The 144,179-nt window shown below is 44.8% G+C and overlaps 1 protein-coding gene across 1 annotated transcript; it reads right to left on the reverse strand.

Annotated features, from left to right (window-relative positions):
* Positions 1–20,269: 20,269 nt before the first annotated feature.
* On the reverse strand, positions 20,270–119,137 carry SMG1 (SMG1 nonsense mediated mRNA decay associated PI3K related kinase). Its single transcript, XM_066576244.1, has 63 exons — positions 118,942–119,137; positions 103,820–103,977; positions 102,345–102,494; positions 101,043–101,179; positions 98,888–98,946; positions 97,377–97,590; positions 95,545–95,670; positions 95,353–95,425; positions 95,048–95,145; positions 94,536–94,709; positions 93,316–93,540; positions 90,027–90,128; positions 87,937–88,206; positions 85,762–85,892; positions 85,518–85,679; positions 84,442–84,560; positions 84,217–84,304; positions 82,977–83,078; positions 81,166–81,306; positions 68,740–68,939; positions 64,282–64,478; positions 64,016–64,180; positions 63,777–63,931; positions 62,046–62,185; positions 61,648–61,849; positions 60,432–60,541; positions 59,409–59,556; positions 58,643–58,802; positions 58,349–58,469; positions 55,883–56,131; positions 55,485–55,769; positions 55,215–55,359; positions 51,575–51,713; positions 50,197–50,427; positions 48,984–49,161; positions 48,170–48,331; positions 47,264–47,481; positions 47,019–47,173; positions 46,549–46,771; positions 45,804–46,050; positions 45,494–45,723; positions 42,861–43,109; positions 41,184–41,322; positions 40,995–41,104; positions 40,443–40,661; positions 39,802–39,992; positions 38,632–38,804; positions 38,166–38,445; positions 36,851–37,117; positions 36,527–36,761; positions 35,772–35,998; positions 35,321–35,471; positions 35,043–35,232; positions 33,228–33,697; positions 31,085–31,222; positions 28,379–28,531; positions 28,115–28,294; positions 26,908–27,135; positions 26,400–26,611; positions 25,627–25,733; positions 25,143–25,322; positions 23,893–23,999; positions 20,270–22,706 (listed from the first exon to the last, which is right to left on the reverse strand). Exons 1-63 carry the CDS (start codon positions 119,016–119,018, stop codon positions 22,629–22,631), a joined length of 10,950 nt encoding a protein of 3,649 aa, XP_066432341.1. The 5' UTR covers positions 119,019–119,137; the 3' UTR covers positions 20,270–22,628.
* Positions 119,138–144,179: the final 25,042 nt, after the last annotated feature.

Here is a 144,179-nt window from a genome sequence, read left to right on the forward strand (position 1 = left end):
GACACCCGCGGGCAATAGCCGCAATCGGCCGTTCGTCCGATCGCGGCTATTAACCATTTAAATGCCTTTGTCAATTCTGACAGCGGCATTTAAATCCCCCCAACATTGTTCGGGGGTCCCGCACATCGTTCAGGGGTTCCGCATGGCCCCCCGCGGTGAGATCGGGGGAGCCGTGCAGGTGTCATGGCAGCCTGGGGCCTAATGAAAGGCCCCAGGGCTGCCTTACCAGACTGCCTATCAAGCCATCCCCGTGGGGTGGCTTCATAGACTGCTTGTTAAACTGCAGTATGACGTTATGCTATAGCATTACGTCATACTGCAGGAGCGATCAAAGCATCGCATGTTAAAGTCCCCCAGGGGGACTTCAAAGTAAAGGTAAATAAAAATCAATAAATTTTTTTTAATTGTAAAAAAAAAAAAAAGTTATAAAAGTTTAAATCACCCTGCTTTTGCCATATCTATTATTAAAATATCTAAATTATAAAATAAAAATATGTATTTGGTATCACCGCGTCCGTAAAAGTCCGATCTATCAAAGTAGTGCATTATTTTTCCTGCACGGTGAACGTCGTCCGAAAAAAAAAATAAAGAACGCCAGAAATGCACTTTTTTAGTTACCCTGTCTCCCAGAAAAAACGCAATAAAAAGCAATCAAAAAGTCGTATGTATTCCAAATTGATATTATCGGAAACTACAGGACATCCCGCAAAAAATGAGTCCTGGCTCAACTACATCGACGGAAAAATAAAAAAGTTGTGCGCACAAAATGACCGCAGAAAATAATTGAAAAAAATTAAATGTCTTTGAAAAAAAAAAAAGAGTAGTATAGTAAGAAAAAACCTATACAAGTTTGGTATCGTAGTAATCATACCGACCCATAGTTATCATGACGCTTTTTTTTGCCGTTTGTGCGCCGTAGAAACAAGACGCACTGAAAGATGACGGAATGTCGTTTGTTTTTTTTCATTTTACTCCACTTAGAATTTTTTAAAAGTTTTCCAGTACATTATATGGTACTTTAAATAGCACCATTGAAAAATACAACTCGTCCCGCAAAAAACAAGCCCTCATACAGCGACGTGGATGGATAAATAAAGGAGTTACGATTTTTTTGAGGGGGGGAGGAAAAAACGAAAATAGGAAAAGAAAAAGGGGCCGCGTCATTAAGAGGTTAAAGTAGAATATGGAAGGGAAGGGAAAGGCCAGGCAAAAATACACAGCTTATGAATACATTTAAGAACCTTGCTAGTAGAAGTGGAAAGAAAGAACAAAGACAAAAAATTTGAAGGAAAGTAGATGAGTAATGGTCCTTTAACACGCAAGGATTATCACTCAAAACTCGTTCAAATGGCTGAAAATGAGCGTTAATCATTACTTGTAAATGCGGGCAGTCGTGCACTATTCGTTCAATTGTCGTTAACCAGGGTTTTTAGGCTGGCATAAAATCCATTGTTTGGTCCTTGGAAATTCTTTCAGTTTGAATGCAGTTCATTCAGGGTTTCCAGGGGCTAAGTGATGGACTTGTTTTGCTTTGCATATTTAATGAATGCAATGCTTACTCAGCTGCAAGGAGAACAATGGAATGTGCCAGTCAGATGTTGCTCAGCTGGGCAAAGTGTTTATGCAATACCAATCATCTAAACACATGACCAGCTGAGCAAACAACTCGTGGAGCAAAACACAGATGATTACAGCAATTACTTTGTTATTCAAAAGCTTGCTTGAATTTCATTCAATCTTTTGGCAGTGTGAGTGATTATCTTTGCGTGTAAAAGGGCCTTAGGAGGCAGCGATCACAAACTACAATGTTTTTACACAAATGCATGAAGCATGGGAAACAAACAAGGAGAATTGGAGCTCCTAACACAGGAAGAGAAATATGATGTCATAGGCATCACGGAAACTTGATGGGATGATACACATGATTGGAATACAAGGCTTGAAGGATACAACTTATTTATAAGAAACAGACAAAAAAAAGTGGAGGAGGGGTTGCATTGTATGTTAGGAAAACATTCATCTCCATAGAGATTCCAGCTTCAGAGCATGGGTGTTCTGTAGAAACTGCTTGGGAACGAATACAAGGACAGAACAACAGAAAGGACACCATTGTAGGCATTTACTATAGGCCGCCTGGACAAGCAGAAGATATGGATGAACTCTTTCTACATCAGATGGCCACCCTCTCAAAAAAATGAATGAGATGGTGATCATGGGAGATTTTAGCTATCCAGACATTTGTTGGGAATCTCTCTCAGGTAAAAGTAATGGATCCAACAAATTCTTATCCGTTCTTGCTGACAACTTTATCTTCCAAAAGGTAGAAGAGAAAACAAAGGGATCTGCTATCTTAGACCTAATTCTTACCAACAGGAAGGAAATGGTTGAGTAAGTAAGGGTGGCTGGGACCTTAGGAGGCAGTGATCATGTTATCCTTGAATTTTGGATAAAAAGGGGAGGGAGACCTGAGAAAACTCAGATAACAAGGTTGGATTTCAGAAAGGCAGATTTTTATGAACTTTGAAAAAGGATAGGAAGAATCGAATGGCTGGATGTTCTTAACCCCTTCCCTCCATATGACATAAGGGTACGTCCTGGAGGCAGGGTACTTCCCACAACTGGACATAACCTTACATCATAGGGATAGTGCAAGATCATAAGAGATTTTGCGCTATCCAGCAGCGGGAGCCGGCTGTCAGTAAAAGCCGGACTCCTGCTGCAACAGCAGGGGTGCATCGGAGGTGCGCCCCCCGCTGTTAACCCCTTCCATGCTGCGATCTATGTAGATCGTGGCATGGGAAGGGTTCACAGAGGGAGCGCGCTCGCTCTGTGACATTGCCGGGCTCTCGCGATATAATCGCAGAGAGCCCGGCTGGTTGCCATGGCAACATCTGGCATCGCTGTAATAAGTGATAAGGCATTGCAGGACAGAGGTCCTGCAATGCCTTATCTTAGCGATCAGAGCTGGTATGGTGCAAGTCCCTCAGAGGGACAGAAATGGTGTAAAAAAAGAGAAGAAAAATGTACAATAAATAAAAATGTAAAAAAAAATGAAAAGAAAAAAACCTTTTGGGGGCTTTTTCTCATATTAGCATGAAAAAAAAATTAATAAAAAAAAAAATCCCACATATTTGGTATCATCGTGTCCCTAACGACATGTACAATAAGTTAACCATGCTTTTTATTGTGCACGGTAAAAAGCGTAAAAAAAATGCTAAAAAACTGAGGCCGACCAAAAAATGCAATAAAAGTGATCAAAAAGCCGTATGTACCCCAAAATGGTATGAATAAAAACTAAAGCTAATCTCGCAAAAAGTAAGCCCTCACATAGCTCCGTACATAGAAAAATAAAAAAGTTACAGGACTTTGAATGCAGCGATTTAGAAAAAAAAAAAGATTTCCAAAAAAGGGTTTTTATTGCAGAAAAATGGAAAAGCCTAAAAAAAAAATATAAGAATTTTGGTATCGTTGTAATCGTACCGGCCCACAGAAAAAAAATTATTTGACATTTATGCCGTATAATTAATGCTTTAAAAAATAAAAATAAAAATCTATGGTAGAATTTATGAATTTTATCTCCCTGCAGTCTTAAAAAAAAATATAAAATTATAAAAAATAATAAAGTTTTACAATCTAGTCTATGTACCCCAAAATGGCACCGATAAAAACCACAGTCTGCCACACAAAAAACAAGCCCTTATACGGCCGCGTCGATGAAAAAATAAAAAAGTTATGGCTTTTGAAAAATGGAGATGAAAATCTGCCAAAAATCGTTGCGTCCTTAAGCCCAAATTAGGCCATGTCCTTAAGGGATTAAAAGCAAGCATTTAAAGAGACCAGGATGGATGAATGAAGAACACATGTTAAAAAGGAAGAAAAATATGTTTATCAAATGGAAAGAGGGGGGAATATCTAAAGAAGAATATAATGCAGTCTGCAGAAACTGTAGGGCAAGTGTCAGAAAAGCTAAAGCTAATAACAGAGGCCAAAAGCAATAAAAAGGATTTTGGGGGTATGTCAGAAACAAAAAAAAGTCAAAGATGCTATAGGACGTTTGCAGGATGAAAATGGTGAATGATGTTGAGAAGGCTAAACATTTAAATTCCAATTTTGCATCTGTTTTCTCTCAGAAAGTAGATGGAACATCAGCTGATCTTCCCTGTGCTATTGGGGCAATAAAAGAATGCAGACTATCTATAAGCAGAGAGATGGTGAGGGAACACTTAGCTAATGTACATGAACTCAAGTCTCCAGGTCCAGATGAATTACATCCTAGGATACTAAAGGAAGCAGCAAAGGTAATTGCTGAACCACTTGCCATAATCTTTGAACACTTTCCTGGAGAACAGGTGAAGTCCCAGAAGATTGGAAAAGGGCAAATGTTGTCCCTATCTTCAAAAAAAGGGAAGAAGGTGGATCCAGGAAACTACTGACTTTTATACCAGGAAAGATCTTTAAACAAATTTAAACAGCATATATGCAAGTACTTGGATGAGAATGGAGTAATTGAACAGAGCCAGCATGGGTTTGCAACAAACAAGTCATACCAGACTAATCTAATTTCCTTCTGTGACAGAATCACCGACTGGTTTGATCAGGGAAGTGCAGTATATATAGTATATCTTTACTTTAGTAAAGCATTTGACAAAGTATTTAATCCCATCTTTATTGAAAAAATGACCAAATATGGGATTGACAAGACAACTGTTAGATGGATTCACAGCTGGCTGAGTGATCATACTCAAAGAGTGGTCATAAATGGCTGCACATCCAAGTGGCAGAATGTATCAAGTGGGGAACCACAAGACTCTGTCCTAGGCCCACTGTTCAATATTTTTATAAATGATCTGGAGGAGGGATGTGAGGGGAAGCTGATCAAATTTGCAGATGAAACAAAGCTAGGAGGGATAGCTAACACTGGATACATGAGAGGCTTCAAAAAGATCTAGGAAAGCTTGAATAGTGGGCGGCCACTAACAGAATGGTATTAAACAAGGAGAAATGCAAAGTCCTACATCTGAGCAAGAAAAAAAGTACATACAGAATGGGAAAAATTGGGCTAAGCAGCACATGTGAACAAGATTTGGGTATACTAAAAGATCACAGACAGAGCATGAGTCAACAGTATGATGCAGTAGCAAAAAAGGCAAACACAATTCTGGGATGTATTAAGAGAAGCGTAGAGTCCAGATCATGTGAGGTAATTATTCCCCTCTACTCTTCCTTAGTCAGACCTCATTTGGAATACTGTGTCCAGTTCTGGACACCACAATTTAAATAAGACATAGATAAACTGGAGCAAGTTCAGAGAAGAGTTACCAAGATGGCGAGCGGTCTGCAAATCATGTCCTATGAGGAACGGTTAACCCCTTGAGTGGCGGGTTTCCTACCACCCTGTCGTGCCCACCAGGACAGGTTTTTTAAAATGGTCTAATCATTGAATTTCAACTAATTTTGCAGTTGCGTCTCAAGAGCCATAACTTTTTCATTTTTCCATTGACATGGCCATATAAGGGTTTGTTTTTTGCGGGACAAGTTGTGATTTTTTTAAACAGGGGGGAGGAAAAAAAGAAATGGGGAAAAAAGAAAAAAAGGGGCCATGTCATTAAGGGGTTAAATAATGTATTAACTTCCTTCTCTGGGTCATTACGACGCATGGATACCACATGTGTGATTGTATTTTTGATTTTTTACAAAGTAAAGGGAGACAAGTGTTTTTATTTATTTTTTTAATAATTTTTAAACTTTTTTTGGTTTTTTGAAATTTTTATTTATGTATTTATTTTTTTTGTCCCTTTAGGGGACTTCCACAGGGACCCATCAGGACCCCCTGATCACATTCCGGGGGTCCGATGGTGACAGCCCTTTACATGCTGCAGTCACATAGACTGCCGCATGTAAAGGGTTAACACAGCAGAGATCGGAGGTTTTCTCTGATCTCTGCTGTAAGAGCTAGTACCTAGCTGTCCTCTCACAGCCAAGCACCAGCTCTCCCTGCCACAGAGACCATCGGCTTGCTTCTGACAAGCCGATGGTCTCTATGGCAACCTGTAAACAAAGCAGGACTCTGAAGCAGGAGATTGCCGCAGATCGGCAATATCGTCTGCTGGTTTTTCAAAGCCCTTGCTTTGTTCTCTGTGGGTCTGTGCAGGCAGAGCACAATGTCACAGCTTGTGGCACTGTGCTCTGCAGCTCCCATAGTGATACATAGCCCGGAAATCTTCCGGGCTATGTCACTATGAGCAGTGGAGCTCGTCCCGGAAAATTTCCGGGCGTGCCACTCAAGGGGTTAAAGGATCTGGGAATGTTTAGCTTGCAAAAAAGAAGGCTGAGAGGAGACTTAATAGCTGTCTACAAATATCTGAAGGGCTGTCACAGTGCAGAGGAATGAGCCCTATTCTCATTTGTACAAGGAAAGACTAGAAGCAATGGGATAAAAATGAAAGGGAGGAGACACAAATTAGATAGCATGATCAATGAGTGGAACAGGTTGTGGCACAAAATTTAAAATATATGAAAAAACGGCTGAATTCTTGCTTTTCTGTATTCCACCCTAAGAAAGTTGATAAAATTTAATGAATAAGTTATATTTGAGAATTACTACTTATCCGACAACAACGAAAACCTAATATGGGTTAATTTCTGTGAAAATAAAAAGTTATAACTTCTGGAATGTGTGTAATGTGTACAGTTACTCCCCGACTTGCGAACAGGTTCCGTTCCGGGAGCCCGTTCGCAAGTCCGTTTTGTTCGCAAGTCGAACAAATAGTAGTATGGAGGGGATCGCGGGTGGATCCCGCTCCATACAACGTCGGGTGCAGGCTGTTCTTACAGCGGGCACCCGGCGGCAGCAGTTCCGACGAGCCGCGCCGCTTGTCGGAACTGTTAACACTTTAAATACCTCTCTGACAGCGGTATTTAGAGTGTTAACAGTTCTGACGAGCGGCGCGGCTCGTCGGAACTGCTGCCGCCGGGTGCCCGCTGTAAGAACAGCCGGCACCCGACGTTCAGGGGGCCCGTACAGCGTCCCACGATGAGATCACGGGACGCTGTGTGGTTGCTAGGCAGCCGGGGACCTCCTGAAAGGCCCCAGGGCTGTCTATGCAGAGTGCCCATCAAGCGCACGGCTTGCTAGGCGCTCTGCATAGACAGCCCTAGGGCCTTTCAGAAGGCCCCCGGCTGCCCAGCAACCGCGATCTGACCGGACAGGCTTCTATCAGGCTTGATAGAAGCCTCTCCGGTCCCTGCACAGCATGATGTAATGCCATAGCATTACATCATACTGTGCAGAACAGATTGTTCGCAACTAGCGAAATTCGCAAGTCGAATGTTCGCAAGTCGGGGACTATCTGTATTTATGTTTGTGCATTTTCTGTGTACTATGTATCTATGCATCATGTGTATATGTGACAGCCTCTACTGGAAGAGAAATGCTGATAATTCTGCCTTATTCTGTACTAGTTATTTTATTGATAATTTTGTAGTGTTACTCTGAGAATGATGCTATAATTTCTCTGTAATGATGAAAATGACATATAGCGGGTGTTGGGCGGGGCAGCGTCATGCCTGGGGTGTCTATTTAAGGTCATGGTTTCCCATGCAGTTTGTTGTCGCTCTGCGTGGCAGAGTTCAGGTATGGAAGAGCTGATACTTCTTGATATGTGCAGACGAGCGGGCATTGTAGTCTATATCCCTACTGAGTGCCATGCTGTCTACGAGAAGAAAGCAGATCTCTAATGTGCAACCTTGCGGAATGTATTGTGAACAGAGTCAATGCTGCAGACGCCAATTTGCCATGCATCTCTTCATATAGTAAGCACATATTGCACCTGCGGGAATCATGTTGAGCCCCCCAAGTCTCCCTTTATCCCCAATATCTTAGTGCCTATCTATCAGGTTACTGTCCAATAACTGCCAAGTAACTTTCAGGTAGAAGAATTTATGAGGACATAGCAGATGATACAGTAGGAAAGTATGGAGGTGGGGTCAGACCAGATGGGCTAGCCTTCCATCCCCACATGCAATGAGCCCGGGCCTGGTTGTCCTTCCTTGGACCACTTTTGTTATACCGCAAACTGGGAACATCTCATAAGACGTACCTTTCTTTCTTTTTTTATATCATTATTTTCCACATTGACAAAAAATGTGCCTAGTATACATAGCAAAACCTAAAACAAAAGCCACACACCCCAAGGTGAAGGGAAAAAAGTCTCAATTAAACTAATCATACCGTCTAGCTTGTAGATTCTCCTTTAGCAGCAATAAGTTGAAGTAATTGTTATCTTTACGACTTTACCAAACTCACATATTATTTTATTTGGCCCACTCTTCTTTACAACATTGCTTTAGTTTATTGAGGTTTTTGAGCATTCATTTAGGCCTCCTGTCCATGGGCGATTCTGCATTGCGTTATCTGCGTCAATAATCCTCACGCGGGTAATGCAATGAACGCTTTCCATAGGATAACTATGGAAAGTGCAGCCCGATGTCCATGAGCGGAAATCTGCCATGATTTTCTGCTTGCCTACAAAAATCACGGCATGCCAGCATTTTCCGCAATGAATTTATCATATTGATAGGTTCATCGTGGAAAATCGTGGTGACCTTAGTGTTCTCCCGCAGTGGCTCCTGGGGCGTTAAAATGCAATGCCCATGGACAGGTGGCCCTATGCACAGCTCTCTTAACCCTTTGCAATCCAATTTTGGATTCAGGGTTTCCTAGAGGGTTTTCCCTTTCTGCCATTATACAATGGCGCCACCTGCTGGCTAGAGTCAGTACTGCAGTATTGGACATGCTGGAGAGGCCCCAGACCCCACGACAACAGAGCGGCCAGTAATATACAATAAGAAAACCCTCCCGGACGTCTTCCGACATTGGAAGCTGTACGGCCTTCAATCAGAATGTCTTTAGACGTCAGACAGTGGATTGGAAAGGGTTAAGGCCCCGTCAAACTATTTAAATTAGGTTGAGGTCTGGACTTTGACTGGGCCATTACAACATCTAGATTCTTTCCTATTTCAGTCATTCTAATGTAGATTTGCTGGTGTGCTTGGGATCATTGTCCTGTCACGTGACTTAGGTTCTGCCAAGCTTTAGCTTTTGGATAGATTTCCTCACATCTGACCCTATAATACTTTTGTTATACAGAGGAGTTCATGGTCGACTCAATGATTGCAAGGTGCCCAGGTCCTGTGGCTGCAAAATGAGCCCAAATCATCACTCCTCCACCACAGTGCTTGACACTTGGTATGAGGTGTTTGTACTGATATGCTGTGTTTGGTTTTTGCTAAACATGGCACTGCTCATTATGGCCAAACATGTCCACTTTGGTCCTGTCTGCCCAAAGGACATTGTTCCAGATGTCTTGTGGTTTGTTCAGATGCAACTTTGCAAACTTTAACCATAATGCCATATTCTTTTGAGAAAGAAGCTTTCTCCTGGCAACCCTTCCAAACAAGTCCTTGCAGCTAAGATTAAGATCAAATTCCGTAGCATTAAGAAAGGTGCTCCATTGAGGAAATTCAACACCTCTAAAATCCCCCAATCATATACTATTGAGGTAGCAAACCGATTCGAACTGCTTGCCACATCAGAAAAAGAAAAGCATCCAGGGGAACTATGGCATGAAATACAGTCCACAGTTATGGAAACAGCCAGTAAGCATCTCACCTATAAGAAGCAGGAAAAACGACGCTATTGGTTGTCCAAGCGAACCCTCAGAATATCCGATAAAAGAAGAGCAGCAAAGGCAGCAGGCAACAAAGACGAAGTTTGGCAACTAAATGCTGATTTTCAGCGAGTGGCAAGGAAAGATGAGAAAATGGACTGGAATGAGGTTGCAAACAACTCGAAGCAGATTCCATGAAAGGCCATATGTGAGGCCTATTCTCACAGGTCAAGATGGCCTGAAAACCTTTCTTGGCATGTAACAGCACAATCAAAGGCAAAAATGGGAAGGAACTGAATGACCAACAGAGTATCAAAGATAGGTAGATAGGTGGAGGGAATACTTAGAGGAACTATATGCATGCAACCACATACCTGAACCATTGCATGAGGTGGAGCCTGTGGACTTGGAGCCCTCCATTATGGAGTCAGAAGTGGTTATGGCAATGAAACAACTAGCCAAAAGTAAAGCACCAAGAATATATAACATTCTGGCAGAGCTATTGCTGCCAGTACCAGTGAAAACCATCACAGTGCTATGCCAGGGGGTATTGGCATTCACACAATGGCCACAGGACTGGACAGGTATGGATGTAAAAGCTAGACTGCGAAAAAAGCTGATAGGAGGATTGATGCGTTTGAGCTGTGGAGCTCGCGAAAGCTGCTACGTATACCCTGGACGGCGAGAGTAACAGACAAAGTCTTGAATCGTATAAGACCCGATATATCACTGGAAGGGAAGATGGGGGATATCCCCGTTGTGGGGAGTGAAGTTGGTAAGCCCTGCCCTCTCACGCCCCACTCTTGGGGAATCCCTCAGGGAAGCACTGTAGCCCTGCCCCCCTCTCTCTCCACATTATGGGGATTCCCTTGTTTTCACCTGCAGGGGAATTCCTTCTCTCTCCACTGCTGAAGAATCCCCGGGGACTCCCTTCATCTCCCTCTCTCTCCCTGCTGCAGGGAAATTCCTCCAGCCCCTCGGAGATCAAGGGAACCCCTGAAGAGTTCCCCTCATTCCCGCAGGGACTAACAGGAGTTTACAGTGGGACATTTAAAATATGCTCCTGGCTTTAGCAGTCTGGTTTTAGCGGCATGGCTTAATTTCTCTTATCTCCCATTCCCTTTGTTTCAAAATCTAAACTAAACAATTGGAATGCTTAGCTCCCTTGTTATCCAGCTTTCATAGGAGTCTATGGAAAGTTCTACGCAGCACGCACCAAAGACAGGTCAGGTCCTATCTTTTCATGCAGTACGGACCTTAGGCCTCCTTCCCACGAGCGTGACGGGCTCCGCAGCGTAATATTACGCTGTGAAGCCCGTCACGGCGCCCCCCAGAGCCCCTATACTTACCTGCGGGAGATAGCGTGAAATCGCTTCCCCGCCCACCACCGCCGCGTCACCGCTCGTCACCGCCCACCGCTCTCGCGTCACCAGCCTTGTCACGTGCACGGCCGGCCGTGTCACGTGATGCGGCCGGACCGCGTCATTTGGCGTCATATGACGCTCGGCGGTGGGCGGGAAAGCGTTTTTTCACGCTATCTCCCGCTGGTTACAGCGGGAGATAGCGTGAATGGACGGCTTCCATTGACTGCAATGGAAGCCGTCAGTGCGTACAGCCCGTCCTCACCCGCAGAAAATAGAGCATGCTGCGGGTGAGGACGGGAGAAATCGCGGTGCGTAATTCCGCGGTGGAATTACGCATCGTGAGCATGGAGCTATTAGGTTCAATAGAACCTAATAGCTGCGTGCAACGCAGCGGATTTTCGCCGCGAATTACGCGGCGGAAATCCGTTCGTGGGAAGGAGGCCTTAGATGCGTGCATTTCAGTCATGCATGTCCTATCTTTTTAGGTGTATGTTTTTTGCGTGTTTAAAATTTCTTCATCTGAATGTTCCCACAGGAAATCATTGGTTCTAATAGCCGCAAGTTTTATTTACATGTGTGATTTTTGCACACTTAGGTTCTCCCTGATCTGCAGTAATGCAGCCCCATACTCAGCAACCAGTGATGCTCCATTTAGCCAAGAATAAAGGGAGTCTGTCAGTTCCAATGAGCCCATAAACTAAAGTTATGTGCTTATAGAAGCCGATACGTTGTATGTGGAGGTATAAGTATTAAAGTATCTTTATAATTTTGGACGCTCAAGGGCTCTACACGTGGGCAATGGGGCCTAAAAATGCCTTCAAGCAAAACTTCCTTTAATTTTGGGCCCTGTTGTGCATACAGACATAAGATTAGGGCCACAACGGGTACGTTTTTGAATACAAGACAAATAGGGGTATCCATTTTGGGGTGTAAATCCTCATTTTCATGGTTTAAAAAAATGAAAGTTTTTTAAATGTGCGTCCAGAATAAATTAAACAGATAGAAATATATATCTTATCAAAAATGTGTACAGTATGTTTGCACATATTTGAGATATTGCAATTGAAAATGTGAATAAAAGGTTAATTTTTTCAAAATTTCCCAAATTTTGGCGCTTTTAATAAATAAACACAAATTCTATCGGTCTATTTTTAATACCTAACTGAAGAAAAATGTGCAGCAAAAAAACAATGTCAGAATCACTTGGATATGCAAAACCTTTACGGAGTTATTCTATGTTAAAGTGACACGTCAGATTTATCAAATTTGGCGCTGTCATTAAGGGGTTAAAAGACTAATGTATAGTTTCTTGACTCCCCATGTTGAATACATTCATAGAGTGATATCTCTATATTGTTTGGACTCAGGGAATTGATAGACAATGATTTGGTTGCAGTATGTTTCACGTTTTTCATTTTAAGAGATTTAAAAGAGCTAAAAAGGTATACTACGCAATCATCATTAGGGATGAGCGAGTATACTCGCTAAGGCACTACTCGCTCGAGTAATGTGCCTTAGCCGAGTATCTCCCTGCTCGTCCCGAAAGATTCGGGTGCCGCTGCGGAGCGGGGAGCTGCGGGGGAGAGCAGGGAGGAACGGAGGGGAGATCTCTCTCTCCCTCTCTCCCGCCCGCTCTGTCCTGCTCCCCGCCGCAACTCACCTGTCAGCTGCGGCGGCCCCCGAATCTTTAGGGACGAGCAGGGAGATACTCGGCTAAGGCACATTACTCGAGCGAGTAGTGCCTTAGCGAGTATACTCGCTCATCCCTAATCATCATGTATCAGAAAGCTTAAAAGTCTTGATACTGAGATTACATTTAATACTACTAACTTATACAAAGTTGCTTTATAGTTAGTACAAGGAAATGTCAGATGAAGAAACTCTTTATTGAACTATTCGTGACCCAGGCATTTCCTCATCTGGAGTCTGTAACCCTTTTCATAGAATGGTTCACATGGATCATTGACATTTATGTAGGAAGGCCGGTGTAATGTAAGTGCAGTTATTCCTGTGCCGTGTTCACACATTTCATGATTATGTATGCAGTAAAAAAAATCTCGTCAAGGAAGTGTTTTTACTGCTGTGCTGTGAAATGTGTGTGCCCAGAGCGGTGATCCTAAATTACTTGCGTAGCGCATGAGCTATGACATGGTTCATGCAGCTTTGTGGAACCAGGGAATGGAAGGTTCTTCTACATCTTAGGTGCTAGATGACATTTTGTAACTCATCTATTTGTGACTGCTACAAGCTACTTGATCTCGTATATCTGGATTTCTCTAAAGCCTTTGACACCGTGCCGCATAATAGGTTAATATACAAAATGAAACAGCTCGGACTGGGCAAAAACGTGTGTAAGTGGGTAAAGAATTGGCTCAATGATAGAAAGCAGAGGGTGGTAATAAATGGTTCGTACTCTGATTGGGCCACAGTCACTAGCGGGGTGCCACAGGGTTCAGTATTAGGCCCCACTCTGTTCAATATATTTATCAACGGCCTGATAGAGGGGCTGCACAGCAAAATATCAATATTTGCAGATGACACAAAATTATACAATATAATTAATGCAACGGAGGACAATGTGCGGCTACAAACGGACCTGGATAAGCTGGGGGCTTGGGCAGAAAAATGGCAAATGAAGTTCAATGTGGATAAATGTAAGGTTATGCACATGGGCAGGAAAAACGGATGTCACCAATATACACTAAATGGGGTACTGCTAGGGAAAAGTGATATGGAAAAAGACCTGGGGGTACTAGTGGACTGTAGACTCAACTAGAGTAACCAATGCCAGTCAGCTGCTGCAAAGGCAAATAAAGTCTTGGGGTGTATTAAAAGAGGTATAGAGGCGAGGGACGAGAACATTATCCTCCCACTATATAAGGCACTTGTCAGGCCTCACATGGAATACTGCGCACAGTTCTGGTCACCGGTGCTCAGGAAAGATGTTAGAGTAATAGAGGGGGTTCAAAGAAGGGCAACTAAACTAATACATGGAATGACGGGACTGGAATACCCAGAGAGGCTATCCAAATTGGGATTATTTACTCTAGAAAAAAGACGGCTAAGGGGTGATCAAATAACTATGTATAAATACATGAGGGGACAATACAAGGATCTCTCCCATGATCTGTTTATACCCAGGACTACGACGGCAACAAGAGGGCATCCGTTATGTTTAGAGGAAAGCAGGTTTCATCACCAACACAGAAAGGGGTTCTTTACTGTAAGAGCAGTTAGACTGTGGAACTCTCTGCCGGAGGAAGTGGTGATGGCAAAATCCATAGAGGAGTTTAAAAGGGGACTTGATGTCTTTCTGGAGAGGAAGGATATTATAGGATATAAATCTTAGGTTAATTGTCAATCCGGGTATATAGGAAGGTAGGAACTATTAGGGGTTGATCCAGGGAACAGTCTGATTGCCATTAAGGAGTCGGGAAGGAATTTTTTCCCCAAAAGGGCTAATTGGCTTCTGCTCTTGGAGTTTTTTGCCTTCCCCTGGATCAACACAGGAGGATAAACAGGCTGGACTAGATGGACATTGTCTTCATTCAGCCTAACGAATTATGTAACTATGTTACCTGAAGAAAACAAGAGGCCTACATTCATTTGTGAGCACAAAGTCGAGGTAACTGCACACGTATCCTTATTTAACTCTCCATTATCAATACATTTCAAGGATGATCTTATATCTTCTAGGCCAGAACATTCAGCTTCTTGAATCACTTTTTTGAACTCTCTGAATCAATGGACGATACGCTTGAAAGAAGGCCAAAATCCCGTTGGATGGTATCTTTCAAACATCCCCATTCTGTCATATTTCAAGCTTTCAAAGACTACTGTATCATCATGTATCAGAAAGCCGAAAGGCCTCGACTCGGAGATCGCATTTTTCACCTGTACATAAAAAGTTGTTTTCTAGTTACTGCAAAGAAATGTCAGCGGATGAAGAGGGACTTTCTTCTTGCACCTTCCTTGACCCAGGCATTTCCTCTTGTGCAGTCTGTAACTGTTATCATTTCAAGGCCAAATCACTTGCATTCAAATCAGGACCCGTTCACACGGGTGACACGGCATCGCCGCGATAAAATAGCTTATGTCTTAAGTGGTTATTCTGGGCTTTTACTATTGATGATCTATCCTCAAGATTTGTTTGGTATCCGCCCCTGTGGATCCCCACCGATTAGCTAATCCTCCCGATGTCAGTGCAGCGGGGCTGGACATCATCATTAGTAGTCAGAGCCAGAAGTGGAACCAATGACTTCACACTCATTAAAACCTCTTCCCTAAAACTCATCAAGAAAGCTTCTGGCTTGACATGGGGAACGCTCTACTATTCCTTTCTGGTTCCCAGCTTTACTAAGCAATTACTTTTGCTGCTATTTGTTCTTATGGAGATTCCCTGCTCTGGGACTGAAAAACTTGTATAATTTATGAGAGTGGAATTTAGATTAGTAACCTCACAGATATATTTATAGTGAACATCATTATGGAAAGAGTTCACATTTGCTGCCTGCATTAGGATGAATGTCACCTGGATCCCTCTTGTTCTGGCGAATGCGCCTTCAATAGCTTTGATATTTCCTTACTGTGAGCTTCATATAGTAGTGGACACATGTGCACTCTATCTTGGAGCCAAGGGTGTAGACACCTAAAATTTGAAAGTATTTTTTACGTGTACGCTGTTTATTTTTGCCACAGGCACATTTTGATTGTGTAAAACTTCATGTTTGCCAGCGTTCCACCAACAGGTGAGCCTTTTATGATAGATTAGGAACACTATGTAAAGCATGTAACATTACCCTAATAAAGCCACATGCGGCATAGTTATGTACGTGGGCATCTTTTTGTCTTGTAATCCATGTTTGTTCTTCGATATACTGTGGGTGCCATATTAGATATGGTTGGTACAAGCTCGGAGAAGCCAATGAATAACACTCAGTATAGTGTGTGAACCAAAAGACATTGGATTTAATTTTGGTGGGAAAGAGCTTACAATGTAACTGAAGGTATGACATTCAGATACATTACAATATATTGGGTGCTGATAGGTCATTCTCATGGTGAGTGTTCATTAGCTAATCAAAAAGAGGAGGAGATTAGCAGACATGCTCAGTAGGGTCTTGCACATGGAAAAGTTAAGATTTGGTTCAAACTAGTTTTCTTTTGAAGCGCAAAGAATGATCAGTTTCGGTTGACCAGTCTCTGGTCCAGTATGCTAACTCAATTACTCTAATGGAAATATGTGTGTTCTTGTCTTTTGAACATTCTCTGCTGGTCTCATTTCCTTGATAAGAATGTTACATAAACAATACATTGCTGTCACTGTATATGGGGGATGCTTGCCGACAGAACCAGATTCAGACGAAACCCAACCCTAAATTGTAGAAGAATATTTCTATTTTCAAATATTTGAAAATTAACATACAAAATAAAGCACGTTTCTGTCATCTCCCACACCCACTAACGTGGATGGGTATTTTATTTTCGGAGCCTATATTTTCCCTCACATCGCCCTTTGTTTTCAATGGAGCCGGCAAAGCATTGTGCGACGTGAGAGTGCCCACTGAAAACAATGGGAAACACTCTGCGATCCGCCACAAAACCACCTCACATCAGTGGGGAAATCGCCCATTGGCAAGCACATTATCTGGTCCGAGTTTCAAGGCCAGATATCGTACTCGACAGTGTGAAAATTGGCCTAAAATTGGTTTCTATCACACAGAAAAAACTATTTGCAGCTGAAATCCTGGCTAACAAGGTGAACTTGCCGATAACATCTCTCGATGGTGCAGCTAGGGCCAGCCACCTATTTTGCAGTGGTGGAATCTAGTCCAAGTGAACCCATTTTGATTTCTGCAAGAGCCTATTGGTAAAAGGTGTTTAAACTAAGTAAGACTGAAGGCAGGGAATGCTCGGGTGCTCTGTCCATTAAGACCAGTGTCAGACAGCGGTAAGCCCACTTACGCATGCATGTTTTACTGTACTTTTTGCGCATGCAAATCTTGTGCATTTGCATGCAGAAAACTGTAAATGTATACTGCATGCAGAAAACGGAACGACTTGCCGTTCAGTATAAACAGCAGTTGCTTACCTCAATTCATTTTAAACAGTTCAGAAGTAGGCAGGCGGCCTCCATGCTGGCAGCGCTTTCAGCGCTACTCATTCCTGTGTAAGAGTAGAGGAGTGAGCATCACTGGGACACGCTGTCGGGCACGGTTTGCCCAACAGTTCGTACCCGCTAAATGAGGCATTTTAGTTATGCCATTAGGTTCTACTGACCTGCATAGTTAGGGAATGGTCACATGTAAGAAGCCTCATCCAAATCAGCAACTTAAAGGGGTTGTCCCGCACCGAAACGTTTTTTTTTTTTTTTTTTCACCCCCCCCCCCCCGTTCGGCGCGAGACAACCCCGATGCAGGGACCTAAAGAAAGCTTACCGGAGCGCTTACCTGAATCCCCGCGCTCCGGTGACTTCTATACTTACCGGTGAAGATGGCCGCCGGGATCCTCTTCCTCCGTGGACCGCAGCTCTTCTGTGCGGTCCATTGCCGATTCCAGCCTCCTGATTGGCTGGAATCGGCACGTGACGGGGCGGAGCTACACGGAGCCGGCATTCTGCACGAGCGGCTCCATTGAAGAGAGCAGAAGACCCGGACTGCGCAAGCGCGGCTAATTTGGCCATCGGAGGGCGAAAATTAGTCGGCTCCATGGGAACGAGGACGCTAGCAACGGAGCAGGTAAGTAAAAAACTTTTTATAACTTCTGTATGGCTCATAATTAATGCACAATGTACATTACAAAGTGCATTAATATGGCCATACAGAAGTGTATAGACCCACTTGCTGCCGCGGGACAACCCCTTTAATGCCGTGGATCCACATCTGTCAGTGGGCAAAATCCACATGCAGCATTCTGACACATTTCCACGCCATCATGTCACTTCTTGATGCACAAACGTGCCAGAATTCCACCCATGGATTTTGCCCACTGATTAATAAAACCAAGCACTGATCTGCTGATAGAACCATGGCAGAAATTGGCAGATTCAACGCAGTTTATAGAGCCAGAACTCATTTGGTTAAACTCTGCGGTGAATTCCGCTATGTTAACATACCTTTAGTCAGCCATGCACTGCAGTCACATCCCATTCCACCAGGTCAGTGTGGTACAGGCTAAAAGCCACTGCTAATTAGCCAGCTGATCAAATAAAAGCTCAGAGGACATTTTAGGTGCAGGTCATACATTGTGTTTTTAAAGTTTTTTTTTTATTTTTTAAATGTATACAGTAAGGGTTTCTACACACTTGCATTTTTCTCGCACGATTTTACTGCTTTTTAACACATAACTTAATAGGACTTTCTAATGTTAAAAACACATTGCGATTTTCGTGTGATGCACTTTTAACATTAGAAAATCGTATCGACTTTCGCCTTAAATAACGCCGCAAAATCGTGCGAGAAAAAAACAATTGTGGAGGAGCCCTTATAGATATATTTTAACATACTTCTTGATAACTAGCTTGTTACCTGCGACTTCACGGCATGGCATTTGTAATTTTTTTTTTTTAATCTAATCTGTGTTTTGCTATATATGGAGACGCAAAAGGTTGAAAAATAGTGAAAGGAATGCAAGTGCAATATGCTGTCAGCGCAGTTCTGTACACTACGGTTTCGGTCTGGTCATCTTTTGCTAGGATATAAAAGGTTTTATGGGCTGCATACACGTGAGCCGCCACATACAGATGCCCATGAGAAAACATGTTTTTTTCTAAATGTACACCTGCTGCTTTAAGTGTTTGCCCTTGAGCCTTATTGAGTGTCATCGCAATTGGTATTTTTGCAGGAAATTGCAGCCTTTTGAATTGAAAAGGTAAATCTGTTGGTATTATCAGTATGAGCAACATATTAAAAGACGACTAAAAAAATGGATAGGAAATGTAATCAAAAGGAAACCATTTCTTATACTAAGGTAAAATTAAAGCTGCGCTGTGATTGGTTGCTACGGGCAACACAGATTTTTAAAAAAATCTCAATTCATGTTAATGTGTCTTCTATTCACGTTTTAATCCCAGGCAATGCCGCTATCCCTGCTAGCTTAATAATTGCACACGTGTGGCAATGACGTCTGCCCTCACGTGTCTGCCCGTTTGTGTAGGCATAGCTTATGATGTGCACCACCTTTCCCTTGCCACCATGCCTGCGCATCACCAAATAAATTTGTCTTGTCGCGCTCCCTAGAGAACTCTATACATTTTCGAGATAGCACAGACTATGACCTTCCTCAAGATGCAAGCCATCTCCCTGCCAAATTTCACCAAAATCACTTCAGTGGTCAAGCAATGAATAAGGTGACGGGCAGAGAGATATAATTGCATTTATAATATTAGTATGGATAGTGTGGGAAGTGGGCAATTGATTAAAGTAGAGCTCCTATGCAGACCTACACTGATCAGCCACTTTATGAGCCACACCAGCCCTTTCATAATTGGGAGCTTCCCTATACAGAAATTAGACAAGTCACCATAGAGTGCAAGTAAGTTTTCCGTGGATCAGTTTCAGTGTCTATCCACATTAGAATGGCCAACTAAGTGATCGCAGCGACTTCCATGAAGGCCCACTCATTGATATGATAGGAGAGGGATGGTGAATCTCTGAATGTGATAATACTGCCGCGAGGAGGGAGTCCAATGAACTCCTGTAGAAAATGCACACTAAGGCTGGATTCACGCGAACGTATATCAGCTCGGTTTTCACGCCAAGCCGATATACGGTGTCCTCATCTGCAGGAGGCGGAGGATGGAAGAGCCAGGAGTAGGAACTGAGCTCCCGCCCCCTCTCTGTCCTATTTGCAATGAAAGGAGATGGGATGGGGGTAGGGCTATGTTTTGAGAATTAGCCCCGCCCCGTCCCGCCTCTTCCCATTGCAAATAGTGCAGAGAGGGGGCGGGAGCTCAGTTCCTGCTCCTGGTTCTTCCAGCCTCCGCCCCTGCAGATGAGGACGACGTATATCGGCTCGGCGTGAAAACCGAGCTGATATACGTTCGTGTGAATCCAGCCTAAAAGGGACAAAAGCCCCATTTTAAAGTAAAATTCAGGTGCTGGCATTTTTTTCTTACAAAATCTTAAAAATTTTTAAATAATGCAAAACGAACAACTCAAGAGTATTTTGTTGGGGCTCTCCAAGGCAAACTTCTTTGAGGGGTAATCCCAATGCTGAAAACATTGTACTCCACATCAGTAAAGCAAAGCATTTTTATTTCAGGACTGAACGCCATCCATTTATCAAAACCAAATACAGTTTAATAGGAAGTAGGTCAATTTATTAAACAATTAAGATTGAGACTTCTGTATCTGAAAGCAGAAATGTAATATTACAGGTGTCCGTGAAGTGCGTTAAAGGTCATCATTTCTCAGGAAATTAAATGTAATGCAGTCTTTCCTCGCTTTATCTACAACTTACAAGGATTTTGAGTTAACAGCAGTAAAAGTGGCCAAAAAAATCATGTCATTCCTTCATGTCGAATTCTGACGCATGAAATCTTACCATCACCGTAATAGTAATGTCCGCTGGTACATAAAACGGCATGCATTACTCAGCATGTACATACTCTTAGCCGGCCGGAGGAAACACCACTGCCATTTCTACAGACAGGTATACGAACCGCAAAACGGCACAAATTTTCCTTTATTTGTATTCTGTTAATACTTTTAGTTTTAGGGAAGAAAAACAAAAATGTATAAAAAAAAAATTGATTAAATGTTCTGATCAGAGAGGGCTGAACATATATTTTTTCCCATGTGCCCCAGTCCTCTCTGGCAGGGTTGGGGTAAGCACATGACCGTGCTTACGTTATATTGCTGGTAACGTAGTAAGCTGTTTAACGGTACTTGCTGGTTGAATCGAGACAGAATATGTGCTCTTAGTAATATCCAGTATCATCAGACTGCAGACCAATCAGCTTGCTCTCAGGGACCATACCAATTAACAAATCACATTCACACAGGAATACAATGGCTATTCAAAATGCTTTCTTTTTCTATATGGGTAAATTATGATCAGGACACTAAAATGGAAGAAAAAGAGAAAAAAAAATCCTAGAATGTAAGTTCTAAAAATCATTTACCAAAATTTACAACAAATCCCCACAAACTATTACATAACTAAATGGAGGAGAGTACACAGTTCACATCTGTTCGGACAGGCCTGCAACACATTGCTTTCATGGCCAAGCGTATGCAACGTCCTAACGAAAAACTTACCAAAATGCGAAAGCAAGAGAAAAAATATTCGAAAACTGAAAATTTTTTTTATTTAATTCTTTCTAAATGTCCTGCAGTAAATTTAGGAAAACCTGTGCCTGTCTATACACTTTTTTTTTTCATATAAAGAACTAAAAAGAATGAAGAACATGAAAATGAGCATGAGTTGTGGAGCCATATCACAGATTGTGCTAATTTGGCCAAAAAAAAAATCTCAATTTGTACATACCATTAAAACTCCAGTACGGAGGCTTTAAAACGAGAGGTGGAACATGAAAAATTCTCTTCTGTTCAGATGGTGAATGAAGCACCACCGCAGCTTACCTCCACCAGAACAACACTTTATTGTGTGGCTGTCCGCCACAGTGGACAACAGAACTGAAGAAAAAAAATGATAAATGAAGAAAACAAAAAGTGAGAGATGACCTGGGCGGGAAGAATACTAGAACATGAATGGGTTTATTATGATCGAAGAACCAGTTGTGGTTCCAAAATGCACAGTGCTGACTCCTTCAGGAAACGGGATGTGGGTATCGCTAGACCTATACCCAAAGGGAATCATCTATATGAATGGTTTAGAATGCTCCAAGTTTGTTTATTCAGATATCTGCCCAACTAGCACACATACATACAGTAAAGCTGACTACGGTGAGAGAAGTACAAGAGTTGAAAATAACAAGTCTTCCTAAACTATGAGAATTTAGGGGAAGAAAAGAATGGAGAACAAGGCTTTTTCTTCTTCTCAGAAGTCCACCTAACTTCACAATTCTGTTCTTTGGCTGCTTCTTTTCAGCTATGTGTTTTGTTTTATTATTAAAGGCCATGCTTCATCTCCTAGCCTCTTCTGTGCTAAACTGGTCAACTCAACCAGCAGTGTTGCCAAAAGCAACAAGAGTAACCCAAGAAACTGACAGCATCTTCTTCACGGCAAATCCTTGATGGCCCCAGTTTTCCCCCCCTTTACGAACAGGGTTTAGCATTTCCTCAATTGTTGACAGGGTCACATGGAAGAGAGTTCGAGATCACCATGCTGTCTGGAGGATACCAATTCCTTTCTGCAGCCATTTGTCAGATCTTCCGTAGCAGAAAGACAATCACGTTAACCAGACGGTGAGCATTATACTCTGTGCCCTGGGGATTGCTGACCATTGATGTTTAACATTTCTCTGGGTGCAGCGTTCCTGTGGGATTCCTTTTCCCACTGCACCAGGATTTCCTAGATTAAGCCCCCAGTATACATCGCCACCGGCCTTGGCGCGGCTGTGGATGCCTGAGACTGGATTGATTCTGGTGGATTTCGAACTGTGCTGAACCAGGCTTGTTTGCAGTCTTCTCTCTCACACCCAAGCTGTCCAACCTTCATACAGCTGAGCCAGGTTATCTAGGTTCGTTGCCTCCTTGATCACAAAGTCCACCTAGAAAAAAAAAAACACAGAAAATTGGATTGGTAATCCTTTAAAAAAAAAAAGACAATCTATGCACCTGCCAACATATGAAGAAAGACGAGTGATTCTGCCATGACTATTCCTACTGCCTATGTGAAGTAACGGAAACAGTCTGCTTCATCATCCTCCATCAACTAGTAGGGGAGATTCTGAAACAGTCAAGTCTTTCTGTTGCTCTCCATAGATTTTAGCACAGACAGATGCAAATCTAAGCAGCCTCCCCCTTCGGTACAAACTCAGATGTGGCGTACAGGACAATACAGTTGCATCCAGATAGCCAGACACCACATACGTTTTTCTTTACAATATCTAAACCGCTTGAGAACATTGCCAGTTCTGTTTTTCTTTCAGCAAGTTTTTTTTTAAATCGTTACTTTACTTTTCTGTCGATAGCCATATGAAGGCTTGTTTTTTTGTTTGTGAAAGAAGTTGCATTTTTTAGTGGTACCATTTAATGTACAATATACTAAAAAAAAAAAAACGGAAAAAAAAATTCTACGTGGGGTAAAAATGGAAAAAAAAAACAAAACACAAAAAACCCCCACAAAAACACAATTATACCATTTTCTGGGGTCTTCAGACAATATAAAATCAACAAAAGAATGGATTCATCAGAAGATGATCAAAGTCTTGGAATGGCCTAGCTAGACCCCCAGACCTGAATCCCATGGAAGATCTGTGGGTTGACCTGAAGATGGTGGTACACACGAGACGCCCCTGTAATCTGACAGATTTGAAAACTTTTGCAAGGAAGAATGGGCAAAGAATGCCATGTCAAGATGTTCCATGCTGATAGACAACTACCACCCCTCCCCCCCCCAAAAAAAACAAAAAACTGTTGCTGTACCCTTCGACTTCATGACAGCATTCAAAGTATTAATTTTAGGGTATGCATTTTTATGCAACCCTATTTTACTTTTTTCCCTACCCTAAATGATTTGTTTTCCAATGGAATTCTACAAATAATCGGTTACATTGAAGGTAGAAATAAATCTGAAATGACCCATACTTGTTGAATGACAAAAACAGGGCATTTTAATTAATGTGGGTGTGTAGACTTTTTATACCCACTGAATGTTCGATGTTGCCAAAGGGTTAAAAAAAAAAACAAACCCCAACCGCATTGTCTGAATAACGACATCTTTTCTACAATTACCTGCTCGGCAACAGACATCCTCCTGTTAGGATCCACGTCTCTTCCCTCCAGCTTGGCTTTCACACGTTTCCAGACGCTGACTGCATAAGAATTACGTTCTTGCACAGCTAAGAGAAGAGAAGAGAAGAATGAATTGCCTTCTACTGAGAAATTCCATTTGTTAATAAGGTCCCCGACATTGTAAACAGCGGCGCAAACTGAGCTTAACGAATACGGATCAACCACAGGAAGAATTTTAATTCTACATCATCACAATTACCAGCCAGAAGGCATCATTATGTGAAAACCTTCTGTTAGGGTGCGTTCACACGCAGCAGTAATGGGGCAGATTGCTGCCAGTGGAAAATTGCCACCAAAATCCGCACTATTGGTGCAGATTTTAACATGATTTTTTTATGCAGATTCATAGCGGATTTCACCCTTTCAATTGAAGGAGTGAAAACTGCAGTGGATCCACAAGAACCATTAAAAGACGTACCTATGCTGTGGATATTTATGTGGTTTTGATGCAAATTTTCGGCTGCAGAAAACCTGCACCATTTCTGCTATGTGTGGACATACCTGCAGCAAACGCATCTCTCTCTAATCTCTATTAATAAGTCAAGGTGCTGCTTGGCAATCAAGTCCAGGTGGCACCATACAATCAGCTGAGATTCTCAGCGTGTATGGGTGCTCTTACCAAGTTAAAGAAAACCCGGTGAGACATCTTGTAAAAAAAACAACGTAATAAGTGGGTGTCTCCCCTTATTGGAAAGAGGAAATAAACACGAGCTGCTGAGTGATATAATATATATATATTTTTTTTCATAATGCCCAATACTCCAGGGATGGTTCTGGAACAAAGGGGAGGGGCAGGGTTGCTGTACTGCACCACCAGTTGTAATGCATGGACAGAAGTAGTCCTTTTTCTGCAAACTCCTTTCTCTACTCTCCAATAACTCCTTGAAGGCCACTAGAAGTTTGGCAAGAAATGGTGATATCAATTTTTGAACAAAATGCTAGCTTGCCATAATACAGCTGAAAAGGAAAACTGGGCCCAACTACTTTAATTTTGCTTTATTCTGGCCACTTGTACTTTTCTTGTAAGCAGTAAAACAATGCCTGCTATTGTTTAACTATAATGAAAAAAATACAATCAATCAAATAGTCCAGGTACGCTGGTGGAAGAATCAGTTCTTTAAGCAGCCTTCGTACACAAAACACAAGACAAAGAGGACAGCTTGCTGCTTAGAAGAGCAGAGGGTATATACCTTTGCCAGTTTTTGGATCCCGCACTGCCTTTTTAGGACTCGAAACAACGCACTTGATGGGCCCTGGAACGGTGCTGGGCGGGGTGTCTGCAGATGGGGCCAAGTTTTTCTGAACTGGCTTTTTAGCATTTTGAGACATGCCCTCTGGCTGGGTCTTCTGGATAGTGTTGCTGCGCACAGCTTCGATGGTCAAATAGGATTGTTAAACACAAAGAGTAAAATTAATTGACAGACCAAAAAAAATAATTCTATACAGAATCTAATACAATGAACGTATGTGTCTTCTAAATATGAATAATTCCCACATGCTGAAGATCAACACGAAGCTATTCAGGCATATGCTTGATATCAAGAAATCCTTGAACGTACTCATTCTACCGCTGCTACGCCTACCCAGTATATTCCAGCATTTACCCGTCTGTGTTTTATAGGACACCATACATATTAAACAATGCACAGCTAAGCAAAGTATTAGTGAAATTACCTGCAGCAAAGCTGGGCAGGTACGCTGATGAGGAGATTGGACTGGCACATTCGTTAGCAGTATCCGTTACCAAAGGTGATGCAAATCCCACCAAGTTGTCGTAGATGCTGAGGAAAAATGTATGGGGCATACAAGCATTAAAATAGACACTCCGCTTGAACATGCTGTCCAAACTGCCGGCATCATGTTATAGAGCAGGAGGAGCCGAGCAGATTGATATATAGTTTTATGGGAAATTATTCAGTATAACCCGTATTTTATTCATTTATGTCTCTGCTCATTCTGTCCTGAACAGTCCAATGGGCGGAGCTACACAAAGGTAGCTGTCAAACACTGATAGAACCACCCACTGGACTTCACTCAGAATGTTCAGAGATATAAATGGATAAAATACAACTTCTACTGAATCTTTTCCCATAAAACTATATATCAATCTGCTCGGCTCCCCCTGCTCTATAACATGACGCCTGCAGTTTGGACAGCATGTTTAAGCTGACAAATTCCCACTATGACATTCATCAAGGCTCTCGGCAATCTTCCTTCATCCCACAGAAGTGAATGGAGCAGTGGTCATGCATGCACCCCACTGCTCCATTGTCAGAGGATTCAGGGCACATAGATTTTGGGATTGGCAGGGGTCCCCAGTGATTGAACCCCGGCAATCCGACATTTATTCCTTATACAATATATAGGAGATAATTATTAATGAGAGCCCCTTTATTACACAACAAGTGAAAACTAAAAACTTTCTTGGAAGTACCACAAACTCTTACCTCTGGCTTTGCGCCTTAAGCTCCTTCAGAGTTGGGGTGATCTCCTGCAGCATTTCTATATGTTCCTGGTTGCGCGTCTGGCCCAGAGCCTGAACTATTGTAAACAGGACAGTCTGGATGTTGTCCTGCCAGGACTTGTACTCACACAAAAACTGCCTTACACTGTTCTCATAGGGCATATCTTCACCATCAGCCAAAGCTGCTTCTTCATCCTACAGGTGAAAATGAAAGTGCTGTAAAGTCCTGCTTACAATTAGGGCAGCATTCACATCTGCCTGGGAGGTCCTGTCGCAGATTCTGTCACATTCCATTTCCTGGTAAGTCAATGGGATCTGTCAAGCACAGTTTGGGTCCATCACATGACAGATCCGTCACAACATTGTGGCTTCCTTTATAAAAGAAAACTATAATGCAGATGTGAACAGAGCCTAAGCAATTCGACTAAAACCATCACAGCCACAATCCCCCGAGCCGCAGGCACAGTATAGTGCATTTGCACCCCCCTTACCTTTGCCATGGCTTTCAATAGGTGTTTAACATCTCCTAACTGCCTGTTGTGACCGGTGAGCACAGTCTTGATGCAGTCCACCAGATTTTGGATGGTTTCGCACACCGTCTCAACCTGCTGCTCCTTCTCACTCTGTAGACTTCTCTGGCTTGCCATATCATGGCTCAGCTGTTTGTGGGCAGACACCAGCCACTCCGGGCTTCCAATAGTGTTTTCATTGGAGGCTCCCTGCAAACAATGTGTTAATGAGCAGCTCATTAAGAGTAAATATTTCACAGGTGACAAAGAAGAACGTTTCCTCATTTAAATATACACAGGATTGACAGCAAGTTTAAAGGGTTTTCTCACCAAGACAACCACCTTCTGTATGTCCTATTAGAGCATCTGAACATCAATGAGGTGGCCCTTGCTTGAACCAGAGCAAAAAGCTGACAAATAAGGCTAACTTCACACGGGCGGGCATGATATGGGGCTGTGAGTCCTGCCCCCATATCGCACTCCTCACCATGTGAATTCCTTGAGGATACAAGGAGTTTTCATGCCAAAATAGCCTCACACCGGAAGAAGGGAAGTTCTGAGTTACTCCCATTGGTTTCAAGGGGAGACATTGCATTGCATGTGCCTAGCACATGGTTCGATGCTGCCACCAGCCCCCATTGAAAACAACTGGCGGTATGACGTGAGAGCACGCACAGGTTAGAACATGCAGCAGTTTCCTGCATAGCATCGCATCATGGTACCATGGGGAAAAACATTGCTCATGTGTATGAACCCCATTAAAAAAATGGAAGTCATATTTGTGCGAGATGTATGTCTTGCAACGCACAAATCTTGCGCAATTTTATCGGCCACGTGAAGCCGGACTAAATGCTGTGGCTCTGGCAGACCCGGGCCATTCATTCCATAGAATACCACATTTGCCCAGCCGATGTAAGTTGCCGGCAGCCAACACGTGCTCAATAAGTGGATCCCATAAGTTTAGCTAATAAAGCTCACAGGAGCCGACAAACTTTCTTCAAGTTGTTACGGTTTTCTAATATAAATTTATTAAACCGTGGCCACTCTAAGAAGCTGTAAATGTCACAAAGCAGAGAGAACAGCTTAGTCTTCTCTCCTGTCCTTCACACACAGCAGCCAGCAGTTCTGTAAACTTCATGCTCATAGCTGAATAGGACTGAACAATTTACAGGGGAAACCCAATACTTACCACTCGCTTTAAAAGTTGTAGCTCCAGCTCAGATACTGAACTGTTGAACTGGGAGGCGAAGGAGCACATCTGCTGACAGCGTTTCAGGAGCTCAAACAAGCCAGTGTCTACGCTCAGGGTCTCCGTGGTTCGTGTACGGAGACTTTCAAAGTGTATGATGGTGCTGCACAGGAAGGTCACCTGGAAGACACCAAAAGAGGGTAAAACGGCATCTTGCTTGAAACCACATCAACTGCTTTAACATGTTTAGGAACAACACTATACCTGGCTTGTCCTTTGGTTCTCCTTTAGCATGAAATTTCTTCGCTCCGTTATAGTTGCCTCAAAATCTTGAAGGACTGGTGCCAACGCTGGATTTGCCCCTCCTGCCCATTTCAGACGTTGCTCAATGCTAGCTTCTAAAGCTGCCAGTTTCTCCTAAATCAATAAAACACGGTGCTATAAGCTACAAATAAATCTATGAAATGCTCTATTATGATTTTTAAAAAAAGATTTTCCTCCCTTTTTAAAAAAAAAAAAAAGGGGGCAAAAAAACCTAAGGTTTCCAATATATGGCTAAGTGGGGCAAGATGAAAAAAGGGTTTGTTACTAGAGATGAGCGAGCGTACTCGGAAAAGCACTACTCGCTCGAGTAATTTGCTTTATCCGAGTATCGCTGTGCTCGGGGCCAAAGATTCGGGTGCAGCTGCGGCTGACAGGTGAGTCGCAGCGGGAGAGAGGGAGAGAAAGATCTTCCCTCCGTTCCTCCCCGCTCTCCCCTGCAGCTCCCCGCTCCGTGCCGGCACCCGAATCTTCAGGGACGAGCACAGCGATACTCGGATAAAGCAAATTACTCGAGCGAGTAGTGCTTATCCGAGTACGCTCGCTCATCTATTTGTTACCATTAAATCCCCTTCTTTGGGTGAACAAACTGTTTCTTTGTTCTGAGATTCCCCCTTCACTCCTTTGTTTTAGTTGTATGTTGTTTCAAGTTATATATTCAGTTGTCCTCTGGGCTTTTCCTCTTCCACTACTTGTGCATAAGCTGATTTAGCTGAGTGACTACAGGAAGGGTATAGCTGGTAAAAGGAGTCAACTCTTCCTTTGCTTAGTGTCCGCCTCCTAGTGGCAGGATCTATACCTGAGGTCTTAAGCCCCATTTACACAGGTCGATTATCACTCAAATGATGTCTTTTGAGCGATAATCGTTGCGTGTAAATGCTACCATCGTTTGCTTTTCGTTCAAACAATGGTTTTTAGTTCAGCTTAAAAACCATCATTCGGCTGGGCAGCTGATAGCAGGGACCGCACATTGTGATTCTCCATGAAAGCGTTGATAACATTGTTTTCAGCTGCTGTCCTGCAGAAGAACAAAAGGAGCGGTATGCAGATAACAGACCACCTGCTGTTCTCTGCATACAGGGAAGGCAGGCTCGTTTACATGCAAATGAAGGTAGTAAGTTGCTAATAGGCATTAGTATCCATTAGCAGCTTATGCAAAATAATGGCTTAAACAGTCATTTCTCCCTATCTTTTGAACGGATTTTGAGCGATCATTTTTGCGTGTAAATGGGGCTTTAGCCATGTCCCCCAATGAACATTTGAGTTCCTGTTATTGTACTGACGGGTGGACTTGCATTGCGGAAGATCTGAACATTTTCCGCTTGACGCCTCAGGAATAATTTAGTCTTCACGACTGCTAAAGAGGCGAGTTCTGGTAAAGACGGGTTAGAGACTTTTTGGAGCTGTAGTCTGTGGACCAACACTTCAGCCCCAAGGTGCAGCAAAATGCCACAAAGCACGTAGGAACCCGCTAGTAGCCTGGCAATGTCCAGACAGGTCTCACAGATGAACTTGCCTGCCTGGGAAAGCTAAAGAGCAAGCTCAGCCAAGCTCCAGGGGGGAACCAGATAGGATGCCTTCAGCTGTGGCCTTAGTAACCCAGGATGAGGGGAAAAGAGGATGGAGGGCCGACCCAGTCGCCTTAATAGCGGACTTTGTGAAGGTTTCCAACGGTTTATCATGCTGTTCCCTAAAAGATTAAGCTTCTGCCCGAGGGCAGGGGAGTGCGTTTAGATAGGCAAACCACTGGAGCATCCACCGCAGATGAGAGAGACCATATTTTAATTGATTCCTCAGGGAGCGAATACATTACATGCAAGCGCTTAGACTTGAGGAACGTTTATCTGGGACTGACCGCTCTTTAGCCACAAACTGCTCAAATTCAGAGTGAGTGGGGAATGTCCTATATGAACGTCTAAGACTTTGAAAGGAGAAAGAAAGCAGATGCATTTTGGTACATTCTAGTACATGTAGGGCCTCTTTCACCGCCCCTACGAGAGCGTCTATCATCTTGGGAAGTGTCCAAATCTTATGTTTCGTTTTCGGAGCCTAAGGTGTCCCTAGAGGGGATTGTGGAGTGGAAAGTTGCAGGCAAAGGTGAGGCAGAGGAAGGAGGCGACCATGTATGACCATGCAACCTTGGAGACAGTTGACATTTTGGGGTCCTGCCACACGGGCTTTCTGGTAGGAACGATTCCTCACAAACGGCCCCTTCAGTTGGGTTTGTGCAAAGAGGCTCCTGCTGACCGCACAGAATTTGGTGCAACAATGGGAGCATACGAAGTGTATCACAATGGCTGTGCTACGTTTACTTGGTTCTCCCTAGATTTTCCGACATTCTAGCTGTATTTGCAGATGAAAAAATGCCTAACTTCAAAGTGTGCATAATGTGATAGCGACAGGCTGAGATCTATAGGTGGGCTAGGGAGGAGGAGCTGCCTAGGGGAGGTCTTACCTGGGTGCAGGGATGCAGAGCTGTTTCATTGGTGTAGCCAGTGTAAATTCAGAAATGGGTAGTGGACTCAAAGATTGGACCATCACTAATCAAAGTGATGGCCTTACCTTCTTACAGGAGCACCCACAAGCTCATTTTTGATATGGCATATTATGGCATGATATGTCAAATGTAGGGAAATAAAAGTTCCATACCTGGGCTGCAGCAATAGAAGCATCAATTTGTCCAAGAGTGTGAAGTTTTTTCTTCATGTTTGTTAAGATAGCAGACCGCGGGGGAGGTGTAACAGATGGCGCCTGCGTACGATTTATCAGCAGATCTTCGTGTTGCCACTGAAATTGAGTAACAGATGCAGAGTTATTTTTTTAGTTAATGTCTTTGTGAATCATCATTGGTTCTTTTATCAATAGTTTTAACCCCTTCCCGCTCCAGGACGTACATTTACGTCCTGGAGCGTTGGGGTATGTATGCAGAGAGCGGTGCGACCTCTCTGCATACAGCATGGGCGTCAGCTGTTTATTACAGCTGACACCCGCGGGTGGCTTGATAGGCTGCCTGTCAGAATGCAGTATGATGTAATGCTATAGCTATAGCATTACATCATACTGCAGGAGTGATCAACGTATCCCATATTGTAGTCCCTCAGGGCGACCTAAAAGTAAGGTAAAAAAAAAGAGCAATAAAGTTTTTTTAAATCGTAAAAAAAAAAAAAGGAATAAGTTTAAATCACCCCCCTTTTGCCATATCTATAATTAAAAAGTCTAAATCAAAAAGTAAAAGTACATAATTGGTATCGCCGCGTCCGTAAAAGTCTGATCTATCAAAGTAGCACATTATTTACCCCGCACGGTGAACGTCGTCCCAAAAAAATAAAGAACGCCAGAAATGCACTTTCAGTCACCCTGTCTCCCAATAAAAAGCAATCAAAAAGTCATATGTATTCCGAATAAGTACTAACGGAAACTACAGGACATCCCGCAAAAAATGAGCCCTCGCACAACTATGTCGATGTAAAAATTAAAAAAGTTATTGCGCGCACAAGATGACCGCATAAAATTGAAAAAAAAAGGTAGTATAGTAAAAAAAAATGATTGGTATCGTAGTAATCATACTGACCCGTAGAATAAAGTTATTATGTCGTTTTTGTTGCAGTTTGTGCGCCGTAGAAACAAGATGCACTAAAAGATGGCGAAATGTCGTTTTTTTCCCCATTTTACTCCACTTAGAATTTTTTAAACGTTTTTCAGTACATTATATGGTACTTTAAATAGTACCACTGAAAAATACAACTCGTCCCGTAAAAAACAAGCCCTCATACAGCGATGTGATTGGATAAATAAAGGAGTTATGATTTTTTTTAAGGGGGGGGGGGGGGGGGGGGGGGGGGACGACAAAAATGGGAAAAAAAAGGGCCGCGTTATGAAGGGGTTAAGAAAACCCTGAAGTTCTATCCAGGGGCAGCTGCCTCCAGAGTTTATTCTGGTCATCTTACTACATTGGAAACCAACATTTGTCTAACTTATTAATCAAAGTCGTAAAAGCTGCACTGTATGAACACAGCTATGATTTTGGAGTGTTCAGATGCGGACACTTGTACACGTTTTTAAAAAAAATGCAGGTTAATTGTGAGATTTTCCTTCAAACCTCTTGCTGCTTTTGATTTTTCTCTTTCTACAACTATGTACATGCTGCGGAATTTCACCGCGGAACTCGGCAGCGTGAAATTACCCGTGGCATGTCCTATTTGCCGCAGGCATACGCACAGACAGCTTCCATTGTAGTCAATGGAAGCCGCCCGTTACGCTAAACTTCCGCTGTAGCACAGCAGAAGTATAGTGCGAATACGCGCCCTGCGTCGTGACACTGCCAGCGTGTCATGTGCTATACTGCGCATACATGCCGGGGCATCATGCGGGACTTCGTGCAGCGGATTTGGAGGTAAGTATGGGGTCTTTTGGGGGGGGGCCGCCATGACGGATTCCGCTTGCGGAGCCAATCACAGCCGTGTGCATTAGGCTTTATACGTAGCAAATTTGCTGCCGAAATGCCTGCCATTAAAAATCAGTTATTGACATGTGAATGGGTCTGTTTTGGGCAGCAAGCCCATTTCTACAAGCTCCATTCAGATGAGCAGGATAGTCGCTGAAATTCTGCAACAAATCTACCACTTGTGAATATCGGCTTAGCAGGAGCGTGCAACTTGTAGTATCTACAGACTTTGGAAAATTATTAACAGTATGTAGAATTATAAAAAATATATTAAGAAACTTGCTGCCTGAGTAATGCTCTGCTTACACAAACTGTCCCACTATGACTAACCTTTTGGCTTATTCTTACCTGAAACATTGCAATGTGCAGCTGTAAACGTTGCATACTGGTTTTGCAAGACGCAATGTTTGTTTCGAGGCGGCGGACCAAGTCTTGTTTCTTCCAAGCAGTGTCGTAAGAACTGGCTAAGACGGTAGCTCTGTTCATCACAAGTTGTGAGAATCTGGAGATCTGGATGTTGTGCTCCACTGCCTTCTTGCAGAGATCATCGACAGACACTTTGCTTTCAGCCCCAAAGTCCTTGGCTTCTACTTGGGCAATAATATCAACACCCAGTGCACTGATATAGCTGCAGAGGGTCAGTCCCAAAGCCTGTGTAGGAAGGCCAATTAGGAGCTGCCTAACGAAGTCCGCAGTAAATGACTTGATTGGCTTGGCCATCTGCTCTTCACTCAAAGAAGAATTCCTATACATAGTTTTAACATTGACTAGCTGCACAGGTCCATTCACAGGAGTTTGATCATCTACCGGGCACTTGCCTAATGACAGGAAGAAAAAAAAAATACAATCATATTGTGTTATTAAAAAGGCCCAATGTCCACAGGCAGATTTAATTTGCGGAACCCGCGCGTGGCATCCACAAATCAAGCCACCCATAGGGAAGTATTGGCCGTCTGCACTTCATTTAACACCTGCGGATTTGATTAGTGGATGTCACGTGGATAATAAATCACAGCATGCTACATTTTACAGCGGATCACACGTGGATGTGATCCATTCATCTCTATTGGAGCTTACGATCCGCAGTGCATCTGCAAATACATTTGCAGACTCATTGCGGATTTGAAGGTTAAAATCAATTAGGGAAGTAGGGATGCAATTTTTTTCCGTGTGGATGATCTGAAGTGCATCCGCGTGGAAAAAAAAAACAACTTGCAATACGCAATCTCCCGCAAGCAATAAAAAAAATAAATAAAAATCAATTTAATGATGACTCTCAGGGCATCCGCTGGAGAAATTTGCATGAAAAATCCACGTGTGCCGTGGACATGAGGCCTAAGGGGTTCCAGTGTATTCCATATGCACTTGCATCCTTAAGCAGAGCAACCTATAGGTTTAGTCCTACTGGACTGTCCAGTTTCCAGTGGGATCTCACTGCCATGAAACCATGCAATCAGCAGAGAAACTAGGGGTCATGTAGGCTCTTTTCATGTGAATATATTACAAGGTGGCCACTCTCAAAGGAGGCATTCCTATCTCAGCCCATTCATAGACACGATAGGAATACCACTGTACTCCACAAGCAAGGAGGCCAAGATTTAGGGGAAAAGTAGAGAGCGCTGTCTAGCACTCTTTTTGTAACCCCCATAACAGTGAAAGTTATAGAAAAGCCATAGCACAGCGAGTTATGCTATACTATGCCGCTTCTGCAACTTCAGGCGCATTCAGCTGTTTCCATAACACTCGACCCACACATACAACTGAACAAGGGATGGATGGGCTAAGTTCTGGGGATAGCTGTAGGTCCTGGAGATGGGACTCGCATCAAACTTATATGGCATAAAAGCCCAATACGGAAATACCCCTGTAAGTCAATGGACACCGGTGTGAAACACAGCTTTGCCATTTCCACCAAGGTTGGTCTTCATAGTGGCTAATAAGAGTTTCCTGAACAGGAAAATTAGAGTATATGAACGGGGATTTTCCATCATCAGTATTAATAGTCAATGCTATATGGGGACTAGAATATTGTTTGCTAATGTTTTGTTTGGCACGGCCACAAGTTTTCCAAAAGGAAGTAAGATAGTAGAAAACAAGCAAGCAAGAAACCAAGACCTCACCTACTGTAGATCTAAATGATACAGGCACAGTAGATTTACTAACCAGACAAAGTTTGAGAAAAAACTCCACAAAGTCTGAAGAATTCCTTGATGGTTTGCAGTCTCTTTAGGAAAAAGATTTCATCCAAAACACGGCGAAGCTCTTCATCTTCAAAAAAGTTCACTTGAGTACTGCGTGCATCACGAATGATGTCAACTTTTCTCCATGCAGGGGGGATTTCCATTTGCTTCAACTAAAAAAAAAAAAGAAAAAAAAAACTCCCAATCACGATTTATTAACAAGATCACCATTCAGCAGGATATCATTAAATGCTCCTCTACCTTTTCAACTAACGATCCAAATGCAGTTTCAACTTGAGCAAACATCCCATCAAAAGCCACCAGAAGCATCTGACCAGCTGACATTTTTGGAGTTTCGTCAACAGATCCGTTTCGTGGTTGAATTAGGTCTCCGTACTGAGAATGAAGCAACCTGTAAGACCAGAGGAAATGTTACTAGTAAACGGGCAAATCGTAAAGCATGGACATCATAGCATTTCTAATTGCACGATTTTTAAATTCAATGTATAAGTGGCATATTTTAGGACTCCTTCCCCTCTAATAAAATGTATTAGTTTCACGTATTCATTTGTACTACTGATTTATGGAAAATACATAACAGATACATTTTAACAAATTATAGATTTTTCTTCCTTTATATAGGCATGAAATAAAATGGCAGTTTCCCTCATTTCTCCATCATCCGTTTGGTATCATCAAGACCAGCAAGTACCTTGCAATGTCTATGTAGTGAGCATTTGCCTCATCTTCCAGACCCATTGCCACATTCCTTAGATAGGTCTGCAGGGAATCAACCAGAACCTGCAGCTGAGTCCCATCAGTTGTTTGATCGATCAGGTTGTCTAATTCTTGCAGCATGGCTTCTAAAGTCTGTTCACCTTTCATTAAGCATCTCAGAGCTTCAGGGAAAATTATCTGACAGAAGTTGGAGTTCAGTTCCTTTAAAAAGTAAGAAAAAAAGTGTTAAAAATAAAAGATGTCCAGAAAGCAGGCCGGCAGACAAAAACATAAAAAATTAATTGCAGTGCATTTGTGTTTTTACGGAAACTTTATAAATCATTTATTCAAACCTTTAGTCCCCTCAGGGGGACGGAGGTTTAACATAACGTACTATTAATACATTACTGCCTGTGCATGTAAAACGCACGAGAATCTGTTAGGGCATAACTTAGTTATGCCCTAACAGATGCTGACTAGACAGCCCTGGGGGCCTTTATAAGGCCCAGGGCTGTGATATGACTTCCTAGTCAACCATGGTGACCACTTTGCTGGTACTGACAAAGGTAGTCATTTCAGTTTGTCAGCACCACGATTTATGTAGATCGCAGTGCAGAAGGGGTTAAAAAGCCGGGTTCAGCGGTTTCGCCAATCTGGGTGTTGGTGCTGGACGGCTGCTGTCAATTAGCCATGTCCAACACCCGAAGGAAGACAATTATCGAAATGCAGGATCTGGATTTCCCCATTTACCTGAAGAGATGTGTACACTGCATTAGCTAGATGAACAGCTTCTGACGCTTCTGAAGGGTTCGGTATATCCAGATCTTGTGGGATAAGTTTGCATTGCTTGAGTAGCTGTACAAGACATGTGACATTGCCACTCATGCTGCAGAGCTCTTCTAAGAACCAAGCTCCATCCCGTGAGGTTAGATCCACCAGCTGCTCCCCTGCACTGGATGCAGCACCTTCCATCATTAGATTGCGCCTGCCAAATGCACAAAACAATTGAGACGTGTGGCTACATCAGTATAGTGTATGGTAACTAATAGCAAGTAACCACAGCAGGACGTCTACCTTGTTAGAGTACAAAGCGCAGAGATGACAACACTGGCCAGGCTCAGTGATCCCTCTTCACCATTTTCATGCAGGAAAACTTTGATGCAACGCTCGATTTCTTTCAGCTGGTCCTCGCACACGGGTACAGATACCGCCTCCTGTTTAAGCCGCTCCACTTGCCTCAGAAGGCGATTGTTAGTATCGGCATAATGGCGCTGCAGTGCCAACTCAGTGGCAGAAATAAACTGAGTGTGAGAGGGCGGAGGTGCATACTGAATTTCATACCTAACAAAAACAAAAAACACCTTAGTGTAGTAGTTATTCTACTTTTACTACATAATCTTATTTGAAGTCACTTAAAAGGGGTTATCCCACAATCCAACATTTTTGTCAAGAGTCCAATACCTTCCTAACATTAAATAGATTGCCATATTGCGCCGATGCATTTTCAAAAAATGGGTGTAATCTACAAATAATAATGATTTTAGATCTAGAACAAACTGAGCCACCAATGTGATTTTGGGAATACCCCATTAAGGAACTCTATTAAAACACCTATCGGCAATTTATTACATCTACATGCCTATTGAATAGTTTTATGTAACTATATGGCTGGGTTCCCACGGGGAGAAATTGCTGCCGGCAATTTTTATCCTGGGATAAAGGAGCAAAGTGGACAAATCTCATCCACACGCTGTGGAGAAGCTGTTGCGGCCAAGCCGCTGCATGTCAATTTTATCGTTGTCCCCGCTGTGGCCTCTCTATGGGGAGACATGGCCGCAGCGGAATGCAGGTGGCGACGCAGCTTCAAAACCTGCAAGTTTTGGAGCTGCATTTCTGCCGCGGACAAATCTTGCAGTATTTCCATGCGGTCATTCCGCGAGATTTCCGCCCCGTATGAGCCCAGCCTATAAACTACATAAGGTTAGGTCTACATTGACACATTTGACAGGTGTGTCAGTAAAGCCACAGCGCACGTGCCAAACGTTAACAGCAGGCCCTCATTAATGCAACAGTGGCCATAGAATGTACTTTTGGTCTTCGTTGAGGTGGGGTGTGTTGCCTTTTTACACTTTATGGCTTAAAAATGCATAGCAAATCATGCTTTCCTATACAACAGACCACTGTAAAGACTTACTCCACATGGTATATTTTTTTCCCCCTTCTTTACCATTCTGGCTAATGGCAGATGTATGGCTATACAGTGGAATACTTCATATGTTTACCTTGAATGAGATGTGAACAGAACCCAACTATGATAGCCAAAGAGAAACCAATCGACACTGTTTAGAATCCATTATGTAGTTTGTTTTTTTCTTCTTCTGATACTTACTTCCTGTATATTTCTTGACAGTGCTCCATTGTCATGCTGCATATCAATTCTTCCATCCAGGTCTTCCACTGCTCCATTCTGTGTTTCTGAAACACGGATCTTGGGTAGAGAAGTGAGACTGTGGCGTAGCTGTGTAGGTGCTCAAGGCAGCCCCGGAGCACAGAGCGTCGCTGCTGCAGCAGCGTGCCCATCTCTGCCTCATACTGCTCACACTGTGTAATTAGGTGAGCCTGGCCGGCATTCTGGAGGAAAGCGGTAGCAGGTACGTAGCTGGGAGGACCTGAAGGAGCAAAAGATACGTCTTCAGATTCATATGAACTATGTAACAACCCACCTTGTTCTGCTGCACATGGCAATGTCTAGACCCTTTAATGTATAGGAAGTGGATGTTCTACTTTCAGCACATATTATAATGCAGATTAGGTGCATTCATTCAGTTTTTACAACAAGATGAATTGTTAAATACCCAAGTCCATTTGGCTGCTTATTTCTTGAAGCAAGCCTGCCAATTTTGTTGCCTCTAGATTGCTGAAGGCGGTTTGATATTGTGTTATCCACTGCTCGAATTCATTCAGCTTGACTTGGATAGATTCCTGGACGGCTCTCTGCTGGGTCTGTAGTTGGGTATGCTCAGAATACCTAAAGAAGCAATTCATAGCCATGTATAAATGAGCTCTGATGGACAACATGTGTACACAGAAAACAAGCATTTACACTAGAACACTATTAACCCCTTCACATCCCAGGGCGTTTATTTACGACCTGGGTCAGAAGGGGTTGCAGCTCTAGGACATATAGGTACGTCCTATGAATGGTCTGCGCTCAAGAGCTGAGCTCACGCCATCCACCGTGGAAGCCGTTTCTGACTGATAGCTGACCTCCCATTGCAACAGCGGGGGATCAGTGAGAACACCGATCCCTGTTAACCCCTTATATGTTGTTCGAGATTTAAAAAAAAAAAAAAAAAAAAAAGGGGAAGGCACTTCCTGTCAACTGCCTTCCACCATGACATCGCAGAGGCTTATGAGCTGCCCTGACAACTGGGTATCCGTCAACAGCGTATGGCATGGAAACAGTGATAAGTACACTATGCGAGTGATCTTGTCTCTACAGGACATAAATGTTAAAAAAAACAAAAAACATCCAGTACAATAAAATGAACACACTAATTATTCCACACGGCAAATGCATTTTGGCTCCCCCCCCCCACCCTTAAAATCTCATTCTTTACTCCTTTTGCCCCTCAGAAAACGCAATACAAGTGATCAAAAACATCACATGTACCCTAAAACATTACCAATAAAAACTACAGCTTGCCACGAAAAAAAACAAGCCCTCATATGGCCATGTTGATGAAAAATAAAATTGTGGCTTTTGAAAAGTGGAAATAAAAAAAAAAATAAAAAAAATATTTTATATATATATATATATATATATATATATATATATATATATATATATATATATATATATATATATATATATATAGTGTCCTTAGGTCCAAAATAGGCAGCGTTACTAAGGGATTAAAGTACATTACTCTTTTCTGCGAGCAAGTCAACAGACAGTGGATAAACTCACACTGTTAAAGCATCTTCTAAAAATGTAAGAGGATGAATGTGACAAAATCTCTAACCTATGCTGCAAAGTATGAGCAGGGTGGTCCGTAGCTTCAGCGCCTTCTAAGAACGCCATCTCCTCCACAAGTCTGCCCTGCAACTTCTCCGCTCCGGACAATTCATCATGCAAGTTTAGGTATTCCTCCAAATTGCTGTCTAGTTTAGGAAGGACGCTCAGCATCTCATCTTTGTTTTTAAACCAGTTCACCTGTCAAAAAGAAGCAGCCTATTATACCCTGCTATACAATATATACCATGGTTAGCGGTCACCACTGACCGATTATCAGGGAAAGAGCAGCTAAATAATGGGCCATTTACATCTATTATTGCTCTAAATTCGTTCAAAGAAAAGATTTTGAGCAATAACCGTGCAGTGTAAATGCAAAAACAATTCGCTCACTCGTCGCTCTCGCTGACTTTCAGGCAGCATAAAAACTACCGCTGGTTTCTTGTTACATGCAAATGCCCGCCACTGAGTGCTTCACATAGAAGGTGAAGCACTGAGTGAGAAGTCTGTTTAAATGCTCTACACCAGCGCCAATGACCTAAGCGGTGATGTCAGCGCTCGTGTAGTCGTTTAGACGACTGTCGGCCTGTGTAAAAGGGCAACAAGTCAGATTGTATCGTAGGACGGAAGTGTGTGCTTGCAAGTCATTACCTTAATTTCTGCTACCCTGGAAGAGAATAGGCTCTGAGTGATCTCTCGCTCCATCTCTCGTTTGCTTTGTTTGTTTTCTGCCTGCTGACCTCCTCCGCCATAGACTGCACCAGCAAATCCAGCCTCGCCCCCAGCTGTCCAGTCTACAAGAGGGTCGTAAACAAATGCTTCCAGTAATGTCAGCAATGTCTCTCTGCCTCTTCTCATTATATGAAGGACCTGTATTAAAAAAGGACATTAAAATTAGACGGGAAGCCGATTGGGTAGTTTAAGTTAAACAAAACAAACCTTGGTAACAGATCTGCAATATATTATTGTATGTATACACAGTAGCAGCTGCAGGCACCACAACAGTCTACTGTACAACGCTGCTAGAAAGTAGATCTAACAAGGTTTCCTATAGAGGTTCAATGATTTTCAATGCAGTTTCCATTGATCTGTACAAGCCCACTCAGATCGTGCAGATTTTTGGAAATATAGGTATGTTTTCAAAACGAATAGCCTTCGCAGGATGTATATGGCCAATGGTAGATATTTCGCTGGATTTGTCACCTGTTCACATGACAGCCGGAATACTCCCTCCACTCCCGTTACTCCCAGGGCACTCTGAATGTTCTGGGTCATCCGGAAAGGGACTTTTTCAGGAACACGAAGGCTTTTGCCTACAGAATATATAGTGTTGCATGAATTGTAAACCAAACTTGCTTCTTACATTATACCTATACAAACAGACCAACTCACCTTTTTCAAAGCAAACATTGTAATCAATGTGCACAACCTCTCCACTGGTCATATCGATCAGTACATTATCCAAGTGTCTGTCACCAAGACCGATGATGTAACCAACCATTGACATTACAGCCGTTGACCTGGCGTAAGACTAAAGAAAACCAAGACAACAAAATGTGATTACAATGGTTTCTAACACTTCAGTAATAATGATGAATTCAAATAAAAAAAAACCAAAAAAAACAACTCCAATCCAACAGGGATCGCAATGGCAAAAACCAGAGAATCTTTATTTGCCCAAAAAGAATAAGGCCTCATGTCCACGGGACACCCGCAAATCAAGCTGCCCATAGGGAAGCATGGGCGCCCGCAAATTAATTTAAGCATGCAGATTTATTGTGCGGACCTTTTGGTCCAGAAAACAAATCGCAGCATGCTCCATTTTTGTGCAGATCCTGCACTGACTGCTTCCATTGATGTTAATAGAAGCTGTCCGATCTGTGGCACGTCCGCAGTGTCAGCTGCGGGCGTGCCATGGGAAAACAGGAGATATCAAAAAAAAATAAAAAATACTGTGCATGTCTGACTGCGAGCCGTGAGGACTATGTGCAGTACAGCGAACCCGGAAGTAGAGAGATCTGCATGGACGCCAATGCTGGGGAAATACAGGCAAGTATGAGTCACTGGCCACGGGCAGGGCAGGATTCCGTGGAATCTGACCTGCCTGTGGACATGAGTCCTAAAACTACTGATTACAGTAAATCATTACAATATTCAACCCCTGTAGTCATTAAAAAAAAGGTTTGTCGGAGTATAAAGGTTTGTTTTTTTTTTTTTTTTTTATAATGACCAGGCAGGCTATAAAACAAGAGAATCAATATTTACCTCTTTTATCCCTCTGTGGCTCTAGCGAATGTCCCGCTGCCAGCACTGGCTGGAAATCAGGTGACTGCTACAACCAGAGGCCACAGCGTCACCGCCCATTCTCCTGGCATCAGCACTGAACATCCCAAGAATCATGATGCCAGAAGTTTGGAACGGGATGATGTGACTTCTGATTGACTGTAGTGGTTACCTTACTTCTGGCCAGTACAGACATTGGGAGATTCACAGAGGCAGCCCCGCTGCTTCCTGGGGAAAGACGAGAGCCAAGTATCAATTAGTTTGTTATTTTATAGCATGCCCAGCAATTTAAAAAAAAAAAAAAAAAAAAAAAAAAGTGTAAAACTCAGGACAACCTCTTTTAGGATGCGCTCACACGTTGCGGAAAGAGTGGATTTTTTGCTATTAGGGCTATGTTCAGACGGGGCGGATTTGCCAAGGATTTTCTGTGTGAAATTGCTGCATTTGCGCTGCGAACGCTTCCCACCTTGCAATGGTTTAATAATTTTGATTACAATTGTATCTAATTACCTACTATAATAAAATTAATTTACTTGGATTAAGGGTAAAAAAGATGCACACTGCTTCCAAAGCCAAGTGATCATGTGAGCCCAAATGTCAAATTCATAAACATTTCATCATCAAAAAATTCCAAAAGGAGCAAAATTTGTCAAAACATTTGCTGCATTACTAAGCAGTCTGAGCAGCTACTGGCAATCACACAGGATTTATAGCACTGATTGACGTTTTGTTTCAAAGCTGAAGCAGAAACCAAAGATTCAGCAGTCACTCGAGAGCCTTTCCTACCTGTGTAACTCTCCACCATTCATCAGGAGTGGCACACGAGCACCACAGCTCTTTCGCTAGTAGATTTGGAGGTGTGGATTCCATTAACTCTTCTAGAACAGACTTCATCACATTAATTGGCCAGTCTCGACGGGATACATCCAGACTTAGCCCGACCGCTTTTAGCGCTGGACCGATTTTACTGTAATACAGCTCGCTGGGACGGGGAACCATAGCTGGGTTCTGAGGAGTTTGGTAGGAATCTTGGGCCTAGGAGGAAAAACATTGTTTACGGTATAGAATATGACAAAGCATCACAAGCACCTTGAAATCACAATACTGTTAAGGTCCACTTACACACAGATGATCACTCAAAATCCGTCAGAAACTGACAGTTTTGAGCAATCATTTAGCATTAGCTACTAAGGGGCTAATCAGCTCTTAGTAGCTAACTAGCTTCATTTGCCTGTATTTAGAAAACAGCGGGTAGTCTGTTCTCCAAATACATCGCTATTATTCTCCAGCGGGACAACAGCTGGTCAAGAAGGTTATCAGCGCTGCCCGCAGAGAACTCAGCGTGCGGTCCCTCTTATCAGAGACAATGGATTTCATGCTGACCTGAAGTCAGTGATGGACGAAAAGTGCACAATAAGTGCATGATGGGCACACTTTTACACACAATTATGGCTTTTGAGCAATAATCGTGTGTAAAATGGCCTTAAGAGAAATACAAGCAAACACCTGTTTTGAGAGCCTTGAGGAACTTTACTGCATGTCCTAAAGGGGTTGCCAAGGCTTGTAAAAGTAATGGCCCAATCTTAGTATAGGCCAAGAATATCCGATTGGGGGTCAGGCTCTCTGTATTTCAGCTATGCTCCTTTCGTGTGAATGGGACAACAAACAGAACAGTTCTTACAAAAGCACAGCATTTCAAGTATAAGCAAGCCTGCAATCACAATACCGAAGAGACTACAGAGAATGCATAAGCGCCGCATCCCCTTCAAAACAACTGATCGATGGGGATGCCGAGACTTGAATTACAACCGATCCGATATTTGTGATCTACTCGAAACAGAGGTCTTCAATTTTAAAAGCTTGGATACCCCCTCCAACCAGTTAAGGCCCACCCACTGTACATAAATAGTTGAGTAGTTGCAGATGGTATGTGGAGCGGGCTTGGGGGCATATACGGACTGTTTGACAGCTGACACCTGCCAGCAACTGAAGTTTAATGTTTGCATGCCACTGTCAAAGTTGATGAAGGGAAGAGGCCCCGACAGCGCACCCCTCACCAAACAACTGAGGAGTGCTCATGGGTTTACATGGCAGCTCGGAGCCTGAAGACTCTCAGGGCTGCTATGTATTGCAGTCTGCTGTGCTTTGACAGCAATGCAGGTCTTATCTTTGGCCGTTTTCAGCCGTGCGTTGCCCATTGAAGTGAATGGGCAGAGTTAGCAGCGCTGTTAAAAGCACGACACAACTTGGTGCCACGCTTTGGGCAGCACTAAAAACGCAGCACTAGCTGCACTACCCAAAAAAAATAAAAATAATTATATATATAAAAAAAAATAAATATATATATATATATATATAAAAAAAAATAAATATATATATATATATATATAAAAAAAAATAAATATATATATATATATATATAAAAAAAAATAAATATATATATATATATATAAAAAAAAATAAATATATATATATATATATATATAAAAAAAAATAAATATATATATATATATATATATAAAAAAAAATAAATATATATATATATATATAAAAAAAAATAAATATATATATATATATATAAAAAAAAATAAATATATATATATATATATAAAAAAAAATAAATATATATATATATATATATATATATATATATATATATATATATATATATATATATAAAAAAATATATATATATATATAAAAAAAAAAAAAAAAATATATTATATATATATATATATATATATATATATATATATTACAAAAAGTATGCTGCTGTCGCATCCCTGGCGCTGCTTTCCGGGGGGTCCAGGCCCTTGTCAGAGAATCTTTTGCTAGTGACTGGGTTTGAAGACCCTGCCTCCAGCAAGAGATTGCTCTGATTGGCTAATCCAGCGCCAATCACAGCGAGCGCTGGATGCACCGATCACAGCCATTGAATGAATGAATGGCTCGCAGCTCAGACAATCAGAGCAATCTCTTGCTGGAGGCGTTGTCTTGAAATTCCGTTACCAGCAAGAGATGCTCTGCAGGCACAGACAAGTGCCTGAAAGCCTGCAGGGACAGCGGCTACTACGTGAGTATTTTATTTTTCAGCTTCCTTGACTGTTTTATTAGCCAAAATGCTGGAATAACGCATGCCAGCGCTGCTGAAATCAAAGTAAATGCAGTGTTGAAAAATGCTACATTTACTGCAAACACCTGCGTGAGGGAGGCCTAAGGAGAAGTGAGTATGGCCTAAGCTGCCTAACAAAGTGCCATCACTATTTCTGGCGGAATATTCGCTTTAATATAAAGCGGTCATTACCTAGCTGCACAAGTTCTAATAAATGTCATTAGCCAAATGGTTTTGCATCTTGAGATGTTGCATGGCTTTCCATACTAAACGCAATCAACTATATGAAATCTAGCCCGGTTTATACCTTTTGTGCTTGTAATGCAGCCTCCCTCTGCTGCCATCTTTTATAAAGACCAAACAGCGGGGTGGCTCCATCTACCCACTGAATGAGACCAGACCGGGTGCCGAGGGGTGTGACAGAGTAATGACGGGCACGAAAGTGAGGTGACTCTTGACCATTGATCGTGGCAAACATTGTGTTCACAATGGACAGAAACTGCATAATCCTTTCATCGAGGTGCAAATCTTCCAAACCTAAAACAAGATAAAGTAGAATTCAGACCTGCACACCCACTAACCGTGCAGAATCAGGGCGACAAAAACTAGGGGATTACCTTTAAAGAGATAGGGGTAATTTTTCCCGTCAGAGCCCAGGAAGATGAACTTCTTGGGTTTTGTTTTAGTAGGCAGGATGGTGATGGTGCTGCCCACGCTGTGTATTGTGATGGTGTCTCTATCAGACACTTCTCCTGGGAGGGCGATTTCAGTGTTGGCCATGGAAGCTAAACAAGGGCTGATTTCTTCAAGGCGTAATAAGTAGCTTGCCCGTTTCTGCGCTCGTTGCTGTAAGCTCAGCATGATCTAGAAAGTAACAAAAGATTAGCAACCAATTTTCTTTTTTTAATGTTTCCATGAAGTGTACCATGTGGGTCAGGAAACCAGTAAAGACCGTCACCACAGACAGACTCCTTCTGATATTCCCTCTGCCAAATGTTACAAAACTTCTCAACGGCTAAACAATCCTTCAAGGATTATAACTGATAGATAGGAAACAACCGCATGAGAGGAACAAAATCAGTCCCAACTCCCAAACCTGCTCATGTCTAAAAGGGAGAGGGGCACAGATGGCATGGAAAGAAGTTGGGTCAAAGGATGTTATTTGTGAGCCTAAAGGGCAACTAAAAAAGGTATACAAAGGAGGCGGTCTTAGCAAAACTGGACAGAAAATACTACTATATTACAAAGCCTACAGTGCACATGGCTAAAAGACTATCACCATCTTTTTGTGGCCCTCGCTGAGCACCATCAGGCCATATTCCTAAACATAATTAGGATTAAAATCACAAGCGATCTATATACCTGCTTGAATGGCATCCAGCTATTACCAGGATTAGCCGGGTTGGATGGATTTCTAAGTTTTTCCAAAGCATTTTCAATTGCTTCTCCATAGTTGTCCTGAAACCACTTTTCATGGGGTGTTTCGGCGGGTGCCGATGTGATACTGCAGACATGTTCTAGTGCAAATACTATGGGCTTCATCAGAGCGGTGTGCTTTTCACGCATAATTGCAATCTTTTCCTCTCTAGTAAGAAAAATACAATAATGAAGAAAAGTGCTGACAATGCATGTTGGAGAATTGTAGTAACATGAAAATAAAAAGCTTGGGTTAAGTATAATGCCGTAGACATAAACGTCACAAGATACAATAGCCTCAGATATTTGATACTTTGAGCTTCGTGTAGATTCTACAATGACCCAAATGTAATTCCAAGTGCTGTCCACTGCAGTAAACCTGCGTTAGGTATGTAGCTCACAATACGGTAACATACTTGCGCAAAGTGTTGTTGTTTTGGACTCTCTTGACCTCATCCTCCAGCTGCTGAATGCGTCGGAGCACATACATGTGTTGTTGGAGCAAGACCCCCAGCCAGAGTTCATCCCAAAGCACGGTGACTCTCCGAAGTTCAGCTACCAACATCTGTACCTGTGTAAGACCGTCAGAATTAAAAACTTTATAATCCTCCCACATTGCAGAATTCTTTGGAGTATCCGCCATAGGCCGCTGTATACCAACCTGTAGGACCATGGTGGGACTGGCTGAAGATAACTTTTCTACAATTTTACTGTAACAATCTTGCATCATGGTTTGGTCCTCATTAAGACCATTCTTCATTTCATCTTTGTTGCTTTCCTGAGAAGCTGGAAGACTCCCATCATCACATTCAGCACCCATCAGCTCATCATCCTGCATATTACTCAGTAAGGTGGGAATGGCGGATGACAGCTTAGTTCCTGTGTTGAAAAACAACTGAGCATTCATAAAGTGCCCAATCACACTTCTACTTCGATGTATAGCACTTAGGCTAATTTCACACAGGCGAATGCGACTTTCCTGCGGATGCGAGGAGCTTTTATCTCAAAACGCCTCACATCACTTCGGGGAAGTAGCGCGGCTCATGGAGTTTCTCCCATTGTTTTCAATGCAGAAACCTAGCATCGCATGCACCTAACATGTAGTGCGATGCTGCCGCCGACCCCATTGAAAACAATGGGCGATGCGAGGGCATGCCCAAAAGATAGGCAAGGCTTCAGTCACACTAGAATGGACCTACTTGGGTCTCTCATTTGTACTACATGTGGATTTTGCCACAGATTCACCATGGATTTCCTCCCTGCTACAGTGAATGTGATGAAATCCCTAACATAATGAGTATGATGCCGATTTGAAAAATCAACCGTCTGCTCATTTTTCCAAGTAAAAAAATAATTCATAGCAAACAGAAGAGAGGTGCAAAATTTAATTCTATTGCGCTATATGAAAATCCACCGCATGTGAACTCAGCCTTTATCCATTTGCATCAGATATGCCAAACGTGAGGCTTTGCTGAGCATTGTACTGCAGGTACTGCTGCAAAAATAAAAGGGAGATTGTTCTAGCGATGAGACTCCTTAAAAGGCCAGGTTTATTACAAGAACTTACCAGAAGATTGAGATTCATTGCTCAATGAGATGCTTCCCACAATTGCCGGGTAGAGGATGAGGTGAGGCGAGTCATGGGCTACACGGCACAATAGATTGCAGATGCTCTGTCGCACATATACTTCAGGGTGATTGAGCCGTGAAAAAAGTTGAGGGATTATACCTACAAAACGAGACACAGGTATTAATATACAACAGAAGCCTGACAAGTTAGAAGAACATGACCTAAACAAGAACGCTTATTCTAGTTTGAATGAGGAACAGGTTAGATGAGGAATACAGTAAAATTCCACTCATTTTTATGCGACCTGCAAATGAGGAAATGCAAATTGTGTATGCAACATAAAGCAAGTTATCCAGTGACTGAGTGGACATTTAAAAAAGAAACTTGATATAATTTAACCCCACGCACTATGTATTTCTGCTTGGAAATCAAAAGGGGTTTTCCAGGCAAATTTCATTGATAGGCTGGGATCTGATCAGCTGCTGGGGTGCCACTGTCACCAACAAAAACTAACAGAGTAACGTTGCTCCAAACTCTGTGTAGTGTCCGGCGCTGATAATTGTAGAAGCAGTGGTCATTCATTTTACTGGCAGTTACACCTGCAATTACCAGCGTCGACCACTACATAGGGGTCAAGGTGATGTGCTTCCACCCCGTACCATGAGTTTTGCTGGGCGCCAGAGCAGCTGATCGTCGGGGTACTGAGTGGCAGATTATCAAATAGCATTTGCCTGGAAAACCCCTTTAAGCTAAGCAAATGATTTGTGTGCAGGAGATGTTGGGCACAATAGTTATGTATTTAAGCAGTCACCTCTCCAGGGAGCTGTGGGGGTCGTCTCCAGACCTTGCTCCAAATACTGCCTAAGCTCTCCAGCGTGTTTTACCAATAGCCTGAGTAATCGTAGCGTGGCCATAACAATGACGTCATCCGTGCTCTGCTTAGAGGAGCTGTTTAAATGCAATCTTGGGTCGTCTTCATCAAGTGAAACCTACACAACAGTTCAAAAGAACAGAAAAGTTACATTTTAACGTTAATAAGTAAAGAAACAAAACTATACTTCGCTCCACAAGCCAAGTTGATCAGGACGGAAAAACTCCACTTTCAGACAAAACTTGAGCACATTTGTAAAGCCATTTGGAACGGCAAGAGCTGACCGGTCTGCTTTATTGACACATTTAAGTAAATAATTGCATTTCCCATAAGATTCTAGGATATGTTTTATTACAACTCTGCAGTACACGGTTCCTCTGTTACTACACCTGGAAATAGAATGAATTGACAACCGAGTGTTACTATTCTCCTAAACAATGTGGTTACTATCTGCACTGATTGGACCATGTCAGATACTGTAAAAGCAACCTACTGACATCAGGACTGGTAATGTTCAGTTGTCAATTTAGTCATACATTTCCAGGAGAAATGGCACAGTTGAGCGTTAAATTATTTTCAGAATTCAAACATTTTCCAAAATACTAAATCCTGTTTTTCTGTAAGCAGAACTCAATGAAGTAAGAATAAACATGAAATAACTCCAATAGTGAACGAAAGCAGAAAGGCAGCAACATTTTACAGAAATTTAAAGTGTGAAACACTGAAAGTGGTAATAAAGGCCACATTCACTTGCTGCTAATGTTAGGATTTCTACAAAGAACCACATGCACATATAAAAGGTGGCTTCAAACGAGGAGCTTTCTGTTCAAGTGGAATAGTTGAGATCCACAAAATAATCCATGGATCTCCAAGAGAGCACGTCTTAGTTTCGCTGTGATTGCGTCAGGTGGGAAGTTCTCAAGGCTAATGGTCAAATCAAGTCTGACACCACTGATTGACAATCATCCGCCCACTGGACACGTTCACAACTTTAGGAGCTGAAAGCAAGAAGAGCCATTTACAGGAGAAAGGGAGGGAAAGACATTATTGGAGTCAAAACTATGCAGCCGGCCCTGCTGACATGAAATGACAAGTTCTCTAAGTAATAATGCCCCCAGCAGCCCACACAGTTTCTCAAACACTTTTTGCTCACCCGTCCGGCATTCAGCTTCAAGAAGGTGAAGTAAGCGCTGCAGGATAATTTATACAGGCTAAAGATCCGGTCCACAACTTTACGCCACAGCTTGATAAGCCCATCGGAAGCCGTCTCATCTAGGTCTGAAAGCCAAGGGCAACTGGCTAAGAGTTGTCTCCAGATGACATCAACTGTATCATTTTCATCATTGCCCTCATTCTCTGTGATCTGAAGGGACATATCCTCATCCTAAAACAAAAGTAAATGCAGAAAAAAACCCTTTACTGGTTAAATGGTACTTTGTAATTTCATGCATCTCAAGTAGTGGGTGCTTCTAGCATTTATTCACATGTAGCCATTTTTTGTCTAATGTGGGGGTGCCCTCTGGTTGTGTACCTACTGAATGGCTAACACAAGCTTTAGTGGCGTACAATTAAGTTATTTTCCCTACAGCGACCATTCATCCAGGCGATGACCTTTCTGACATGATACATTGTCCTGCTGAAAGTTATGTCATCAGGCTAATACAAACATTTTACTTTATGTCAGTGACCTACAACAGTTCTCAAACCTGAGTCTTAAACTAATTTGTGACACGGTGAAACATGCTGCACAATAAGTCTTCTGTATGATAAACCGCATCAACTATAAGTAGAGCAGTAGTAACCAGACTGAGGCTTTCATTTTTCTATCCAGGCTATAATATCAAAGGATTGACCTTGAAAAGACCCACACTTTTGGCCTCCTGTGGATGACCAGAGAGCATACGGTTACATTTGTGTATGGGGGCTGGAAGAGTCCATCCATTTGCCAAATGTACACTGCAAACAAGACCGTGTGAATGTCTTTTTTTTGGTACTTACACAATTAACAGACTTCAAACCTTTGCCTGTGACAGACGCGCCCGCACAATTAAAAGGGTTTTTAGGAACGTCACTCACTATTGATGACCTATCCTCAGGAAAGGTAATAGATCAGCGAGGGTCTGCCGCTCGGGACCCCTGCTAATGCGGACAGAGCAGTAATTTCTATGGGAACTCAAAAGGGAGCGGTGCTGCATTTAATAACCTGGATGCAATGTGGTCAGACCACACTGGACAGTGAAACCAGCCCTCACGTTCAACTATTGATAACCTATCCTGAGGATAAGTCATCAATAGTTGAGCTTTGGAAAAACCATTATCTGCTCTCAATAGAGTCCTGCATTTAGTGTTCTGTCTGAATGTAGACTAGATATATATGGAACTACAAGAAAACAGTACATAGTATTACCTGGCAGCACGGTCTGTGTTTTCTTCAATTATGTAACCATCGATCCTCAAATCAAAGTTTTTCAGTTCCGAGACCTTTATTTTTTTATCATGAGGTGCTGTTTTATAGCCATGACAGTACGTACCTGGATCCCAGCAGGCCGGCACATAGCTTGTCCCAAGATACCGTAAATCTTTTCTTTATCTTCCTCAGATACATTGTCTGGTAAGAGGCTTTGCACCTCTAATTTCTCTTGCTGTAACAATTTCACACCTTCACCTTGACTAAAATTACATGGAAAGAAAAAGCATGTAAGTCATGGGGCATTTACATGTAACAATAGCGCTCAAAATTCATTCAAGCAAGTTTGAGCGATAATCATGCAGTGTAAATGCACAAAAAAAACAACAAAAAAACAAAAAAAAAAACTCATTTTTTTGTTCGCAAGCTTTTATAGTTAACTTTCAGTCAACTTAAAAACCAAAATCGCTGGATCACAGGCTTGTCGTTCTGTGTAAACGCTCCCAGCTTCACTTAGGTGAAGCGCCGAGTGAGAAGCCTGCAATCTAGCGGTGAAGTCTGTCAGTGTAAACACTCTACACGAGCACCAATGACCTTAGCGGTGACGTCAGCACTTGTGTAGTCGTTTACCTGACAGTCAGACCGTGTAAAAGGGCTATTAGTGACATGTTTCCGCAAAAATGTGTTACATGCAAAATGTGTTACGTTCAAGGTGAAGCAAATTTGCAATTTGAGCATCAATTTTGAATTTATTTCTGATAGAGTAAAAACAGCATGCTACTGTGTTAGCAAGAAAAATCTGTGTTATACTCTTATATTAAAAAACAAAACAGGATTGTGTGTGCCTGTAAAATCCTTTTCTTGGATTTTGATAGGTGGACACAATGAAGACCTTGGGTGTAACTCCTGCCACTAGGAGGCAGACAATAAGTAAAGCAAGAGTTGACTCCTCTTCCCAGCTACACCCTTCCTGTAGTCACTCAGCTAAATCAGTTTGTACACAAGCAGTGGGAGAGGAAAAGCCCAGAGGACAACTGAATATTGAACTGGAATAGAACATCAAACCAAGAGTAGTAAAGGGGGAATCTCAGAACAGAGAAACATCTGGTTTCTTTGAAACAATGGGTGAGTGCTGTGTCACCCAGTCACCATCCGAGAAAAGGATTTTATGGTGTGTAACAAAAAAATCCTGTTTTCTTAGAGGTGTCATTGGGGAACACAGCGAAGACCATGGGACGTTCAAAAGCAGTCCCCTAGCGACGGCCTAAAATACTGATCAAGCAGTCAGGGCACTGCGGAATCAAGTAAGCAAGGGCAGCATCAGAAGTGTGCATCCTGTAAAACTTTGTGAAAGTATGAAGCAAAGTCTAGGTCACGGCCTTACAAACCTGCAGAGCAAAAGCGTTACACCACTTAGGATCCACCCATCTTGTACGTGGAGTGAGCCGTGTTCGAAGGGATGCGCAGGCCTTCGAGATGGCCGATCTGATCCAGCGGCCAATGGGTGACTTGGAAGCCACCAGACCCTGACATGGGCTGTCAGGGATGAGAAAAAGAATCGGGCCCGCGGAAAGGGTTCTGTGCAAGAGAGATAGATCCCACAGTCATTAAGCTTGTGCAGACAACGTTCCGTAAGATATGAAGGCTCCAGACAAAAAAGGAGGGGAGAACGATGTACTCATTGAGGTGGAACGACAAAGCCACTTTGGGAAGGAAGTGTTAGAACCGCCTTACTCTGATGAAGCGAAAAGAATGTGGAAAAATACTGGTGTGAAGGCGCAACCCCCTAAGATACTAGAAGATAAAGGTCCAATGCGTGATAGTGAAAGCACTTCTTTTTTTATTTAACAAAATAAAAACCAGCAATTGAAAACGCGTTTCGGGGACGAGACCCTTCGTCAGTTTGGCTGGATTGGACACAACAGGATTCCTGGGAGTGACAACTCCAAAGGTGTTTTGGATGTGCTAAAGGTCCTGTATGTACAGGAGGACAGGGGAGAAAGAAGTGTGGAGACTCGACCCTTTAGAGAGGCGAGGCCCAAGCCCATATCCATCCCCGACTGGAGGAGGGAAAGGATTCTAGGAACAGAAACATGCATGAGTCATAGAGGATGCTGCTTGCATAACCTGAAGGAGGACTTCCACACCCTACGGTAGATGCGAGAAGGTCGTGGTTTCCTGGCCCTGAGCTTAGTTCGGACAATGGGGTCCGTCAACCCTTGCACTTTCAAGACTGCAGATTCAACTGCCACACTGTCAAATGCAACGTTTGTAAATGCAGGGGAGGACCTGGGCATTGCTTCAGCAAATTGTGTGGGTGGAAGGGGCCAGGGTGTGCAGACCTGTAGGCACACGTCATCGGTGTACCAAGAACGATGTGGCCAGCTGGTGCTATGAGGATCATTGGGATGCCCTCTATCTTGGATTTCGTGAGGAGCTGTGGGATTAGAGGCATTCGTGGAAAGGCATACAGGAAGGAGACTCTGGCGACCTATTCCATCTGTACAGGTTGGCTAGCTGAAGTGAACAAGTGTGGAATTGCACATATGGAAATGCTCTAAAACGTGGCTACTATGAGACCCAGCACCCGCATGCCCTGGCGGATGGAGACAGGAGTGTGTGACCGTAGAAGTACGAACTTGTCCCTCGGAAGTCGTACTTTCGCCTGAACTGATTGGGTGAAACAGAGGCATCCTACTAATTGTGGGTAAGACAATTTTTTAATTGATTCCTCAGGGAATGGATACATTGCGTCCAGGCACTTAGGCTTAAGGAAATGTATTTCGGGAGCTTCCCACTCTTGCCAGGACCTGCTCAAATTTCGAATGAGGAGGAATGTGTTATGCGAACGTCTGGGACGTTGGGAGGAGTCGTCTGTGATGGCATCCAGGATTAGAGACGTGGGAAGACAAAGGCAGGACCGATCGCCAGAAGCGGAAATCCCTCTCCCGACAGCGCGCATGGAAAATGATCAAAGGAGCGTGGGAAAGTCTGGAAGGCAGTCGACCGAAAGAGTGTGGACAAGCTGGAAGGGGGAGTCGACCAAAGTAGTACTGGCACCGGTAAAGAGGCCGCGCCACTGAAGGTTGTCCTCTTGACCAGAAGTAACAGAAGCGTCTGTTGAAAAAACAATGGGAATTCCCCACACGGCAAGTCCCAGAAGTACTTACCTTTCCAGAGGTAGGTGCCACATGCTGTGGCACCGATATCCAGCCTGATCCTCTCTTTGGTGAAGGGGAGCCAGTGGACTTCGAGCGAGGGGATCTTTGGTGGTGGGTCACAAGAAGTTAGGACTTTGTGCCACCACCTTGCATTCAAAGGAGGAGTCAACTCTTCCTTAGCTTAGTGCCTGCCTCCTAGTGGCAGAAGATATACCCAAGGTCTTCGTTGTCCCCCCAATGACACAGCCGAGAAAAAATATATATACACTAGAACTAATATCATATGAAGTGTACCAATATATCAAATATATACATAAAGCACACACATTTTAATATCTATAAAATCACCACTTTAATCTATATATTTTTAAATAAAGGATAATAAAGGCAAAGGACACTGACTAGAGTAGTTAATATTGCACTTCATAGTAATGTAACTGTACATATGATACAATGTATGTTGGCATATATTTCTGTAATGGGCATGATATGAAATGGATATCCTACCACTGTAATGTCTATTGCCTTTTAACATTCTTGGCTTGGCCTTATCTGGCAGTCCCATTGAAACAAGTGAAAAGGCAGTGCACATGCGTGACTTACCTAGCGTTGTCCACCACCTTTCTTCCCCATCTGTAAGCCCAACTAGCCAGGGCTGCCCACGACTTGGCTACTTCAGGAGCTTGCACAGAAGACAAATGATACAGCTGGCCCAGTATGAAATCTGGCTCACCAACACCAATGTTCACTGTTGGGGAAAAAAACGATAAAGAAAGCAAAAGATGAGTACAATTCTGCATTGCACATTACAGTCAAATGAAATTATTTCCAATTTCTAACAATTTCTCCACTGAACCTCCAGATCCGTTTTACCTGTGGATTCACTTTCAATACGCGGATACTCTTCATCCATGGCATTAACAGGCGGCAGATCGATGAGGCTGAGCACATTTTTCCCCAGAGTAGAGAGATTGATGATGTTTGCTTGCTGACGTGCTCGGTACACTTGCTTCATCTGCCCTGAAATTTCTTTCCAATCCGCTTGAATCCATTTGGCCAGAGTCAGGATAGACTTTGCTACGGCATATTCAGCTTTTGCAGACTTGCAGAAGGAAATGGCGCATGAACTCAGCATTTCCATGGCATGTGTAGACTGACCTGCCAACCAAATCACACAATATAAAATCGCCAAAATCCAATTCCTGTTTGTGTGATGTCATTTCACAGTGTAGGGAAAGACCATGCGGTGCATTATACAATGTCATACTGACCTGCAGCGTACAATAACTTGGCTTTCTCAATGTCAAGCTCCGGTCCCCATTTTTCATCCATCTGCCCATGGATTGAGAGCTTTTTAAAATTAGCAACTAGATCTTGTGCATTAGTCACTTGTCCAAGCTGGATATTGCTACACTGGGCAATTAACCTTGCGGAAAGTGTGACATTGCCCCGTTTTCTTGCGCACTTAGCAGCGGTTAGACCCAATTCCATCAGATGACTCTTGACAGACATGGTTTGATCTGTAAATTACCAGCAGACAAGGAAACTAAATGTACGGGAGCAAGCTATTAGAAATCAATATCTGTATACAGCAAAATTAGGATTACACACATTCCTGAATGGCTATGGCATATACAAGGCTCCTAAACAAAGCCGGCTTGATTTTCTTTTGTTAGCTTCGTTACTTCTTACTCTTGCAGTGGATTCACACAAGGCTTCATTTTACAACACGGACAAAGTCTAATACAAAATCCACGTCTTACACAAGATGTGGTTTTCAATTTTTGTGATGCAAAGGGTGATATCAGCATCATGACGTGTATGCAAGACATACAGATTATTTCGTGGCTTAACATGATGCCATTTGCAAATCGTCCCCTACAACGAACCGGTCATACTTTTCATGCTGCTTTAAAGGCAGCATGTGATCAAGAGCTGTCCTGAAGATCAATATGTAGTTTAGCGGACGCTCTGCTGTATAAAGGTGTCATTATTAAACTTACTTGCCAAATTATACACTACCATGGGAGTGCTAAAATGAGTCAAGCACAATTACTCACCTTCTTCTGGCCCATCTGAAACTTCAAGAAGAGCGGCAGAGCAAGTTCTGCAAGCTGTCCACACTTGGATCCCCACATCCAAGGCATCAGTGCCAGTTCACACACATCAAATAAACCAAGCCCTTATACAACACCCTTAAAGTGATTTCGGTCTTCGGGTTCATGTTGCCCAAACTACGGGCAGCATGAACTTGGGACAGCGAAGCCTGTTGTCTGTGTGGAAAGTTTTATTCTGAAATGCTGTGGTATTTCAGAATAAACTTTAACGTTTGACTCAGATCCCAGCTCCGAGTCACCAAGGTGGGCCACGCCAGTCTCTCCCTGCCCGCTGCATGAAGTCTCACAGCGCTCTCCCCTTTTGCGTAAAAAGAGAGAGCTGTCAGTCTTTATGATGTGGGTGGGGAGAGGCCAAAGTGTATTTATTCTGAAACGCTGAAGCGCCAAAGGACAACAGACTTCCATGACCTGGGTTCATGCTGCCCGTAGTTCAGGCAGCTTGAACTCGATAACAGAATCCCTTTATATTTTGGCTAACAGACTCACCTTTTCATCGCTAGATAGCCTTTCAGGCAGACTCCTAAAGTTCATAAACAAAATCACTATCAATTTACTTAAAGGGGTTGTCCCGCGAAAGCAAGTTGGGGTTATACACTTCTGTATGGCCATATTAATGCACTTTGTAATGTACATCGTGCATTAATTATGAGCCATACAGAAGTTATTCACTTACCTGTTCCATTGCTGGTGTCCTCGTCTCCATGGTGCCGTCTAATTTCAGCGTCTAATCTCCCGATTAGACGCGCTTGCGCAGTCCGGTCTTCTCCCTTCTGAATGGGGCCGCTCGTGCCGAAGAGCTGCTCCTCGTAGCTCCGCCCCGTCACGTGTGCCGATTCCAGCCAATCAGGAGGCTGGAATCGGCAATGGAACGCACAGAGCCCACGGTGCACCATGGGAGAAGACCTGCGGTCCACCGTGGGTGAAGATCCCGGCGGCCATCTTCGCAAGGTAAGTAAGAAGTCACCGGAGCGCGGGGATTCGGGTAAGTACTATCCGTTTTTTTTTTTAAACCCCTGCATCGGGTTTGTCTCGCACCGAACGGGGGGCTATTGAAAAAAAAACAAAAAAAAAACCCGTTTCGGCGCGGGACAACCCCTTTAAAGGGGTTATGGCACAAAAACAATGCAATCACCTATCCAGAGGTTAAGTGATTGATCATTGGGAGGTCCGACCGCTGGGCCTTTAAGATCATAATGGCGCACATACATGCCAACTGCTCTGCTCACTTCTAAGATGCCAACAGGGAAAAAATCAAGCACTGTGTTTAACTATCTACAGAGAACGTGAATGGAGTGCTGGTCACGCATACACAGCCCGGTTCCCTGTTACCTGGGGCGTACCACTGTCATGATCACAGGGGGTCCAAGTGGTTAGACCACCAGTGAAGAGTCATTCATCACCTATCCTGTGATTGAAGATAAACTAGTAATTATTTAAAAGTGGCTATTATATAGTCTGCAATAAATTATATATATTGACCTTCTATGGCTCCTTATCACATGTTGCCAGCTGTCGCTAAATAGAAAGCGATGCCAAATTAAATATTGAGAACCACACAGACATGTAGTTAATAAACACCACCGGCTTTTCTGATAGACGGTGCATGCAGCAAGAAACTACCTCTGAATTTGTCAGCTAGTCGATTCTGGAAAGTGGTGTATCTGAGGGCGTGGATCCACGGTCTCACATCGTGCTGTTTACAAGACCTCAGAGCTTCACTGAAGAGGGGTATCAGACAGTCCTGGGAGGAACACAGTTAAAATAGTGATCAACTCTAGAATAATGTAAATCAAGTCATAGAACGTACAAAAGACTTTACCTTTAAGCACTATTCGCACAACATTACACATCACTATGTAAAAACAGACCCCAATTTTACCATAAATGACGGATGATAGTGATAGCAATGCTCACCTCAGTAGAGAGCTTGCTTGACACCGTGCTCTCCAGAGATGATGAACAGTAGAGCTGCAATGTTCCTAGAACCGGAAGTGACTGGGATACCGTCAGTGTGGAGAGTCGTAGCGGTCCCATAGCTGTACGGGCTGTTTGCTTCAAGTGTTTGGTAAGATTTCTGGAATGTGGAGAAGGGGGGGGGGGGGGGGGGGGGGGGGGGAATTAGTCTTTTTTTCATGAATATAAAACTAGTCAAAGATCAAGCGACCCTCTGGTTTTGGGACAAAATCCTGTCATGGGACCAGAGACGGCAGGGGTATATTACTTGCATTTGTTGTCTGCCATCTGACCGCCTAAGGTAACTTTCGCAATTTCCTATCTAGCTAGCTAATGAACGCTTTCTGCACCACTCCGATTGGCTAGTGCTGATCACATGAGTAGTGCTGACTAATCAGAACAAGTATAGCGCATTAGTAGTCTATGTAATCCCCATAGTCTATTGGTAATGTTAATGTGAAGATTGGGATGCCCATAGATGGCCGAAAATAGAAATTAGCAGATTGGACAGGCGGCAGAGAAGAATAAGTGCAGGTGATATGTAATATAGCCATCGCCCCGGGACAGAGTTTTGTCCCGAAAATGAAGGGTCCCTTTAAGAAAGTGAGTAACACAATTTAAAGGCCTTTTGATACAGATAGATTGACATTATCTTAACATAAGCACAAACCTAGATATCAGAATAACTGGAATCTTCAAAAACAATATAAAATCAGACATCACTTACTCTGTGAGGGCTTGCCATTTCTGTTCTTGCTCCGATTCACTCAGAGCCAAGCTCAAACACACACAACTTCTAAGCAGCTGAACCTCAATGCACTTCTGAAGTTCTCGTGGATCAGGACTAAGCATGTTGGGAAGGAGTTTCTTCATATCTAAAAAAGTAAGAACGTGCCTTTTTACAAAAATGCAAAATAGCCCACAAAAACAAATGAAATAAAAACTTGCTCCCTTTGCCCCACACTAGTGATGCCTAAATGCGTTCTGTACTTTATATTAACTTAGAATTCCCTTAAGGTTTATGAAAATTGTTTATAAAGCCCTGTTCTATAAGCCTAAGCGAATAAGCTATAAAGTTTCTCCCCCTAGCAGATAAATGCATTATAGCGACAGCCCACTGATTTACATAGGCATCACATACACTTCAGTTTCCCTGCATCGATTCCACAGGAGCAATGAGCATTGGCTGAGGTATTACCCATCGATTACAGCAGATCACTGAGGGTCCCAGAAGGTCAGCCTACCATCAGGGGACCCAAAATAAAAAGGGTCTGTTCAAAGCAGAAAACCCAACAAGGTTGGTGCCATCAGACTGCAGCAATCAGGGCAAACAGCTAATTTTAGCAAAGAAAGAAGAGGCCAGCCAGGCATTTCATGTAGTATTACAGTAGGGCCATGCACTCTAATGCCCGCCCTGTAATTACAAGGCCGGCACATAAACTGCCAGTATAGGAGCTACTAATGTGGGGGAACCAAAGTGTGGGATCCTGCTCTAAGGCATCCACATATGTCCTAATAGCGCACGTGAACATGTGGTTGTGAGCACAGCAATAATTTATTGTTCCCCTATCAGGTCTGGACGGAAGTGCTTAACCACTGGCCCTAAATGCAGTAGGATAATTCAGTAAAGTAGGTTTGCCATCTGAAGCACAAAAGTTACACGTTCCTTTAGTAAAACATGCCTAGATGCTCATGTAATCAGATCATTTGGTTAGGAACAATAGTATTTGTAAAGATTGAAGAATTTTACCTATTTTTTCCTTAAAGCTGCCATTCACAAGGTTTAGGTTTTCCCCAGGCAGCAATTCCAATTGTTCTGCACATTCAAGAAACTCTCCAAACTCAAAACTGCTTAGAGATCTATTGGGAAAAAAGAAAAAGATTTAGGGCAGTTTACAGAAAACTGTGACAGCAGAGATAGAGTCCCGGAGCAAACTAGTAACCCTTTAACTAAATTACAAGTTTTAACTCCCTTACAGTCACATTAAAATGGGAAGGGAGGGACGGACTCAAAAAGGTCACCTTTTTCTGTAGATTTTGAATGTGTGTCATGTAAATACATTTGGCGCAGAACACAGATGCCTAAAGTACATCTTAAACCCTTTGTGACATAGCCACTTTTAGCCCTAAGAACCAATAAATCATTTTCCTTTTTGCGGTATAGTAGTCATAACTTTTTCATCAAAGCAGCTGCATGATACCTTGTATTTTGTGGGACGAGTTCTAGTTTTAATAGGAACCCATTTTGGCCACATAAAGTTTATGCAATAACTTATTTAGTTTGGGCTCAGTTACAAAAATGTCATGATTGTTTTTTGGGGATTTATTTCTAAAGGCATCCACTGTGTGGTATAAACCTTATTCCTACGAGTAAGGCCCCCTGCACACGGGCAGAAATTCCGCAGTGGAATTTCCGCCCGTGCCCGCTGCCATAGGATTGCATTAGATAATGCAATCCTATGCAGACAGCTGCGATTTGACCAAGTGAAAACTCGCGCAGTAAACAAATCGCGGCATGTCCTATTTCTGTGCGAGCCTTGCAGAGGCCCGTACAGAAACGTCAATGGTGACACGCAGGCTCTGTTCTGGGTATGTGCCAGCTGGGCGGCAGCCGTCACATAGCAGAGCGGAGCGAGACACTGGGAAGAGGTGAGAATTCTCACAGCAGCATCCGACCGGGACGTCTGCAGGAGGCCTCAAAGATTCTGACACTAATCTATAAATATATATATATATATTTTTTATATTTTTGCACAATGTTACCATTTTTTAACAAATAGTTTGTGTTATCACATTCCAGGACTAGAGAATTTTTATTTTTCCATACAGAGCTGTATGAGGTCTTGCCGTTTGCAGGGAGACCTTTAGTTTTTATTGGTACGCCGATTTGGCCCAGTTGTTCCTCCTGAACATTCATATTGAACAATTATACTGTGCAGGAGACAAAGACCTACAACAGGACTAACTTTATATAGTTGAAGTCCGTCTTCATGTTGATACAGCTTCCCAATGCTCCTTTCTTCAAGTCATGCATGCTGTTCTGCCATTCTTGGACTGCCGTCCAGTCAGCGATTGAGATGTAGCACTCGCAGGCCTTATTACCCAGGTAGTTGACTACTTCAGGTAAAGGATCACTAGGTTTTGTCAGGACTGTTTTACGAGCATCTCCTGCAAATCAAAGACAACTCTTGTATTTCTCATGCTTACTGTAGTGGTCAATGAACAAGGATTATTATTGAGAAACAAAATGAAGACTTTTAAGAAAACGCAAAAAAATGTTATGCGACTGCAGTCTAACAAAACTGACAGCAACATAAAACACCAAGACCTCTGTAAATGGCAATGGGCTTCCTTCAGTACATACCATTTGTATGTTTGGGGCTCGCAGATGTACTGTTTGAATTCGCCAATTTGAGTACAGTCTTGTCAAATCCTGAAGTGCTGCAGTCTACCCCGGTCATCGCACACAAGTGTTCCTGATATTCCACTGCGGCCTTCTCAAACCTACCAAACAAAAACTGCTTGTGAACTGAATATTACAATACTTTCACTTACAATATATAAGCCCTAGCTAGACTACATGAAAGAGAAAAAAAAAAAAAGCAATACTCACCTAGTAGACAGCGTTCGGGTCCCTCGCGCTGGGCTATGGCGCTGCTGCGTCAGCCACTCAGAGCTGGCACGCGATTAACCAATCAGAGCATTAGCTTGCTGGAGGCAGGGTCATTCAAGCCCTGCTACCAGGAAGAAACGCTCTCGCTGTGTTCAGGAGAACACGGCAGCCTGCAGCAGCCACGGAGACCAGTGCGAGGGACCCAAACGCCGGCTGCTAATGCATCTTAAAGGGGCTGTCCGGCCAAAATATTAAAAAATAAAATTTGAGCGCTCCAAAGAAAAAAAGTGTTCCAATCCTAAAGCAATCCACTGAAAACTAATTTGCAACGCGTTTCGTCGCTAAGCGTGACTTTTTCAAGCAAAATAGCATCACACAATATACACCAACTTTTATAGTGCTATATGAATTCACACGTCTACTCCACGGCGTTACACCCAGATGGACGGTTTTGGGATAGATGGAGGGAGGGGTAGAGGAGAGCTTAGAGTCATCCCGCTCATATGGAGCACAACTACATCCAGCGTGCATTCCATTGCATGATATTTGATCCTCCCCAGATTACCATCATATGATTAATTCATTCATAGATTCTCTTAGGTCTAAATTCCATAAAAATATATAAAATAAAACAATTGCTAAATACCTATATATCTCATATATCTATATAAGGGGCTGTCCAGAACTTTTACTATTGATGATCTACCCTCAGGATAGTTCATCAATAGTTGATCACTGGGGGTCTGCCGCTTGGGATCCATACCAATCAGCCAATTCCCGGGCCCACTGTCAGCATGGAGAGCATTGGAAGCAGATAGCACTGTCAACATTGTAGCAGCCCAGTTTGGTACTACTGGCACAGCTCCTGTCCAATTCAATGGGAGCTGTGACTGCAGTTCCACAGTATGGATAGTGCTGCTATTACTGCTCAAAATAAAGGTTTTAAGCCGGTCTCCCTCACCTCGCACTTATGGGGCATTTCAACACGGTGGTAAAGAAACTGGGCGCAAATAAGTTTTTGCGGGGATTATTTCTTGTGGGTTTGGGAAGCCTTCCTTCTATATCATGTGGACACAATGTGGCATCAGAGAGTGGCATTCCGATATGCATTTTGCCCAACAGATACCATAATAAATGTGTGTCCACACTGGAAGGGGAGGAGATTTAGTAAATTTTGGCTTATGATTTTTTCTTTTTTTCTTCTCTTCTCATAAGGAAGAGAAAATTTGTAAATTTTTAATCTGGGGGACCGGACACTGTCATCTGGCACCAGTTCTGTTATTCTGGTAACACATTTGTTTCACTTCTTTGTCACATTAGTAAAGTCGATTTATTGCCATGACGGCCTGGTCCGGAGAATAGTGTTGTGTTAAAAGTAATCCGCCATCAAACTGCTGTCTTAAATAAGAAGATACCGTAGGAGGCACGAAGAGGTTAAACATACTGGGAAAGCAAGATCACATCATGTAGGTATATAAGTACCTTCCATCTGCTTGTAGAGCCACAGAATTGATCCAAGACAGACTTTTTCCAGCAATGGCTGAAGACCACACAGCAAGTCCCTGTATGGCTTCTGGACACTGAAGTTCACAAAGAGCTTCCACCACCATCATCACCGTCAGCTCAAATTCAGTCCCCTTGAGAAATAAACACACAGTTAAGCTTTGAACATAATTCTTATTCACCTGGATCTTAAGACGGAATCTTATTTTGCATTTTACCTGGGGGGAGCTGTTATTCTTCATTTCAGATAACAAGTCAAAGCCGTGCCTGACGGTTACAGCTGGTTGACCAGCTAACAATCCCACTCTCATAATGGCGATTCGGATTCGAGTGAGCCAATCTTGGCACGTTTGTCTGTTCGTATAGAAAAAAGTTCTAATGACCTTTGAAGAAAAAAAAAATATATAATTTAGTGCTGCAGATTTAATTACAGCTTAAATGTGTTTGATACTGCAAGACAAACTAAACCATAGTTTGTGTGTACCTTAGGTGGGGAGGTCAATGCATTTGCACATCCTTCATAGGCATTGTACATCAACTTGTCAAGATTCTCTAAATACTGTAAGAGGAGTATTAGACGCAACTGATTATTGGCATGTCCTTCATCGTTGTCTGCAGTTGTCCACTGGCTAACATCCTGGTCTGGATTCAGAGTGTGGGCAGCCAGGCTTCGAATAATACCTTAATGCAAAAAAAAAAAAAAAAGGAAATTTCAGTCAAACAAGTAGGATTAGAGAAATGTGATTAAAAAAAAAAAAAATCATACAAAAAACCCCCCAAAAATGTACACACCGAGGCAACAGGACTTTACTGTAAAAGTCATATCTTGTCACGTTCATTGGGGAACACCGCAAGACCTTGGGTATATAGCTGCTGCCACTAAACACAAAAAGTTACTCCTGTTATCCAGCTATACACCTCTTACAGCCACGGAGCTCAATCAGTTTGTATGAAAGCAGTAGGAGAGAACAAATTAACACAGTCAATCAATACAAACCGAAACAAGAAACTGATAGTACCAGGAAACAACCAGGTCCGACTGAGGATCAATTCTGGCAGAAATCACCAGAGCTAGCGAAGAACAACAAATAATTGGGTGGGAGCAGAGTCCCCAATGAACATGATGAGAAATGGATTTTATGCCACGTAACAAAAATCCTGTTTTCGCATCCATGACATTGGGTACTGCTCTAGACCATCCCAAGGTCTTCTGTGTTCCCCAAAGGGTGGGAAAAAGAAGCGGTAAATGTGGTCTTCCAGTTTCTCTCTTCAGGAGCGTGCATGCAACAGGCCATCCAGAGGATGCAAAGGAATGCATTCTGTAGTACTGTAGGAAATGAAGAGTGGAAGGATCTTGCTGACTGACCAGACAGCCTGAACAAATTTAACACGATCTGCTGAAACCAGATGTTGGCCAATCCAAGGCCTCAAGAATGTAGACTAGTACAGTATGAGGCAATATCTGACCTCTGAAGAAGCTGAAGGACGAGATAGAATACCAACTTAAAAAAAATATATATATAGAAGGCCTCAAAAACAGACAAGAAAAAAAAGAAAAAAAAAAGTACATGTCTTCTGTGTTGCTACCGGCAAAAGGATAGACGAAGTTTGTGGTTGCATCAATACTAAAAACAATCTTGCACTTCGACTTTCTCAATGATAGCCGGACCCGTGCTCTGGGTTGCTCTGTTCTCGAATGCACATGTTGGCCCTGCGTCAGTCTGCTCTCAGAGTGTAGAAGCCCTGAAGAGCTGTAACGTGGGACTCAGTTTGCCATATTTTTGCTGGATGTTTGACATGGCAGTGGCACCTGAGGTTTTTCTTGGATATCTAGAAAGGCCGTTGCTGCAGCCTTCTTTGGATGACTTGGGGTGGAGAACGAAAAGCGAGCAGATCTAGTGCCTAGGAAACAGAAGAATGGCCCAAAGTTCAAGGTTGATGATCACAAGGAAGGATGCTTGAGGAATTGGTACCATAGCTATAAGAGAACGCTCGGTTTTTCCTGAACAGACAAATAGTCCAATGGGAAAGTGAACAGTACGGGAGAAAGAGGCCCAGAATGTCTCTACTCTTCCAGGTCAGGAGTGCTTGCAAAAGGGGAGAGGGAGGAACTAGAAGGCTTGCAAGAAGAATCCCCTACATGGACGAAACAAAGTTGTCTAAGGCTGGCATGCCGCATGAAAACTTCCTGAAAAAGGTAGGCCTCAAGAAAGACCGATTATCCAAACTGTCTTGGAAACAGACTAAGACCTCACAGCACACAAAAGTTCCTGCAGCGGAAGACCTGTGTGTCAGTGCGGAAATTTTTAAATGCTTGCCGGTGATCGCGGATGCAGGTTTTTTTGGCGCGAATTGTCAGCGCGGAAAAATAAACGCAAGCCCAAAGTGCCTGCCTTCCCCCACCTCCCTGCTTGGTCTCCAAGCAACCAGAGAGGTATCTGCCTACAAATCTGTAATGCATTCGCAATTGAATTGCAGATATATTGCAGATCGCTCGTTTCTAAGAGCTCAATGGTGCCTATCCGCGGTAAAATGGACCATGCTACGATTTCTTTTCCATGCGTGGCATCCGCAAATCAAATCCGCAGTTGTTAATTGAAGTGCGAATGCCTCATGCTTCCCTATGGGCGGCTTGAACTGTGGATAGTCTGCGCAGGTGTCCCACAATTCAGATCCACCTGTGGACATTGGGCCTGATAAAAAAAATTTCTCTCCCGCGAAAGGGGGAAAATATGGCTGCAGGATTTCGGTCATAACTGTATTAGGTTATGTTGGATACAGATTCTAGCAGTCGAACTGCACCCTTTTTGGAAGGGGATGATGGAGCAGCTGACCATTTCCATAGTTGCATAATCTGTAAAATACAGATTCTGGCAGTCTTGTGATTACTCCCACCCAAGAAGGGGTATTGACTTGGTTGGTGCACACCAGACTGCATAGACATAACCGATCGAAAGTCTAGCAGTAATACCATATTCGCGCTAAAGGAGGGGTGCTGAGACGGCAGATGCTCTCTATAGTGGCGTAGTCATGTCAATTAGCACCATACATTACCTTCTTCAGTAAGGGAGAACAATAAGGCACCCTGCTGCTCACCAGTTATGACAGACGCAGCGATCTCCTGTATACTTAATCCTCCTATGGAAGATTGTAATGCACTCCCATTGAGGCTTCGTATTATACAACATCCCGGCTCCTGTGCCCCAGACAGCAGTTCTTCTCACTGAGTTGCTGAGAATAGATGGACCCCACACAGGGAGAAATATCTATCTTGGGTATGTCCTGTAGAGGTTTCTATAACAGGAGGGAGTAGGAGACCGGTGAGACGTCGGGTGTAGCATGCAATGCAATGCATGGACTTGGAATGCTGGCATGGTGTGATGCCAGCAAGTAAGAGTATATGTACCCCAATTCCAATCTAGGAACTGAGCAGTGGGCACCATGTGCCATAGAACACCAGAACAGGGGGCTATCATGGGCCTTGGCGACTGATGGTGAAAAATATGCAAGGAAGCAATTCATTTTTATGCTCTTGACCTTAGATGACTAATGGTGCAAGGTAACAGTGCAGAAGACTGAAATCCTAGGCTGTACTTGTTAGGACTATCCCATGAATGCGGCATCATGCGGGATTTATTTTTTTTAATCTGCTATATCTTTTTATGCAGGGAGTATTGTGGCTAAAGTAGGCTGCTGACTATGTGCAGGGGAACCGACAGCAGTTTAGAGAGAACATTTAGCACAGGTGTGTGAAAAGGTGACTAAACAGCCTGGACTCCAGGAGATACATATACAATAGTAGAATAATGTTTTCCCATAGCACTACTCTCGATAGGGGAGGGGGGGCAGCATACTAACTTCGTGCAGATACGGTGCCCTAGGTAGCATTTGAGCTCAGTACCACAAGCATGGGGCAGCCTAGCTAGACAGAGAAGGCCCCCAGGGCTGAGACAGATGCAGTTGGTCAAGTTTGCACTGGGAAATGCAGTCACTGAGTGGAAGAGCACTAACACAAGGTGTAGCAAAAAGAGGGAGGAGGTCCCTCTCCTGTGTACATGTGTGCACCATGCAGGAAGTCCCACCACTCACTACGTGCGGCCCTGGAGGCCTGAACTTAAAAGGTGCCGAGAAGGGGGCTGCAGTCTAAAGTAATGGCCTAACTTCAGGAGGGCACTAAGAGGAAGGAGGTTGCGGCCTGGAGGACAGCCATAGACTAAATTAATGATAGTGCTGAGGAAAATGGGGCACCATGGCCTAAATTAAATGATAGCGCCAAGAGGAAGGGGGCCTCGACCTAAAGTGATGATGGGGGCTAGAAGGGGACCGCAGTCTGGATGCAGAGCCGTGGCCTAAAACAAAGACGATGCTGTGGAGAAGGCGACCGGGGATCGAAGTCCAGTATATAGTAGATGATACTACTGTGAAAGGAGTGCTGTATACTTGCCTCCTTGGTCACCCACTTCTGGTATGTACATAAGTACCTCTGAGTCAAGCATAATTCCCCTTGGTGAGGGAAGCATAACTGGGAAACTGGCTGGGTGACATTATGGCAGGTCACAGGGGATTTAGTGATCTTATATGACACCTTTTCATTTTAGAAGTCGGGAGGAAACAGTGGGATTAGAGTCATTATACTCCCTCCTCGGTGGGGCAACAGAGCAGGATGATTCCACCCTTCAATCCTAGTCCAAGAGAAAAAAATACAATAAAAAAAATAAAAATAAAGATGAACCTGCTAAGAAGCTAGGTCTGCCTCCTACAGACACTAAACTAAAAAACGGATTTCGCTCAGTGCCTGTAGAAGGGGGTATAACTGGTAAGAGGGACTCTGTGGTTAGGGTCGACACCCTGTGCAGCAGCTATACCCAAGGTCTTGCTAAGTCTCCCAAGAACATGGTCGAGAAAAAAATAAACTCCTCTTCCATTTATGGCCACTGCATACCTTCAATAGTTTGGAACGTATCTTGAGCTCTTCCTAGCGGTGTCCGTAACTTTGACAGGACAGTGAATTGAGCGGCTTCCCATACAACCCACTGCCACAAGACAGCCTCGGTCTTCAGCAAGTTTCGTGGAATGAGTGAAGAGTCTCGCTTGTCCAGTCTCTGGCAGCTGTAGAACAACCTCTCCAGACAGTTATCCTTCCTAGTAAGAAGAATTAAAGCATCAGTAAACTCCCCCTGAATACTGCGGTGTGGACAGTTCAAGGACAAAACCTCAATTATGGATTTATGAAACCTTACTGACAAGAAGTTATAGAATTTATGCTACCACAGGGCTGCAGATGGCAATGAAAATTGTTTTAATAGAATCAAAAAAGCAAAAAGAAAAAACCCAAAACTATCATTTAGGAGCCAAATGATAGACTCAGGAGCCAGACACATAGACTGATTTAAAACATAGCCTTTAGGCTGCCTTCAGCTGCATCTAAAGGGAGCTTGATCCTTTCATGACCAAGAGTCATTGATGATTTAGTGAATCCTGCACTGAGCAGGGGGTTGGACCAAATGACCCTGGAGGTCCCTTCCAACGCTACCATTCTATGCTTCTGTGTCCAGGTCACATTCTGCAGTTCTACTAGTCACAAATTGAAAAAAAAGTCATAACTTATTTCTCGGCTGTGTCATTGGGGGACACGGTGAAGACCTTGGGTATAGCTCCTGCCACTATTTAACTCTTCGCACCAGCTATACCCCACCTGAAGACACTAGGATAAAGCAGTTTTAGCTTAGTGTCAGTAAGAGGCTGACCTTCCTGCTGCAAGCCTTCAAGATCCTAGAGTTTAGATTTTTTAGGGTTCACAGGGTGACAGAATGCCCCTACTAGCACCGAGGAGGGACATCAGGCTTGCTCTAACTCCCCTGCCGATTCCCTACTTCCTGAAGACAAGGTGGCAAAGAGAAGCGCTAACTGTTCTGTGACCCGCCTGTGAAGAGCCTCTCTCTCAAATTCCCTGGGCTTCCCTTCCCCATAAAATGGAGGTGAGAAATGACGAGGGATCATGCTGGACATCAAGGTCACGGCGTGTAGCGCTTCCCTTCCAGGAAAGTCAAGTATGCATGGCACGACCCCATCCTCCATAGTCTTCCTTTTGCCCCTCATGCCCCTTCCTCAGCTTTACAACAGTTTGCACTGCCCCACAGCGCAATCCGGCCCCACTGCTGCCTATTCAAGGGTGGTGGTGGGTTTTCCTCCCTTGGATGGGCATTGGGCAGCCTTATCTGGGCCGTATCGTTTTCCCTGCGGGCATTCCTGGTGGTGCTGGCCACATGACGAAGATTCATCAAGTGGTTCAGCTTGTGTTTCCGCTGCCAGGGCTTGCGTTCTTTAGTTCACTTCCTCCTTCTGGCCTGCCTCTGATAAGTGACCCTCTGCTATACAGCTTGGAGGGACCTCTTGGACCCGGGTAAGACCTGCCCTAGGAAGCTTCTAGTAATCCATAAACAGTACAGCCATAGCAATGCACTTTGCATACTCCCATTATTATACCAAATTTTCATGAAGTCAGCCAAAGCCTCTTTGCACAAACTGCCTGCTTCCCAGACCAGCCAGTGAACCCGTCCAAGGGACATCCACCACCGTGGCCCTATAAAAAGGCCCTGAAACCTCCTAGACACAGGTAAGTTCTGTTCCTTGTTCTCCTGTAGCTCCTCAGCCTATCGCTACCACATTGTGCACCCATTGTAGTTAGGCATATTTCCCTTAGTATCTACAGCTACAAGGTAAGATTCTGGGCTATACTCTCTAGGCACAGCTCCCGCTTAGAGGATTAAAATATCGTATTCTGAATCTTCCTTAGATCAGGAACAGTTTTCAATAGTATCCTCTATAGTAAAGACAATCTCATAAGAGGTGGTGTAAGAGATGCCCCATGTGAATGAACAAGAATCATCTGTCAATGCAGACTATGACTGCTTCCAACGTCCAAAACATTTGCATAAAGGCATTACCCACTCATGCAGAATTCAAAGACGACATGTGGAAGGAGTGGTCCGTTCCAGATGAGCGTTTTCTCACCCCTAAACGCCTTGACGTAATGTATCCATTTCCTGAGTAATCAATTAAAAATAGTTGTCTTCCCCATTGGTGAATCCTCCCACGTCTCGCCTTTCTAGAAGCACTACTCTGCCCCTAGCAGATACGTCATTTTCAAGGACCAGCAGGATAAATGTCTGGAATCCTTTGTCAAATGCCCCTTTGAGGCAACATTCTGGGTTAGTAGGTCTTCATCTGAATGGGCGAAACAACTGCGCTGAGGAATCCTATCCGGTGCTCTAGAGCAGTTGGCCGAAATTAATCTTCAGCTCTCTCAGGCAGGCAAGTTCATATGCGAGGCCTGTCAGTGCAGACAGGCTCGTAGCTCGTTCCTCCGCACTTTCCGTGACAATTCGCTGTATGCTGTTGCTAAAATGTTGGTCTGCAGACACCACCTCCAAGAGAGTCTAACCAGCCTTCCCTTTACCAGATCCAGTCTTTTCGGCAGTTGCCTAGATTAAATTATATTGAAGCAACAGATGGAAAGCGTTCCAGTCTTCCACAAAACAGGTTCACTCGTCAGTACAGCGGTGAGCAGAAACCTAATTTTTGCTCCTTTTTTCGCTCTAGCCTATGGCCTTTGCTTTTGGAACGGTCTTCCCAGGATCACAAAAACAGTCCATCTTTCAAACCGCACCCTTCATGGAGTCCCAACCCTCAGGCACCTAAGCCCTTTTTGGCTAAACCTTCCCTCGTGCAAAGGGCCGTCTCCACTCTAGTCATCCAGGGTGTGGGGCCATCTACTCTTCAGGTACGTGTAGCTCTCATGTCCAAGATGCTTGGGTACAGGAAGTTATCATCCAATTTCCTTCGTTCCTAACAAACATTTTACGATCTTTTACTCCAATCCGTCTTTTTTGGGAAGGACAAAAAGGTTGGTCTGTCCAGTCCTAAATCTGAAACTCCTGAATCATAATGTCAAAGTACACCCTTTTCAAATTGAGTCCTTCAGTAGTGATTGCTTCTACGAATCAAGGGGAATGTATCGTCGATACACATCAAGGGCTCCTATCTCTACATTCCATTTACCAGTCCCATCAGCCATTTCCAATTCATCGCCTTGCCGTTTGGACTAGCAAAGCTCGAGTGCTCACGAAGGTCCTGTCGGCTGTTGTGGCAATTCTTCATTCAGGGGGATGGTGGCAATCACATATCTGGATTACATTGATCAAGGTGCCATCCCTTATGGCCAAAGCAGAGAGCCTCGAAATAGCCCTGGACTCACTCATTCTAATCAGGTAGATCAGTAGCTCAAAATCCAACCTGGCTCCATCACATCAGCTCACCTTCCACAACCTGTTCTTCGACATAGCTTAAGGTAAAGAACAGCTTCCGAGGGTCAAACTCGCACTTCTCCAGCAATAGTACTACTTTCTGCTGTCGTGAACTCCTCTCTCTGTTAGCCAAGGCATGCTGATGCTAGGATTCATAGTTACCGCGTACCCCTACACACAGTTCCTCTCGCCCACTCCAGTGAGCCAATCTATCCAGTTGGAACAGGTCACAAGAGTTCCTGGATCGCCCTTTGATTCTCACTCGGCTGTTGATCTCTCGGGACAGGTTAGGTGAAGTCAGCCACCAAAGGGTTTTTTTTTTCTCCCACTCCAGTGGTGATTACTAGTCTGGTGTAGTGGGGGTCCTCTTCCATCCCAACAGTTTCAAGGACAGTGGACCAGCTTGGAAACTTGCCTCCATATCAATGTACTGGAATTTACAGCCATCCACCTGTCCCTGACTCATGGGTCTCAAATTCTGGTTGGTTACCCAATCAGTGTTCAAATACACAAGGCAATAGCAGTTGCATACATACACCATCGGGGCGGCACAAAGAGCAACGTTGCTAAAATTCTGCGCTGAATGAAAGCACACGTTTCAGCCATCTCAACAATTTACATACCGGGTGTGGAAAATTGGATGGTGGACTTTCTCAGGAGGGAATGAGTTGATCTTGGAGAGCGGTCACTACACGAGGAAGTCTTTGCGGATATATGCGGCAAATGGGGTGTGCTGGACGTGGATCTAATGGCGTCCAGATTTAACGGCTAGCTCCATATGTTTGTGTCCCAGACTCCCTACCCCCAAGCCACAGCTGTGGAAGCGGTAATGTACCATAGCATCTGTTCTTCCTGTAAGTCTTCCCACAGATTCCTCTAATTCCATGGCTCCTCAAGGTGGAAAAAAATGGTGGGCATCCCACTGATCCTCAGTGCACAGACCTCATATCTTCTGGTTGACACAGCCTGGTGTCTTTCACTCATACAGGATCTGCTGCGGCAGATCTTGTATGAGTGGAAGACACCAGACTGAGGATTCAACGGACCAGCACTTAAATGCTCAGTCTTGAGAGCGCAATGGTTCGCGGATCACAATGTTCAAGGCTAGGAAATACTCAATCTCTCCCCATCTACCAAAAGGTATGGAGGTCCTTCTGCAGATTGTGTAAGCAACATCTCTGACCCATGCACTTTTCAGTTCCCCGTATTCTTTCCTTCCTCCAAGGTGGTGTGGATATGAGGTTGAGCCTCAGCTCCTTAAAAGGGTCAAGTCTCAACAGTCTGTCCTATTCTAATGCCCCCTGACTTCCAAAGCTATAGTGCGTACCCTTCTTCAGGGAAGGCACATTCTGCCCCTTCTTACCATATCCAGTCAACACCATGGGACCTAAACTTAGTCCTAGATGCATTGTAAGTACCACCCTTTGAACCCATGTGCAAGATCTACCTTAGTCTGCTACCATGGAAGGTCACCTTCTTGGTAGCCATCACTTCCATCCACTGCATCACTGAACTTGCCGCATGTTTATCTCCCATCTTGTGCTGCATCAAGACAAGACGGTGCTTAACTCTATTCCATCCTTTGTTCTTCCCTCCTTCCACCAAGAGCCAGCATACCCTACAGAACATAGACTTCACAATCTTGATGTCGTATGCGCACTGTGGAGCTTGCTCGCACATGATCCTTCCGCCATTCTGATGCACTGTTTCTCATTACAGGTGGCCCTCGCCAAGCTCTGGTTGCTTCCAAGTCCACAATCGCCTGATAAATCAGGTCATCGATCAAGGAGGCCTACCGCGCCAAGTACAGGAAGCCACCCTTCTGGTCATGGTCCACTCTACTCAAGCAGTGGGTGCATTCCGGGCGGTGTCCCATAACCCTTCTGCTCTTCAGGTTTGCAAGGCTGCAACCTGGTCTTCACTAAAAATTTACAGGGTGTATAATTTTGCATCTACTGACTCTGCTCTTGGTTGCAGGATCCTACAGTATCCGGACTACTTTTGAATGTCCCGAGGTCTTCTGTGTCCCCCAATAACAGTCGAGAAGACAGGATGGTTTCTTTTGTTACTCACCGTGCAATCCTTTTCTCGGCTGTTCATTGGGGGACACAGTTGTTTCTCTGTGCCTCATGTACTTCTTTGTTTGGTTGTACGTTTTATTTGAGTTAGCCCAAGAGCTCTTCTACTTGCTTGCATAGAAAACGGATTGAACTTCGTGGCTGCTAGAAGGGTACAGCTGGTAGGAGTCGTCAACTTCTTTTGCTTAGTATCTGCCTGCTAATGACGAGAGCTATACCCAAGGTCTTCGCTGTGTCCCCCAACGAACAGATAGAGAATTTTACAGTAAGCAACAAAATATCCTATTTTTGATGCAACAGGAAAAAAAAGTGTTTTAATTAAAGAAAAAAAATTAAAAATTTAATCATCATTTGATCGCTTATACGGTATAATACTATGGTGTTACGTTATAATGTATTTTAACAATCTTCCAAGGCAATCAATCATGGCAGCCCTGCGTACCGTCAGAAGGTCCAAGACTGCCATGACATCCGATCAGCGTCCCAACGATCTTATTGTGATGCCGTTTGGGACATTTAAATCCCGATCCATCAAAACATTTAAAATGCCACTCTGAGGACTGACAGCATTTAATGTGTTAACAGCCGTAATCAGAGTTATCTTTGATTGTGGCTGTTCCAGGCAAGTGTCAGCTGTCAAAGTCAGCCGATACCCACTGTGCATGGAGGAGGCTCAGCTCCCAAGCCTACTCCATACACAGCATATGCTGTGGCTGTCTATATACATCCTAACGGCACGAGGCATATGACTGACGGGAAGGGGTGAATGCATGCTGTGTTATTGAGTTGAATGTATAGCAGTAAGCAGCTGTGCCTCCTCTAATGACAGCTGCAGGTAGCCAGAAGAGTAGAGAACATTGTGTTCCATTAAGTGCTTCCGGCAGTCAATCAGTCCACAGATGCTCTCCAGTGCAAGTGTTCTGGTCACACAGGCCACCATTTAGTATAAATGCTTTCTTCATTTTACGTCTAATAAAAACATTTTAATTTTGGCAACAGGAAAAACAGGATTTTTTTTTTACTCGCCGTAAAATCATCTTTTCGGGTGTTCATTGGGGACACAGCGAAGACCTTGGTATAGCTCCTGCCACTAGGAGGCAGACATCAAATCAAGTAAAGGAAGACTTGACTCCTATTAACCTCCGTAATTGCCGACCTGATCCATCGGGCAATAGAGGACTTCAAGGCGCCCAGACTTTGATGAGGGTCGTTAGGAATGAGGAACAAAGAATCTATATGACGGAAGGATTCTGCACATGCAAGATAGATCCGCAGAGCATATACGATGTCAAGCTTGTGCACATGATGCTCCAAATGGTGTGAAGGCTCTGGAAACAACGATGGATTCAATAGCCATGTAGCGTATGCCAAGACAGGTGAAGAGCAGGGCCTGCCACACAGCAAATCCTGCCTGAAATCGGTGTATCAAGGACGTCATGGCCAGTCTGGTGCTACGAGAATCACGGGGACACCCTTCATCTTGGCTTTCTTGAGGAGCTGTGGATCAGAGAAGTCTGTGGAAAGGAGGAAAGGGAACAAGAACTGGTTCCATGGGATTGCTATATACCGTCCACTGCCCACACTTGTGGATCGCGAGTTTGTGAGACGAAGAGCGGGAGCTGACCGATGAGCCTGGATGCAAACCGATCCACCGCAGACACGTCCTATTTGGTGCATGTGTCTGCAAAGACGTCCTTGTGAAGTTCCTACTCCCCTGGGTCTATTATTTCACTGCTGAACAAGTCCACTATCCAATTCTCCAATCCTGGAATGTGAATGGCTGCGATGAGTTTCTCCACCAAGTGGAGGATTTCGGCAGCCTTCCTCATTACCTGTGCAGGCCTGGGGGTTTATGTACGCGACGGCCATCATGTTGTCCGTCTGTACACGGATCAGATGACCGGCCAGAATGTGGGACCAAATGAGTCAGGCACAGGCGGATGAGCTCCAAGTTCCAGTATGTTGATGTGGAGGGACGATTCAGAGTTGAACCATTGTCCCTGCATTGTCAGGCTGCCTAGTATTTTCCTGTGTGGTTAGCACCTTCCATCGGAAGAGACTGAAGAACCTCCCTTTTGATAGGTTGGTGTCATCCATTAGAGGGGACAACGGACTGAGGTAGGATCAAGAGCTAATCCAAGGACTTGTGACTTTTTTCCAGCAAGCTAGAATGGCTCATTAAAGTGGGCGAGTGTGAAACTGCACATGCAGTACTGTTTCAAAAGGGAGTTTGTGATCACATGACAAATGAGTTGCTGGAGAACAGCAGTGTTGTCCAACTGAGAAAGATGACCTGCCATGACCGGATCAGATCGGACTTTGAACAATTGATTATGCACCCAAATCGCCTGAGTGCGTCTAGCACTATCTTGAAGCTTTCTTTCTTGGCCTTAAGGGGCAAAGTCTTGATCATTACTAAGGGCTTGCCACTATTCCCCAGGAAAGAAGTGCCACAACAGCTGATAAGACTTTTGTGAACATTCAGACTGAAAGGCAAGAAATGAAAATGATTTGACTGGACTGCGAAAAGTAGAAAACGCAGGTGGGGAGAGGCAAATTGGGAAACTCCATAGAAGGAATCATCACCCAGATGGATTCTATACGAAAGTGATGTACTTTGACATAGTGGTTAAGGAGCTTCAGATCTAGGACTGGGCGAACTAATTCGTCTTTCTAGGTGACCATGAATAGGTTGGAGCAAAATCTGGAACAGAGTTCGTGAGAAGAAAATAAGGGAAAGGAGGCCTTGATTGAGCAAAATCTTGAATGGCTTACAAGGTACTTGAGAACTGGGAAAAAATGCTTTGGAGGAAAACAATGAAAATCTATTGCGTATCCTGAAGAAACAGTCTAACGCACCCAAGAATCCTGGATGGGAGCAAACTCCACGTCTCTGAATAGTAGAAGACGACCCACCACCCTGGATGACCGTGGTGGAGACTGCCCGCTATGCCAAGTAGGACTTTGCCGAAGAGGGCTTGGTTACTTAAAGGGGTTGTCTCGCGGCAGCAAGTGGGGTTATACACTTCTGTATAGCCATAATAATGCACTTTGTAATATACATCATGCATTAAATATGAGCCATACAGAAGTTATTCACTTACCTGCTCCGTTGCTGGCGTCCCCGTCGCCATGGTTCCGTCTAATTTCGGTGTCTTCTTGCTTTCTTAGACGCGCTTGCGCAGATCCGTCTTCTCCCTTCGGCTCCGCTCGGCAGCATCTGCATTTTAGCTCCGCCCCCTTCTACGCATCATCACGTAGCTCCGCCCCCCGTCACGGGCCGATTCCAGCCAATCAGGAGGCTGGAACCGGAACACGTCATGGGGCGGAGCTACGCGATGACACGTACAAGCGGGCGGAGCCAAAACGCAGATGCTGCCGAGCGGAGCCGAAGAGAGAAGACGGATCTGCGCAAGCGCGTCTAAAAAAGCAAGAAGACACAGAAATTAGACGGAACCATGGCGACGGGGACGCCAGCAACGGAGCAGGTAAGTGAATAACTTCTGTATGGCTCATATTTAATGCACGATGTATATTACAAAGTGCATTAATATGGCTATACAGAAGTGTATAACCCCACTTGATTTCGCGAGACAACCCCTTTAAGGAAGGGGGCACTAGGAAAGGCATGGCTTGAAGGATGGGTGCTTTCTGCAGTCCTGAGAGGACTGGCATGATTCCGAAGGCTGTGTGTTAAATTAACAAAGGTACGCTCTCTCTTCTTGGTAGTGTACCGACAAGAGCACCTGTTTTCCTCTCACCTCAGGAATTATTTTGCCTAGGCGGCTGCTGAAAAGACGTATTCCTGTAAAAGGGAAGTCCTGTTAGCAAATTTTTTAAAGTGAGTTCAGCGGACTAACACTAGCCACAAAGTGTGGCAGATTGTTTCAGCAAATGCGGAGGAGTGGCCTAGTAGACTGGCAGCATCCAGGGAGGCCATGCAGATGAATTTGCTTTGCCTGGGAGAAATACCAGCTCAGCTAACTCCTGTGGGACAACGTAGAAATTTCCTTGGGGAGTAATTTTGTCACATGTGGCCCTGCTGACCCCCTGATGAGGCAACCCAGTTGTCTCAAAAGAAAAAAAACATGCCAAAAGGATTGCAGCCATTTATCATGCAGGTCCTTAAAGAATGACACATCTGCCAGGGGCAGGGTAGTGCATTTGGACAGGCAAGACACAGCGGCATCCGCCAATTGTGAAGAGGACCATTTTTAACAGATTCTTTAGGGAACGGATGTAAAACATCCAAGCGCTTAGGCTTAAGGAAACGTTCATTCCGGGTAGATCATTCTTTGGTCATGACCGGCTCAAATTCTACATGAGTAGGGAAGGGAATGTTTTAGGTGAATGTCTAGGACATCAGAAGGGGAAGGAGCCTGAGGTGGTAGAGAAATCGTGGTCTTGCACATGGAGTATCTACCATAGCGGATACTTTAGAAGAATGTTCCTCATCTAAAGAAGAGTCAGAGTCCGATATTTTATCCTCGGAGCTGGAGCTGTCCCTAGGGAGGGGATTGAGTGGTATGCTGCAGGTGGAAAAAGGGGGCAAGGTAGAGGAAGGAGGAAACACTGCATGACCACGTGAGGACTACTGTGATTTGAAGGGGGGGGGTTCTGCCCCATGTATGTTCTGGTAGGCACGATTCCTCTGCATCAGATCCTTCAGCTGGGTTCTGGCTGGATGTCCTGCCCAGTATTCAATAATGGACTTAGTGGCGGTTGCGGATGTCACAAAAGCCTCCGAGAGGGAGTGTGCCTATCCTGGTTCAGTACCCTGTGGGGGCACGGTGGTGGATGTTGCTAGGACAGGTTCAATGGCTGGTCTGGGAGGCAAGCAGTTCGTGCAAAGGGGTTCCTGTTGTCTGCATGAAAGTTTGATACAACAGCAGGAGCATGCCAAGTACGTCACAATAGTTGTGCTTTAATGACTGGGCTTCCCCCTAGAATCCAAATTGTTAGCTGTATATGCAGGAGTAAAATTTGCCTATCTGAACGTGTGTACAATATAAGGGCTGGGAGCTTTAGTGGGCTAGAGTTGGGAAGAGCAGCCTAAAGTCTTCCTTAGGTCAAGGAGGTCCTCACCCAACCTGTAGAGCAGAGGTAGCACAGAAAATGCCACCCAGGATGAGAGACATGGGAAAGTGGAAATTGGATTACTCGCTAGTAGCGAAAATCCCACCCCCAAAAGTGTGTCGTGACCAATCGCCTATAAGCAGCGAGCACAGTCCCTATGCAAAAGCAAAGGGAACACCTCTTCCTCATGAGCGAGGACAGGCTGGAAGAGGAGGCATCACAAGTGGTGAGGCAACCGAAAGAGTGACCAACCAGGCAAGAAGGGGAGGCAACCGAAAAAACGGACACAAACCAGAAGGGCAGGCGACCAAAAGGAAATGGGCAGACTGGAAAGGAATGTGAGCAGAGGGGCACAGACACCAGAAGTGGAAACTGACAAGACGCCTCCAAAATCAGACGCGTGGTCACGGTGACCAGAAGCGATCCAAACGATCGCTGGGCCTGAACAAACGATCAGAAGTCCCCATAACATAGCGCAACTTAGGAAAAACCACCCTAGGGGAAAGGACTCCCTGCATGTAACCACATACATGGGTCCTCCTCCTCCTGGGACAGAGAGGGATCTCGTCGCATAGAGAAGGAGCCCAGTAATAAAGATGGGAAGGGATATGAATAGGGGGCCCCCCATACTTATCCTCCCAGGAGTGGAAAGGTGACATGCCGTAGCATCAACTTCAGCCTTATCCTCAGCTACATCTCGCCTATCTTTCGTGGGGAAGGGGAGCCCAGGGATCCAAGCTAAGAGGATCTTTGCTGGCGGGTCACAGTAGAGTTAGCGTTTTTCTGTGCCACCTTGCCTTTGGGGAGGTAGGGATGGGGCAGGGAAGTTAGTGCCAACCCTGGTGTCTCCCCTCTGCAGGACAGTAGGGGAATTCTGTCACCCTGTGAACCCACAAAGTCCAAAGAACACCAGGATCATGAAGACCTGACGCAGGAAGGACTGATTTAGAGAGTCGCTACAGGATGGGTATAGCTGGTAAGAGGAGTCAACTCCCCACTTTGATTCGTGTCTGCCTCCTAGTAGTAGGAACTACACCCAAGGTCTTCGTTGTGTCCTCCAATGACACAGCCTAGAAATATAATTTGGTTCCTAAATATTCATGCTTATAGCCAAAAAAAACCAAAACACCCAAGTGGCTTTTTTTTTTCTTTTAGAAGCCCGAGGCCATATACCATCATTCACATTTTCTCTATAGGCTGGAAGATAGGAAACACGCTGGCTCACAAATACCACACATGCAGGTTATTCAACTATGTACAATTATATTCAAAAGGCACCCTTTTAGACTATGTTCACACCTGCATTAGGGGGATCCTGTTTTCCTGCTCCTCTATGGGAGCAGGAAAAGACCACCCCCTGACTTAATGGATCCATTTTATAACGGAACAGCATGGTACCGAACCAACCTCATTGACTATTAATGGGATCCGTTGAGCTAACCGGCATATCAGATAAAAGAGTCTTGCATGCAGGAGTTTTCCTTCCAGCATTTCTTACCAGGTCTGAAACAGAGTTCCCGAACAGAGGTCTGAATGCAGATGTGAACATAGCCTCAGAAGGATTTAAGCTATCAACTCCACCAACCCTTCATCCAGGATGGTGATGGGTTGACAACTATGCTCTTGTTTATTTTGCAATACCATGCATCGCCACCACGCAATGCACGGTGGCGTGTCTGGTAAATAACCAAGAGGCTGCAGTGCTCGCCGGAGTACTGCAGCCTCTTCAAACAACCGATGGCAGGAGCGCCTGGAACTGAACCACCAGCAATGTTATATTGATGACCTAAGTACCAGAAAATGCCTTTAAGATTGCACAGGGAACTGGACAGGTGAAAGAAACAATAAAAGTTCAGTTCTAGAATTAACCCCTTTTGCGTTCAACTGAAAACAAAGACATAGCCTTACCCTGATCTATGAAAATTCCCATACAGTATAAAACTGATGACATCAGAAAAATCCTGTGGATGAAAAGTGTTGCTGGGAGATTTGCTCATGTGGTTTCTTACTGCAGAGGAGATTTCCTGCATTTCAGTGTGACTTGTATTACTTTTAAGAAAAAGAAAAAAATAAATGAAAATCTGTGTAAGTGCATTGCTAAGGCTATGCTAACACTACGATACATCAGTCTTCATACAGTTAACAGGGAATAACGGACCACAAGGAATTATAAATCTAGGTAGACAAGTTTCTGGTGTACTTGATGGCAAGAATAGTGCTGCAGACAGTTCTATTCTTGCCACTACAAATACTGGAAACCCTGAAAGAAAACCTAGGAATGCAAGTGTGACCAAAGCCTTCTACTATTAAGCACTGCTATAGTCAACTTTGTCATTCAGTAAGACAATAGAATGTTATATGTATGTATATAACACAGCTTATATGTATGTATATGTCAGTTTCAGTTTTCCTCAAGTACGCATTTCAAAACCATCAAAAAAAAAAAAAAGAAGTGTCAATAATACAAGAAAAAAAAAAAACACAAGTTAGCACATTGGCCCTTATTTAGGAATATTGGCGTATATTGCACCAATTCTTTATAGAATTCAACAGTCTTATGTTGCGCTAAATTTACAGAAGTGGCAAACGAATTTGCAAATTTGACACAATTTACACTGCACCAAAAATAGGAAAGCTGTACAGATTTTCTCTTAGCGGTGCTGCCTGCACATTAATGCATCAATTTGTATTTCGAAATAGGTTTTGCACCACAAATGAAATTCTGCTTTATATACTAATCTATAAAAAAAAAATAGCCAGCAGTCTTGTTATTGATTTTAATACATAAAATGTGAGCAAAAACATAAAACGAACCCTATACATGTTTATTTTGCACCACAAAGTGCGCCAATTTCCGCATAACACTATCACATCTGCCTTAATTGCACTAATTTGCATTCAGAAACAGGTTTCCAGAAATGTTATTCTGCATCATCTACTAATATAAAATAGTCAACAGTCAAAAGAACACAAAAATGGGGGCAAAAAAAATAAAGGGAAAAAAACCCTATGTTGTTGGATATGTACCAAAAACAACGCACCAAAAGAGAATGTGCTAAAAGGATGTCCCAAATGCTTCTTCATTTACACTAGAAATGAGCGAACGTACTCGGATAAGCACTACTCGTCCGAGTAATGTGCTTTATCCGAGTATCGCTGTACTCGTCTTGAAAGATTCGGGACGCGCTGCGGAGCGGGGAGCTGCAGGGGAGAGCCGGGAGGAACGGAGGGGAGATCTTTCTCTCCTTCTCTCCCGCCCGCTCTCCCCTGCTCCCCGCTGCGACTCACCTGTCAGCAGCGGCGCTCCCCGAATCTTTCAAGACGAGTACAGCGATACTCGGATAAAGCACATTACTCGGACGAGTAGCGCTTATCCGAGTACGTTCGCTCATCTCTAATTTACACCAACTTTCATTGGGTTTTATTAGCGTTACTTTTTACTAGTACTTTTTTGTAATAACGCTTGATAAATGTGTTGGAAAGAGACAGCAGCTCACTGCACCCACTTCTGGAGAAAGAAAAAAAAAAAAAAAGACAGGCTTGCCCAATCTCTCTCTTCTTTTTGGTGCAAACTATTTGTATATTTGTCTAAAACTCTGTGCGCCTTAATCCTGGTGCAGTTTTAAGACGAATCTTTCGTAATCCCATTCATAAATAAGAGCCATTATGTTTAACCATTCGAAAACAAATGAAACTCAATTGCAGTTAGTAGAACGTACCTTAATACAACGTCCAAAGGAATAGACTTCAAAAGCTTTCCAAACGCTTGTCTGACCCGTGTTCCACTAGACACAAGTTGCACACGACACACATCGACACATCTGTAACAAAACATCACATTAAGCCATATATTCTCATTTACTGGTATTTCAAAAGAAACAAAGATTCCAAACCAAGACGTGTGCAGAATTTAAATGTGGTTATCGGTAAAGAATAGAAACTCTATAATAAAATCCTACTACTGGAACGTACAACCCTGCAGCATCTAGAATAAGTTAGCACATGACAAAGCCCTACAAACTTCTATACATCACCTTAAGGCCTCCTTCCCACGAGTGTGACGGGCTCCGCCGCGTAATATTCCGCAGTGAAGCCCGTCATGGCGCCCCCCAGAGACCCCATACTTACCAGCGGAAGATAGCGTGAAGACGCTTCCCCGCCCACCGCCGTCGCGTCACGTGACACGCCCGCCGCGTCATGTGACGCGCCGGCCGCGTCATATGACGCGCGGCGGTAGGCGGGGAAGCGTTTTTTCACGCTATCTTCCGCTGGTTGCAGCGGGAGATAGCGTGAACGGACGGCTTCCATTGACTGCAATGGAAGCTGTCAGCGCGTACACCCGCAGCAAATAGAACATGCTGCGGGTGAGGACGGGAGATTTCACGGTGCGTAATTCCGCGGTGGAATTATGCATCGTGAGCATTGTGCTATTAGGTTCAATAGAACCTAATAGCAGGGTGCAACGCAGCGGATTTTTGCCGCGGATTTACGCGGCGTAAATCCGTTCGTGGGAAGGAGGCCTAAGAGAGTATGTTTATGCAGCCAGGGATCCCTTCATCAGCCTGAACACAATGTAAAGAGGTTTTCTCACACTAGGATATACCTTAAGACGGGTTTTATCATATCAGGAAAAACATGACTGCTTTCTTCCAGAAACAGCACTACTCTCATCTATGGGTTGTGTGCAGTACTGCACCTCAGAGTTAGTTATCTGAATGAGGCAGAGTTGCAGTACCAGACAAAGTCCACAGGCAGGACTGGAGCTGTTCTTGGAAGAAAAGTGCCCATTATTTCCTAATCAGATACAACCTCATTAACTTGCTGATAAGTGGGGTCTGTACTGATGAAATCTCCATAGATCACAAGAATAAAGAGGGCAAGCAAAGCCATATACCTTTACTGCAGTTGTTAGCCCTCTACTATATATATCACGTGCAAGCTAGTGCTCTACCAACATACCTCTGCAGTAAGTCTTCTGGTAGTGATGATGATAGAACATGGAGACTGTTACACGCTTGTAAGCTAATATTAACATCTTCAGAAAGGGCTAAAAAGGAAAAAAAAAAAAAACAGTACTAAAATGTGCACAATATACCGTGTCAAAAGAGATAGGATATCATAGTATCACTCATTTATATATTACATACACACACACGCAAGAGTTGGAAAGCAGGCTATCCTTACTATTTGCTAGTAGTCCTTTGCACAAATTGTGAAAAGACGGCAGTGAAAATAACGGTGCGTATGTGTCAGACTTCTTCATGAGGACAGACACTTCCACAGCCCAGCTCATCAACAATTTCCTAAGGAGGGGAGGAAAAAAAATGCTTATAAGGAAGTGGATAAATTGCAAGAAAATATCTGAATAAGGGGGAAAATTCTAGAACGAACAGCATTCCACAGAACATTTCCCATGTTGTCAGATGTGCTACACCTGATATTGCAGCACTCACCCCGACTCATTGGAAAGTAAACTTTATTTTTTTTAATTCACACCTGGTTGCAGAAAGTAGGTTTTTATTTTAGGTCATATTCGTGTCTGTAAAATGGCTTCATGTGAGGACTATAGGGAAAATTTATTAAGACTTGCATTTTAAATGCTATTGTTAACCCTTTCCAATCCAATTTGTATCCTGGTTTTCCTATGGGGCTTACTCGTTTTCTGCTGTTATACAACGGCGCTATAGCTAGAGCCAGTACTGCATGAGGTGACACGTTGGATAGGCTCCGACAGCAGAGAGGCTGGCAATATACAGTAAGAGAACCCCGACGGATGTCTTCCAACATCGGAGCTGTACAGCCTTAAATCATAATGTCGTCAGACAGTGGATTGGAAAGGGTTAATAGGCGCCTGCTGCACTGAAAAAAAATCCTAATATATGGAGATGCACTCCTCTTCATATATTAGGCGAATCTCTGCACCTTCGTGCGCCTACACTAAAAACATGTCAAGTCCAACCTGGCGTACATTTGCTTTGATGTAATTGATGTATAAATGTGTCAGTTCCATGCCATCATGCCCCCTCCCGATAAGCCCCACGCTTTTCTATAAAAGTGGCAACGGCAGTGCAAAAATGTATGACTTTTCAGCCTTTTGCGTGAAAATGTAAAGCCTTTAAAGGCCAGAAACTGGCATAAAAGCTTTTAAGGATGTCTCCCCATGTTCCTGTGCCAAGAACAGAATTTGATCCCATCAGAACAAGCTAAACATTCCCATAGGTCTTTGGATCAAAATAAGACAAAGCCCTAAGTTATGTTACCGAGAATCTTGGTGAATATTGTCTTTCTTCAGCAGCATTCCCAGCAGATTGAGAATAACGGAGAAATGCTTCTTGGTGGCAGTGGTGACGGTGCTGATCACTGCTCCATCAAACAGTGACGGAGATGATGAACTGAGACTACTGGAAATGAAATGGTCATGTCTAGAAAGAGGAAAGAATTGTATTCAAAGCCACGAACACAAAAGTTCCTTATGTACTTTACCCTGATTCCACATCCTCATACCTGGTACAGTGTGAATACAAGGTGCTGAGTACAGCATACTGCACTTCCGGATAGTGAACAGCGATTTCTTTATGCACCACCATTAGATTCTTACTCAACAATGCAAACACAGTGGGAGACAGAGCCCACATCTGTAAAAGAAGAATAACGTAATTCTGCAACAATAGAATACGCACACTGTAACGCACTTGAATAATGCTTTACGAGGTAACTGTAGTGATGCAGAACAAACTTGCTCCACAAAGTCTCTCTATACATTACTCTTATGGCTTCCATTCAAACAAACCACACTGACTTATAATAGGGTTAATCAGGTATCTGCCATTTTTTGATCTGCCCGGTCACCAGACTTCTCACCATTAGAACCTAGGATCATCTGGGATCTAAACTTTGCACGATCTAGAAGCTCAGTTGCAGCAAATGCAGACTGGTATTTTCAAGAATTTATCAGAATTTGCAAGCCAAACCCAGGAATGAATACACAATACAGAAACGGTGCAAATCTTTCCATTTAACTTTTTCTCTGTAGGTTCCACTCCATTTTGGCTTTCAAATACTGATGCGAAATGTTGACGAAATTGTCACCAGATAGTGACATCTGCACCAAAATGGTGCAAAAAATATTTTTTTTAAGCTTTCCTGAGTTTTCAGAATAAGCTGCTGAAGACCGTTATCTAGCCATTATATCACTTGCATCCTGAATTCCCCCGATGCAGGTTTTATATTCGATTCTCCATCCACTCAGGACTGGTTGGAGAAGCCTAGCTGTTGTGCCGTGTTCTACAGACTCTACACAGAGAACTGCAGAGTCTGGTCTGACTGTTACACACACACAGACCATCTTGCAGGAGTGTGTAGCAAGATTTAGAAGTGTACATGTGTAGACATAGCACCAGATAAGCTCAGAATTAGCTCTAGCATTTATGTCTGTGTGCCCGAGTGTGTCTCCCTCCCCCTCCTCTCTGATCTCTGCACACCACTCAATAAGCAGGATGACCCATCCACCCACGCCTTTGCCCTCCTAGCTTCCCTTATCAATCATATGAGAGCAGAGTGGACAGCAAGGTAGGAAGACAACACTTTAGAGGGATTATTCAGCACAGAAATGTTAATTAAAGGGGTTGTCCCGCGCCGAAACGGTTTTTTTTTTTTTATTCAATAGGCCCCCCCGTTCAGCGCGAGACAAACCCAATGCATGTGTTAAAAAAAACAAAACCGTTTAGTACTTACCCGAATCCCCGCGCTGCGGCGACTTCTTCCTTACCTTACCAAGATGGCCGCCGGGATCTTCACCCACGATGCACCGCGGGTCATCTCCCATGGTGCACCGTGGGCTCTGTGCGGTCCATTGCCGATTCCAGCCTCCTGATTGGCTGGAATCGGCACACGTGACAGGGCGGAGCTACGAGGACCAGCTCTCCGGCACGAGCGGCCCCATTCACCAGGGAGAAGACAGGACTGCGCAAGCGCGTCCAATCGGGCGATTAGACGCTGAAATTAGACGGCACCATGGAGACGAGGACGCTAGCAACGGAACAGGTAAGTGAATAACTTCTGTATGGCTCATAATTAATGCACGATGTACATTACAAAGTGCATTAATATGGCCATACAGAAGTGTATAACCCCACTTGCTTTCGCAGGACAACCCCTTTAAGGCTACCTACAGATATGCAAGGGTGTGATCTATGGCCGAAAAATTCAGCCTGACAATGTGCGTTTTCACGGCGATGTAAGGCGTTTTTTGTGCAAACATGTCTACCATCACTTCAGTAAAGCAGTGATCTTCCGTTGCAGCATTGCTTTCAATGGAAAACCTTGCATGGCAGCTGTGCGATGTTTTATTGTCCAATTGGAAACAAAGGCGATTCGTTCCAAGGAACACGAAAAGATAGGACATGCAGCGACTTTTTCCTGCATCGCGATGTAGGAAAACATGGCTCGTGAATAGGACTCCCTTCAAAAGAATCGGGTTCATATTCACACGAGGTTTCGGTGTCTCGCAACGCACAAATCTTGCGTGAATTTCTTGGCCACGGGAAACCGGCCTTTGGTAAACAGCTACCAGTTTTTCTACTTAACACACTGGCTATTATAGAAACACAATTTGCTTGAAAAGTCTGTCCAGTTAAGCTAAAAATTACTTTTTCATATTTGTAGTATATTAGCTCTTACCCCAATCAGTGAGTTTTTCGCATTTCCAATTGTCGTCAGAACATTCAAGTCGAATACAGCCACAAACTTCGCCCCATCCACACCAAAAGTATGGCTCTTAAAGGCTTCATGCTGGATTTCGGTACAGGCCTCAGGTAGTTGCAGACAACTCAGAAGACTGTTCAAAGCACATGTAATTTCTCCTAAAATCAGTTTATATGCAGTCTCCAAAACCGGAATGTTCTTCAGGGTCAATACTGCCTGGTACAAGGCATTGGCTGAACCAATTACCTAATATTAAGAAAGAAAAAAAAAAACAAAACACATTTTTTCTTAGAACCGAAATTAAACTTTTGGAAAATATTTTTAAATTTTAAAACTCAGAAACCAAAAGTCCAAAACATGATATAAGTTTCAACACATGGAAATAAAATACTTGTATACAAATAAACACTGTACAAAACAAATTACAGGTTCAAGATGTTATTAATCTGTATGCTGTGGCTGATATCATTCATGTATTATATGGACAGTCATTCATTCGAATGGCCGCCCTGGAATATTACATTCCTCCTGTATGATATTATAGTGAGGTGTTTCTGTTCCCCTTCACAGTAATACCAACACAAGTCCATGTAAGGACCCCAGTACTGCAGCTCAGACCTGGCATGTAACCAGGATGTATGAAGGTCTTTTTCTGTAAACAGGAGATATGCAAGCATGGCGACCATAAACGGGAAATTACTGGTGTGTATTTATTAAGAATATACGCCTTCCGTAATTGCCCAAATCCTTTACTCCCGAGAGGGCTGTGGGTAGGGGTGACAGATCAGATCCTAGATACCTTGGCTAACTTCTACAAAGACTTCACACCGTTCCCAGGAGACCTTCAACGATGAAGATACCCGAGAATTTCTACTACACAACCAACTAACAAAACTAATTAATCCGTGCAACTAGTTAGACAAATACATCACACACATGAAAATCCAGGTGGCTAGATTTTTCCTTAAAAATGGAAAGTCTCCATTCCAGCCGAACCCCCCCCCCCCCCCCACATAAACCCCCCTCCAACTCCTCAGTATCAGCCGCATGACACTTTCAGGACAAAAAAAAAACCTAATAGCATGTAATCCCTTTACGAGCGCAAAGAATTGGTGGGGTGAGTGTTCCAATACTTTAGGGCCCCTTTACACAAAACGATATAGATCAAGTTTCTTATTGTGAGAAACTGAATATCATCACTCAGAGGTAAACGCTGACAGCAACTGAATGACCAATGATAATTTGTTTGTTCATCGTTCAGTTTAGGCAGGCATAGACATCAAATGACGATTGGCTGGTGTGAATAAGCGATCGTTCATCTATGAACAACTGCCTGTTTACTGTGAATTGAGGCAGGCGTCCAAAAGCCATTTCCGTTCCGCTCCACCTCCATTCATTGAACGACTATTGCTCTTGTGTGGAAGCTCAGGAGTAGTAATCGCTGAGATATAATCACCCGACAACCCGTCCAACGAGCTTTACAAAGAACTGCTAACTACACTGGGGATCCCCAGAATAATAGGCTTTATGGCTACAACGGCTTCATTTACTCCGCATTACATAACCTCGTTTGCCCGCTATGCTGCGTTTGCTTCTACTGCCTTTCCGGATGGGCCTTATTCGCTCCGACCAGAACAATGCCCACATTGACTGCACTTTTTAGCTGTTGGTACATCCCCTACAGTAACTCAAGGCTTTTGAAGGGTAAATGCTTGTGTCATTCAGAAAAGGATATACATAGATCATGGAGCCCTGCTTGTGTATTGTAATATTTACAATAGTTGGCTTTGTATTCTATAGGTGCTATCCCACTTAGAGGAACCCAGGACACAGACATTGAAGACAACATACCTCAGGTGTTTAACTTACAAATAGAAAAAGATGGGCAAGTTTGGTCTTACAGATATTGCACGGCGTTATCCAACAAGGTAAATACATCTCACTACACAGAAGGACCTTCTCTCATTCCTATTTCTAGATTGTAACAATTGGATTTACTTCCATCACTTATTAAAAAAAAAAAAAAACACTTTTTTTTTTTTTTTAAAGTCTCCAAAACAACTTACTTCCTTTTCTTTATGGAATCGTAGTGCAAGCAGCTTTGAGTCGGGCACAAACAGTTTCTCCACAAAAGTTGAAGGTAATTTTGTATTAATTTGTTCAACAATCTGAAAGAAGAAGATCGTGTAAAACAACAACAACTCATTTTGCTTTTCTGCTTATTGAGATGCTACAATTTCAATTGCTCAAAAAAATAGCTGAAAGGTTAGTGATTGGTGGAGGTCTGCCAATCAGCTGTTAGACAAGGCCGCGGGGCTCAGGTGAGCATTGCTGCCTCTTCATCTCATACCATCTGTGTCTAGTATAGCATCCCATCCACTCGAATTGAACACAACTGTATTTTGACCACGAGACGAATGACTGTTGCGTTATTTTTCTCACCCGAGAATATTTTAGTTCCAGAGAACCCTTTTCAACTTATTTTATATTCAAATAAATAGCCATTGTCAAGGCCTTACGGAGGATCTCTTGGGTCAACTACCTCTCAATGATTCCCAAGCTCTGGAAAGAGTATCACAAGCTGAGCAGCAGCCCGTAGTACGCAGGGACTCCGCAGCACAGCTGAAGACCGTAATTAATGACAGCACTACCTTACAGTCTGTAATACACTCCTTGTCGAAAAAATAAAAAAATCATCAAGCACCTAGGAGGAGTTGCTGTTTTGCTGCAGAACTGGGTATGCAGTTCCATCTCAGGCAGATATGTAAATGATTATAGTTGTGGTGTGATTAGATAAACAGTCTTGTTACCTGAGGCCCTAAAACTGGTTATACCCTTGGTCTATAAAAAGGCTCTCAGAGGCTCCTTGTATGTAATGGGAGGGGAGGGGGGGGGGGGCATAATTGGAATTTAAAAAGGTGAATGGTCATATTAGGGAATTACCTGCCACCAGGATCGATCTATCCAGACTGTTAGGAGATGTTGGGATCAGTGGGTGTGTGAGGGCACACAAGGCAACCGGGCTCAGGAAGCCCTTGACCACCAGTAGAGAGGATCGTTTGATTGTCCAACAAGCAGGAGCAGCTCCAATTGTTTAGTTGTCCACCATCCAAAACATGCAACATCTTTTTAGGCCAAAAAAATCCATGTCCTTTCACCTGTATCACATCTTGTATCCAAGCTAGAGGCGGTACAACAGGGTACTAGAGCCTCTATACCCGCCCGTATCACATCTTGTATCCAAGCTAAAGGTGGTACGACAGGGTACTAGATACTCCATGTCTGCCCGTATCACATCTTGTATCCAAGCTAGAGGCGGTACAACAGGGTACTAGAGCCTCCATGCCTGCCTGTATCACATCTTGTATCTAAGCTAGAGGCAGTACAACAGGGTACTAGAGCCTCCATGCCCACACGTATCAATCTTGTATCCAAGCTAGAAGCAGCACAACAGGATGCTAGAGCCTCCATGCCCACCTGTATCACATATTGTATCCAAGCTAGAGGCGGTACAACAGGGTACTAGATACTCCATGCCCACCCGTATTACATCTTGTATCCAAGCTAGAGGCAGTACAACAGGGTACTAGATACTCCATCCCTGCTGGAATCACATCTTGTATCCAAGCTAGAGGCGGTACAACAGGGTACTAGAGCCTTCATGCCCACACGTATCAATCTTGTATCTAAGCTAGTGGTGGTACAACAGGACTAAAAATTATTGTTGGCTCATTCAAGTCCTATTGCATTTAAACACTCCCCGATCGGTGTATACATAGGAATGTGAACGATTCTCAACGATGATCTGCCTGTCTAAATAGGCTGCAGGAGCGCGTCAGCGGTAATGTCATTCACTCATTCATATGAGAACCAACTTGTCTAAAAGGGGCATTACTTATATCGTTACAATCACACATATAAAGTTTCATTCCATTCGGAAAACTCCTGCTAGGGGCTTGATTTTTTTTTTTCTTTTACACATGGAGTGTAGATAGACATAAACAAAAGCAATGTCTGCAAGAGGAGAGGAATCGTGGAAATGGTAGTCCTTGAAAATGTAATCCCATGGACAGCAAGTCCAGCTAGCATGAAAACAACGGTGTTACACAGAGCTGGGCAAGATAATGAAAGTGAAAACTAGCCTGGGGCTCCATCACCTGATGAACATTCATACACATTTAGGTATTTTTCAGTAATTTTAGAAGTATTTTGTAGAAGGAAAATCCCCTTTAACTTGGCTTCTTAGGAAATGAACCTTATAGAACGTCTACAGTCTATGATAAGGGAAATTACATTAGCATCCGCAGTGGGCCTTGCAATCTGCGTACAAGGCGGCCAAATGTGTTATATTAGTAATCTATAAAAGGTCTGCTTTTTAGCCATTTACAGCACACAAGGGCACCCAAATATTGTCAGCATCTTATTGAAATGTATATTACTTTATCCCACTTACAAGGTGATAAAGATAGAGTTTTTAATAAATGGAACCAAGTTTAGAACTTTGTGGGTACTTAAATTCAAAACTAGTGCATGGTCCCTGGAATGGTTTACCATTCTGGCACAATTGTTTTGGACCGCCACACACTCCATTTCTACATTGTACCCACATTTAGCTTTGTATATGTTACTAGCTACAAGTGCAAACTACCGTATATACCGGCGTATAAGGCGACGGGGCGTATAAGACGACCCCCCAACTGTCACCTTATACGCCGGTATTACAATGGAGAAAAAAAAAATCTGTACTCACCTCCCCCGGCGTTCTGTCGCGCTCCGGCAGGATGTCGCTCGCTCCTCGTCCCCGGCGCAGCATTGCTTTCTGAATGCGGGGCTTGAAATCCCCGCCTCCAGAAAGCTAATACACACGCCGTCAGCCAGTTACAGAATGGCTGTGATTGGCTGAAGGCGCACGTGGCTTCAGCCAATCACACTATTCAATGACATCATTGAATGGGTGTGATTGGCTGAAGCAACGTGCGCCTTCAGCCAATCACAGCCATTCAATGCTGTCATTGAATAGCTGTACCGGCTGACGGCGTGTGTATTAGCTTTCTGGAAGCGGGGATTTCAAGCCCCGCATTCAGAAAGCAATGCTGCGTCGGGGACGAGGAGTGAGCGACATCCTGCCGGAGCGCGACAGAACGCCGGGGGAGGTGAGTAATGATTTTTTTTTTTTTACACTTTTTTTTTTTGTATTACCGGCGCATAAGACGACCCCCGACTGCAGAGCAGATTTTTCGGGGTTCAAAAGTCGTCTTATACGCCGATATATACGGTAAACCAGTGTCATTTGATTCTGGAACGGTTTCTGCAAAATTCATTTTACTGCTAAGAGAAATATTACAATCCACTTACCAGGGTTAGTAAATTGAGGACAGAGATAATGTAATCAGTACCAGATGTCTGACAGTTCTCCAGCTGGTCTAACCCATATGCGATTACCATTTCACAGTGTATTGCCATGTTGGGATCCATACTGCCGAGTAATACTCCAACGCATTCATTGGCAGCTGTTAATACAGTCTCTGAAGAGAATACCTGATTGGCTGCAGTAACGCACCTCATCACCCGATACAAGATCTGAGAAGAGAATCACAGAGAATGCTGTATGAAAGTCACTTTTCACTGATTGTATACATCCGGCACAGCCGTTCATACATTCACATATACCATCTCAAGTCCAATGGAAAAAAAACAAAAACACATTCATTTTCTTTAAGCAAAAAAAACAAAAAAACTCTTCTTGCCAAAACAAAAAAAGAGCATATCAATGACATTTCTGTTTAAAATACCCAGAATATCACATTCAAAACATGGAGCTTTTCCAATAAAGCTTAAAAGCTTTATTGGAGCATTATGGTGCTCAAAAGGTGAGGAAGTGGCGAGTCCAAAGGAACTATGTTTCATACTCAGCAGCTGCCCCCTTCATGCACTGTGACCCCGCAAAGTTGACACAAGCACAGACGGCCCCATGCACGCTCTCTATCAATCATCTTTACGGCAGAGTGCACACAAACAGCCAACTGAAGAGTCACTCTCTGTGCATGTGCCAACTTTGCTGGGGCACAATGCATCAATGAGGCACCCAATAATTATGAAACTCAGCTCCAGACTCCGTTCCATCCTATTTGAGCCCCATAAATTATGTAGTTTATGGGGCTCAAAGGTGATGACAGGCTCCCTTTAACACCACAGGATGCAAGCTTGCATCCTGTCAGGGTGGCAGTTGTCACAACAGGGCGTAAACCTATGTCCTGTTGATGCAGAGTCCCAGAAGTGATCCAGCACCATCCCACAGCGGGACGCAGATGTGACCGATAGCCGGCCTCTCTCTGTAACAGCGGAGATCGATGAGAACACTGATCTGCCCGCATAAACCTTACATGCCGCGATCAAAGTATGGCATGTGAAAAGGTGTGCCTGAGCAGGGTGTTCCCCCTCTACAATGTCCCTATGCACATAAGGAAAAGGAGTTGCAGTATATGGTGTTTTTTTTCTCCCAAACACACACGGATGACCTAAATCAACAAAAGACAAAAGTCCACCACTTATTCAACTACATCTTTTATTCTTACATCCGTGACGTAAGCTTCGGTAATTGGAGGACCTCGGATCGGACTAAATCTCTCTCCGATACTTCGTACCACCGTACTGAACACTCTGAGAAGAGCAGCGAGCTTAGGCAATGAAACTGATGGAGGAGGAATGTCTTCATCAACAGATTCACCAGAGGCAATATTACCGAGATCCTGAAGAGGGGAGGAAAAAAATTAAGAAAAAAAAAAGGAGTTATTCATTTAAATTGTTTTATGTCCACATCTGCATTGTAGGCCTCAGTCAGAGCTCCCATCACTTCTCATGGCAAGAACAGTACAGCATGCATTGCCGTCAAAACTATGGAAAGCTTGACAAAACCAAGTATAAAGTCAATGGAGTTGGTCACCGTTTGACGACTCCTCACAATATCGTGGCTTCAAAACAGAAACCAATGTTTAGTGTGAACATAGCACTGACACATATATAAAGATGATAATGTAGTGGACATTTACAATAACCCATATAATATATTAACTAAACAGCTTCTTACATCAGCATAGGCTTCCATGTCTTCCAAAAATTGCCCCAACAAAGTAGTGGAAAATGCTAGGTCAGCAACCCAAAAAGGCTCCAGGCTTTGTAGCCATCCTGCAGGCATAAGTCAAGAGAAGGAGAAATATGGACGGTCAGGCAAATTCAAGACACAAATGACTGCAAGAGGCTGGACAAGCTATTCAGTGCGACCAATGGGGCACATTGAGAGCCACCAGATGCAACAAGATAGTCAAGAGGATTTTAGGAAAGGACATTTTTACATGGGAAGCGCCCAGGTACTGTAGTACTTTGTAACCTTACCCGACACTTGTTGTGTGAGCGAAGTTTTCTGTGTAAGATCTATGTGCCATCCAACCAAAATATCAACTGTGTCCTAAAAGTGGAAACAAAGAGGCAGAAGCTCATTATGGTCAATCAATATAAAGAGAAAAATAAGTAAAAGCATAAGGACACAACAAGATACTTCATTCATTCACAGACGGAACAGCTCACCCTGAAGTTTGTGCTGAAGATATGTGGATAGCAGCGGGACACAAGCAAGATGCATTTCACACATTTGCACAGCAGTTCTGGTGTATCTAGATTCTCCAAGATGGACTGCAGGCTGGTCATCACCAACTGAAAAAGGGCAATCATATGAATTTTCTATTTTACGTAGTAGATCTAGCAAAAGGAACCATCACAAGCATTTGACCCTAGCCGATCAACTATTGATGATCTATCCTGAGGAAAGGTCATCAATAGTATTTTCCCAGGAAACCCTCTTTAAAGGAAAAAAAATCGTATGTACCTCAAAATGGTACCAATAAAAACTACAAGTTGACCCACAAAAAAAACAGGCGTGATACAGCTGTCGACTAAAAAAAACAAAACAAAAAAACTATTCCTTGAATTTGGGGCTACACTAAGTTTTTTTTATGTAAAAATACAAAAAAAAAGGAATTGCATGGAACTGGTAAAACAAAACCAGTATAAAATTTGATGTTAAAATGGTAATGACTGCTGGGACCCAGACCGATGTGAACAATTGAGGTCCAGTCAATCCCCAAATAAATGGCGCAAAGGTTGCGCCATTCATTACAGTGACATCGGAAATTGCCAAGTTGAAGCACTTGGCAATCTCCAGTGCTGTCACTGAAATGACCTCCACTTCAATCATTTGTGGACTAACGGAATCCCTTTTCTCAGGATCAATAGAGGTCCTAGTAATCGGCCCCAACCACAGATAGGAGATAATCTTACTGTGATTGCCATTTATATAGCCGTTCCAAGGACAGTCAGTAGCAGGTGCGGTCTGACTAGGGCGTTACACCTGTCAAACCGTAGCACAAGTCTCATAAGGAGACAGAAAGCTCCATGGAGCAGAAGTAGAATAAGCTATTGATGGTATAAAGCTAAGATATATTATATCTTGCTGATAGGAGAGAAGCCAACTGCTGGGATCACCAAAGATCACAAGAATATAGTGGCCCTCTTTCTGGGTAGCGTCCCAGAGGTCTTAACCCCCCACTGATAAGTAATGGCAGAGATGCCATTACTTCACTAAATGGAAATAAGGGAGATGGAACAATACCTCTGCGGCGCCACCTATTGGAAGGCAGCATTCCTGCAAGTCAAAGTTAGACTCTTTATACCAGCCTTGTAACAATGATTGGGAATTGAAAACCAAGTCAGAATCCATACACAGACAGCTGTTTCGGGGTGTTTGCCCCTCATCAGTGTGCAGTAGGTTTCTGGCTTGGCTAGCGAGAGGCCTGTGATGTGGGTCTGGAACACCAAGTATAAAAATTAAAACTATAATAAGATTTCCACTTTAATAATAAGATTTATGAATTAATTTTTGGGTTTCTAGTGGAAAAAAAAGTTATACATACATATACATAAGAGAGTCCTTGTTGGACCTAGTTGCTGCATTCCTAGGACAACACTGAGCCACAAAGGCAAGTGGTGTTATATGCATACAAATACAGAAATTGTAATCGCTGGTTACCTGTAAGAAGTAAGATCCTACTTTATTTCACGTTTTTAAAAAAGATTTATAGCTGCTCTGACACTTTTGGAGCCAAACGTGAAAGAACACATGCGCTATACGTAATATATACATCACACACTTCTTACAGGAAACCAGTGATTACAATTTCTGTATTTGTATGCATATACCACCACTTGCCTTTGTGGCTCAGTGTTGTCATAGGGACATGGCAATCAAGTCCAACAAGGGCTATTTTTCTTCCCTATGCTGCAAAAAATAAAGCCAGCTCCTAACCAGAGGCTATACTGCCAGCCCTCGCATGCAAGAAAGAATGGTTTGCTTCAATGCTCACCTGCATCACAGAAGAAAATGCCTTCTTTTCTCCTACTGTTTCAAGAGCTTTGTAGGTAGCGCACAGGAAAAGAAGTTTGACTTCATCCTTAGAAGAGGAGCTAAATTTGCTAAAAATCCACTTAAATATCTTCTCTGCCTCGTAGCTGAGAGCAGCACAGAGCAAGCCCAAGCACTGCGCCCCCTCCTGCCGCAGCTCCTGGAGGAGTTTACTACTGGAGGAATGGAAAATGGAAACCTTAAGCAAATGTACAAGGAACAAACTACACAAACTTGATTCCTTAGCAAATGAAACAGAGGATTAAATAAGTTCTATACACTCTAATTTAAATCTAAAGCTTCCTTAAATGGTTTGTGCCAAAATGTAACAATTATCCTCCATCCCCAGCATATGGGACAACTTTCTGACTGCCGAGACCCACATTCATTTCCAGAACAGGAGTCCGAAAAACTCTGCATGAACGGAGCAGTGGTTAAGCATGTGCGCTGCTACTATAGTCATGTCAACGGGATACTTGGAAAAAGCCGAATTTAAGCAGTCAGCAATCCCCAGGGCCCATTAAAATGAATGGAGCAAAAAGGAATAACTTTATCTTGGGACAAACCCTGTATTTTTTTTTTTTTTAAATGATAAGAAATTTCTCTGGAGCAACCAACACAATACTAGCCGTAACTATATGACTGTGTCTAGTCTTACAGATCAGCCCTATTCATGGATAGGCCATCAATAGCAAAATCCTACAAAACCCATAAAAAAGGACTACTCTGGTCAAACATTCATTCCATTCCTACCCGCCTCACCCAACTGCCTGTCACACTCTGGAGTCTCCTATCTACATTGCAGTTAATTCCATGTATAGGAGCCTCCTGTCTGATGCTTATCAGGCACCATCTTGATGCTGAAGAGTTTTGTTTTCACATAAATGCCATGACGCATCAGCACAGCATTACATGAGCAGCTAGAGCCCGTACCATCTGTGCTGCAGGAAAAACACTGACATTACATTCTGAATTCACCTAAATAAGCTACAGACCATAAGGATAAAGTGAGAAGGATGAGCTGTGATCTCTTCTATTATAACTGTATGACAGGCGCTGTGTGATCGTCATCAGTAACTGTAAGAGGAGTGTGTGCATCTCCCTCTAAGCAGTTTCTATAGTACATTCCATGTAATATCTTACAGTATTATGCTGACTAAGAAACTGACTCAAAACTGAACACGCAAACCCAAGTAAACCTGAGTTGGTCAGAATTGAGAGCACATGAGCATCTGAGGAGAAGAACTCCAAGAGTTTCAGATAAAAAGGAAAAACCAACCAAGATAACTGTGGCTAACTTAAATATACTGGTGGGATAACTACATAATGATGAATGAAAAAAAAAAAAATACACGTCACCCGAGTGGCCCTTTAAGAAAATGGCTAACCTTTTGGCATTTTCTTCGCTGGATAATTAATCACCTGAAAAGCTCTTCACTTAATAACTTACACTATATGGTCCCTAAAGCATACCTTTCATTTAACACATCGTTTATAGCAGTCAGGATGTTGTCAAGTTGTTTCACCAGCACCTGCAAAGACATACAGTGAACCATGTTGTATTACTAACATCAACTTATAAGAAAATATATAGTCAAGGACTAAACAATGAACGTATAGAACTGGACAGACTTATCCGGTATAGCAATTGTACAATAAACCTAGGCACAAGAAATGTCCTCCATAAGAAACGTCAGTCGCCGGCTCTCACTGTGGAGCCACACTTTAAATTTTGGTTTTCTAAAATGTACAGAATAGATAAGTATTTTTGGCAATGTACTTAATCAGCCTATTCTGAAATATTTTCATAGAAAACCCCTATTCAGCTCTACAGGCAGAGAAGTCTGTCTTCACTTAGCAGCATAGCTGAACCCGGAACGCCCGTCTGTGCCAAACATGCACTGTTCTCTCCAGTGCCGGCACCGCAGCTCACAGAGAAGAGAAGAGCAGGTCAGCATTTTGTTTATTTTTATAGGATTTCGCACTAGTGTTAGGCCTCATATCCGCAGGAGCCCGCAGTAGAATCAGACCCTGCCCACAGCTGGCGACCCTGCGTACCCGTCTTATTTTTTCTGTACTGCGGATGTGTGTAGAGGTGCCGTCCAGCATGCCAGTGCAAATGCGCAGTACAGCTTTCTAACTCCTGATTTCCCGTGGAATCCGCGGCCCGTCCAGTTTCTATTGACTTCAATGGAAGCCGTGCGCAGGGAATTCGCATTAAAATGGAGCATGCTGCGATTTATTTTCCGCGTGCAGAATCAGGAAAACAAATGCGCATGTGTAAATTGAAGTGCGGATGCCCATGCTTCCCTATGGGAGGCTTAAACTGCAAATCAAATCCGCCCGTGGACTTTGGGCCTTAAAAGTGTCCTCCCAGTAGGACTTGGACACTACACCAAAGAAGGGTTAACTCTTCTGACCAGCTATACCCCTCCTGCAGCCACTAAGCTCAAATCAGTGTATACACAAACAGAAGGACATTATGAACCCGTGGGCTAACTGAACATGTGAACCCAAGTAAAGCACAACATACAACCAAAAGTAGTAAATGGAAAGGTCAAAACAGAGAAACAGCTGGCTCCCCCGAAACAAATGGGTGGGAGCTGTGTCCCCAATGAACATCGGAGGAAAGGATTTTCTGGTGAGTAACAAAAAATCCTGTTTTCTCGGCTGTGCCATAGAGGTACACACTGAAGAACGTGAGGCGTTCAAAAGCAGTCCATAGGGGTGAGCCAAATACACTTGTGATGCGATCAGGGTAATGTTACCTGCAGGATCTTGAAACCAAGAGCAGCGCAAGATGCGAAAGTACGCACCCTGGATAATCTAGTGGAGTATGAAGTGAAGACCAGGTCACAGCCCTGCAAACCTGGAGCGCTGAAGTGTTATTGGACACCGCCCAGGATGTGCCCACTACTCAAGTAGAGTGGGCCCGTGACCTGTCCTTGGTGAAGTGGCCCTCCGTGATCACCGACCTGATCTAGTGAGCGATTGTGGACTTGGAGGCCACTAGACCCCGACGAGGGCCATCTTCTTAAATTAAGACATTCAGTAAAAGAGAAACGCATCTATGAAAAGGAATGAAGAATTCGACTGCGCCCAATAGGAGATACTAAATTAAGTCTAAAATATGTAATAAAGAAAAGGACAAGTTTAACAGGACATGAATACTACGCTATGCAAAATAAGCTTTAGGTCAAGGCCAAAGTACACAACCTGGTTCATGCAAACAGGTAAGTCCACACCTTCATGTAGAATATGCTGCAGATGTGGAAGTACTGCTGCAGCCTTTACAAAACACATCTACATCTTATATTTAGGTTCAGGCAAAAGTTTTTTTTTGCCCCCTTTACTTTTTTTTTGCAGTTAGACTTTTATTTACAAAATCACATAAAAGTCAAACCAGCTGGGACCAGTAGGGGGCACAAAGGAAAGTTTCCATAATTCCGATTACATCAATAACAGCCACATCTGCCATCCATCTTCTCTTCCTGAAAATTGGGGGGGGGTCCCGGTTGCCTGGAAAACCCTTCTAAATATTCAATACAAAACCGACTGCGGCATTAAACCGTACACGACAAACAAGCGTTAAATGCCAAACCACACAGCGAGAAAAACACATTCTTACCATCTTGTTATCTGGCTGCTGGATGAATTCCTTCAGCTGCTTAACAGTAGCCAGTCTTCGGTCCCTGTCGTCTTCCCGGGTGATCCTCCGTAGAAGATTCGACAGCCGAGACTCATCAGAATAGGACAGCGATCGCTCTGATGAAACACAAGTTGGTATAGAACAGTAAGCAACAAAGTGGGTGAACAGCGTTAACCACAGAAAGTAAAAGTTTTCTTTTCATTGACCTAACTGCATAAGATAAATCACAACAGCTGACATCTGGAGCAGTGTAACAGGAAAAAGGATATGAAACCTAAGCAGAAGATGTTTGTAGGGTAATTTAGGGATTTCCAGTATCGCCCTGTCTATAAGGCTCCATCTGAACGTGTACAAAGTATTGTAGAAAGATTTGTGAAGATTGGGAATTGGAATTTACACTAATAAAGACTTCTTTTTTGCCGTGAGCAAAGTGGAAGAGTACTAGAGCGGTCATAACCCACAAGTGGAGGAAACAGTACCTACAAACTATAGAAACAATCAGTTAAGGCCCATTTAAACGCAAAGATAATCTTTTAAGCGAAAGTTTTAGCGATCATTTTGCATAAAGTGTTAATAGACACTTATGTCCATTCACAGTTTATCATCTTCATTTGCATGTAAATGGGCCTCCGGGAGCTGTTTGCAGAGCTCAGCACGTGGGCTAGGCTCTGCACACAGCTGTATTCTTCTCGTCAGTGCTGCCAGCAAAATACAATGTAACCTCCTGGCTACTGTGGAGAACACAGCATGCAGTCTCTTGAGAGATACTTTATCTCTCTGTAGCTGAACGATGGAGTTTAAGTTCACCTTAAAATTATCGTTTAGACGAAAAGTGCACGATGGTGGCATTTACACGCAATGATTATTGCTCATTTGCAGTCGCTTGAACGAATTTTGAGCGACACTTGTTGCGTGTAAATGGGCCTTTAGAGTGAACCCGTCATACTGTAAAGTCAGGGGGGAGCTGGCTACAAGGCTCTGCAATGACAGTCTAATGTTACCCATTGACAGTGAGGACCACCCACTTGAAAGTCAGAGCTGGGAGCGGGTCCTAAGAGCATCTATGGGGTGAATAGGGGCGAGCATGCAAAAATAAAAAAAAGCAGCGATAGCGTCTGCCCCACTGACTTTACAACATAACAGCTCCAAACACATTCATCACCTATACCAAAGAATGAAACGCAGATATAATATAAAGGGAGTCTGACATAGGATAAGGCTTGTAAACGCATCCAGAGTACTAGTACTAGTACTACAGGAGAAATAGTGATCATAACATACCCTGGGATTTCCTCATATCTTTTGTCGCTAAAGCACGGTTTCCATGCTGAACAGTGAAATCAGGGCTCACATTGTTAACCCTCAGCTCTTGCCCCAACGACTTCCGACCAAAAGAATTTTCTCCAGATCCTCCATTGACGCTGCAGCTATCTAGAGAAGCAAGCGGCAAAGCGGGCAGCGTTTTATTTCACAAATGACACCATTTACAAGAAATTATCGCTCAACACACAAGAACAGATGCATGAACTGTTGGAGGCCTTCACTCTATTCCCACATGAGGAGGCCTAGTCTGGCACTTAGTGGGGTTGTAGCACAATCCCCGGGGGTCTCACTGCTCTCATGCGTGACCGCTGCCCCATTCACTCGCCACGTCCCTGTAGGTGCTGCAGTGACCCCACAATAAAAAAGAGATGGGGACACAGGACCCCCGTTCTGGGGATCGGTGTAAGTCTCAGCGGTAAGACACTCAACCATCAGAATTGTATCACCTATATTATAAATATGTGATAGAAGTGGATTGTGGCAATATCCCTTTAATGATGCAACATTTTTTTTGTGTGTTCTTCGTTTTGTTTTTTTTTATTTCAGCACTTTGAAAGCCGTGACATTGTATTCTTACATCGAAAGAGCCAAGAGGGCTTGTTGTTGTGTGGGACCGCTTGTAATTTAATGGTAACATTTTAGGTTACATATGAAGTATTGTATAATTTCTTTTTGGGGGGGGGGGGGGGGGGGGAAACAAATGCAGTGTTATTTTTTTTTTTATGTGCTGCAACATCTGACAGGTGGTGTCACCCTGCTGGAAGGCCCCAGTTATGTGGGCTTTTAATGTAGAAGCCCCTGGCACCTTTAGAGGTGCCATCATCAATTACGTCCCTGTCTGGCCTTCTATTGGCTGCAGAGGTCACATGGGTCAACAACGTACGTAACCGCAGTAGCGCTTGTAAACAGAAGACTGGGGGTGTGGGGAGGAGTGTCACAGCAGCTGAAGACGAGTCTAGTGTTGTGTTTTTTCTGTACTCTCCATCACCCCCACTACCCTCAATTAATCAGAAAACCCCTATGACGTCCCCAGAGCACCATCAACTAAGTCATGGTGCTGTTAAGGGATGCAACAGGGAGCCAGGTAAGGTTTTTCTTTTTTTGTAATTTTTTTTTATACTTCCCTTCTCCCAAGTTCCAGTGCTGTCACGGAAGATGATGGGGCGCATGAAAATCTGACTTCTCTCAGGTTCCCGTGCGCACGCTCTTACACAGACCTCTATTTGAGAGTGCATGCTCAGGGCAGCTGAACAGAGTCAGATTCTCAATGCCATACGGCCTTCAGTGGGTGGCAGCGCTGGATCGTGGGAGCCGGCGAGTATAAAATGTACATGACCCGGCTCCCTGTCACCTCCATAACTTAGTCTATGGTGCTGCGCGGACGTCACAGTGAGGAATCCTCACCATGACGTCTTTATGTAACGTGTTCTTACCTTCCTCTTCATTGTGCACCTCAGTATGGACCCGAACATCATCATGCTTTTGTCGCCCAGCTGAATTTGCAGTGTGTGATCCATAGGAGGCAGAGTTGCCCCGATCTCTGGAAGTAGAGTACTTTAAACTGTCGTGGTCAGCTGAAGCACTGTCAGATCTAAAAAGACAGAACACACTTATTCCACTGCGCACCGCAGATCTGAGCAAATACCGACCATAGCACGCTATAGGAAATCAATTCTACCTGCACAGCGGAGGGGAAAAAACAGCAGCATGGTAATGCGCAGTAGCTTGTATATTCTCACGCCATCACTTAGCAATGGCACGGTTATCCGCATGCCTCCATTGGCATCAATGCAGGCCATCTGCGCAGATTTCGCATTAAAATAGAGCATGCTGCGATTTTTCTTCTGCTTGCGTAACTTGCAATTCGTACAGAAAAATTCGAAAATGTATGCCTTCCAATGCCAGTGTTTTACCGCGGATCGTCTGCGTGGACGCTAATCGCAGAATTCGCAATTCAAATCCGGTCATGAGAGACCGGTCTTGGCAGTAGTGACAAGCTTACATATATGACTTCCGACGGTAGCTTTCAATTAGTAATAAAGTCCACAACAGCGGTATGCAGAAAGCTATGGGATAAGAATCCGGGGTGCCCGCCCGCCAACACAATTCTAATGCTTGAGAGGAGGGGCCGACCCCAAACCGCTGCGCTGGCATGTAGTCGCGCTAATCTCCCCTCCTCTAGTGTTCTCCGAATCACGACTGTTGATTTATGGACTCTAGGAACACTTGGGAACCACCATCGGAAGTCAGATCTGCAAGCGTGTCGCTGCTGCTAACTGGGGATCAGGCATGAACTTCTGTGTAAGACATACTATAGTCAAGAACATGTTTGCATATGGAGAATAGAGGAGGACAGACCTCAGTTTTCAGGGTCTGTTCACACCGAGCCGACTTGCTGTAGATCTGCGGTTTTCACCCTTGCAACTGAAATATGCTGCGAATCTGCAGCACTTCAGCTAGGTGTGAACATCTGCTTTGAAGCGACCCTCACTGTACAGCTATTGGAAGCAATTCTCCTTCGGACTCCACTATTTCTGTATGCCGCCGCTTTGGCGCCATACTTGTGATTCCACCAATTAACATCACTGGTGGCATTACTTCCCCTCTGGTGGTTGCCTGGCACAGTGTGCCCACGATGTACCCCCCGTGGTCCAGGTCACACCATTCTGTCCTTTATACCAATTATTTTATTTAAAAAAAAATAATAAAAATCACATTTTAACCGGCCCGAATAATGTTCCGATGCTCCAGATGGCGGTGATGTACTAAGTACCCACTCACTCATCAGATACTTGCACCGAGCCCGATGGACACTTCACACATCAGCCGGGACGACAACCTTATCACACAATGCACAACCTTACCCAGTGTCCTTATATTTGAGGATAGGGCCAAGTCAATTGCTGCCCGTTACACGGACAAGGCTTGTGACAAGACAAAAAAAAATGTCACTACTGCTACTTATCTCGCAGCATGCTGCATTTCAGTGCAGATCCTGCACGGAGGGCTTCCATGGAAGTTAATGGAAGCCGTCCAATCAGACTTAGAAAAATAAATAAATCCACTGCGCATGTGCGGTGGGGCGTCAGACAGGGCACACATCCGCAGTGATGATGATAAAACACCTAAACGGATAAGCAGAAGAACCGCAGTGTCCCCGGCCACAGGCAGGGTGGGATCGCAATCTGCTTGTGGACATGAGGCCTTAAGGCTGGGTTCACACAGGAAGATTTGTCGCAGAAATTCCCTGCGGCCGCTAATCCCGGGTTTAGCCAGCCATGTGGTCAAAAATCTCGTCCACATGGGGCGGGTTTTGCAGCTGCGCTTATCCCGCGGTTTCTTGCTGCTGCAAAACTACGAGATTTCCGCTGTGAAGTCGTCCCGTGGGAACCCGTTAGGCTTCATTTATAATTTTGTAATAAAAGATTAAAAAAAAAAAATACTGAAAATTCCAACAATCTGCGTCACCTGCTTGTTTCAAGAAATCCTGTCAATGCAAAACACTGAGTTGTGCAATAACCCCAAGATAAACACACAGCAAGAACCGCAGGTACGGATAAACACAGCAAGAACCGCAGGTACGGGTTAGGAAAGAGACTGATGGAAGTGACACACAACCCATTCACACCAGCAGAAACATGCAGCATGTAATGCAGTGAATAGCGCCCACTGCTGGCCACATGCATGGCTGCCGATTTTTCATGTGACTTTTGATTGCATGAAAACAAAACAAATCGCAGTATGTGGTATCTTGTTACAGTTTACGCACCGTAATATCCTACTGCGTCACAGAAGGGGAAATATAAAAGCAATCACAGAGGATGGCCATATACTTACTGGAACGCAGCTATCTCCAATCACAACCCCTGCAATGTACTCATCCACAAATCAGAGCAGAATTTACCAATGTAACCAATACCAAAGGAGCCGGCGCACAGCCCAGAGGGGTCTAGTATGGGCCCGTGGGAGAACATCAGCAATACTTAATAATGCATCCGAAGCGCGCCAAGCCAGACCCCTCATTATGGAAGGGGGGAGGCCAGAGAAGACCCCCGCGCATCGCCACGCCTAGCTGAGCTTTCAGCAATCGCACACCAGCAGCATCAGTACGGAAATACTTACCATCCCAGCGGTGACCTCGATGGCGTCCCAACCGGCAACTAGAACAGATGCAACATAAGGCTGGGTTCCCACAGAGCGGAATCGTGCCGGAAATCTCGCCAAAAACCCTGAGTTTTCTGACGGGAAAGTGCTGCTTAAAAACCTACGGCACTTAGTCACGGGTCTAGGAGTGGCTCGGTCGTAAGCTTTTCCATTCAGGTCGGCGCTCCCAAAATTTTGACCAGGGAATCCGCGCGGCAGCACCGGCATTGCTGTGACGGATTAGCAGTCCCATGTGGACGATATTTTAGACAAATCTCGTTTACATGGCTGGCTAACCCCGGGATTAGAAGTCGCAGGCGGAATTGCCACATCGAAATTCCGCATGGAATTCCTGCGCCAAATTCGCTCAGCCTAACTAGCCAAAAATATATAGAATATTGCATTTACAGTCTCCAAGCCCCAGCACCAATAATCAGCGGGATACAACATGGGGGCAATATGTGCAAGGGCGCACAGGAATCCCCCAAATCAGGTTCTACCAGATCACCGACTGCCAACCTTACTGCATTTTTTGCGCTCCTGAGGAACCTCTGCACACAGTCCCAAATCATGTCTTTAACCCCTTAAGTACAAGGACTTTTTTTCCCCTTCATTCGGTTTTTCCTCTTCACTTTTAAAAAATCCTAACTCTTAATTATTAGAGATGAGCGAGCATACTCGCTAAGGGCAATTGCTCGAGCAAGCATTGCCCTTGGCGAGTACCTGCCCGCTCAAGACAAAAGGTTCGGGTGCCAGTGTGGGGGAGCGGTGAGTAGCGGATCTCCCCTCTGTTCCTCCCAGCTCTCCCTGCCCGCCGCCGGCACCCGAACCTTTTGTCTTGAGCGGGCAGGTACTCGCCAAGGGCAATGCTTGCTCGAGCAATTGCCCTTAGCGAGTATGCTCGCTCATCTCTATTAATTATCCATCAACGTATCTGTCTCAGGACTAGTTTTTTGCAAGATGAGTTGTGTTTTTCAGTGGTCCTATATAATGCACTGAAAAACATTATAAAATTCAAAGTGGAGTGAAATGGAGAAAGAAAAAAAAAAGGGTGTAATTCCGCTATCTTGGGGGATAGCTGCAATGGCCGGTGTGGTATGGCAGGCACCATCTACCTGCTGCTCTGTATAGGGCAGCAGCTGACCAGTCACGACGCTGGGTGACAGGCAGCGCCGCTCAGTTATTGACCACCTATCCTGTGTAAACTGTTTAATGTAAAGGTTCCAACACGAAAATGATAAGGAAAACCTCGCTGTAAGGGTGGGTTTGCTGCAGAGTGTCCGCAGCACATCCTCTGTACAAAAATCAGCCCCCGTTGGTGCAAAACACACACACACACACACACACACACACACACGCGCGCACGCGCGCACGCACACACGCACACACGCACACACGCACACACGCACACACGCACACACGCACACACGCACACACGCACACACGCACACACGCACACACACGCTGCGCCTGCAAGCACTATGGATCTCCCTTGTGTGCTCGTACATCCCAGGTGCGAGGCCCTTCCCGCCCCGCAGGATGATTGACATCCTATATACCTGCGTACAAAGGAAGCGGTCAGTCCGCAGAAGTGGCCAGAAAGGAGAGCGTTTACACTGCCAATACCTGAACTAAAGCCCCATTTACACACAGATAATCGCTCAAAAGTCGTCAGAAACTGACAGCTTTGAGCGATCATTTTGCGAGAGCACTAATGGGTCAATTAGCCCGTTAGTAGCCAACTAGCTTAATTTGCATGTATTTAGAGAGCAGCGGGTGGTCTGTTCTCTAACTACACCATTATTGTTCTCCAGCAGGAGAGCAGATTGAAAGAACGTCATCAGTGCTGCCCGCAGAGAACTCAGCGTGCGGTCCCGCTTATCAGGGTCAACGGATTTTATGTGGAGCTGAACTCAGCGATGGACGGTAAGAGCACGATGGGCGCACATTTACAAGCAACGATTATCGCTCAAAAAAAGGCTTTTGAGCGATCGTTGCATGTAAAAGGGCCTTTATACAACTCAAGTTAGTTACCCTTGTGTATTCAATTTTGAATCATGAAAGAGCAAACACAGGCAAGCGTCATGTGACATCTGTCCACCACGTCTGTATGTACCAACAGAGGCGCCAAAGGGCCAACAAAGATAGCGGGTCCTCCTCCACGGTGAGCAGTCTCAGCCCTCCTAGTAAAGCCCCTTTCATAAGGACATGTGTCAGCTTAAACTGCATTAGTATTTGCCTCCATATTTCCTTTTACTTTCTACTAGGCAAAAAAAAGATCCATTTTTCACCCAAGAGAAAAACACCAATAAAAGCAAAAACAGCACAAAATACTAACGAAATTGAATGCAGTCTAGAAGTATCCGTGCGGTAATGGCTTTCCATAAAGGAGAATGGGCTATACAGCGCAAAAACGGAATAAACGTAGCGCATGCTGTGGATTATAAACATACTAAAGAGCACTATAGGATTATTACTAGAGATGAGCGAGCGTACTCGGCCACGCCCCTTTTTCGCCCGAGCGCCGCGATTTTTGAGTACTTCCGTACTCGGGCGAAAAGATTCGGGGGGCGCCGTGGAGAGGGAGAGAGAGAGGGCTCCCCCCTGTTCCCCGCTGCTACCCCCCGCTCCGCCACGCCTCCCCCCGCCCCCCAGCGCCCCCCCGAATCTTTTCACCCAAGTACGGGAAAATCGCGGTGCTCGATCCAGTAATTACTCGAAACGAGTAGGTTCGCTCATCTCTAATTATTACCTCTGTATTAGGCCGGCTGCACATGAAAGGGGCGGATGTCGCATGCAGATTTCCGAAAGACCTGCGATACATCTCGGAATGTAATTGTGAATGCTCACTGAAGATCGCGGATGTACAGCGCATCGTCGGCGCTAACAGACGGCGAAACACCACTAGAAAGTATTTCTCGCTCCCCTCTATGTATTCTGCTTGCTAGTCCCGAGCGATTGCGCTGTGCATACACATCTATTAACTTCAATGGCGACCGTCCTCACGGAATCCGTGCTACCATAGACAACGCTGTCATTTTTCTTCCGCTCGCGGAATATTCGATTTGTATCCACGAGTGTGAAGGAAAATTCGAAAATACATGCCGCTCAATGCCCGCATTTTACCACAAATCTTCTGCGCAGATGGCGATTGTGGATGCCGCAATTAAGATCTGTGTGAGACCCCTCCCCCTCGTATGACCATGGATTACATACCGATGTGGAATCCACTGGTCTGAAAGCAGTCTCCTGGTGTGAAGTGCGTGAGCCGCGCAAGGCCTTCTCACAATTATTGTGACGGTGAAAGGACCACATGATCCGCGGCTCGGTCTGAGATGCCACTGACCAGCCACAGTCACTGCTAAACTGCCGCAACTACATTTTATTTCAGCAAAGCACCATTCAAAATTGCGCTGATTTGATTTCCAAAGTAGATTCCTACCGAAAGCGATGGGGCGCCAAAACGACACGATTCCAACATGGATGTCACTCCGCCGTGCCAACAGGGCTTACGGGAGAGAAAGGCATCTCTTAGGATAGTTTCACACGGGCGATCGAGATATCGTCGCGAGAAAATAATCCCAAAAACATCGCTGCTGCTGATTATCGCCGGTGTGAAACCGGCCTTGTTAACCCTTTAGTGTCCAAGCTTTTTTGTTTTCTTCTACCCACTTAAAAAAAAGGTAACTCCTTTATTTCTCCATCGATGTCGCTGTATGAGGGCTGCTTGTTTTTTGCGGGATTTGTTTTCAACTTTATGCTATTTATTGTTCCGTATAATGTACTGAAAAATTGGAGAGTGGCAAGAAATGGAAAAAAAAAACAAAGACATTCCGCCATCTTTCAGTGCAACAGAAGCGACATGATAGCTTTATTCTACGGGTCGGTATGATTACTACGATACCAAACTTGTATAGTGTTTTTTTCTGCTGTATTAGATTTTTTTTAGATTTAATTTTTTTAGCTTATTTTCTGCCGCCATCTTCCGCACACAATAACATTCTTATTTTTCGATCGACCTAGTCGTACGAGGCTCTTTTGCGCGGTACGTTCTGTAGTTTCCGTTAGTACCATTTTTGAATACATGTGACTTTTTGATCGCTTTTTATTACATTTTTTTTTCTTGGAGACAGGGTGTCCAAAAAACACATTTCTGGTGTGTTTTTTTCCCCCTCGAATGGCGTTCACCGTGTGGGGTAAGTAATGTGTTACTTTGATAGATCAGATTTTTACGACACAGCGATACCAAATATGTATTTTTGTTTCATTATTTAGATAGTTTTATTGTAAATATGGCACAAGGACTTTTTTTAACTTTTAATCCTTTTTTTTTAATAATTAAACTTTATTGTTCTTATTTTTACATATTCTTTTAGTCCTCCTAGGGGACCACAACATGTGATTCTTTGACCGCTCCTGCAGTATGATCTAATTGCTTTGATTTTTTTCTATCGTCCCATAGTTAACAGGTGACTCCTCTGCAAGAATGCCCAAAAATGGAACATGCTGAGAAAAAAAAAAAAAAAATTTGCCCAAATGAATAAATCCGTAGGATGTATTTCATATTTTGACCCATTTACAGAGGCAAGGGCCATATTGGTTTGCGAAACTTGGACAGACATCGCACTCTTAAGCCTGCGATTTCGCCAGCGAGTACGATGCGTTTTGAAAGAAGAATGCATTACAGTTTCAATATAAAAATTTAAAAAGCGCTATTTTATTTTAACTCTCCCATGGGGACCAATGAGCAGGTTTTCAGTGAAATCACAGAAAAATCACAGCATGTTCTCACAGCACATGTAACTACACCTAGTGCAATTAATGAGTCGTATTCCCATGTGTTTCGCGATGACCTGCGCATATTAAGTAGGCAGAGGATAACAATCCTCTGATCCGTCCAGCGTACACGGGACAAGCGCTCTCCTTACACATCCGGTTTAATAAAATTCTTTTATTGCTCACCCACCCCCAAACCCTCACCCCTCCCCCCACCACCACCCAACACCAACCAGCACCACTAGTGATAAATGACCGGCCGTCTAACTACTGCCTATAGGTCCCTGTGGGGTGCCCCAGTGCAGATCTCCGCTGCAGACACATCCGGGCCAATAGGTGGCAGCACCTGCATGAAGCAATGACCAGTCAGCATAGAGCGCCCTCATGTGGGCAGGTAATCAGCTGAACAGGTGATCCTACAAACGCTCACCCCCAATCACTGCCTACTGTAAATAGGGTAATAAACAGCTGATAAAACAAACGTTCGTTTGCCACCCGACAATATTTTTTACGCCCCCCCCCCCCCCCCCCAATCTTTGCCATCAGCACATCCTCCCGTGTAACCAGGGGCAGCCGCATGGGAGACCAACGCTCATATTAATGAGGACCTGCCGCCTCTCCATTCTACTACATAACTGATCCCCGTGTAATAATTCTGCATCGTTCCTCTGTGCCTCCTACTAGAAGAGGAGTAGATTGACCGCTGGGAGGGGTGTCCTTACACAGGGTGGCACTGACCAAGCAGCGCTGTCACGGGACACCCCTTTAACAAGGAGAATAGTAATTCCCAGTTGTCACATACGTTACCAGGAGGAGTAACAGAGGAATGGAAGAATGTGAAGTTCTAAGGAACGACGGTTCAGAGACGTTATATGATGGAGAATACACATTTACTAAGAGGTGCAGAAGTACCGGTGACCGCTCCTCTATAAAGGGTTGGACCAAAAACAACTCGGATCACCTTCCCTGCGACATTCAATCAGTGCGACGTCACTGCAGGCGAGAAAAGCATCTCTGCAGTGACCAGAAGAGGGGGACATGGGGGTCTTACTGTCGAGATCGGTGAGGGTCTCAGTGGCAAGACCCCCACCGATGAGACTAACTGCATGTCCTACAACCCCTTTAACAACCATTCGGCCAGAGTCATTGTGAAAGCCCTTTAAAGTAACAACAGTTGGTGTTCTTCACAGACCTGGAGCAGCGCCGGGCCCTTGAGGCACACAGGCGGACCGCTCACCCAACAGCGCAGGGCCCTTGAGGCACACAGGCGGACCGGTCACCCAACAGCCCATCTTGTGTTTATGGACAGAGCAGGAGTTATTAAGGACTTCGTATGTGGACGGATATGCTTAGGATACCAGATTAGTACGGGGGTGATGCCCGCTACCCCCACTGATCAGCTGCATCACCGCAGCCTCTCCTGGGTCACAGTGGCGTTTCTGCAGTTCAGCTGCAATACCAGGTACAGCCACTACACAACATATGGAGCTGTCTCGGGTGTAAATGAGCGCTACAGTCTCATTAAAGGGCCACGCCAGCAAAAACTTTTTTCCATGCCTGTCCTCCTCACGTAATTGCCGTGTCACACCCTGTAGGTCTCCTATATGTATTGCAGCCACTTCCCTATGGTGTAGCCCCCCGTCTGATGCTTATCAGACACCATTGAGATGTTTTTATTTTTAAACTTTCACTCTATCCCGTGATCAGCACAGCTATTAGATGAGGTTATACCGTTTTTGTCTACAAGGGTGGGGGGCAGTTTAATTCTAATTACCTTCTAAAGTCACCTAAATAATAATAATAATAATAATAATAATAATAATAATAATATTTGTATAGCGCCAATTATTCCGCAGCGCTTAAATAAGCTACAGCCAATAAGTATACAGTCAGGAGGATGAGCTGTGATCTCCTCTATTATACCTGTGTGATCGTCAGTAGCTGACAGAAGTGCCTGTATCCTCATGTAACGGCATCACACAGACTAGAACATGAATCCATGACCCCAAGTAGATCTGAGCCGAGATCACAAGACCACCCAAGGGGCCGGGAGCATCAGACAGAAAGGAATGACTAGCCAAGGTAACACTGGCCCATTATATACATATACGGTGGGGATAGCAAAGCAAACAAACCAAGACCCCCGATGGCGTACGCATACGCCCTGAGCACGTGGGACTTGTATGAAGCGGGATCAGAAGCCCATACAAGGCGGCTGCCACCCAGCTGGGACCACCACTCACGCCGATTGCCACCATTTAGCCTTTTGGCCCCTTCAAAAAACCCAAATCAGCACACAAAGCCATATCGCCGGAAAAATACAAATCGGTGCCGTTGTCAGAAGATGGCGGCAGAAAAGGGTTTTTTCCCCCCAAAAAGACATTTTATTTTTCAAAAGTAGCGCAGCAAAAAAACTATATAAATTTGGTGCGGGCCGTAATCACAGCGCCCGCAGAACGGCATGCCGTTGTTCCGGCGATGGATAGGCTGTGAAAACAAGACAGAAGTCGCCAGGCTCCACTGCGACATTTCCATCTTGGACCGTCGGTTGGAGAGAGAACTCGCTCAGGTAATAAAGGCCCATATCGCCATCAGACAGACCGCACACGTGGAACGCCTTCCGGGTAAATATAGCCTACGGACTTACTCAGACGACCGTTAATGTGCGCAAAACACAAAGCGCAGCGCCCGTAGGAGCTGCTCTACAGTTCGGCGCAGCTCTACAGTTCGGCGCAGCACAGGCCCCGGAGACGTTTATAGGAGGTGGACAGATACGCGATAGGGAGCGCAAAACATGGAGAAAAGGTCACATTAGCCTTTTACACCACGGTCGGGGTGTGTCGCACATGAAGCGGTCCTGCGGGAGCGTACAGTACTGTTCACAGGCACGAGCACAAATCAACCTCCTCCATGCGCCAACACACTGCGCCGCAGCAAGCAGTTTTGCGCCCACGCTGGTGTGAAGAACCCCCCCCCCCCATGACAGAATAGACCAGCAATACAACGGATCAGGCCGCCATGACAGCGCCGATCTCCGGCCAGAGGGCAGTCACAGAGGGTTGTGTCCTACTAGACCAAAGAGGAACTGAAGGGTTAAAGCCTGACTACCGGCTTGCGCCAAAGCGAGAGGCGTTGGTGGCCCCCTGCGATGTCCCTATAAGGGGGGGGTCTGCTCGGCGTTGGTGGCCCCCTGCGATGTCCCTATAAGGGGGGGATCTGCTCGGCGTTGGTGGCCCCCTGCGCTGTCCCTTAAAGAAGAGGAGGGTCCGCTCGGCGTTGGTGGACCCCCGTGCGGTCCCTGTAAAGAAGGAGGGGGGGAATCCGCGCGACACTGGCGGCCCCCCGCGCTGTCCCTATAAGAGAGGAGGGGTCCGCTCGACGTTGGCGGCCCCCCGCGCTGTCCCTATAAGAGAGGAGGGGTCCGCTCGACGTTGGCGGCCCCCCGCGCTGTCCCTATAAGAGAGGAGGGGTCCGCTCGACGTTGGCGGCCCCCCGCGCTGTCCCTATAAGAGAGGAGGGGTCCGCTCGACGTTGGCGGCCCCCCGCGCTGTCCCTATAAGAGAGGAGGGGTCCGCTCGACGTTGGCGGCCCCCCGCGCTGTCCCTATAAGAGAGGAGGGGTCCGCTCGACGTTGGCGGCCCCCCGCGCTGTCCCTATAAGAGAGGAGGGGTCCGCTCGACGTTGGCGGCCCCCCGCGCTGTCCCTATAAGAGAGGAGGGGTCCGCTCGGCGTTGGTGGCCCCCCGCGCTGTCCCTATGGGGTGGGGGTGTGTGTTACGCTCGGCGTTGGCAGCCCCCCGCGCTGTCCCTATGGGGTGGGGGTGTGTGTTACGCTCGGCGTTGGCAGCCCCCCGCGCTGTCCCTATGGGGTGGGGGTGTGTGTTACGCTCGGCGTTGGCGGCCCCCCGCGCTGTCCCTATGGGGTGGGGGTGTGTGTTACGCTCGGCGTTGGCGGCCCCCCGCGCTGTCCCTATGGGGTGGGGGTGTGTTACGCTCGGCGTTGGCCGCCCCCCGCGCTGTCCCTATGGGGTGGGGGTGTGTTACGCTCGGCGTTGGCCGCCCCCCGCGCTGTCCCTATGGGGTGGGGGTGTGTTACGCTCGGCGTTGGCGGCCCCCCGCGCTGTCCCTATGGGGTGGGGGTGTGTTACGCTCGGCGTTGGCGGCCCCCCGCGCTGTCCCTATGGGGTGGGGGTGTGTTACGCTCGGCGTTGGCGGCCCCCCCGCGCTGTCCCTATGGGGTGGGGGTGTGTTACGCTCGGCGTTGGCGGCCCCCCCGCGCTGTCCCTATGGGGTGGGGGTGTGTTACGCTCGGCGTTGGCGGCCCCCCCGCGCTGTCCCTATGGGGTGGGGGTGTGTTACGCTCGGCGTTGGCGGCCCCCCCGCGCTGTCCCTATGGGGTGGGGGTGTGTTACGCTCGGCGTTGGCGGCCCCCCCGCGCTGTCCCTATGGGGTGGGGGTGTGTTACGCTCGGCGTTGGCGGCCCCCCCGCGCTGTCCCTATGGGGTGGGGGTGTGTTACGCTCGGCGTTGGCGGCCCCCCCGCGCTGTCCCTATGGGGTGGGGGTGTGTTACGCTCGGCGTTGGCGGCCCCCCCGCGCTGTCCCTATGGGGTGGGGGTGTGTGTTACGCTCGGCGTTGGCCGCCCCCCGCGCTGTCCCTATGGGGTGGGGGTGTGTTACGCTCGGCGTTGGCCGCCCCCCGCGCTGTCCCTATGGGGTGGGGGTGTGTTACGCTCGGCGTTGGCCGCCCCCCGCGCTGTCCCTATGGGGTGGGGGTGTGTTACGCTCGGCGTTGGCCGCCCCCCGCGCTGTCCCTATGGGGTGGGGGTGTGTTACGCTCGGCGTTGGCCGCCCCCCGCGCTGTCCCTATGGGGTGGGGGTGTGTTACGCTCGGCGTTGGCGGCCCCCCGCGCTGTCCCTATGGGGTGGGGGTGTGTTACGCTCGGCGTTGGCGGCCCCCCCGCGCTGTCCCTATGGGGTGGGGGTGTGTTACGCTCGGCGTTGGCGGCCCCCCCGCGCTGTCCCTATGGGGTGGGGTTGTGTTACGCTCGGCGTTGGCGGCCCCCCCGCGCTGTCCCTATGGGGTGGGGGTGTGTTACGCTCGGCGTTGGCGGCCCCCCCGCGCTGTCCCTATGGGGTGGGGGTGTGTTACGCTCGGCGTTGGCGGCCCCCCCGCGCTGTCCCTATGGGGTGGGGGTGTGTTACGCTCGGCGTTGGCGGCCCCCCCGCGCTGTCCCTATGGGGTGGGGGTGTGTTACGCCTGGCGTTGGCGGCCCCCCCCGCGCTGTCCCTATGGGGGGGGGGGGGTGTTACGCTCGGCGTTGGCGGCCCCCCGCGCTGTCCCTATGGGGAGGGGGGGGTGTCCGCTCGGCGTTGGCGGCCCCCCGCGCTGTCCCTATGGGGAGGGGGGGGGGGTGTCCCCCCGCGCTGTCCCTATAAGGGGGCAGGGAGTCCGCTCGGCGATGGCAGCCCCCCGCGCTGTCCCTATAAGGGGGCGGGGGGTCCGCTCGGCGATGGCAGCCCCCCGCGCTGTCCCTATAAGGGGAGGGGTCCGCTCGGAGTTGATGCCTCCCCCCCGCGCTGTCCCTATAAGGGGGGGGTGCGCTAGGAGTTGATGGCCCCCCCCCGCGCTGTCCCTATAAGGGGGGGGGGGTCCGCTCGGTGTTGATGGCCCCCCCCCGCGCTGTCCCTATAAGGGGGGGGGGGGTCCGCTCGGCGTTGATGGCCCCCCCCCCCCCGCGCTGTCCCTGTAAGGGGGGGGGGGGGTCCGCTCGGTGTTGATGGCCCCCCCCCGCGCTGTCCCTGTAAGGGGGGGGGGGGGTCCGCTCGGTGTTGATGGCCCCCCCCGCGCTGTCCCTATAAGGGGGGGGGGGGGGTCCGCTCGGTGTTGATGGCCCCCCCCGCGCTGTCTCTATAAGGGGAGGGGTCCACTCGACGTTGATGGCCCTTTGCGCTGTCCCTATAAGGGGGGGTCCGCTCGGCGTTGATGGCCCACCGGGCTGTCCCTATAAGGGGAGGGGACCACTCGACGTTGATGGCCCTTTGCGCTGTCCCTATAAGGGGAGGGGGTCTGCTTGGCTTTGGTGGCCCTCTGTGCTGTCCCTATGGGGTGGTCTGCTCTGCATTGTTGGCCCCCTGCGCTGTCCCTATGAGGTAGGGGGGTCCGCTCGGCGTTGGCGGCCTCCTGCGCTGTCCCTATGAGGTAGGGGGGTCCGCTCGGCGTTGGCGGCCCCCCCGCACTGTCCCTATTGGGGGTGGGGGTCCGCTTGGCGTTGGTGGCCCCCCGCACTGTCCATATAAGGGGGGTCCGCTCGGCGTTGCTATAGAGATATGCAGCTCCTGCATGCCTCCCTCTCTAAGTCGGGGGCACACCTGAATTCTGGTGGGGTCTTGTCATCCGTCCCACCCTGTCGGGGGCGCCGCTGAGCACCATAGGAACACTCGTCGGGGGCGTGTCCGTATTAGGAGCGCAAAACTGGCTGAAATACGGCCACATGTTCCGGGCCTTAGAGGGCGGCCACTGTAGGAGGAGCTATACCCCCGGCTGACAGCTTACACCATGGGCACAGTCACCCACCCAGAACCTAAGTAGCTGGCATGGGCAATATGGCGAGCGGCAACCACAACGATGTGCCACGTCTACCTCCACCCTTCTCCCCACATACTATTTTGCCATCACACGGCATGGCATTACAGTCGGAGATCACCGATTGGCACATCCGTGGCATCACACATTCCGCAACACACCATGGCATACAGATGGGCACACAGTCGGGCACCACAGATTGCCATGGCATCGCACAGACAGGAACACGCAATGGGATAACTGGGTACACGCCACGGCATCACAGATGGGCACACGCCATGGCATCACACAGACAGGAACACACCATGGCATACAGACGGGGCACACACCCTGGGATGACAACTGGGCGCACACCGCAGCATCACACGCCACGGCATCGCACACCGCAGCATCACACGCCACGGCATCGCACACCGCAGCATCACACGCCACGGCATCGCACACCGCAGCATCACACGCCACGGCATCGCACACCGCAGCATCACACGCCGCGGCATCACACAACTGGGCACACGCCGCGGCATCACACAACTGGGCACACGCCGCGGCATCACACAACTGGGCACACGCCGCGGCATCACACAACTGGGCACACGCCGCGGCATCACACAACTGGGCACACGCCGCGGCATCACACAACTGGGCACACGCCGCGGCATCACACAACTGGGCACACGCCGCGGCATCACACAACTGGGCACACGCCACGGCATCACAGGAACACACCATGGCATACAGATGGGCACACACCCTGGGATGACACAACTGGGCACCCACGGCAGCATCACACCATGGCATACAGATGGGCACACACCATAGGATGACACAACTGGGCACACGTCATGGTATCACATGGATGGGCACACACCATGATCCCCCCGGCTGCCCCGTGACTGAGGTAGTACAGCACCCCCTGGCACACACGAGGTGCCCTGCAGTGAGGGCACATGACGCGGTGTAGGCCTCAGTGCTGCCCCCGCCTGGCACCCACCGCGTAGCCCCCGTCCATGTGCCCGCCCCTCGGGCAGCGCTAGGCCGCGGCCGCCAACTGACCTGGGTTGCCAGTCATTCCAGCTCCTCTGGTACTGCTTGCTGCTGCTCAGCCGAGTCCCCGGGGCTCTGCGGCTCATTACCTTCCCCTCGCCGGCATGGCCAGCAGCAGAGGACGAGGCGGCGGAGCGGGGACTGGAGGAGGCCGGGGCGGGAGCGGCGCTTTCGGTTCCTGCTTCCTGAGGAGAAGGAGGCGGCTCCGGGTCGCCGTGTGAACTGCTCGCTCCGGGGCTGTCGGCGGAGGCTCCGCCCACCTGCCTTGCTTCACGTCCTGCCATTGGCTCTTAGGGGCAGATCCGTTTCCTTCTCGGGCGCTGTCTTTGTGATTGGCTGCTGTAATTTGATCCCGCCCCCTGCCTGAGAGATGCTCGGGGTGAAGCTGTCCGCCTGGTGGCGCTCGTTGGTGTGACGATGCAGCGACACCTGGTGGATAGACCGGTACTGGCACTTGGAGAGAAGCGTGAGGAGAGAGATATTGCTGTATGTCCACGTGTACCGGCCACAGCCTAGTATACAGCAGGTGTATCCTGGGTAGTGTATATTGCTGTAGTGCATCCTGGTTAGTATATACGGGGTAGTGTATATGGTGTAGTGTATACAGGATAGTGTATATAGTGTAGTGTATACAGGATAGTGTATATGGTGTAATGTATGCAGGGTAGTATATACAGGGTAGTGTATACAATGTAGTGTATATGGGGTAGTATATACAGGGTAGTGTATCCTGGTTAGTATATACAGGGTAGTGTATATAGTATAGTGTATACAGGGTAGTGTATACGATGTAGTGTATACGGGGTAGTGTATCCTGGTTAGTATATACAGGGTAGTGTATACGATGTAGTATATACAGGGTAGTGTATACACGGTAATGTGTCATTGGGTTGTGTACACTAGCGTAACTATAGGGGATGCGGTTGCACCCGGGCCCAGGAGCCCTGGGGGGCCCATAAGGCCTCTCTTCCCCATATAGGGAGCCCAGTACTATGAATAAAGCATTATAGTTGGGGGCCCTGTTACAGGTTTTGCATCGGGGCCCGGGAGCTTCAAATTACGCCTCTGTGTTAAAAGAAGTTGGGGGGCCCCAAGATAACGTTTTGCACCTGGGTCCCTTTAGCTACGCCCCTGGTTGTGTATATGGTATACTGGGTAGTGTACATGGTGTCGTGTACATTACAGGCTAGCCCTGGTCTCTCCAGCACGGCATCCATCACCCACTCACTATCTATAATAGAGCCACCAACAGAGGAAGAAGTCTCTAGACCGCTCTGCACTGCTTGCCCCACCACCTGCTCTAGCAGCCCTCTCCCCTCACACCTCCTCTGGTCCCTCTCACCCACTGTCATCTCCCACCTCACCACTATCTTCAACCTCTCCCTGACCTCTGGTATTTCCCCTCCCCATTCAAACACGCTATCACATCCCCACTGCTAAAGAAACCGACTCTTAACCCGACCGACGCTGCCAACTATCGACCCATCTCCAACCCCCCCGTTCATCTCCAAACTATTAGAACTTTTGGTTTACTCCCACCTCACATGCTTCCTCTCTGATAAGTCTCTCCTCGACCCTTTCCAGTCCGGCTTCCGCCCGCACAGAAGTATCAGACTACCTCATGACCGCCAAATCGAGGGGCGACTACTCCCTACTAGTCGTCTTTCACCTCTCCGCAGCATTTGACATTGTTGACCATGATCTCCTCGCTATGCTCCACTCTAATGGCCTAAAGGATACTGCTCTCTCCTGGTTCTCCTCCTACCTCTCTGACCACTCTTTCAGTGTCTCCTTCTTTGGCTCTATCTCCTCTCCACTTCCCCTTTCTGTTGGGGTCCCCGAGGGCTCGGTCCCCTCCTCTTCTCTGTCTATACTGCCCCAATCAGACAAATCATCCGCAGATTTGGCCTCCAATTTCACCTCCATGCTGACGACACCCAACTATACACCTCCTCCCGTGACATCTCTGCACTACTCCTCCAAAACATCTCCGCTGACTGTCTGTCTCTAACACCATGTCTTTCCGCTTTCTTAAACTTAATCTCTCAAAAACTAATCTCCTTGACTTTCCACTGTCTTCCAGCCGACCTCCCGCCAACATCTCCATATCAGTATCTGGCAGCATCATGACCCCCAGACAGCATGCCCACTGCCTGGGGTTCACACTGGACTTTGACCTCTCCTTCAACCCCTCGTCTAATCTCCGGCCCGAACATCTCACCTGCACCTCAGGAATATTGCTAAAATCCGTCCGTTCCTCACCACGGACACGCTAAAGACACTCGTTGTCGCCCTCATGCAGTCCCGACTAGACTACTGCAACTCCAGACTCGCTCCACTCCAATTCATACTATATGCGGTTGCTAGACGCATCTTCCTGTCCAGACGCTTCTCATACTCCTCTGAACTATGCCAGTCGTTGGACTGGCTGCCTATACACTACAGAACTCAATTCAACCTCCTAACTCATAATGCTCTGCATGGCGCCATACCACTGTATAACGCTTCCCTCCTGTCCATACGTCACCCAACCCGCGCGCTCCGATCCGCTAACATGCTCAGACTAAACACCCCTCTAATACAAACCTTGTATGCTCTCCTCCAGGACTTCTCTAGAGCAGCACTTATCCTCTGGAACACTCTACCCCAAGACATCTGGACAATCCCCAACGCACGGAACGTCAGACACACCTTAACCCCTTAATGACGAAGCCTGTTTGTGCCTTAACCCCTTAGTCACCACCCCATAGTGTTTTTACATCCTGGCTCGCTGAGCTTTAATCCACAGGGACATAAAAAACATGCTCCCTGTAGGGATTAAAAACCCTGCAAGCTGTGAACATGACAGCTCCATGTTGCTGGCTCCCAGAGGTAGCTGACAACTTGGAGTTGTCATCCCGGGCTGTTGGACACCCTCCCCCCCCCCCAGTCACATGATCACCGACATTTACCAAATGCCAGCGATCCAATAAAACTCAATGAAAAGTAAATAAAAGTTAAAGATTCACCTGCCCTAAAAGTACTCACCCCTGTTCTCCGCGATGTTCCACAGCATGGTTAAAAAGAACCTAAAGTTTTTCAAATGTGCTTCCAGAATAAAGTACACAGATGAAAATATATATTATCAAAAATGTGTTCAGTATGTTTGCACATATTTGGGATATTGCAGTTGAAAATGTGAAAAAAGAACATTTTCCCAATTTTTGCACTTTTAATAAATATACACAAATTCTATTGGTCTCTTTTTACCACCTAAATGAAGTACAACATGTGGCAAAAAAAACAATGTCAGAATCACAGGGATATGCAAAACCTTTACGGAGTTATTGTCCCGTGTTCAAAAACATGCGCATTGTGGCCCTAATTTACTTACAGGACCCATGGCTCGGCCTATAATGGAGGGAATACCCGTTGGATTGCAGGGCAAAACTGAATAAATTCCAGGCCCCATCACCCACTTGTGCAGAAAAATAATTGACTCCCTAAAAACAATCCACCCCCATCTTTTTGGCGTTCCCTAAATCTTCGATAAAAGTAATAATGTGAACTGTGTGTTATGTCTGAAGACAGTGGTAATTACGGAGGCTGGTTGGAATGGGCCCATGGGGCAATAAAATCGGTATCCCCCCTCCTCTCATGCTTTTTGGTGGGTGTTTCTTGACCTCAGCGACAGGAATGGGGTGTAAAAAGTGGCGCTCTGTAAGGCTTCATAAGTTTGCTGAGGTGCGGCGGTCTCACACAGAAGGCGCTCACCAAGCTGCTCCTGGAACTGCAGGAAGGCGAACGTTCCTGGGGCTTCTTGTAAATTACGGATTACAGGTAGCGGTCTGAATTACGACAGGTTCACACGGCCGTATGTGGAATCCGCTTGTGGAGGCCCGCAGCGGATCTCATCTGTGAGCCCGGCCCTGCGTACGGCCACGTAATGTACTGCGCATAACTGCCTGCTCACACGGGCGATCATGCGCAGTACACCTTTTTTTTGTTTGCATTTCCCGCACCGTCGCTTAGCGATGGCGCGGGTACCCACAACCCGTATACAACGTAGTTGCGTATGGGCTGCGGGTATATCCGCGACCATGGAGCACAATAGGCTCTATCTTTTTCGGATATCCACGGTAAAATAGAACCTGCTGCGTTCTGTTTTCTCTGTGTGATTATCTAATTCCAACCCGCTAATGCCATTGCGATGCGTTTTTGTTCTCTGATAACTCGCTTTTTTATGGTCTTGCCTTGTCCAAACTTCCTCCGCACTGCTGACGTACTGCTGTTTCCTTATAAAAGCCCGCCCTTCCCATTAGTCACTATTCCACACAGAAAACATAGCACCATTGCATCGCATTCTCGCACGCGTTATGCGTTTTGTGCTGCAATATTACTGCACTCCATTGACTTACATGGGCAAGAAGAAAATAGCGCATCGCAAAGAAATAGGACCATAGCATGCAAGAAAAAAACGCAAGCTTGCAGACGTGAAAACATCGCAAATGAGCACAGCTACATGAGACTCAATGCATTTCAATGTCATACAAAAAAACAGCCTCACAACATTGCAAAAGTGCTATCACAAGTAAGTGTGAGCCCTAAGTTTTTTAAAAAACTTTTACGTGATCGCTATTATCCATTGGATAACGGCGATCACGTGACTGGGGAGCGCTCACCACGGCCCTCCGTCACTGCTCCAGGCTCTCGGCTACCTTTAGTAGCCAGGAGCAAGGAGATTTTAAATTTCCTGGGCGCATCTGCGCTTGTGTTCGCCATTTTGCCAACAGGCACATGTGCCAAAGCTGGAGAAAGGTCAGCGGATAAGGATCCCATCGGGGGACATCGCCGGAGGCCTTGGATAAGTAATTTAATCTCCCATCACGGATCGGATACATGACGGGAGGTGAAACTTTAGCTTTTTTTATTTGTAGATGATCGCCGTTATCCATTGAATAACGGTGATCACGTGACCAGAAACCGTGTACCATAGCCCCCCGTGAAATCTCCAGGCCCTCGACTACGTTAAGTAGCCAGGAGCGGGGAGATTTTAAATTATCCCGGCAATCCGTGGCTTTTGCGCATGTGTCCACCATTTTGGCAGTGGGCACATACGCAGAAGCCAAGGTAAGGTTCGCAAATAAATCCGGGGTCCTTAGGTATGCAATTTCATCTCCCCTCACAAAAATGATCAGTAAGGAAAGATAAAACTTAAACTTTTTTTTTTACTTTACATGATCGCCATTGGATAACGGTGATCATGTGACTGGGAACCGCATACTCATACTAGCCTTACAGGGCTGGCAGCATGCGCTCGTTTAGATCCTGAGGATAGGTCATCAGTAGTATTTACCACGGAAAACCCCTTTAATTCTCATTACTCGATTGTGCGCTTGCATTTAGCGTGAGCAAAAAAACTGCAGCATTTGGACACCAAAGCCCCCATAGAAGTCTATGAGCACTCGGTACCTGCGCAATATACAAAAAAAAAAAAAACATCCAGAGCTCATCAGGCTAAATAGCCTTTAAAATCACAATGCGGGTGTGTCCTGCGCCCATGTAAAATGGCCCAGCAAGCGCAAAAGTACAGTAATATGCAGAAAAATGTGCAGTTCACGGAACTTACGTGAGGGTTTATTGTGCATATGCTTATGTGAGGCTGCCCTTATTGGTAGGTTCAGAAGACTAAAGGCCCATTTACACTGAAAGATAATTGCTCAAACGACAGTTTGAGGGACAGTTTTGAGCAATCATCTTTACATAACTCTAAGTAGCTAATTAGCTACTTAAGAGTTAATGCAGGCGGAGCGGGATACCTCCGCAATAGCTCCGAGAACAAAGCAGCTGTTTTGTATATGCAAACAGCTGCATTGTTCTCGGAGATTTCAGCTGGTGTCCTGCTGAGAACTGCCAGCGGGATACCAGCTGAAAGATTATTCTTTCAGCGCCGCCTGCTGAGAAAAACAGCGTGCAGCGCTGATAAGAGTCATTGGTAATTTCTAGCTTGCAGAAAACACCGTTGGATCACTGGCTTCTTCGCTCAATTTAGTTTATTTGAATGAATTTTGAGTGGTAATTGTGTAAATTGCCCTTAATGTGCCTGGGGACTTTATGTCAGTGTCTGCCTTACCATCCACACTGGGGTTCTTCATTGTCCTCACCTAGTTTGTGTAAAGGGAAGGGGTTGTAGCATGATTATGCCTTGTAAGGAGCTTTATTAAATATACGAGGGTGAGTCAAAAATTATCCGCACTATAGCTGTAGAGTTTGTTTTAATCAACTTTCAGAAAAAAACCAAATTCATTATTTTTCAACATAATTTTTCTGCTTTTCAAGACACTTTGTCCATCTGTCAACAAGCTTTCATGTTCCCTCATTAAAAAATGTTTTAGGCTGAGCTGCAAGACGCAAATGCATCACTGTCTTCACTGCTTCCTCAGATGTGAATCTTCGTCCTTTTAGAGCTTCTTTCAGGGGAGCAAACAGGTAATAGTCCGTTAGGGAAAGATCCGCACTATAATAAGGATGCTTTAACACCTCAAGACAAAGTTTTTGGAGAGTGTTAACAGTATGGGCGGACATTGTGCGGATGTGTATTGTCATGCCACAACACCCTTGGATAGCAGTGCTCTGCGTTTTGTTTGAATTTTAGGCTTGAGCTCTTCAGTGAGCATCTCAATGTAATGACAACTGTTGATTGTTGAACCTTTTTCCTGATAATGTTCCAATACTGGCTCTTGAGAATACCAGAAAACTGTAAACCTCAGTTGTCAAGCTGATGGTTGACTTTTCAGCTTTTTCTTGGTCGGCGATTGAGGATGTTTCCATTCCATGTTCTGTCCTTTATTCTCAGGTTCAAAAAACTAATCACTGCATGCTGCTCTTCTTTCATGCAAATCACAAGTGGGGCAGCCATTTTTTCTTGTACTGTGGTCACAAATTAACTGATGTAACTCATTCAAACCTGCACAGCAGTGACTGGGGAGACAGCGACCTACAAGGGAAAGCATTGATAAGATATTGCGGCCAACAGACGTTTTAAAATAACTGGTGGGAAAATAAGTTTTGACCCCACCTTGTAAATAACCATGGCAGACAGGCCGGAGCCAAAACTCCTTGCAGAATGTGGAAGGAGAGATGGGACCTCATGGACCTAACTTCAGCTCTTGTTTATGGACACTCCAGAAAATGCTGGATGGACAAAAAGGGTAGTTGGGATTGTTTTTTTTTCTGCACATGCCCACCAGCCCATAGATTGTTTAGCAAGAAGAGTTATTTGGAGAAAAACAAAAGACGTCTGGTTCAGCATTTTAGTCAGAGTTAATGTGCCATTTTGAAAAGTTTGAGGATGTGATGCTGCTTCCAAATCCTGGACCTATGGGTAAATCACCAGGAACACAGGATCTTTTGCCATGAGGACGGTATGATGGACACTTGGTCAGAGAACTGTCTTGAGGCCATCTCCCATGATGTCGTAACTGGAGAAGAGGATCTTCTGCCATGAGGAAGGTGTGATGGACACTTGGTCAGGGAGCTGCCTTCAGGCCTTCTGTTATATTGTAACTAGAAGAGAATCTACTACCATGAGGAAGGTGCAATGGACATTTGGTCAGGGAGCTGTGCTGAAGCCATCTCCTATGATGTCGTAACTGGAGAAGAGGATCTTCTGCCATGAGGAAGGTGTGATGGACACTTGGTTAGGGAGCTGTGCTGAGGCCATTTTCTGTGATGGTGCAACTGTAGAAGAGGATCTTCTACAATAAGCAAGATTTGATAGACATTTGGTCAGGGAACTGTGTTGAGGCCATCTATGATGTTGCAACTGTAGAAGAGGATCGTCTGCCATAAGGAAGATGTAATAGAGTCTTGGCCAGGGAGCTGTCTTGAGGCCATCTCCTGTGATATTGTAACTGGAGAAGAGGATCTTCTGCCATGAGCAAGGTATGATGGACACTTGGTTAGTGAGCTGCCCTGAGGCCATTCCCCTGTGATGATGTAACAAGAGGACAAGGACACTTGAGGTTGGCTTGGGGGCTCCCGTATTTTGGCTAAAATAGTTATCTGTATTTATCGGTTTTTTTGCAGCAAGTAGTCTGGCTTTAAATACTGATGGAGCTCAGGGTGGCAGTGCCAATGTGGTCCACTTTTGAGGTACAGGGCAACCCATGCAGCTGGATCTCATGTAGAGTCCTAAATAGGTTGCATGCCTGCATGATGCACCACACGGATCAATTGGTCTGACACCCTTTATATGCCTTATCTATGAGCAAGTATAATACTAGGCAACCACTCCCCTCAATATGTGTTAGGTGTGTGAATGGTTGTTCATCAGTATATTGCATCTGTCTGCATGCTGAGGGATGTGATTCTATACCTGCCCTTGTATTTTGCATCAGTAAGTATGGCCACTGGCAGTGAATTTTTTCAAATTTTTTTCATTGATATATGGCTTTCTGTGATTTGTTTGTAGTTTTCTTATTTGCTGCTAAAGCCAAACCCATGAAGAGAACCATTCTCCATATGCTCTGAGGCCATATAGCTGAGACTCTCTCTGTAGAGAACCACTAATAAAGAGCATTCTCTGCATCCCATACTACTTGTCAACTTTCCTGAATTTGCCAAGATCGTCCCTATTTATTAAGGGCAACCCTGGCAAAAATTTGTCACAGGCAATGTCCCTCAAAGTTGTTTTAAAAAAAAAAGTCAAATTGGCCTTTACCTATTGGACTATTTCAACAGGTAACAGCTGGTATTGATTAGTTACTCCTCTCTCCTCGTCCCTGGCTATTCTTCATGAGCTCCAGGCATCACCACACATGACACTCCGATGCTCCTGCAGCCCTAGCCACTGTCTCTATACCTTGCCATGCAGCCATGTGTGAGTTGGCTACGGAATGGTAGAGTAGCGTTTTGGCAGCAACAGCTAGGTTTTCTCCATGAAGAAAGGTTTCCAGGGAAAATTTGGCATATTGATATATCCTTCTTGTTTTGTATCACAGGAAAGTGTCTTGTCGCTGCCCTTTACCACGATACCCACCCTCCCCCAGACTGTATAATGCCATAAGCTGATGTCAGTGAGATGCCCACCTGAAGGTCGTTGTCCTCACCTGTACTGCAGAACAACCTCTGTCTCCACCATTAAACAGAATATAGCAGACCCTCAACATGCAATGTTAATTGGTTCTGGGTTGACCACTGCCTGTTGAAATCATTACTCTAGGGAAAACTTGGTAATTGATTCCGAAGACTCTAATGTGTGAACCAAAAGTAATACAAAAAAGAAAATTAAGCAGATAAATAACACTAATATAAAGGTCAGAAGGAGCTGCTGGAAGCTGTAGATCACTTTCTATGTGAGGACAGAATATGGTCTTGTACAGAACACACAGTGTAGTAGAAAATCGCATGAAGCCGCCCTCATCTGGTCTTCAAATGATCAGCTCATCCTGGCACATGTGAAGGACAGTACAGGACATGTAGGACCGCACTAGGCAGCCAATCAGTGCAGGCACTTCAGTAATTACAGGTTTTTATCAGTGAAATGCCCATGCTGATTGGCTAGATTTTCCTATAAAGTGTATGTGCCGTAGATGCGGACTGTCTGTTACATTGTATGCTGCATCTGGTTTCAAGTTACAATGGCTGAGGAAAGTAAATTATACAACCTGATTAGCCGAATCATCAGATTTGCTAGCCAATAAAACACTAGGGGTGAATCCATTTGTAATTTGCCAAATGGTAATTGCAAACATGTTGAAATAGCTTACCAAGGGACTTAGATACCTACACAATTGTCTAAGATATCCACATAGGGGACTTAGATACCTTCATAAGGAGCTTGGCTATATTATCTGAGATCACAGTTGTGAACAATCTCATCCCACCGCACTGTCCTCACTGTAAGGTTCTCATAATGAGGACAATATATAGGGAATCATTTTAATAAAGTATATTCTGACAAACCCCGCTTGTAACAAGTTCCGCCCTGATAAACTACTTACTCACTCCCTGTTGAAGGCTGAATTGCCCCTAGAACAATTTTTCCAATATTGGCAACTAGGCCAATTGTATTGTCACCCATTTATTTGAATGGTAGACATATAAAACTAACCTTTTCCTGCCTATGGCAAGTTGACAAATACATTAAGTCAGAGAACTGCTTTAAGTCTTGTAAGTTGTGAGGCAGGGCCCTCTATGGATCGGAAGCACATCAATGAGCCATGGATGCCCATAAAGCTGTCCCGGCTGGCTGGTTGTCTTAACCTGGACAACGTTTGGTTGGCCCTAACCACTGCATATCTGAAACACACCACAAGAGCTGTCATTTTGAAAATGCTTTGAACCAGTCAGGTAACCATCACAATTTGGCTCTTCTGAAGGTCACTTCGACCCTTACACTTGTCATATATCCTGCCTCCAATAGATCAACTTCAAGAACTGACTGTTTACTTGCTGCCTAATATGTCTCACCCCTAGACAAGTGCCATTATCACGGTAATCAATGTTATTCTCCTCACCTGTCGGTGGTTTTAATGCTAGATTCCAGGACTCAAATGTTACAAATTCTCTGGACATGCATGACTGTCCACTCCCATCAGAAATTAGCGGAGCACCCCAGCCATGATGGAGCATGAACTGAAACAGGGATGTTTTAAATTAGCGTTTATCACCTATCCATAGGATAGGTTCCCCATCGATCCTGAGAACAGGGGTCCCGTGTCTCCCTCTCCTCATCACCGTGGGAAGCTTATCCCACCCACAGTGACATCAGTCTGAATAGAGCAATGGACGTGCCTGTGCAGCCACCGATACATTCATTTCAGGAGCTGACGGAAATAATTGAGCGCTTGTACCCGGCTGTCTCCAGCAGTCCCATTGAAAATGAAGGGAGTAGCACCACGTATGAGCAACCATCACTGCATTCAATGTCCTCACTGTGAGGGAAGCAGTAAGACCACAGTGAGGAGGAGGAGGGGGGGGGGGCACAGCACCCCCGTCCTTGGGATCAGACTTTTATCAACTATCTTCCAGTTTTAGGTTCCCCATGATGAGTAATATTCTCACTATGGTGCTGGACCGCTGCTTTGGCACCATGGAATCTGACAGGTGGTATCAGAAGGCCGGGTGACATCCCAGAAACTTGTCACTTGGGTTCCTAATTAGAGGCCTCAAGGCAGATTTACAAGACATCATCGGTGACATCCCTATCCAACCTCCTATTGGCTGTAGTAAGTATGGGGGTAAACAACCCATATGACCAGTGTAAACAAGAGACAGAAGCAGTGGTGGATGAGCAGTTCACAATGGGAGGTGAGTATGTATGTTTGTGCTTTCAATATCGGTTCATCCCTCCCATTACGACCAATGATTTTTATTGGGAAAACCCCTTTAAAATACAGGGGTATTTTAAATAATATAAATAATACAAAATAATAATATAAATATTCATGTTTTAGAGAAATAAAGTTTAAGAAATAAAGTGTATTTTATGCATACTAGATTGACTCAATGTTTGCTAAGCGAACATAAAATGTTTGGGAGAATGGTTGTAAATGTTTTAAGAACTATCAAGCCAAGGATTCAGCTTGAACTGTTCGCCCTCCACGACTTGGTCTTCCACGTTTTGGGGATATGGCAACAGTCAATTAGTGTATATCACATGTCGGTATATTACACCACTTAGTATAGTATATGTTACTGTGGAGCCTCCAGTATATTCGGTGTATCCTGTGGTAATATCTTGTATCTCTGGTATACTCTAGAGATTGGATCTACTACAGAGAGAAAATAGTCATTGAGCTATATACCCGTGGGTAGCTTTGTCCTGAGCCTAGAGTTGTTAAGCATTTTTATAAATGATTTGGAAGAAGGAATTGAGGGGAAACTGATCAAATTTAGAGAAGACACAAAGCTAGGAGTGATAGCTAACACTAGAGAAGAGAGAGAGGATTCAAAAACATATAGAAAAGCTTCAACAGTGGGTGGCAACTAACAGAATAGTATTTAACAAGGAGAAATGCAAAGTCCTACATCTGGGCAAGAGAAATGAAAAAAAAAGCACATACCGAATGGGAGGAATTGGTATACTAATAGATCATAGACTGAACATGAGTCAACAGTGTGATGCAGCAGCAAAAAAGGCAAACACAATTCTGGGATGTATTAAGAGAAGCATAGAGTCTAGATCACGTGAGGTCATTATCCCCTCTACTCTTCCTTAGTCAGACTTCATCTGGAATACTGTGTCCAGTTCTGGGCACCCCGAATTAAAAAATACATAGACAAACTGAAGCAAGTTCAGAGAATAGTTACCAAGATGGTGAGCGGTCTGCAAATTATGTCCTATGAAGAACAGTTAAAGGATCTGGGAATGTTTCGCTTGCAAAAAAAAAAGGCTGAAAGGAGACTTAATAGCGGTCTACAAATATCTGAAGGGCTGTCACAGTCTAGATGGATGCACTTGTAAAAGTGCGATTCTGGATGTGAATACAATGTGTTTTTGTTTAAAAAGTGCGTAGCCTGGCATCTAAGTTATTGCAATTTTCATGTGGGTGAAACAAATCACAAGCGCTTCCAATAGTTTTCAATGGTAAAAGTTGCATTACACTCGCATACAATGCGATCTTTTTATTGATTTTAATGGGCAATTCGTTATGAGAAATCTCCCAAAAATATGACATGCAGCAGTCTTGCAGCATTGCTGTGAAAGGTAAATGATGATAATGATTATCCGCTTAGTCGAGGCCTACTTTTGGTCACTTTATGGATCATCATTCTCCATGCTTTCCTATCCTTGACCTCTTCTTTCAGTTCTTCCATGTTTGTATCCGCCTTGATTGCGTCCAGCCAGCGTGCTCTTTGGCGTCCTCTTCTTCATGACCCACTAACTGGTCAGAGCATCAATGTTGTTCCCAGAGAATTGGCTTGCTTGATATGTCCAAAGTATGAGAGCCGCTGTTTGGCGATTTTTGTCTTCTAGTGATATTTTTGGTTTGATACGTTCTAGGACCATCTTGTTGGTGACCATCGTCATCCATGATATAAGCAGCATCCGTCTCCAGCACCATAGTTCGAAAACAACGGTTTTCCTTCTATCTACCTTCTTGAGCGTCCAACTTTCGCATGCGTATATGGAGATCGGAAACACGATTGCATTTATCATTCGGATCTTTGTAGTAATGCTAATATCTTTGCTCTTCCCCATCCTCGGCATTCCTTGTGCTATGGCCAAGTGCAATTCTTCTTTTGATGTCTGGTTCTGATTTTCCATTGATGTAAATAGCTGATGTCAATAAGACCATTAAATGTGTTATTAACATGCGCAAGTTATGAGTTTCACATGCGAGTTCCATCTGATAGTGATATGGACATAACTCGCACTTGCGAGCACTTGAAATTTTGTCACCTTTTTCAACATTGTAAATACATAAATGCGAAGCAAACGTTTGTAAAGCAAAAACGCATTGTGCTCGCATCCAGAAGCGCACTTTTACAAGCACATTATCGATCCAAGTGTGAACGCACCCTTAGAGAATCAGAAAGACAAGACTCCAGTGGGCAAAAGAGCACAAAAATTGGATCACTGAGCAGCGGAAAAACAACCCCTGCTCAGATGAATCCAGGTTTCTGTTGCACCAGGCTGATGGGAGTTCAGAATTTGGCACAAGCAGCATGAATTGATGAACCCTTCCCATCAACTGTTTAGTACACGTCAGTACATCTATCTAAGGCCTCGTTCACACGAGCGTGATTTTAGCACAGCATAGGCACGTGAAAAGATCGCAGCTAACTGCTTAAAATATAGCGTGAATGGGCAATTTCCAGCTATTAAGTCTTGAACTTAATTAGCAGTGGGTTTGTCCATTCACACAATCAGGAGGTGCGTAGTACATGTTATCAAGCTCCCATATGAGTCTATGGAAACTCCTGCACATCCTGCACCAAAGATAGGTCAGGTCCTATCTTTTCTCGCAGCACGCACCTTAGATGCATTCATTGTAGCCACGTGTGTTCTATCTTTGGAAGGTGTGACTATTTTGCGCGTCTGAAATTCCTTCATCTGAACGCTTCCATAGGAAACACTTGGTTCTATTAGACACGATTAGAGATGAGCGAGCGTACTTGGCCACGCCCCTTTTTCGCCCGAGTACCGCGATTTTCGAGTACTTCCGTACTCGGGCGAAAAGATTCGGGGGGCGCCGTGGGTGAGTGGGGGGTTGCAGCGGGGAGTGGGGGGAGAGAGGGCTCCCCCCTGTTCCCCACTGCTACCCCCCGCGCCGTCACGCCTCCCCCCGGCACCCCCCGAATCTTTTCACCCGAGTACTGAAGTACTCGAAAATCGCAGTGCTCGATCGAGTAATTACTCAAAACGAGTACGCTCGCTCATCTCTAGACGCGATCTTTTCATGCTCCTATTCTGCGCTAAAATCATGTTGTGTGAAGGAGGCCTAGTTTGCAGCAACTAGAAGAAGCTTCCTGTACGCTTGGGCCAATATTCCTGCAGAATGATGTCAACACCTAGTGGAATCCATACTATGATGAATTGCCGTGGTTGGGTCAGATAAGATCTAATGGTCTACTAGATCAGTGCCTCTAATAAAGCATCCATTCAGTAAAGGTGGAAGAGCGCTTTGAACCTGTTTATTATGCATTATTATGGAACGTAGTTGCGCATGCACAGGTTTTTGTTTTCTTCTCGGTCCTGCCCTATCTTCCCCGCACGTAGTTTAATACTACATGCCGGAAAGATAGTGCAAATCCTATCCTTTCTCGCCCGTACAATTATCAGGCAGGGATCCTGATAGTGAAAATGAAATCAACGGTTTTGTTTTGTCCCATTATGCGGCCGTGATCATCACACCCACATAACTGGCCAGAAATACGACGTGAAGAAGCCCTCAAAAATATGAAAACACAATCAGAACTCCGGTATAACCAACTGGATGCCATAATAGCGGGGAAACAATCGGACAATAAAAACATGCAACGTCACTCCTTACTTCAGAGTCTATGACGGCAGAGCCCCGTGTGATCCAAGGTCGGTGGTGGCGTTGTATCGCTGCCATGATGCTTGAAATCTACATGAGCAGTGAAAATGCGTGAGTTAATTGATGCCACTTTCTCCGGCAAACCCGGTGTCTGCGTTCAGTTTCCATATCGAGATGTTTTTGTGCCGCCACTCAGCAGTTGCTAAGAGACATATCTGATGTGTCTTCTACGACGGCTTCTACGATGGCTTTCCTAGTTTCATACACTATTGCTATGGCTACAAAAAATTCTAGAGATGCTGCAATAGGTACACATGAGATCTTAGGGAGTAACCTGGGGAGAACAGATCGGGACCCCCATCAAGGACCGGTCACTGAGGGGAATGTTGTACAATTTCATGAAATGTGAATGAAAGGAACTTATTGTAAATTTTATTCATACAGTTTGAGGAGGAATAACAGAGGGATGGCATATCTGGGAGCTCCACGGCCACTGTCACACGTCTTCAGAAAAGTCGCGTTCGAAATCGCAACATTTTATTGTGATTCCAAGCTGCGTTTTTTAACACATTGTTCAGCGTCTGACAGCATTTTTTAACGCAACCCATCATTGTGATGGGTGATGAGGTGCGTTAAAAAGCACTAAAACGCAGAAAATAGAGCAGACAGCACTCGGAAAACACGGCGTTCAAGCGCAAGTCTGCAAAGCCCCATTCAGATCAATGGAGGCATTGTAGCGCGATAAGAGTGGTGTTTGAAACGCCGCGGTAAAAAGTGGGCTATGTGAGAGTGGGTTTAGACCTGTTTCACACGGGCTACAAAGTCGCACAATTTTGTAGCGATGCGACATCGCTACAAAACGCATGTATGTGAAGCCCATGGTTTCCTATGGGGTCTTTCACGCTACAAAAAAATCGCTGAGCCGACCTGTGTGAAAGCACCTTTAGGATTAGAGATGAGCGAACGTACTCGTAATGAGTACTTACGCACCCGAGTACCGCCATTTTCAAGTACTTCAGTACTCGGGCGTAAAGATTCGGGGGGCGGGGAGAGGCGCGGCGGTGCGGGGGGGAGCAGCGGGGAACAGGGGGGAGCCCTCTCTCTCTCCCTCTCCCCCCCACTCCCCACTGCTACCCCCCATGCCGCCACGGCGCCCCCCGAATCTTTACGCGCGAGTACCGCTGTACTCGAAAATGGCGGTGCTCGGGTGCGTAAGTACTCGTAACGAGTACGTTCGCTCATCTCTATTTAGGATACATTTTCAAGGGCGAGTGTGATATTGGGCCGAGAAACTCAAATTTTCACAGCAATGCGAAGCATTTTTTATTAGAAACCACGTCACTTCTATGAAATTGCGATCTTCACGCCCGTGTTTCACATATGTTATAAGATCATAAATGTTTACCATTGGCTTCAAAGGAAAACATCACATCAGACTCAAAAGACAATGGGCGATATTGGAAGAAGATAGAATATGCTGCGATCATTTTCCTACATAGCATTCCATCGCAGTGTCATGCAGGTAAAAATCGCTCACGTGTATGAACCCCTTCAAAAGAATGGGGTTCATATCTGTGCAAGATTTGTGCGTCTCGCAATGTTTTTGTCGCCTGCGTGAAACCGGTCTAAAAGAACATATACATTTGCAAATATTTTTACAAAAAAGTGTACTTTTCTATGAAGAAGAAAAGGAGAGTCTTGGAAAATTAAAGGAGTTACCAGACAACATTTTCGCTGTAGAGCCCACTGAGATAAAGTAAGATAAGGAGCCATACTTCCCTGTCCTCTGCTGCCGGGATCTAGTGTTGCAGCCCCGTCGTCGTCCTGTGTGAGCGCTGATGCCGGAAGAACGAGTGGTGATGCTGCAACCACTGATTAGCTGAAGCAGTCAGGTGACATCTGGTGACATCATCTGCCACAACAATCACTGGGATCACAACAAGGCTGCAGCACTGGATTGCAACAGAGGACGGGTGAGCGCAGCTCCTTTTCTCATTTTAGTGTAGTGGCCCAGTACATGCTTTCCTGGCCCCCTCCATATTGTCATGCATGTCATGTCTGGTCTTGATGCTTTGTGCAAAAGTGTATTATCATTCTGTTATCTGTATTGCACAGCTGCAGCGTGCGATGGGTTAAAGGGGTTGTCCCGCGGCAGCAAGTGGGTCTATACACTTCTGTATGGCCATATTAATGCACTTTGTAATGTACATTGTGCATTAATTATGAGCCATACAGAAGTTATAAAAAGTTTTTCACTTACCTGTTCCGTTGCTGGCGTCCTCGTCTCCATGGTGCCGTCTAATTTTCGCCGTCTAATGGCCAAATTAGACGCGCTTGCGCAGTCCGGGTCTTCTTCTCAATGGGGCTCCGTGTAGCTCCGTGTAGCTCCGCCCCGTCACGTGCCGATTCCAGCCAATCAGGAGGCTGGAATCGGCAATGGACCGCACAGAAGAGCTGCGGTCCACAGAGGGAGAAGACCCCGGCGGCCATCTTCAACCGGTAAGTAAGAAGTCACCGGAGCGCGGGGATTCAGGTGAGCGCTGTGCTGTTTTTTTTTAAAGTCCCTGCATCGGGGTTGTCTCGCGCCGAATGGGGGGGGGGGGTGTTTGAAAAAAAAAAAAAACGTTTTGGCGCGGGACAACCCCTTTAATGTCTGCAAAGTGTGAGCTGACTGTCTGGAAAATGTAACAATTATGTTCTGTCATGTGGTATGAGTGAAGGTATGTGAGTTCTTGAGAGCAGGAAAAGGTCTTCCATCTTGGGTTCCATCAGGCTTCCACCTAAAGTACAGAGGTACATGGGGGCACCATCAGCCCCTGTGTGCTGAAGATGGAAGAGGAGGAGAGGTTTCCCGGAGTGCTTGTCTTTGTGATGGGGATGAAGTGAGCGCCCAAAAGAGAGAGAGTGAGCAATCAGTGACTGAGACTTTCTCAAGGACCTGTGCAGAGGTACTCTTTCTTCTTCTTCGACTGTTCACACCCAAGCGTCCTGAAGTCTGGGACCGCTGCGTGGAGGTACACGTTTACAGTTATCACACACGCAGGCGTCCTGAAGGCTAGAAACGCTGTGTGGAGGTACTCATCGTCAAGTCTGTCTGTATAGATATATATCTAATTTTGCCTGCACTTGGAATACTGTTGATTTTTGCCTTATACCATTTGAAGTTATTATTCAGTAAAGTTATTCCAGGCCCTGACCGTTTCCGGGGACCTGAGGTACTATACTACTGTCTGTGGCTCAGTTATTTCCCCGCCGATGTTCATGCCGGTGGGTACCGGAATGGTGGCGTCACCCGTGACAATCCCTTCACCTGTCCTAAGTCTCCGGAAGAGGCTTAGTGCTGCCCTGGCCTTGGCTGCACGCGTCCTTCTGGGAGGGAGCGTGGTAGGTGCCGCTGTGACAAGCCAGCATCTTGCCCTCCCAGCTCCTCAGCGCATGCCATGTGTCCGGGGTCACCTTACAGGATGCTGCATTAGCACAGTGGGCATTATATGCGGAAATGTTGCTTGGTAACCAGACAACCCCTAGAAAGTTGTTTGTCGTCTAGTTTGTTGAGCTTCCTCTGTGTGCTTTGCAACGTGCGTTTTTCATGCCAATATGAGGCGCTTATTGTTGAAAAATGCCTCACATCAATTCGGTGGAATTGCGATCCTCAAGCACGTGTTTCACGTGCGTCAGAGGATCACAAGGGTTTCCCATTGAGGGCTGTGTTCTTACACAGTCCATAGATTCTCACAGGCTCACTCTCTTCCTCGATCAGATGACCAGTTTTCCATCAGTGACAACTCTGGTCTTGCTACCGTGTTTCCCTGCAAAATAAGACCTACCCCCAAAATAAGCCCTACCCTGATTTTAGGTAGGAGCTTGAATTATAAGTTCTACCCTGAAAATAAGCCCTAGCTACACTACATGAAAAAAGCAATACTTACCTAGCAGGCGTCTTCTGGCTCCCTCCCTCTGGTCACCAGTCTCTGCACTTTCCTTGTAGTTCTCATTAAATTCTCATTGGTTCATCAAGCGCCACGGCTCAGCCTATCACTGCACAGCACCAATCAGAGCAATTGCTTGCTGGAGGCAAAACCCAATACAAACCCCATTACCAGCAAGCAATCTTCTGTCAGCACTGAGAACTGCAAGGAAGGTGCCGTAACTGCAGAGACCAGTTGGAGGGACCCGGACGGCGCCTGCTAGGTAAGTATGATAAGACATCCCCTGAAAATAAGACCCCGTGCCTGTTTTAGGGTAAAAGTTAATATTAGACAGGGTCTTATTTTTGGGGAAACACAGTATTTGATTCTACTCTGGAACTAACAAGTTGCAAGCCATATTCATTTATATTACATGTGAGAACAGGATACCAATAGTGCAGTCAGAGCTACCTGTGTCATAGCCAGAGCTGACATCAAGCCCTAGCCTTGCACAGCACATCCCATCCATGTCTGTGCCTTGTCATAAGTATGTGTGTATATATATATATATATATATATATATATATATGTTCATGCCCCTTCGGATCTATTTAATTCTGGCTGAGGAAGGACCCTGAGAGGTTTGAAAGCTCGCTATAACATCATGTATTTTTGTTAGCAATTTGAAGGTATCATATCTACAAGATTACTTGGTTTCTCTTACTGAGAACAATCACATTTAGCACAGAAGACATCACACATGACCTAATCATACTGATCTTTAATACTGTTGTGTAATACTGCTGGCCACCACTAGATGTCTGGATTTATCTAGGCTGCAGCAGTATCAGTCCTTGCAAGAAGATAAGCAGATACTAATGAATACAAATGCTTATTAAAAGATGCAAGATTATTAGAAAAAGAATATTTTATTATCGCCTTAGCTAATTAGCAAATGCTGCACTAAATGACTAGCACAGATAATAAGATTAACAGTGATACAAGATACAGCGGATCATCTATGAAGACGTCTCTGAAAGAGCTGGTTTGGTTCACAGATTTTCTCTTTTTCTATAAAAATAAATAAGAACATTGTATATTTTTTGCACGTTATCATACAGGGGGATTTAAAAGTCAGGGCCACCAGGAATGTCTTCTGAACTAAGAGACGCAAGGAGGAAACTTTATAGAATACTTAAATGAGCGGAGGAAAACATTTGGACACTATGGTGGTGGCAACCATCTTGGCTTCAGCCCAAGAGACTTCAAAGGAAAGGGGTTTATTGAATACAAGGGTAGAATTTCCCTAGAAATTGATTTATGCTGTAATTTTTGATATCTGCAACCATATTTGAGTCATACTAATGTCATGTTGAGCACTAATAAAGTTGTTATGTAGAATTATGTGGTATGGAAAACACTCATCACATGTCCTTTCAGGTAACAGAAGATGCCGTTAACAATCCGGGACAGAATTGAGATCTGCCGTGGAACAGAAGTTCATGTGAGGTGGCCAAGGCTTACAATCAAGAACACCCAGGTAGACACCAAGTGAGTGCATGAACTGTCAGGAAACAGGTTCAGAAGTTCAGGAAAACTGGTAGTGTCCAATACAAACTGAAATGTGACTGTTCTCAGTAAGCGAAACCAAGTAATCTTGTAGATCTGATACCTTTTAATGGCTAACAAAAATACATGAGGTTAGAGCAAGCTTTCAAACCTATAATAGAGGTCTTCCTCAGCCCTAATGGAATAGACCTGAAGACGCATACACACACACATAAACCAGGAGTGGAGCAGGAACGAGATAAAAAGCCAGTTCCTACCAAGGAGAGGCGGAGAGTGTCTGGCTGAGGAGGCCAGGAAGATAGCTTAGTGGAGCTGTAGGGCTGTTAGCCCAGAGTGTGTGGCTGAGAAGGCCAGCGGTGGACAGGGAGACACCCCTCACCTCAACACCTAGGAGAGGTGTATGTCTGGGAGGACCAGACTTCAGCTAAGGCTGTGTTGCGACCAGACTGGGAGCTACATGGTTACAGCAGGATCCCTGAAGTACGCATGCCTTGGACTAGGGTCTGAAGAGACCGAAGGCTAAAAGACCAGCTGCGCCCTGGACACCCACAGGCCTGTGCGAACCTATGGACTTGTATTGCTGCCTCAGCTGAGAATGTACTTGCTTTGCCTATGGACTGTGAAGGTTTAAAGCTATCAGAGACTTTGTTGTTTCAAGTATTGATTATTGCCCTGGAGACCCAGTCATCTTTGCTTCGGTTAAAGATGGCTGCTGGACCCTGGCAGCCTGTGTGACCGGCTGGACATAGAAGCCACGCTGTGCGCCGCACCTGCTAAGTGCGACCGGATCAGGCCAGGACGGCCTGATAGCTGGATTATTAGACTATTATTTGTTTGCCTGAAGTCAAGGTTGGACTGTTTTTGGTTGCTGTTATAAAGAAATAAACGCAGGGCACGCCTGTTTTGGACTGCATCTGCTGGTGTCCCGTCTCTAAATATCGTGAAACCCGCACGCTACCGACGTATGAGAAGGCACAGACATGGTGTGATTAATTTGCACTTAAAACAATATCAGAACAGGATGAATAGAGGAGTAAATACTTAATTAGGGGGTCACTAGGCCTGTATGTTATCTGTGCTACAGATTTCTTATATTCTCCACTCTAGGATGAAGCCTCTTGAGATGTTGATTCCTGTCTTGAGATTGTCAAAGGTGGTTATAAACTTGTACTCTCAAATTATTCTATAACATTGAGATTTGAAGTTGTCTTTTAATATAGTAACCTTCATATGCTGTATGTTGTGTCCGTGACTAGAAAAATGCTCCGCCACAGGTAATTCTGTCTTTCTTTCTTCTGGTTGTCTGGCAGTGTTTCCAATCCCCGGTGTTGACAGTTGTGCTAGCTATTTTAATGAAGAGTCCACAGAAAAGCAGCCGGAGCCTGGCACTGGAGAATGGTGTGAGTAAACCAACTGTTATAAGGGTCCTCAAGACAAGCAACGCCCATACATGCAACCAGTTCTCAGTTTGCAGTTACAAATGTATTTTCAATGTTTCCTATCTTTTATTTCCCTTTGGTGGTTCTCAATGTTTTTCTGCAACTTCTGTTTTAATGCTGAAACTCATTGTGTCCAACAAGTAATCTTATTTCACTGATTTCTTTCTGTAATAGGGATGTTGTTCTTGTTAGATCATTTTTTTTATAATCAAGAAGATAACTAATCATACATAAAGAGCTTTTCCTAATACTATTTCCCATCCTCTAATAAAAAACAGATTTTCCTGATTTGGTATGATAGTAAATAGTAATCTTTAATCCAGAATAAACCAGTTTTCTTTGAAGACATGTCTCCAGACCTTCCACCATGACCTGATGTTTGTATGTCTTCTGGAAATTTTTGAAAGCTACATGACTGTCTGTTGTGTTAATAGAAAGGTCTGATGTGGAGAAGACTTGCGCCGCAATTTATGGATATTATTTTTGGGGTGGTGGGAATCTGATGTGGTGTTTACTGAAAAGATGGAATCCCACACTGAGCACATTATATTCTGAGGATGATATATTGATGACGTTTTGATTTCAGGGATGGTATTGAGGAACTATCTAAAGAATGTTTGTTGACTTTGAAAACCAACAATATTGGTATGCAATTCATGCATGAATTTCACAAATCTGAAATTCACTTTTTGGATCTTACTATTAGTTTTGATGACTTGGGCAGAGTCCAGACACAAATTTATCAGAAGTCAACAGCAACAAACTGTTTAGTATTTTGGAAAAGTTGGCATCCTCCTGCTTTGCATAAGGGAGTTCCAGTAGGTCATGCCAACAAGAAAGCAGAATGTTTGTTTCAACATGAATCATTAGATTTTGGAAGAGAAGTTATCCTATAAAAGGTCAGAAGCTTACAAAAGGGTTAAATCAGAAAATAGAAATAATATATTTTATATTCTAATCTATTGAGAGCGAACTGTAATCGTATGGAAATACATAAATTGATCAGATGTATAGGTATGTTCGACAGCTATTTCAAGTTAAAGTCATGAAGAACTAGTGGACAATTTTACTTGCAGATCTGGACTTAGATGGATGTTTGCTAATCACTTTTTTATCATTTACAGAAGAGGATGTAGCTTAGGAGACATGCTGGTGTACAGTCATTTTAACCCCTTAATGACATGGCCTATTTTGGGCTTAAGGGCGCAACGATTTTTGGCGGATTTCCATCTCCATTTTTCAAAAGCCATAACTTTTTTTATTTTTCCGTTGGTGTGGCCGTATAATGGCTTGTTTTTTGCGTAGCAAACTGTAATTTTTAAACCCTTAATGACGCGGCCCTTTTTTCTTTTTCCATTTTAGTTTTTTCCTCCCCCCTTCAAAAAAATCATAACTCCTTTATTTATCCAATCACATCGCTGTATGAGGGCTTGTTTTTTTGCGGGACGAATTGTATTTTTCAGTGTTGCTATTTAAAGTACCATATAATGTATTGAAAAACTTAAAAAAAATTCTAAGTGGAGTAAAATGAAAAAAAAACACGACATTTCGCCATTTTTAGTGCGTCTTGTTTCTACAGCGCACAAACGGCAACAAAAGCGACATGATAACTTTATTCTATGGGTCGGTACGATTACTACGATACCAAACTTGTATAGGTTTTTTCTTACCATACTACTCTTTTTTTTTCAGACATTTAATTTTTTTCAATTATTTTCTGCCGTCATTTTGTGCGCGCAATAACTTTTTTATTTTTCCGTCGACGTAGTTGAGCAAGGGCTTATTTTTTGCGGGATGTTCTGTAGTTTCTGATAGTACCAATTTGGAGTACATACGACTTTTTGATCGTTTTTTCTGGGAGACAGGGTAACTAAAAAAGTGCATTTCTGGCGTTCTTTTTTTTTTTTTCGGACGACGTTCACCGTGCGGGAAAAATAATGCACTACTTTGATAGATCAGTGTTTTACGGACGTGGTGATACCAAATACATATTTTTATTTTATAATTTAGATTTTTTAATAATAGATATGGCAAAAGGGGGGTGATTTAAACTTTTATAACTTTTTTTTTTTTACAATTAAAAAAAACTTTATTGATTTTTTTTAACTTTACTTTGAAGTCCCCCTGGGGGACTTTAACATGCGATGCTTTGATCGCTCCTGCAGTATAACGTAATGCTATAGCATTACGTCATACTGCAATTTAACAGGCAGTCTATCAAGCCACCCCACGGGGATGGCTTGATAGGCAGTCTGGTAAGGCAGCCCTGGGGCCTTTCATTAGGCCCCCGGCTGCCATGACACCTGCACGGCTCCCCCGATCTCACTGCGGCTATTGCCCGCGGGTGTCAGCTGTAACAAACAGCTGACGCCCGCACTGTATGAAGAGAGGTGGCCCTGCAACCTCTCTTCATACATATCCCACCACTACATGACGTACCTATATGTTATGGAGCGGAAAGGGGTTAATGAAAGCTTTTTGTCTTTTACCTTTATATAAATGACATACAAGATTTCTAATCATGATTATATTAGCACACCTTTTGATGTTGGCTTTGAGATTTACTGATAGGACAGCATAATAGATATTATAGATTATCTTTTTCTATAACGCATTTATTTGGCAGACAATGGGAGGATGAAAAGATTGATTTTGTGATACTTACCTATTATATACAGTAGATTATAGAGAAATGAGGAGATGAATTTTGGAATACTTACCCACTTATATAGATTGATGAAGGATTATAAATATTCACCTATGGAGAGATGGGGTGATTAATTTTGCAATACTCATCTGTCTACATTGATTGAAGGAGGACTGTGAATATTAATCTATTCTCATATTTTCACATTATGTGCCCTTCCTCTGTAGGTACTAGGATCTATAAGCTTGTGTAACTCTGTTTGAGGGAGGGTATATATAGTGTCCCAACAGGCCCTGGCACTAACCTGTATGGCACATGGAGACCTGGCACCTTCGCTTATTAGAAGAATGGGTGTAATAGTGAGTTTTCTCTAGTTAGTGCCTCAACTCAGAATAGAGTCTTAGACTAACAAGGGTCTCTTCATGGGAATTACCTATTCATTTATACAAACAGGCATATATTTTTGAATCCAACTTATTCAATATAAATGATCATACAAAGATAATCGTAAATGATACCATACTTTATAAAGCAGTAGTTAAAGTTACAGTCGATGAGTAATAAGTAGTTTCAAATAGTCTTGATTAAATGGTGACTATATACTCGGGTATATGCATATACAGGTGTGCATGGAGTCTCATGCATGACACCTCAGGCATCAGAAGGATGAGGAGTCACGATACAGGGGGCCCTGTAGCTGGTAGCAGATGCAGGA

This window comes from Eleutherodactylus coqui, chromosome 8, assembly GCF_035609145.1.
Source record: "Eleutherodactylus coqui strain aEleCoq1 chromosome 8, aEleCoq1.hap1, whole genome shotgun sequence".
Lineage (NCBI taxonomy): Eukaryota > Metazoa > Chordata > Amphibia > Anura > Eleutherodactylidae > Eleutherodactylus > Eleutherodactylus coqui.

What these genes read in the sequence shown, in the direction of transcription:
- SMG1 (XM_066576244.1), bottom strand. Translation starts at nt 119,018, where the DNA reads ATGAGCCGCAGAGCCCCGGGGACTCGGCTGAGCAGCAGCAAGCAGTAC. An exon ending in CAAAGGACTACTAGCAAATA is followed by an intron (nt 84,305 to 84,441) that starts GTAAGGATAGCC and finishes TTTCCTTTTTAG; the next exon opens with CCCTTTCTGAAGATGTTAAT. An exon ending in CCTGCCCAGCTTTGCTGCAG is followed by an intron (nt 25,323 to 25,626) that starts GTAATTTCACTA and finishes TGACCATCGAAG; the next exon opens with CTGTGCGCAGCAACACTATC.